The sequence below is a fragment of the Gymnogyps californianus genome, chromosome 18, assembly GCF_018139145.2.
Source record: "Gymnogyps californianus isolate 813 chromosome 18, ASM1813914v2, whole genome shotgun sequence".
Taxonomy (NCBI): domain Eukaryota; kingdom Metazoa; phylum Chordata; class Aves; order Accipitriformes; family Cathartidae; genus Gymnogyps; species Gymnogyps californianus.
Window position 1 is genome coordinate 267,800 of NC_059488.1, and position 132,654 is coordinate 400,453.

Here is a 132,654-nt window from a genome sequence, read left to right on the forward strand (position 1 = left end):
AGGTACGCCTGGCCCTTCGCTGCCTTGGCCCCGTAACGGAGGTGACAGCCCACGCTTACGGAGGTGACGCTGCATACACAGGCTGTAAACATGCAAAATTGGCATTACATCATGGGGAACTTACTGCTGTCTCACAGCAAACCCTGGCCCTGCATCTGATTTATTATATGGTTATTTCAGGTACCAGTAAGTGTCTGGTCATGCTGAGGGTCTCTGTCCCTCCTGCTATCAAAGCAGGCCCCCTAAAATTTCACCATGTGCCTCTGTCCCTGGGGATGCTCAAGGCAGGATGAATGGATGGAGAGCAGCCCTGCGGAGAAGGACTTGGGGATACTATTGGATGAAAAATTGGACGTGAGCCAGTGAAGAGAACATGGCACCGGGGGCATGAGGACAGCGGGATGCCAGAGGCGCTGGGCAGCCTTGCTGTTCGCTGGAGCGCAGGGCCCTGAGACCCGGTATTGCTCTTCCTCCACCCCTGCCTTGCTGTGCAACACGACGACAATGAGGAGCATGTCAGGGTGCAGGGAGGCGGTAGGGCAGCAGGGTGGCAGGGTGGCAGAGTGGCAGGCTGGCAGGCTGGCAGGACAACCAGGCTGGGCTGTGCTGGCTCCCCACGCAGCTGCTTCTGCACTGAACCTGCTTGTTCAGGCAGGTCCTTTGCTTCACAACCTGGAGTCCCGCAGAGGTGACATCTATGCCAGCCTTGTTTTGCTGGTGTCCAAAATCCACATGTCCCTGATTTCCTCAGACAAACAAGGCTGCGCTCACCTTCTCACGGCATTGGGAGATCCCCTGCTCCATCTTCCATCACGGAGAAAGCCCTCCCTGCCCCTTGCTTTCTTTTTCCCACTGAACTGTTCGTGCCTGGAGCTCATTTCATGCTCCTTGCCAGGCATTGCCCACCTGGGGTGGCCACTTCAGCACAGGCGCCTGCTCCTCCCCGGGGACGTGGCTGGGTTCTCCCTGTGAGTGGCCGGGGCTGCCTGCACAGCGTGGGCAGAGGCGCTGCCACCCTGCCCTGCCCTGCTCTCCTCACCAGTGGTGGCTCCTGTAAATGGGACACAATGAGAAATGAGAGCTCATGGGAGCCTCCCCTTGCCGGGGCCGAAGCAGCCAGCGCCTGACCCTGGCCAGGCTGAGCTCAGGACAGCGGTGTCGGTGTGCTCCCCGCCTGAACGCACCATCGTGGAGATATTTCTCTGGCTATACGTGGGTTTGCGTGGCAGTCATTCCCCTTGCGTGGCCGGGAGCATTTCCAGCCCAGCATGTCCCAGCTCTTGGTGCCTCCCTGTTTGTGCTGGAGGTTGAGTCTCCTGGGACACCAGCAATCGGCCAGGGCTGGGGACAGGCTCCCTCAGACCTCGGCTCAACCCCCCTGCCCCTTGGGGCCGGGCAGAGGGTGGCAAATGCGACCCCGTGCAGAGAAGGTGGAACAGCCCCCCTTGCACTGGGAAGGGATGCAAACCCCCCGCTCCATGCCATGTACAGGCAACCTGGGAACAGGATGGCCAAGTCTGCGTGAGACCAAGGTATGGAAGACACTCACATCTCCACTCAAATCCCAGGAGGGTCCCACCACACCGAGTAACTGCCTGCCAGAAAGGGACTTGCTCCGAAGTCCCTGAAAGCAAAAGAAGGATGAGGAGCAAGGGACCATCCCTACCCCCACAGGCCTCTCCCAGCTACATCTCTGCTCACTACCATTCAGAAGAGAGATTTTTCGTTCCTTTTCAGTCTCTGAAGACCTCTTCTCACTGCTTGTCCAGTCAAAAAGAGAAACAGGAGGCTTGGCAGCTCTTAGGAAAGGGATTAAGTGCAATCCAGAGAAGACTTTTCTGCTTCTGTGTTAATCCCTGGTGCGGCTGCACCTGTGAGGGTTCCAGCTGTGTGCCTCGGGAACACCGGACGGGTGAGGAAGGTAGCAAGAAGAGTCAGGAACAGGCAGGTATTTCCCCGTGGAAACTTGAGAAGAGCCTTAAAGTCAGCAGTGATGCAGGAAGGCAGCAGAAACGATGCTCTGCTAAGCCTCAGAGACAAGACTATGGTCTCCTGCGGTCTTAGCAGCAGCAGCAGCAAAGGGGAATAATTTTTTCAGATAAATCAGTATATTAATGTCTTGGAGTTGATCGACACAGGTTTTCCAGAGGTTAAATGCTTAATGAATTGAAGTGAGGAGGTAGGTACAGCTGCAAACAGACTCACAGGTTGAACACAGCAGTCCTGTGGAGAAGCCCTGCACTGCGGTAATGGGCACTGGCCGGGCGAGGGTCACTCTCTGTGCCCCTATTTAGCCATTTTCTTCCCCAGACTCTGCTGCCCGTCACTGCTTCAGGGGACAAAACTGGAGCGTGCCTCCCCCGGGATCTCCAGCGGCAGTGTGACGCAGCGGCACATCGGGGCCGAGGGCTCCGGACCACAAGCCCTCGGCACGGGCTGGGCCCCTCCAGCGCCTCTGCACCCAGATACCACAGCGATGGGCAGGAAGCTCTGCAGAAACCCCAGCGCTGGTGCAGTGCATGCTACATGCAGGGCAGCTGTGAGTGGCAGAAAAATTGGCTTGCTTCGATAAAAATTGAGTGAGGCAAGCTGCGAGGAGCTGAAGTGTGACCCTCCAGCCTGCAACCCAGCTGGGCTGGAAGCCACATCCTCCTTCAGCCTCCTCTCCTTGGTGATATCTCCTTGTTTATTATTTTGTTCACTGTTTTATCCCTCTGTGTAAGCAAGCTCAAAATGTCCTTCTCAGAGCCAGGGGCCCAACCTTCCTTGGCTCACTGCTCCATGTGGAAACGCATTACATTATTCACTTGTGACCATATTAAAAACAATCTCAATATACGTCTGGGCTCCTCAGGGCTGTCACAAACTCCTTGTAATGATTAAAGTGGTAATATATTCGTAGCTGTTAATCATGGTAGGTGAGACGCTTTCTCGGAGCTTTTCTGTTGCTCAGGGTGTTCTCGCCTCCTACCAAACCCATCTCTGGGCTGAGCCCTGGGGTGGGGGTGATGCTTGGGGGGGCAGGATGGGGCTGAGTCCTGGGTGAAGGACAATGCCTGGTGGGGGGAGAAGATGGGACTGATCCCGGGGACAGAGGAGATGCCCGGGGAGGAGGGACAGGGTGAGGCCGAGCCCCGAGGTAATGGTGATGCCCAAGGTGGGGGGCAGGACAAGGCTGATCCTGGGGCAAGGGTGATGCCCGGGGGGGCCAGGATGGAGCTGAGTCCTGGGTCAAGGACCATTGCCCGGGGCGGGGGGGTAGATGGGGCTGATCCCGGGGCAGGGGCGATGCCCGGGACAGGAGATGGGGCTGATCCCGGGGCAGGGGCGATGCCCGGGGCGGGGGGGCAGGACGGAGCCGAGCCCGGGGCAGGGGCAGCCGTGGGACCCGCAGCCCGGGGCCGGCCCCCCGCAGCCCGGCGGAGCCCGGTGTCCCGCCCGGGTGGGCCGGGGCGGCGGTGACTCAGCCGGGAGAGGCGGGCGAGGAGGAGGAGGAGGCGGGGGAGGAGGAGCAGCAGCAGCAGCAGGAGCCGCCGCAGCCGCCGCGGAGCCGCTCACCTGCCCCAGCTCCGGCCCCGCCATGGCCCGCCGGGTCGCCGCCGTCCTCCTGCTCCTCGCCCTCGGCTGCCTCCTGGGCATCCTCCTGCTCTGCCTCGGCTCCGGGGACGCCCGGGGCCCGCCGGGCTTCAAGGTGAGCCGGGCCGGCGCGGGGGGCACCGGGCTCGGAGGGGACGGGGCCGGCGGCACCGGGGGGGGGGGGACACCTGGGCTACCGGGGGCTGGGGGAGCCGCAGTGGGCACCCCGGTCTGCGAGATGCCCAGTGCGGGAGAGGCTCCGGCATCCAGGGGATCCCCAGCGTCAGGGGAGGCTACTGGGGCTGGGGGGTCCCCAGCTGCGGGGTGGGGATCGCAGGGAGTAGCCCCCGCCGGGCTGCGCGGGGACGGGGCTGCCCCCGCCGCCAGGCCAGCAGCGAGACCCCCGGCTGCGGGGACAGCCGGCCGCCCATCCCCGGCACCTCAGACCTGCGCTTTGAGAGAGGAATGTTTTGGACACACTAAAAAAATAGCGGTAGCGTGTCTGGATGCGGCCCCTTGGGCCAGAGCTGCCGTGTCAGCATCTGCTGCCGCGGGTCTGTCTGGGTCGGGGCACCCCTGCGCACCCCAGCATCGCCCGGCGTTCCTGGGCTCCAGCTGCATCGCCTGAGCCAGCGCTGCCGGATGAGAAATGCACTTCCCTATGAAAACGAGCTGCTTTTTTTTTCTTTTTCATTGTAAATTCAGATGCTGAAAGAAGTTCCCAAGCAATTTCTTGTTGGCCAAGTCCCCCAGTTGACTCTTTTGCAGCCCAAGTCTTTTGTCTTAAGAAAGTCGTATTTTGTCAGTGACAGACCGAGCTATTCTGTGGGGAGCAGGCTCTTGTCCTGGAAAACGGTTCATCCAAAACCCCCTTTTTCTCATCCCAAGCAATTTGCTTGGAAACTTTCTGAGCCAGCCTGAATGCCAGATGCGTTGCCTTCTCTCTGGGTTTGTCAGATGTAATGAAGATCAGGTTGAGAAAATGAGCTGGCTTAGCCAAGATGATACTCGCTGCTGTTAGTATAACTAGCAATGATTAACTCTTTCCCTGTGACACCTTTCTTTGCCACCCGTTGCCACGTGCTGGGGCATCTTGGGCAGTGCCCTTGGCTGGTTTCAAAATGGATTTTGTCTCTTTGGACACAGGGGAATTAGATGGATCGGTACTGGGAGCCCTGTGTGCAGCACTTGGGTCAGCCTGGGAAGCCTTTTCTCCTCCTGGTTCCAAGCTGGAGCTTTGGTTTTAAGCCAGATGCATTCCCAGAAATTTAATTTTTGTGCTTTTTTGTCCTTTTTCTCTCTCTGAGTGGTAGCACCTTCCACTCCGCAGGCAGCACTGTGGTTTGGGGCCGAGCATCCTCGAACACTCACATGGGTCCTGGCCCTGCTCTGCCCAAGGCTGCGCTGCCTGGCCCGGGGACTTGGGGTCTTGTGCCGTTCCCGGATGTGCCAAGCGCACGTGAGGTCCAGCACAGTGCATGCGGTGAGGCGCTGTCTGCCGGAGCTCGGCACCGGTGTCACGGCGGTGACTGTTCTCATGGGGCTGGCGCCAGGCAGGCACCGAGGGGTTTGCTTTTACGCAAAGCTCAGGGCTATTTTGGGGATGCAAAGCTTTGACTTAGTCTAACTCAGCCTAAAATACGCCAACATGATTTAGAGGAGGTTGGTCCTGCTGTGGGGGACCCCAGGCACGTCCTCCCTACTTGCCTGGGCAAGATGTGGTCCTTGCTGGCTCGGTCCACATCAGCAGCAGCTGCTGGGTGATAGCGCTGTTCACTGCTGAGCTACAGCTCCACATCTTCCCTTTCCAGCTCCTTTGCTTGGGAGCCCTAAAAATACCCTGGATTAGTTATCCTGCTGCTGGAGGGACTGATCCTGTGAGTGTGATGTTCCCCTTCCCTCATGGGTCTGCAGTGGGTCTTACGGCACTGCTGCCTGATGGCTTGGAGCTGTTGCCTTCTCTTGACAACCCTTTTTTTCCTTCTTTTGGCAAATCTCTTCACTGGCTGTTACAAAGCCTGCTGGGCTCTTCCCCTGCCAGCCGTCCTGGGGAAGCTGTGGCTCCCACAGCAGGAAGGAAACCTGTCGTAACCCACTGCAGATCTGGGGGCCCCATGGGTCTCGCCACCCTCAAGGGAGGTGGGATGTTGTGGGGCAGGGCTGAGCCTCTGCTGCACCATGGGGCAGCCTGGAGAGCCCATGGGGTGGGGGGCTGGAGACCCGGGCACGGCCACAGGGCATGGTGCCACGCCGCAGCGAGTTGGGCAGTTCTCACCATCCCCCTCCGCCTCCTCCCCCGGGGTGCGGGACATTTCTGGGCAGAGCCATGACCTCACCAGGAGCCCTGAGCCCTACTCGTGACCTTGCTGCCCTGTGGCCTTTGGGGACATCACCGCCCTCTGCGTCCCTCTGCAGGGGCTTCAGGACTGAGCAGCCCTGGCTTGGGCTGGGCTGAGCGATGCCGCTGTAGGGCAGAGCCCGTGGGGAAAGGGGTGACCCAGGAGGCAGCGGGGCCAGGGGTGGCACGGGGACACTGTCCCAGTGCAGGGCCATGCCGGGGACCCCCGTGTCCCCCAGCCCTGCAGCATCATCAGGGTCTGGTCAGGGGGTCCTGTTGTTAGAAAAATCCGTCATCCCTGTGCCACCAGGAGATGCTGGGGTTGGGAACTGTCCCGTGGGCTGGGGCCAGGGCCACGAACGTGTGTGTGAGGCCCCGCCAAGCCCCGGGGTGCTGGCAGCCGAGCGTGCCGAGGCAGATGAGAGGGATGATGGGAGCCAGGCGTCAGCACGGGAGCGTGCCAGGGCATCCTTGTGTCCCTCCAGCCCTCATTTCCAGCCTGCTCATTGGCAGGCGCAGGACACCTCGGCTGGAAGAGCTGAGGGCAGTGCTTACACCGCAAATCACTAACGAGATGGGCTTTCAGCCGGGTTTCTCCCTCCCGGGGCTTCCTGTCTGCAGGGCCCCTGCAGACAAGCTGCCTGTGCCCCCAGCGCGGCTGCGAGCCCACAGCTCGGCCACGGCTCGTGCCCACGCGGTGGCTCGCTCTGCGCTGGGTGAGGCAGTGGCTCCGATGCCTGGGCACAGGCGCTGGGACAGGGACAGGGGCTGGGACAGGGTCTGGGGCAGGGACAGGGGCTGGCACCATCGCAGCCCCACTGTGGGTGACCCAATCCCCGATTCCCATGTGGGTGCTAGAGGCGTGTGTGTACCCTCGGGTCTGGAGGAGGGGACGGGACCTCTCCTTCATCCCTGGGGACCCTCTTGGCCATCCGGGTCTGCCTCGGCCCCTTTGTGTGCACATGCCTGCGCACGTGGCTTCCACCCCTGCTCACCATCACCAGTGCTGCCGGGGAGGACGGCTCCTCCGTGGGGACAGGCTGGGGTGCAAAACCCTGCACCCCCCGGGAGCAGAGCAGAGGGGGCTGGCACAAGGCCACCGCGGCTCCTCTCATGCCAGGGCGGCCAGGGAGCGAGACATGGCATCGGCAGCTGGCTGGGTGCCGGGCACTCCCTGCAGCTGGCAGTGCCCACCGTGCTGCGGTGGTTCATGTTGCCACACGTCATTACCTTGGCCGGCCCGAGCGCTGCTGCCTCCGCCGCTGCCTCCGCCGCTGTGGCTGGGCCACCACCGGTCAGGGGGTCCCGCAGACCATCCCTCACCCACGAGTCCTGGGGCTGCTGCCCATCTTTGCTGCCCCGCACCTGGGAGCGATGGGCTCTGCCTGTGTGGAGGCCAGGGTCCGAGGGGAGAGACCTCCACCCCAACCCGCAGGCATTGGCAGCAAAGGGCACCGGGATGCGCCTGCGTGGGGTAGCTGGTTCTGCAACCTGCCCCAGCGGTGTCACTGTCACCCCCAACGTGACACCTCCCCATGGGGCTTGCCTTGGCTGCGGAGTCAGTGCTGCCTCTCGCTGCCGGCCGCCCTGCGCGGGCGGCAGAGCCACAGTTGCAGCCACGTGTGCGCCACTTCCCTGGGCCTGAACTGGCAGCACGGCTGCCCCAGGCGCGCACACACCCACACGCGTGCCCGCACGGGCGCACACTCGCATGCATGCCCACGCACACCCACGCACGCACACCCACTTAAATTCATGTACGCACAGACACACATGCACCCATGTGCACACAAACACATCGGCACACCTACGTGCATGTACACCTCACCCATGCACACCCATGTGCATGCACCCCCACATGCGTGCACCTCCACACCTAAATTTGCACACACGTGCATATGTCCATGCACACACCCCCCCATGTGCACACCTGCAGGCACGCACACCACATGCACACATACGTGCATACACATCCATGCACATGTGCACCTACATGTGTGTACCCCCCCACACGTGCAACCCCACGCGTGCACCCCCGTGCCAGCTCTCCGTGGGGCTGGAAGCAGGGCACAGCCGAGCCAGCCCTGGCGAAGGCAGGAGGAAATCCCCTGAACCAGGTTTCCCCCCGCCACAGGCACATGGGGCTTCCCCTGCCCCCCCTGGATCCAGCCGTGTGTCCAAGCTCGCGTGCCCATGTCCGTTCCTGCCACGGGGTCGATCTGGCAGCCCCAGCATGGCTTCTCCCAGGCTGTCCCCATTCCTGGTGTGTGGCACCAGGTGTCCCTGGTGCTGCGGGTCATCCTCGCTGCCTCCTGCTCCAGCATTTCTTAGCCCCTACCACCCCGTAGGTATCCCCGTCTCCAGCCCCGTCCCCCTCCGTGGGCTGCAGCCCCCCCATGTCATCCTGGGGCTGGAAACTACTTCCGGCGTCCCGGCTGTGCTCAGCCTCAGGTTTGGGGGTGACCTCTTGATGCTTTCCCTTTGGGGACAGCGTTGTCACCCTGCCAATGCTAGTGTCACTCCAGGTGATATCTGAGGTGGCGCGAAGGTGGTGCTGTGCCCTGTGAGGACACCGGGGACACCTGCATGGTGGCCGCAGGGCGCATGGGCACACGTGTGGCAGAGGTGGGCAGGGGGACCTGCTGGGGTTGGACCCTCCCTGGGGACCCCTTGTGGGGATGCCAGCGCCCACTCACAAGGGCTGGGACAGTGAAGGGGATGTGCGGAGGGGACTGTGGGGCTGGGAGCTGGTGGTGACATGCCAGCGGGTGTCCCCTGGGACAGGCAGCTTCGCTGGGGCAGACTCAGCATCCTTTATTGCTTGTGCTTATGCCTGGTGGGTGATTGCCCATCCGGGGGTGCAGGGGGTGCCCACAGGGCCCTGGGGCGGGCAGGTGAGGCAGAGGGTGCTATGGGGGGACACTCAGTACCAGGGGGTGTGTGGCCCACAGCACGCTGGGCAGAGGAGGGGGCTGAGAGCCCCCCCAAGGCTGCCTGGGGCACTGACCCCAGCACCCAGCCCAGAAATAGCCCAAACTGGGGGTCCTGCTCCCCAGCTTTGTGCTTTGGAGCAGCAGCGGGGGGGGGGGGGGGAGAGCTGCCTGAGCCCCCCTCCTCCTCTCTGCAGGGTTCAGCATCACCAGGAGCTGCTCCCCCACACCAGTGCCGTGGCACACCAGCCCCAGTCTGGCTGCAGAAGGGTATTCTCTGCTGGCTCGTAGCTTTTGGCCCCAGGGCATGTGGCCAGCCACTGACAGTTAATGGGAGCCAGGGGAGGCTGGGGGGGTGTCACCCATTGGAAATGGTTCCCTGGGGGAGCAGGGGGTACCGCTGGTGTGGGGCCATGGGTTCACATGGGAATGGGAGTTGCCTATAAGCAGGGACCCCCGGCATCCCTGCCTGTGCCCTGACACTTTATTTCTGCTGCCTGAGCTGGCCAAAACCCAACCCTGCAGCCACCCAAGCTAGAGCCCGCTCTGCAGCTGGCAGGGACAGGGACAGGGATGGGGACAGGGTTGGGAGCAGGGGCACTCACCAGGCAGGGCTGGGGTGGCTCCCGGGTGCTGGGCAGGGAGAGGAGCTGCCTGCCCCAGCCCTGGAGCTCCACCTGGGTCCAGGCAGGGCAGGCAGCAGACAGAGCCTTTGGACAAGCCAGGTTTAAGCCTTAAGCGGTTTCACCCCAGAGATGCTCAGCTGGGGCAGCGCGGGATCCTGCCTTGCTTTGCCCCCGCAAGACTCGCAGCCTCCTCTCCGGCAGCGGAGCAGCTCCGGCGGGGGCACGGAGGGGCCAGGGCAGGCAGCCCCGAGCCCGCGGGCAGTGCGGGGTGAGGCAGAGGGGTCCACCCGGGGGGGGCTGAAGGCAGCATGGGGCGGCCCCTCACTGGGAGCTGGGTAACCTTCTTTGGCAGGAGGGAGAGGGGTTATTTATAGCCGGAGAATGGCCAAGCCATACAAGGGCAGGAGGGACGAGGTGCCTGGCTGCCCTTCTTTGGCGAGCTGCATCCCCGAGGGGCCGCTCCCAGGTGTCCCTCCCCCCCTCAGTGGCCCCAGGGACCTGCCAGCATGGCTCAGCATGGATGCCCGCTGGCCAGGAGCGATGCTGCGGGGAGATGGGAGCAAGCAGCGGGGGAAGAGCCTCCCGGTCCATGCTCAAGGAGGCAAGGAGGTCCCCATGCCCAAAAAGTCAGAAGTCCCTGTGCTGTGCCGAGCGGTGTCCTGGGGTGGCCAGTATCCCTGGCTGGGGAGAGCGCCCACTCCCAGCCCCGTGCCGGGCCATGCCGGGCTGAGCAGTGCTCGCCTCTGCCAGACCATGCTCCTGAAGCTGCTGGGCAGGGCACTGCCAGGGCAGGACCGGCCGGCCACAACAGGTCATTGAGCCTCAGTGCCTTCCCTTGGGATGGCCTGGGGCAGCCAAGGGGGTCTCCTGCCTCCAGGCCTGACCCACTGCCTCCCCCCCCGCAGTATGGCATCGTGCTGGACGCCGGGTCCTCCCACACGGCCATGTTCGTCTACAAGTGGCCTGCAGACAAGGAGAACGACACCGGGGTGGTCAGCGAGCACAGCATGTGCGATGTGGAGGGTAAGGGCTGTCCCAATCCCCAGGGGCCAGTGGCTGGTGGCAGGGTCTGTCTCGTCCCCTGCGGGCAGGGCACCACGATGATGTGAATGTCCCTGCCGTGCCCAGCTGCCTCCCTGTGTACTCACCAGTGCAGTGAGGTGTTATAAGGGGTCCAGCTCTGTTCCCAAAACCTCCCCCATCTCCCCCTAAGGCACGCAGCTGTGCGTGCCTGTGGTTTGTCTTTTCCTGGCGTGCATTGAACCGGCAGGAAACAATTCAGCTCCCTGCCTAGCCCAGTGAGGAGCAAGGGATGGTTTTCCACTCTCCATTTAAGCAACCTTTCCCAGGCTGTCAGCCAGTGGGGGATGCGGTGTGGGTAGGGAGATGTGGCTGGACTCTGGATGGCTCCATGCCCACAGAAACCTGCAGCACCTGCCTTTTGAACAGCCTGGGAGGGGCAAAGCTGCCCACCGAGCATCTTGCCACCAAGCATCTTCCCACCGAGCATCATCCCACCACCCGCAGGAGCAATGCTCTTTCTTCTCCGCAGGTCCCGGCATCTCCAGCTACAGCTCCAACCCTCCGGCTGCCGGGACAAGCTTGGTGCACTGCCTGAACCAGGCTCTGAGAGACGTGCCCAAGGAGAAGCACGCGGGCACCCCGCTCTACCTGGGTGCCACAGCCGGCATGCGCCTGCTCAAGTGAGTGCTTGCTCTGGCCGTGCCAGCTGCCTGGCCTCAAACGCTGCCTGGGGGGCCCTGCCACACCACCCTGCCATCTCACCACCCATGGCAGGAGTGGAGATGGTGAAGGACAGCTGCGATGTTGCCCCTTTGCCAGGCGAAGCTCCTAACCCTCTCAGCTGCCCATCTCCACGTCCCTTGCAGAGGTGCTCCTGCCTTTCAGAGCAGGAGATGCTCTGCAGGGCACAGCCAGCACATCCCTGGCTGAAAAGTGGCTGGCGTGGGGCCAGCACCAGGATAACCCACCCAGTCTTTTCAGCTAGCCAGGAGGAAAGTTCCCCTGCACCCATTGCCAGCCTGATGGAATGCAGTGAGAATAGTTACCCCCCGAAAACCACACAGAGGGACTCATGCCCCCCTCACCCAGCCAGCCACGGGGTATGGCTCAGGAGGAGGGAGCACACCTCCATCCCTGCCACCTGCCTCCTCCGGCAGACACAAGGGGAATTAGCTGGGGTTTTTGGGGGACATCCCTACAGGTACCCGGGTGAGGACCCACCGGCCTCCCACCCCGCGTGCCGTGGCGGGGCTGGGCCCTGAGGGCTGTGCGGGCAGCGGGGGCTCTGCTCACAGCACCCTGGCGCAGCCCTGCCACTCTGCCTTCTTGCCTGGCCCGCAGCATCATGAACCTGCAGGCTTCGGACGCCGTCCTCAGTGCCGTGGCAGCCACGCTGAAGTCGTACCCCTTCAGTTTCCGGGGGGCAAAGATTCTGTCAGGGGAAGAGGAAGGGGTCTTCGGCTGGGTCACTGCAAACTACCTCCTGGAGAACTTCATCAAGGTGGGCAGGGGATCGTGGCGCCCAGCAGGGATGGCTGTGGTGGCCAGGCTGTCCTGCAGCTCATCACATCCCCGCTCTTGTCTTCCTTGCTCAGCGTGGGTGGCTCGGGGAATGGATCCAGCCCCAGAAGAAGACGCTGGGGGCCATGGACTTCGGGGGCGCTTCCACACAGATCACCTTTGAAACCAGGGACACCATCGAAGACCCCAGAAACGAGGTGATGCTGAAGCTGTACGGCCAGGCGTACAAAGTGTACACCCACAGCTTCCTCTGCTACGGAAGGGACCAGGTCCTCAAGAGGCTGCTCTCAAAGCTCCTCCAGGTACCGGCATGTGCTCGATGGAGATGCTGGCTGTCATCACCCTGCAGTTGCCCCCTCACTCTGGTGTTTATACAGGGGCGTCCCCCAGCCCCACGGGGCCGGCTGCACACCTTTCCCAGCCAACTCTTGGGTTTTGCCCCTGACCCTCTCCCGTGGTCCCAGGGCTTCCTCCCACCCTCTCCATAAGGTCTTGCACACATCAGCCAGAGCCAAGACGTCCTGAGTCATCTCGAGATGCTTGTGGCAACTGCCAGCTCTGCATCCCGCTGCCCAAGCTCCTCCGCATCTCCCTGGCAGGGAAACGGAGGCAGGCAGGCAGCAATGCCAGGGCTTCTCTACAGCACTGGGGGAGCCAGGGCTATGGCATGGCTCACATGTCCCGTGCGTCGCTTCTCCAGCAGGCTGAGAGCTACCAAGCAACCGTCCCCCATCCCTGCTGGCCCACGGGCTACCACAAGAGCCTGTCACTGAGCAGCATCTACGACAGCCCCTGCACAGAGAAGGAGAGGCCAAGCCTTGCCCTCAACACCACCGTCACCGTGGTCGGCACCGGGAACGGGAGCCTCTGCGCTCTGTATGTCAGCAAGCTCTTCAGCTTCACCACCTGCTCCTTCTCCCGCTGCTCCTTTGACGGGATTTTCCAGCCAGAGGTTTCAGGAAACTTCATTGTAAGTCCTGGCACGGAGCGGGGTGGTGGCCTGGCTGCTAGGTGGGCAGGTGTCCCCAGCCCCCCGGCATCACGTGGCGGCAAAGCCAGACCCCGAGCTCTGCAAGGGTGGTCGCTTGTGCCCACTACGCTGGTCAGAGCGGCTGTTTGTGGTGAGAAGGCTTGCTCCCAGCCTGTCCCACAGCTGCCTCCTTTCCTCCATCAGGCCTTCTCTGCCTTCTTCTACACAGTGGACTTCATCCGGACGGTGATGGGTAAACCCGTGCACTTGCCCAGCGACCTGAAGGATGCTGCTGAGACCATCTGTGCCACCAGCTGGAGTGAGGTGGGCTCCCCAGGCATGGTGGGGAGGAGAGGGCTGCTTCGCTTGGGGCATCACCCAGACTCTGAGAGCAGCCCTTGGAGGGGGCTGGGTGTCCTGGCACCCACGGAGTAGGGAGAGGGTGGGTGACGGCTCCCACATGGGACCAGGAGAGGCTCAGGTGGGTATGGGCAGCGCCTTGGCCAGCCAGATGCAACCACCTTCAGGCCACAGAAACAAAGCCTGGACCCTGCTGGCTTGACCCCTTTTCTCTCTCCCTCCATGCATCCCATCCAGCTGCTCCAGAAAGCCCCCAAGCTGGAGAAGAGGCTGTCGGATTACTGCGCTGTCAGCATGTTCGTTTATTTGCTCACCACCAAAGGCTACAACTTCAACAACCATTCCTTCCCCAACATCGCCTTCCAGAAGAAGGTGGGTAACACCAGAGCACATACCCATCCTGTGGTATCTGTTCGGAGCTAGGCCAAAAAGCCCTGTGGGAGAGATGATCCCACACCAAGAAAGAGCCAAACAATGTGAGGGAGGATCTCGGGGAATGGGCAGGATGGGACTCCCAGGTTTTGGGTGCATTTTCTGGGAGAGGGAAAAAAATGAGCTGAGCTGACTGTAGGGTGGTCACAAAGTCAGGAATTTCAAGGTCCTCCAGTCCTTCCTTGGCCCTCAAGACATGTCGTGGTTTAACCCCAGCCAGCAATTAAGCACCCCGCAGCCGCTCGCTCACTCCCCCGTGGTGGGATGGGGGAGAGAATCAGAAGAGTAGAAATGAGAAAACTGGTGGGTTGAGATAAAGACAGTTTAATAGGTAAAGCAAAAGCCGCATGCACAAGGAAAGCAAAACAAGGAATTCATTCCCCACTTCCCATGGGCAGGCAGGTGTTCAGCCATCTCCAGGACAGCAGGGCTCCCTCACGCGTAACGGTGACTTGGGAAGACAAACGCCATCGCTCCCAACGTCCCCCCCTTCCTTCTTCCCCCAGCTTTATATGCTGAGCATGACGTCCTATGGTATGGAACATCCCTTTGGGCAGTTGGGGTCAGCTGTCCCGGCTGTGTCCCCTCCCAGCTTCTTGTGCACCCCCAGCCTCCTCGCTGGTGGGGTGGGGTGAGAAGCAGAAAAGGCCTTGACTCTGTGTAAGCCCTGCTCAGCAATAACAAAAACATCCCTGTATCATCAACACTGTTCTCAGCACAAATCCAGAACATAGCCCCCTACCAGCTACTATGAAGAAAATTAACTCTACCCCAGCCAAAACCAGCACAAGACACGAGCCATCTCAAAAAACTCTTTGCTCTAGTTTGTTGGGAAGTTATCTCAGGGCAGGATCTCACCTTTGCCAAGTGCCCTCACCTGCACAAGCCATGGGATGGGCACTGAGATCAGGACTGGCCCGAGCAGATGAGATCCTGCTCCCATCGGATGAGCCCAGCTCAGCATGGGATGGTCACTGCTTTGTCCCTGGGCTGGCTGGACCCGTGGGCGAGCAAGGGCTCAGGGTGCTGCCCCAAACCCCTCTCCTCCATTGGGCTGTGAGTGAGGTGGTCCCTGGAAAGTCTCTTGAGGGCCACAGAGCTGGGTTGACCAGGGTGGTGACCATGCCATGCTGTTTCCACAGGCAGGAGAAACCTCCATTGGCTGGGCCCTGGGCTACATGCTGAACCTCACCAACATGATCCCAGCAGAGAAGCCCTCTTCCCACAAAAGCATGATGTACAACTACTGGGTCATCCTCATCCTGCTCTTTGTGGTCACCACCCTGACATCTCTGGTGACTGCTGTCTGCCTGCTCCGGCGCAGCAAGTCCCTCGCAATCTAACGGCAGGGACAGGGTGGGCCTTGTCTGCAGAACCCAGCACCATCCTTCCTGCTGGAGTCTCCGTGGCTTGAACACTTGGGATGCGGCAAGTGCTCGGAGATGTCCTTCTCCAATACCCAATGCTGCCTGTCCCAGAAGGAAAGCTGTCCCTTTTTGCCCTCCCCTTGCTTTCAAGCTGCAGAAAGGGGGGGGACAGAAGAGGACGGTTGGCCCTGCAGAAGAATGGCTTAAGGGTTTCCCAGTGCTACTCAGGGATGGACCCCGGAGCAGGCTCAGGATTTGGACGTTCAGACCTGGGGCATCTTTCTGCCACCAGACCTGGGCTGGACTGGGCCAGCGAGTCCAGACAACAGCAGGATTTATTCTCATGTGCATGGGGTGGGTGGGGAGTACTACTTACACTAGTCCTTATAGCTGACCTTGCTAGCATGTCCCTGGAGCACCAGCCCTGCCTCCCGGGGAGCTCTGGGCATCACCCAGAGTCCACGCTGTCTTTCTGGCCGAGGCACAAACCCACTGACCTTCCTGAGGGCCAGATCTTGGCCTGGGCTTCCACCGGCCTCAGCTCAGGGGCTTTGGGTAGGGGCTTAGCAACAGCCAGAAGCGGGCAGTAGGCAGCAGGTCCCCCTTCAGCAACCAGACACGGTGCCTTCCCCATTCCTGTTGTTCCTAAGCCAGTCTGGCCTTTGCCACAGCCAGAGCCTCCTCCGTCCCCCCAGCAATGGCACAAAAAGCCCCTGTGGCTCTCTGGTGCGTGGCCGTGCCAGCGCAGAGGTGATGGGCTCGCTGCGGGAGTGGGGCTTTCTGCTGCTTTGAGCCCTGCATCTCCCCACACCAGGCAGCTGGGAGGATGCGCCTTCATTTCCAAATGAGTAAAACCAGGGACATGCGAATGTGCAGAAGGTTTGATTTTGTTTGGTTGGTTTTTTTATAATCAGAAATAAATCTTTGTAACCACTCCTATGGCTCTGTGGCTCTTGATCAGCAACAGGCTGATCAAGCCTGGCTGTCCCGCAGGGGTAGAGCCACTTACGGGGTCTACTCGGACACAGCCACAGGTCAGGCTCTGCCTGAAGTCTCAATCCCTTGCGGCCTGCCAGTGCTGAGATGCCATCATGGCTTCGTATGCTCTACCAGCCGGGAGAATCCCCCAAGATGGACCAAGACGGGCTTGCAACCTCACTCCAGACTCAGGCCCACCTGGAGGTGGAAGAGTTTCAAGCAGCCACGGTTGCAAAGTTCAGGTCTCTCAGGCGCTAGAGGTCCAGTCATCCCAAAGGCGTGAGCAGGCAGCGCCCGAGCTGACTCTGTCCCGTGCATTCACCGCTGCGCTCACGGCCGCAGCCTGCACGCAAGGAAAACACATAGGGAGCCTCTGCTCCCAGGGGACCGGGTCTGGTACCCGAGCAGGGCAGGAGAGCAGCCCGCAGGGTTGGCAATTTGTTCGTGCAGTCGCTGGCAGCTCAGAGCCACCACGGCACGTATCCAGCCGCCGGGGCCAGGCCCGACTCATCAAGCCCATCTGGAAAGAGCCTCCCGCCCCGCCGCGTTCCTCCGCACACCCCGGGAGAGGAGCGGCTTTAACGAGAGCTGCGGTTTCTCGCTGCCCTCCTTGCTCTCGCAGGCGGCACGACCTCCGCTCCACAGGTTTGCTCGCTTACCAACACCCTTCCCTGCTCCGGCCGAGCTCCCGGTATGCCGTGCTTGGCTTAACCTGCCCGTTCCCCGCAGCCACTTTGCTTTTAGGTGTTTCGCTGGCTGCTCCCCATCTCTCTGCACAGGGCAAATGTGATTCCAGTTCAGATGGTGTTCTGAGCCCTCAAACCCAGCTTCCTCCCCGGACCCCTCGTCTCCCCAGCACAGGGACTCCCTCCCGTGGCGAGGCTCGGGGACTGTCTCCGGCTCTCACACGGAAGGAGGCATTCCTGGTCTCTGAAGCTGAAACGCTGCCACTCCGCTCTAAGAAACCAGCTGGCTTCCAGAACCCAGGCTTAGTTTCCCTTTCTAAGAAATTCAGCTGCAGCTGAATGGGAGCTGGACATCCACCAAGAGCAGCCAGTTTGCCCTAGCCATGACTTGGAGTTTGCTATTAGGAAAAAAAATGACGTAAAAGAGGCTTCTTAATGTTCCCACGTGCCCCTCTGGGTGTACAGGATTCGAGACAGTACCATTCCCTTGCTGGCTGGTTACGGATCTGGATGGAGAGTCTGGGACCGGCCAGGTGACATGCCCTGAGAGCAAGGCGGCACTGCACAGAGGGGCTCTGGGCACGCGTGCCCCCCTTTGCGGGGGCAGAGAGGACGCTCCCGGAGGCCATGCAGCTGCAGGGCTCAGCTCAGCCCCATTCAGGCAGGCGAGAAAAGCCTTGCTGCTATGGTGGCAGGGGCACTGTGACCGGCTAGGCTCAAGAAACACAGAGCACACAGCACCAGCTCTGCCCTCTCACAGCTTAGCCCAGACCCGTCCGTGCCTGCAGTCATTTCACAGCCCTGTGCTGTTGGATTGCAAGTGCCATGGCCTCAGAGGGACCAGAGCTCTCTGCTCCAACATTTACTGCAGAGGTTGCCTCAGGGTGACATTTACCACCTGCACCCCAGCTCTTCCTGTCCCACCGCCAGCCTTCTCTTCATCCACAACGTGTGCTTTCAGCTCTCAACTTTTATTGTGCCCACCACATGCAATGTTCAGAGGCCACCTGGGAGGCAGCAATCCCTACGGTGCCTCCACCACGCTCTCACTGCAGGATTGACTCATCCGAGCTGCCAGGCAGCACCACAGAGCCCACCAGTCTCGCAGGCAGCACAGGCAGGCTGAGCAGGCAGGAAGGAGTAAAGCAGGACCCGGGTGCGGTGTGCTGTGCTCTGCTAGCTACTCCACAACATCCCCGTACTTGTTCCTCCTCACCCGCGGTGCCATGCTCTCTCTGTCCTCTGGGCTGGGCAGATTTTCTGCAACAGAAAGAACAAGCTCCCTGGACCCCTGACTATCCTGGCGTGTTTGCCAGGGGCGGTGAGAGAACCACAGAGCCCTGGTGAAGTGTTTAAAGCCTCTTCAGCTAGGCCCAGCTCTCGGAGCTCAAGATACCAGTGGGAGAAAACAGCCAGCAGCTGTGGGAACCGCCCACTCCAGCTCTGCCCACTGCACGGAGCAACTGGGGTGTGGAAGGGTTTACTGCCTCCCTCCATCTCCTACCCTCTCCCTCCCCTTCCAGCAAACAAGCCCTTCACGCTGGCTCTTGTGAATTCACAAAGCAGGCAGGGCAGCAGGCAGAAGCGAGCGCTCCCACCCCACGCTGCCAGCCCTGCTCAGGTACCTGCAAGCGCAGGTGATGGGCCCAGAGCACGGAGGGACACGGGAGCCATGAGACCAGGCAGGGGGCTCCAGCCGCCCTAGCACTGCTGCCACCCCAGGTGCCTGCTCCCATCCCTCAGCTGCGGGCTGCCAGCGTGGGCTTACATGGGGATTTTGGCAACGACACAAACAGTCGCCAGCTTAATTATGAGGCAGGAACAGCAAATTGTTGCAGCAGGGAAGAACCAGGCATGACAAGCCCAGGGAAAGCAGCAGGGAGAGATGTGAACGTACCTGCGGGCTGAGGCACCCTACCAGCCACGGCAAGCTCCTGTGGGGACTTGCCTGTCTCCAGGTAAATCCAGAAGTCGGAGCATTTCTGTGTCTCAGCTCTGGTTACCACATAGCTGGCGAGGGACCCTGCAGCTGAAGAGACCAAGATGCTCCCGAAAGCGCTGGCAGCAAGGGCATTTGCTAAGGGCAGCGGTGGGGAAAGCACCTGCCAGCTTATGAGCTGCTGCAGCTGCCTGCGAGCCATCCCTGAGCCCCCTGGGGCCGTGGGGAGCAGGGATGTGACAGAAGCCAGGGGAGAAAATCCCCCACGCGAAGGACAAACAGCCCTTCTGCCTGCAACGCGGCCCTGCTCCTGCTGCTACCCCGCTCAAGGCGGGATCCCGCAGGCTTGCCTGGGCCTGGGCAGCGCCGGGCAGGACACTCACCCCCGGCCAGCAGCAGGCTCCACTGCAGGCTGTACGGCAGCTTCTTGTTCACCAGCTTCTGCACGGCGAAGGCGGCTCCGCTGGCTGCCGAAACCCGGGGCCGGGCGCCGTTACCGACCACGGCCCCGCCCGGGCCGCCCCCCCACCCTGCGCTGCCCGCAGCCCCTGGGGAGCGGCCGGGGGGAGCCGGGGGGAGCCGGGCCAGGCCGTACCTGCCAGGAAGGTGCCGATGCCCTTCATGAAGGCGTGGGACTGGCATGCCGCGTACTGCTGCAGTGCCTGCAGAGACACACTCAGCGCGGGGCGCCGGCTCCGGCCCCACCGGCCCCCCGCCGCCCGCCCGCACCCCCGGCTCCCTCAGCCCCGGCACCCCAGGGCCCCGGCGCCTCCGCCCCGGCCCCCTCAGCGCGCACCGGGTGCTTGGCGGCTACGCTGTCCTCCACCCGCCGCAACCCCAGGTTGACCATGGCCGGGCTGGCGGCCCCACTGCCGGGGAGGGCCCGCGCGCCTCGCCCGCCCCTTCCGGCGCTGCCGCCATGGCGGAGCCGGCCGGGGCCTTCCACCTGCTGCAGGCCGGGCCGGACCGGTACCTCTGCTACTGCCGCCCCGGCCCCGGCCCCGGCGGCACCGTCTAGTGAGTGTGGGGCCGGAGCCGGGGCCGGGGCCGGGGCCGGGGCCGGGCTGGGGCCGAGCGGCCCCGGCACAGCCTGAGCCGCTGCCTCCCGCAGCGTGACCGACGCGCTGGAGGTCTGGGCCGGGGAGCTCGGCGCCCGCCCGCCGCTCGGCTGCGTACGTACCGGGGCCGGGGCGGCGGGAAGGGCCCAGGCCCGGGCCGGGGTGGCGGTGGGGCCCCGGCCGGGCCCTGGGCCGGGGCTGGGGGCCGGGGAAGGCCGTTTCGGGACGTGTCCCCTCTCCTCCTCAGCGGTGCCAGCCGGAGGAGCACGGCACGAAGCTCAGGTGGGTGCTGCAGCCGCGGGGACCCGGCCCCTCCGCCGAGGGCCCCCCTCACCCGGCCTCGCCCGCGCAGGGAGGCCTTGGGGCGGGGGGCCGCCTCGCTGAGCCTGGGTGAGGGGAAGGCCACGCTGCAGCTGCGGGAGGAAGCCCGGTGCTCGGCCCTGGATCTCTTCAAACTGCCCATCGCCGAGGCGAGGAGCCAGCTCCAGGCGCTGGTGTTTGGCATGGCGGTGCGCGTCGAGAGCCTGGAGAGACGCCTGGAAGGTCTGTGGGGGGTGTTGGAAGGGGGTAAAGGCAGGAGGAGGGCGGGCAGGTCCCTGCCACCTTCGCGGTATCATCCCCCCCACTCAAAGGTGCCCCAAGTGATCCAGCTCTGCCAGCAACGGGAGAAGGCTTTGCCTCCCTGGCCTCGTCCAGGGTGGTTTCTCCTCACTGGTCCCGGGTGGACTGGCCAGGAGGGCTGGGCAGCAGAAGTGCTGCCTTCTTTTTCCTTTTTGGGCTGGCCAGTACCTAAAGCTGGCCAGGGTCTGCACCTGACCACCTCGGGCAGAAGAGATCCTGCGTGGGACCAGAGGACGCAGTGTTGCGTCTCTGTGCAGAAACACAACCTTGTCCTCATGGCCAGCACCACACCATCATCTCTGTGTGTGGGAGTCGCCTTACAGAGGTCTCTGTTTTAGGGATCTAGGAAGATCTTGGGGTAGCGGCAGCCTGGGTGGGAGTGCTGAGAGGAGAATGTGGCTCAGTTTGGCTGTGGAGGGGAGGGAGCTTGCTGGGGAGGCTTGGGGTGCTGCATGCTGCATTGAGGTCCTTTGTCGCGAGCTCTAGTTCCTGTCTCAGCAGCGGTGGAGACACTGGCATCTTCCTGCAGCCCTGAGAAGAACGCTGCCCGGAGCCAGCAGCTCTTTCTGCCAGGTAGGCAGTTGCCAGGGGCACCTCCCCTGGTCCCGCTGCTTGTTTGCCTTCTCTTCCCTAGGAGGCTGCTGGTCCCGTGTCCATGTGCTCTCCAGGACGCTCTGAGTCCCCTTGGCTGTGGCTGCTGTCAGCTGCCCCACTGTTCTGGTGCCCTTCCTGGCACAGAAGGGGCCAGGGCTCAGCGCGGTGGCTCTCGGGGTGTCTGGGATGCACTGTGCTCAGGTCAGATGCCGGGCACGGCCAGGCAGGTGGCTCGCTAGCCTCCATGAGGAGGTCAGGCTTCGCTGCTCTTCCAGACTGGGGGCCGTGGCAGGTCGATGGCTCCCTACTCCTTTGGGAGAGGAGACCAGGCTTGGCCCTACCTCACCCACCACAGATGCTGGGCCTCCCAGATGGGGCTGCTGGAGGCTCACCCTGGGCATGGAGGGGCTTGCAGGGCAGCCAAAGCAACTAGCTGACCTTTTGCAATCCCCATCCTGCCTGTGCCTGACCGAGGCAGACCCCAGCCCCAGGAAGAACAGGGGTGCTGGCTCAGCTTTGCCGGCCAAGAGGAAGATCCCGGGAGAGTCTCTCATTAACCCTGGCTTCAAAAGGTAGGTCCTGCTCCCAGGCCCGGTGCTGCTCCCAGGCCCAGTGCTGGGGCTGGGCTGCGCAGAGATCCGGTGGACTCTGCTCTGTAGCTGCATGGGAGCAGGGTGTGGGGCTTTGGGCTGTGATGTTCTCTCCATCTCCTTCTAGCAAGAAGGCACCGTCTGGAGTGGATTTCGAGGACTCCTGACCTGTGCTGTCCCGTCCCCCAATGACAGCCCTACCAGAGCCTTGTCAACCGCATGTGTGGCTGGTGGAGGAGGTTTCACTGCACCTTGGGCCTGCTGAGCCCCTTGTGCCCAGGGAGGTGAACGGGGCAAGCGGGACCCAGAGGGCTGGAGCCAGTGCCAGGCAGGCCTGAGCGGGCAGCCCATCCTCAGCTGGTGTGGTGGCAGGGCCTGTGGGGGGGACAGGCGGGACAGGGGTGACAGAAGCGGTGACTTTTTTTCCCTGCAGCTCTTCCCTGCTGGCAGGAGCCACCTCTCTGCCTCACTTGCCATGAATTGGTGAGGTTTTTAAAGAACTTTTATATTGCTATGTAATGAAAAGATTGCCTGTGCTTAACTTATTGCCAGTAAAGGTGGTTTTAGCCAGCCAGTCTCTGGGGACTGGGACAGCGCGGATGTGTCGGTCCATTCTGCCTTTCCCTTGCTCAGGAACCCTGTGGCCAATTTCAGGGGAACCTGGAGGGTCAGGGGCTCAGAGTTCACTTTCCTGCCAGCTTTGTGGCAGTGGGCTGGTGAGTGAGTGGTTAGAGCCTCCCCAGCTCCCTGGAGAGCTGGGAGGATGGGCCCAGCCTTTGCTAGGCACTGGGAGAGGACTGGGAGGCCGGTGCGAAGTCCTGCGAGGGAGGAGAGCTGCTGGGGCTGGTCACTCCAGACAGACGCTTGTCTTGCTTGCAAAGCCTTTATTGATTTCTGGAAGCTCTGATACATGGCTTGGACTTGCCCCGCTTCACCCCCATCCCTCTCCCAAATCTGCTCCGGAGAGCTCCCTGACCGCGGGTTCTGGAGGGACAGTGCCCTCCGCTGCCCTCACCCTGGGCGATGGGGCCGGGCCGTGTCCGCCACCCGCGCCATCCCGCCGGCTCCATTCCCAGGGCTCTGCCATGGCTGTGCCGGTTCCCCTCACCCGATGCAGCTCCTCGGGGGCATCCTGCGGTGCCTGCTGCCCTGGCACAGCCCTGCCTCGTGTTGCTCACCTGGTGGGTGGCACGGCGTGCCTCCGAGGGAGGCTGCAGGGATGCCTGCTGCAGTGTGCTGCCCTCTCTGTGTCCCGCAGCCCTCTGCTCTGCGCAGCTTTTCCTCCCCAGCTCCTGCCCTTGCCCTCAGTGTTGCCCAGCTTTGGTACAGCTGGTGCCTGTGGCTGTGGCCCCCTTGCACCCATCCTGACACGGGAGGGACCTCAGGGCAGGTCGAGGGGGGTCCTGGCTGGGCAGGGAGGGTGGCACAAGACGTGAGAATGCATTTGCAGGCTCAGTGTGACGCAGATTGCTGCCGGCACCTCGGGCAGGGGAGCCAGCTGAAGGAATTTGAGTGCCCGGGGCACAGCTCGTGCTCTCTGCCCTCCCGAGTGCATGCAGGCAGGACTGCGGTCGTTGCGGTAGGAGCGGGGCGGGCGCTGGCCTGCTGCCCAACCCTGGCCCTGCACCCACCTGGGCGCGTGCCCGGCTCACTGCGGTGACCGGACCACGGAGCGATAGGCTTGTACGATCTCCTCGCTGTTGGGGCAGGTGTATGTGAACTCCTTGGTTTCGCTGGCGCTGTTGAGGTAGCGCCACACGCCCCGCAGGTCCTTGGGGATCCCGAAGCGGCGGTAATGCTGGCACACAACCTGCGGGCAGAAACGGGGTGAGCCCTTGCCCAGCCCTGTGTGCCTGTGGTGTGCCAAGGAGGGCCCCGCGGCTAGGGGCTGGTATTCACGGGCAGGAGCCAGCCAGGAAGGGTGGCAGGGGGCCGGGGGACATTCCTGGCGCTGCAGGACGAGGACGAGACGGGGGGTGGCACCCGGCAGGGGATGCGGAGGGGAGTGAGATCTGTGGGAAGGCACCATGCTGGGCAGGGGTCATGGGGAGGGAGGTGCTGGGGGGCACTGGGATGATACAGGGGTTGGCAAAGGAGCAGGGGGTTGCTGCAGGCACCAAAGGGGAGGTGAGAGCATGGGGCCGGCGGCATCGAGAAGCCAGGGAAAGGAGAAGGGCACGGCACCGGGATGCCTGTGCTCACCTGAACGATGTTGAGCTTGGGCAGCAGGTTGCAGTCGGCTAACGTGAGCTGGTCCCCATCAAGGAAGCGGCGCTGGGAGGCCCGGAGGTGGGGGTCGTGGGCCAGCTCATGCTCCAGGGGAGCACTCAGGTACTCATCCAGATTCAGCAGGGCCCGCAGCAGGCTCCGCTGCAGCGCTGCGGGGAGGGCGGCAGCGCCGCTGGGTCAGGGCATGGCCCTGCTGTGGGCACGGGACCCCGCAGCTCTGCTGCGGCCTCCTGCCAGCCCATCCCTGTGCTCAGGCAGTGCCTGCCAGCACTCTTCCCACCTTGCCTGGGCTGGCACCGGCCCCTGCCCTCCCAAGAGAGCCCTGGCATGGCCACGCTGAACCGCCTGGGGAGGGGCAGTGCCTGGAGAGACCCAGCTGTGGCCTGGGGCAGGGGAGGGCTGGAGAGGCTCAGGGTGACCTGACTGGGCTTCGGGCTGGTAGCACCCGAGAGGTTGCATGGGTTGTCCCCCCACCCAGCTCCTCACCGTCATCCTGGGCAGGCACCGGGTTCTTGATGAAGGTGGAGAACTTGTGGAAGATGTCGTTCCCAGCCAGGCTCGACTCCCTGTACCGCGGGATCAGGCTGGGGAACCTGCAGGGACATGGGCACAGCTGAGGAAGGAGGCAGGGGCCCCTGCCCCTCCTCTCTTAGCCTGTCCTGCCCCTCTTTGGCCCCTTGCCCCCTCTCGGGGCAGCGCTGGCCACTGACATGGGGGGGCCCAGCTTGTCCTCCAGGAAGTCCTCGATGGTGACGGTGTCAGTCTTGGGCTCGCTGTTGTAGAGCAAAACGGGCAGCTGGGCACCCGGCGCAAAGTCCTTCAGCACGTCCAGCGCCCTGCGGGAGATGGGGACAGATGCTGATGCCTAGCAGAGCCCAGGGCTCTGCAGGGCACCGCACGTCTGTGTGTGTGTCTGTGTGTGTGTCTGTGTGTGTGTGTCTGTATGCACACGTGTCCTGGGCCTTGCCTCAGTGTGTGCCCATGGCAGCTCTGCCCTGGGAAAGGCCCACCAACCTCCCTCAGGCAGCAGCGGGCAGCTGGGGGGGTACAACAGGCTCCATGCATCCCACAGTGCCCACCCTTCACGCCCCTTCCCAGGGTGTTGGGGACCTACTACCTCCCCCATCAGTGTGCCAGGGCAAGCCTGTCCCACCCTGCCCATGGCCCTGACCCCATGGCTGGCAACCCCCATGGCCCCATGGTGAGTGGCGCGGCAGGACTCACCTCTTCACATCCACGGTGGTGAGGGTGAAGGGCACCCCTTTGAGCAGCAGCACCATGAAGAGCCGCTGGCAGAAGGGGCAGTGGCCCACGCTCTCCCCATCCTCGCTTGCCTGCAGGCAGAGAGGGAGAGCTCAGCTGCCCCTTCGCCCTGGCACAGCCACCGCGGGGGCAGCGCTGGCTGGGCAGCCCCGGTGGGTGCAGGGTGAAGGTGGCAGGGCACATGCCACCCCATCCCCCAGCCAAGCCTGGGCTGGCTGCAGGCCGGCGAGCAGTGCTGGCAGCCCATGGCACCCGCTATGCCGGGCAGGGCGCCTGCCCCGGCTCCCACCTCCTCCTGGGGCCTCTGTGCCCCACCCCAGAGCAGCCCGGATGGCACAGTGGGTGCTGGCCCTGGCATCCCTGGGGGACCAGAGGGCCCTAGGCTGCCCCAGCCCCACAGTGCCAAGGGGGCCGGGGCTTGGGGGCAGCGACCACGGTGGCACTGGGGGTGGCTGGGGCAGGGGACAGCCCAGAGTGGCAGGGGCTGTGCCGGAGGAAGGCGATGGTGATGCTGGTGGCCCCGTCCCCCCCAGGCGCGATCCCAGGTGGGCCCTGTCCTGTCCTATGCAGCCGGACAAACTGCCCCGCTGGGGCGGTGGCTGGGAAGGGCCCAGCAGGCGCAGGCAGGCAGATGCTGTGGTGGCCAGGCTGCTGGGCAGGGGGACCTGGTTTGAGGGGGCACCCCAGTTCAACACCCCATGCTGAGTACCCGCAGCCTCCCCATGCCCACAGGGCAGGCAGCAGCATGCTGTGCCCTGGAGAAGAGCCCCAAGCAGCCCTCACCTTGACGAAGAGCTGGATTTGGGGTTTCTCGGCCATGCTGGGTGGTGGCTGCCGGCTGAGTGGTGGCTGTGCCGTGAGTGAGTGCCGGTGCTGGAGCCACGGCCCCTCCCAGCCCACATTCCTCCCTGGGGTGCACCCGCTCCCACCCACGCCTGGCCCCACAGCACAGCCGGGGACGCCCTACTGTGGGGCCCCAGCTACTGCTGCTGCTGCTGCCAGCCCAAGTCCAAGCACAGGCAGCTCGCAGCATTGCCAGCTGCAGCAGCTCCCGCCTGGGTGCCCTGCTTGCGCCTTGCAGGGCTTTGCGCCCCCAGCCAGCCCCACCACCCACCCTGAAAGATGCCAAGCGCTGGGTATGGCTCTGTGTTGTGCCCAGCTCCCTTTGCCCATAGCAGGCTCCTGCACCCCCATCCTGGGGCACTGTGAACCCCGACCCCGGGGCACTGTGAACCCCCTCCCTCAGCCCCTGCCCAGCCCGGTTCTGCCCTGGGCACCCAGCCCTGGCACTCCTGCCCACCAGCAACCACGCAGCCTCACTAGCTCCAGTTATTATTTTTTATTTAAAATGATCATTATTTTCACATTTCATCTTTTTTTGTTTCTTTTGCTTGCAATGTACAGGCTCCTCCAAGGCATCCCCACCCCTCGGGGTGCCCCGTGCCCAGGGCCGTGTGTGGCACCAGCACTGTGCCCGCGGCTGGTGGCCAAGGACGTGCAGAGGGAGGCGAGGCGGGAAGTGGGGCGAAACTCAACAAAGCGAATAGTGTTAAGGCAGCGGCCACCCCTGCCCTGGGGCAATGCCCTCCTGCTCCCACCCCGCTGCCACCCTCGGGGTGCCCCCAGCAGGGTTTGTGCCTGGGCAGCCCTGAGCCCAGGGCAGGGAGGCCACCGTGGCCACCCAGGCTGTGCTGGCAAGCGTGCCCTGGGCACGCCATGCTGGGGGCACAAAAGCATCTCCATTGACCATTGAAAGCCACAGGGCATGGGGATGGTGGCATGGCAGCGGGTTGGGGGCAGCCCTGCAGATGGGAAGGCTGGGGGTGGGTGGGCACTGTGCCCAGGTGCCGGTGCTGTCCCGGAGCCCTAAGCGGCAGGGCAGCGGGGCAGGTACCAGGCACCGGGCAAGGACAAAGCCCGGGCCAGAGCACAGAGCAGGGCACAATGCCCATCCTGGGGTGCCCTGAGGGTGCCACCACCAAGGTCACAGCTGGGGACCCAAAGATGACACCGTCCCCTCTCTCCCTGGTGGCAAAGGGCTAACCCCGAGCTGGCTCATCCCCCAGCGCCCACCCGGGAAGGCAGAGCGTGCCCAGCAAGGGAGCAGGGGGCACCCCGGGTGGGGGCTGCCCACCCATGCCATCCACCCCAGGACCAGCCAGTTTCCAGTATGCCATTAAAAAAAATATGGTCTGAAAAATCTGAAAATAGAGCTTATCTCCCCCCAATTTTTCCCCTATTGAAAATACTGTATATTGTATCACAATCTATAGCAGGTGGCATACAGGACTGGTGAGACCGGGGGGCACGGGGACAGCGGAGGGTCAGCTGCCACCTGGGTCTGCCCCTGCTCCTCTGCTCTCCAGTGGGGCCAGAGCTGGCTCCAATCCACCTCCCCAAACAGTGTGCTGCCCCATGGCAGCGAGCTGGGGTGCCCGGTGCTGCCCATTGTCGGCAGGCAGGAGCCAGCCCGGGGCCTCCAGCCGAGCCCATGCCAGGGAGGCAGAAAGGACAGTGGGGACACATACGGGCAGCCCAGCCCTGGGTGCTCCCCAGGAAGGAGGGGGGACTGTGCACACCCACCCCGAGGTGCTGTGAAAGCCTGGGGCACCCACGGGATGGGTGGTCAGGGTCAGTGTCACAGGCCCTGTCGTCACCCTGCCTCTGGGCACGGCTGTGGGTCGCTGGAGAGCTGCAGGCTGGGGGGGTGCTGCCGGGCTGTGGGTGCCGGGTACAGCCCCCATGGGTGACAAGGCGGCAGGACCCTCTGCAGAAAGGAGGGGCACTGCTGGCCGAGGGGGTGCTGCCAGCCCCAGGTGACACTGCTGGCCCTGGTGACATTGCCAGCCCTGGTGATGCTGCTGGCCCGACTGCCGCGGTCCATCCTCCCCTCCCCACCACCCCAGGCACCACTGCCAGGTCACGCCAGTGCCCAGCCGGGCTGTCTTGTCCTCCTACCTCAAGGCCACCCCACTCCCAGCTTCAAAAGCCATCCTGGGGTGCAGCAACGCCTCTCCCAGTACCACCACTGACCCAACAATAAGAAACCAGTGCTGGTGGCTCCTGTACAGGGCCGGACGCTGAACAACGAGTGCCAGGGCAAGGGGGAAAAGGAGGGGGTCACAGCGGAAAGGCAGCACAGCCACAGCGATGCCCTGTGGTGGGGGAAGTGGGCGGTGAGGGCAGGCAGGAGGCAGGGTGAGGGGCTCTGGGTGGAGGGACGTGGTTGGGGGCAGAGGGGAGAAACAGCTGGTGCCAGCATGTGAAATACCCTGTGAAATACCCCTCTGCCCCACCGCGTGCCCCTCTGCAGGGGCACCGCTGCCTGCCCCCAGGGACGGTGCCCAGTGCCCAGTGCACGTGTGGCGTGGCAAGGCCAGGCCAGGCTGGGGCGGCTGGAGCCCTCGGCTGGCAGCAGCACGGGTGGGCAGGACGCACCAGCGGGGCTGAGGCCCCCGTCTCGGGCAGGCTGGAGGTCGCCGGTGACATCCCATTGGTGACAGAAATCAATCGTGGGTGAAGCACCAGAGCTCCTGCCCCCGCGGCGCCGGACCCCGAGCTCCCCACAGTGCCAAGGGCAAGCACCAAGCCAGGGGTGATGGAAACAAGGCGAAAGCGGCCGTCCTTCCTCCTGCCCTGCCAGGGCCAGGCCTGGGGTGGTGCCGGTGCTGGGGGGGTGTGGTGTCCCCACAGCCGAGGGTCCCAGGGGTGGGTGCAACATGGGTGTCCAACCAAAGGCACCGCTCACAGGCCTTGTCTCTGCCACAAGGCGCGTGGGGCCGGCGGCACTGGCACCAAGCCACGTCCTTCTCTTCACAGTCTCTGTCCGTTGGCACGTGCTGGCTGAGCAAGCCAGCGGAGGACGGTGGCCCCCGGCACCACGCAGTGACACTGCCCCGGAGCTGAAGGGGACAAAGGCCACATGGCGGGTGGTGGTTCGTGAGGTCCATCCAGGCCAGCGCCGTACCTGCCGTGTCCTCCCTGGCATGTGCCTCCGGCCGCAGCAGCTCCACTCGACGGGGCAAAGGGAGGGGAGAGGCCAAAAGGGTTCGGTGGCTCCACAGCCGGGGGACGTGGCTGCCCCCGGGTCTCAGCACAGCGTGTCCGTGTTGAACGAGAGCTGAGCCTGCGGGCACAGAGACAGGCAGGGCTCAGGGGCTGGGCTGGGCAGGGGCTGACTGCTCTGCCCAGCACACCCAGTGCTGCTGGGGCCAGGATCCGGCCCGGTGGGGGGGGCAGCCACCCCTCCCAAAGAGCCGTCTCTGGTCCATCCCTGGCCCCACCGTGTCCCCTTCCCTGGATGAGACTCGGTGCCACGGCACCCAGCCCCGGTGCCCCGTGGCAGGGACACAGCTGGGACCAGGGACACCCAGATCTGGGGACAACCTCTCACCCTCTCCTCCTCGAAGCTGATGAGGCCTTCGTCATCAGTCTCCAGGTCCTCCTGCTCCTCCACCACCAGGGCCCGCAGCTCCGTGGGAGCGGCCCGGGGGCGCAGCAGGCTCAGCACGCGCTCCAGGGGCGACTGCAGGGCGCAGCTGGGGCTCGTCTCCTGCTGCTCCAGGTTGTCGCTTTGCTTCTTGGCAAAATTCACAAACACCTGGGGGGGAAGGGGCAGGAGGCTGTGAGGGACCCCCACAAGCACCTCCACCCCCTGGCCGCCCCTCGCCTGCCATCTGTGCCGCTGGAGACGGGCCCCAGCGCATCCCACTGGGCTGTGGCCGCCACCGTGCCCCCCCAGAGCTCCACCTCCTGTCCCAAAGGTGGTTTCTGCCAGGCACTTTGGCACAGCCACCCTCCCCGGGCATCGCCACCCTCCCTGGGGACAAGCATTCAGCTGCCCGTGCTGTCCCCGGTCTCACGTTGTCCAGCGTGGTCTGGCTGACAGAGTAGTCTTCGATGCCCAGCACATCCACCACCTGCTCCATCTTGCTGAAGACCTGCGCCAGCGAGATCTGGTCCGACTTCAGCTGGTACTGGGCCTTGGTGTGGTGCCGCTCCTGCAGGGGACACGGAGGTGACACCCAAGCCCTCACTCCCAGACCACCTCCCGTCACCCTGCGGGGGGTCCCACAGAGGTGTCCCTTGGGGGATGAAGGCTGCTTGCGCCCTGAGGCGGGGGCTGGCAGGGGACGGCACTGCCACTGCAGGGAGCTCACCTTGAGGATGGCCTCGGGGAAGTTGCGGTTGAAGAACCTCACCACCTCCTTGACGTTGAGGCTGGACTTGGTGCGCACCGTGATCATGTAGCCATCTCCGAACCTGCGTGAGGACAAGGGACCCCGTGAGGACCTGCCCCCCACCTGCACCTCTGTGGGGAAGGACTGACCCCACGGAAGGGGACGATGCTCTCCAGCAGCCACTGCACCCACCAGGACGGTGCCAGGACGGTCGAGCGAGCCCATCCCCTGCCCACCCTCCAAAGCAGCACCCACACGAAGGGCTAACATCTCACCATGGGTGCCATGCCGTCACCCTGCTGTGGGGGCCCGGCCCCCTCCCGCCTCGCAGCACACATGGGGTGCTGGACCCCCACCGGGCTCTTACCGGTTCTTCAGGTGCTGGATGCTGCCAAGACACTTGAGCCGCCCGTTCACCATGATGGCCAGGCGGGTGCAGAGCGCCTCGCACTCCTCCATGCTGGGGAGACAGGGCAGGCTTCAGCAGCGCGCCATGGGAGGGCAGTGCCAGGGGCCGCGGCTGGGGCAGGCGGGGAGCCAAGCTCCCCAGGCCATCACCCGGGTGCCATGGCCCCACCACCAGGGATGGGAGAAGGCAACAGAGGGTGTCCCGGGTCCCCTCTGCTCCCTGTGCCCCTGCCGAATGCCATCCTCCAGGGACCAAAGAGCCCCCTCCCACCCATGCAGCACCCCAGGTGCCCAGAGGCATCACGGGCGCAGCCAGAAGCCCCCCCAGACCTATGGGACGTGAGCACCACGGAGCGACCCGTTTTGATGACGTCCAGGATGAGGTTCCAGAGGAAGCGCCGTGCCTTGGGGTCCATCCCTGTGGTGGGCTCATCCTGGGGATGGACAGCACCCTCAGACACGCCAGCCCCCGGGTGGACCCTGCCACCCCCCTCCTGTCCTGAGCCTGGCTCAGGACACCATCCCACACCCCAGGACACGTGTGGCGGAGCCAGGAGCAGGCAGCTCCCACTCAGGGTCATTTCTCCACCCTAGCCCGGTGCCCCAGGAACACGGGGGGTGGGAGAAGGACCCCATGGGCAGGGTGCTGGAGCCCAAGACACACCAGGAAGATGAAGGCCGGGTATCCGATCAGCGCGATGGCTGTGGACAGCTTCCTCTTGTTGCCTCCGCTATAGGTACTGGCGGGCTTGTCGGCATACTTGGTCAGCTCCAGCTTCTTCAGCGCCCACTTGACCACCTGCAAGGCATGGGGGGCTGCCATCACCCTGCCAAGGCCACGGGGCTGGCAGAGCCGGCAGTGGGCAGTGGCCAAGCAGTTGGGCTCCGCAGCACAGGCCAGCTGCCAAGGGGACCACAAGCAATGTGCCAGTCAGGGGAGACCCACGGCAGCCCCTGGCACAGCCATGAGCATCGGTGGGGGCCTACAAGCACGTGTGCCTGGCCCTGGCACCCCATGTGGGCACACCACTGGGGCAGCACTGCCATGAGGGTAGCAGCACTGGCTCAGGTCCCCACTGGTGCCCAGTGAGATGCCATCCCCATGGCACAGCACCAGCCCATGGGCACTGGCAATCGCCCGCCCAGAGCCGTACCCGCTCCTCGTCCTTCCAGGGGATGCCGCGCAGGCGGGTGTAGAGCTCCAGGTGCTCCTGGGCCGTCAGCTCGTCGAAGAGCGCGTCGAACTGGGGGCAGTAGCCCAAGCTCTGCTGGACCTGCAGGAGCTCCTTCAGGATGCTGCGGGAGAGGATGGAGGGGCCATGGGGAGAAAGAATTGCTTTTCGGGAGCACCCCGTTGCTCACCCCCCTTTCACGTGCCTTGATACTGGAGCATCTTCTACCAGGTAACCCACAACGGCTAGCCTTGGCCAAGAGCCGGTGTCACTTGCCACCCCCCAGATGATGGTCAGCCCAGCAGGACACAGGGCTGCAGAGTCCCATGGAACCACATGGGCACTCACGCTGCTTCGGCCTGGGAGACCCCCAAGCAGACCCCGTCCCTTCCCCAGGACGGTGGGTAGTCCCCACCTCCCACCCAGCCCGTGCTCCCCAACCTGTGCCCATTAACGAAGGCCTCTCCGCCCGTGGTGCTCTCGTCCCCCGTCAGCATCTTGAAGGTGGTCGTCTTGCCCGCGCCGTTGACGCCCAGCAGCCCGAAGCACTCCCCGGGCCGCACGCCCACGCACAGCCGGTCCACGGCCAGGATGCGCCCGATCTTGCGGGACTTGTACACCTGGTGGGGCAGGGGACGGGGGGGCTCAGCCTGCCGGGAGGCACCTGGACCCCCAGCCCCAACCCACGTCCCTCAGATGGGACGGCTCTGAGGTGTCTCCTTGCAGACCCGGCGCATCCCCCACCGCCGCCGCCCTGCTGCTGCACCTTGGTGAGGTTTTCAATTTTCAGCATGTCGTTGTCGGCATCGCCACGCAGGACGCGGTGCCGCTCGTTGGCCACATCGATGTCATCCTCGATGGGTTTGGTGGAGACGGGCAGCCGCCTGCAGGAGGGCGCACGGGACAGGGTGGGGATGTAGGCAGGGGAGCCGCCTGCCCGCATCCCTGCCAGGGATGGGCAGCTCCCCAGCTCGCACCCACCGGAGGGGCAGCCTTGAGCTAAGGGGTTCTGACGGCAAAGCTTTTCCCTGCAGCCAGCCCCCTGCTCCCTGGCCGCACTCACTGGGGCTTCCGGAAGAAGTTGTACTGGCACATGATGGTGATGAAGAATCCGACAAAGCCTTCGATTGTCATGGCAACGAGCCCCCGCGTCACGATGTCCCATTCGAAGGGCGATTTCATTTTATCGAACTGCCCTGAGTGGGAGGAAGAGAAGAGACCGGCTGGGGACACCTTCCCATGGGGACAACCTGGTCATATGTCTTGAGCCAGCCTGTGACAATGACACTGTCCTGCTCCCGTGTCCCCTCCCCTGCCACAGCTGCCTGGGCTGGTCGGTGCTGCTGGCACAACAAGGCTTTCCATTCACAGCGCGTGTGCCGTTGAAATCACCTTGCAACTTTTCAACCTCAGTAGGATGAATCAGCCCAACTGAGAGTGGGTATTGGATGGATTTGCCAGATCCTGCCCCAAAATTGCCCCTCATGATGCCAGCAGCATCTGGGTTACATATAGAAGCTGCTTGAGAAGCAGAGAGCAGCAAGAGCTTTTTGAGGCCAAGCTGAAGCTGCGAGTAGCAAAAGGCTCATTTTGGCAGGGGAGCGCAGCCCTGCAAGCAAGAGACCACGTCTGGAAGGAAAGAGCCCTTGCAGTCCCCATCCCTCATATCACAGCATGGTCCCACCACAGCTCCACCACAGCCCCACCACAGCCCCACCACAGGCACTGTGCAACAGCAGCAGAAACGCACAACTCTGCCAGGGCTCACAACCTCCTCTCCCTGTGGGGCTGCTATTCGGGAAGGCCCAAGGAACCATTTTCAGCATCACCACGCCACGGCTGACCATCAACCGTGTCTCTTCCTGCGCTCCAGTCTAGTTCACGTCCCCTGGCTTTTTGCTCCAGGTTGCTCTGGGCCTCGGGAAGCCCCACAGGGCAGGCGGAGGGGATGTGCCAGCACCGTGGTCCCCCCAAGCCCCACATGCCCCGGAGCAAGGGAGGGAGGGAACGAGAGGCCATACCGATCTTGGCATAGTATTCGTTGATGTACTCGTTGTAGGCCATCTCCATCAAGCCATGGCCCAGGTTGTAATTAGGGAATACAAGGAAGCAGCTCTTCAGGTAGCTGTTCACCACCTTCAGATCCTGTGGGGACGGGCAGAGAGGACACAGCCATCAGAAACACCTCTGAGGACCGTGAGCGCATGGTAGGATCAGGATCCCCACCAAGATACAGCCTGGTCAGGTCTCATAGCTGACCCTGCTGGGAGCAGGAGTTTGGAGCAGAGACCTCCTGAGGTCCCTCCCAGCCTGAGCTGTCCCACGACCCGATGGCAGCTTCTCCCTTCCTGGTGGCCCCAGGCAGAGCTGTGAATCCCATACCTTGTCGTGCTCAAAGAGCTGCAGCAGGAACGTGGCGACGGTGGCCGTGATGCCGATGAAGAGGTTGATGACGATGAGGAAGACATAGGCAGAGCTGGGCACCTCAAACCAGAAGGAGGCAGGGTACATGATGGGGGTGATGGACCAGCTGGAAGGCGAGCGGCAGGAGCTCACGTCAGCGTGGCAGGAGAGGGACCGGGCAGCGCCAACCGTCGAGCCTTGGAATCACCCATCTCCCAGCCCCGTCCTCCCTGGGCTCTCCCAGTCCCGTCCTCCATGGGCTCTCCCACCCAGCCCTCACAGCCCACCAGCTACGGGAGCTGCAGAACATCAGCCAGATGGGCAGCCCTGAGGCCAGATCCTGCCCGTGTAGCCACAGTGCAGACGGGGCATTGGAGGGACCCACCAGTGCATCCTGACCAACCCTCTGAGCACCGTACCCGTAGAGCAGGAAGAGGGAGAGGACGGCGGGGAAGTTGGTGGGAGAAGTGTACGCCGGGAGGTCGAACACGAACAGGATGATGATGCAGCACGTGGCCGGCACCAGGTAGTTCAGCTGGAGAAGACAGAAACTTCTGTGACTGTCCACCCACCCGCCTGGCCCTGGGGGCTCGGCCAGTGGGGCCATGCGCCCTGCTCACCATGTCCCACACGTAGTTGGCCAACCAGTAGATGACGGGGTCACAGCCGCTCACGAACTGCAGGTGTTTGGCCTTGGTGGCCTTTTCGGCCACCAGGAACACCACGAAGCTGGCTGGCACAAAGGACATGGCCACGATAATGAAGATGGCAATCACCACGTCTGTGCCTTGCAGGCTGCATGGGGAGCAAGGAGGAAAGCAGGGACCCCGTCACCCTCAGCCACCCAGGGAAGGGCCACCCATCCTGGCATAGGACAGTCGTTGCGCACAGGGCAGGGCGCGGCACAGGGACCCCCATGTCACCACCCCCCGGTCCCCCCCTCACACAGCCTGCAGGGCAGAAGCCTCAGCATTCCCCTGCAAACTGCGGTGGGGAGCTCCCTCCCCTCCACGGGACAGCCACCCTCCCTCAAACCCACTCCCCAGACCTACAGGTAATCCAGGGACAGGCTGGCGCTTGTCTTGTTCATGGGGTGGTTGGTGACCGTGATGCCTGCAGGAAGGCCCAAGAAGAAACACGTGAGTGTGAAAGCTGGCTCAGGACAGAAAATCTTGCCCCCAGCCTGCCTGGTCCAGGCTCTGAGCGGGAGGACGGGTTTCCTCCCTGCAGCTCGGCAGGAGCTGAGCTGCCTGAAGCAACCGAGCACCTCGAGGCCAAGCCCTCCCTCGCAGCCGGCAGAGAGCATCCTCGGACACACCGCAAATTCCAGTGCCAGTAGGCAGCACCTCGGGAGGTTCTGCCCCAGCCCAGACCCTGCCTAGCCCAGATCTCACAGCCAAGGTGTGACCTTCCTGGCTCAACTGGGCACTAGCCTGCTTGGTCCAAGGGGGTACATTGCACTTTAGAGCCTGGTTGGACCATGCCCTAAAGCTGTTCCTGATGGGCTTCTGCCCTTAAACCCCTCCAGGGCCTCACCATAGGCAGCAGGGTTGCCTTTGCTCTTGGGCAAGTTGGCTCGTAGGATGGCGTTGTTGAGAGCGTTGAGGTAGGTGGGCATGCTGTGGTAGCCCTTGTTGTTGTAGAAGACCTGGAGTAGCAGAGAAGAGTGGTGGGAGGTGGCAAGAGAGCTGGGCCCATGGCAGATGTACTGGAAGGGAGGGATGGGACGGGATGGGACAGCCACAGGGCAGGCTTCCTGTGCTCATGGCTGTGGGGAGAGCAGGCCACTGCCGACCATGCTGGGCCAGACCCGCTGGGGTGGGAGCTGCAAAGCAACCCATGGGGCAAGAGCCCCACCAGGTTCCTCGGTGGAGAGCACTGCTGCAGAGCAGTGGGCGAGGGGTCCCTGCCATGCAGGCAGCGCTGCCTGCCCCCTTCTCCTCCCCACCCGTGCCACGGCTGCTGCTGCCCACCCATCTCCCAGCTGCCGTGGGGCGCAGCGCGGTCCCACCTGGGCAGTTCTCCGGACAGCGATCTTGCGCACCGTGGCAGGGGCCCTGGCCCCGAAGGAGGCCGGGATGGATTTCTGGACGTTGCCGAAGGTGAGTGCCCCGTACCTGTGGGACAAGGCACCGCCGAGAAGCTGTGACCACTGTCCCCCGCCTCCGGGAGCGGGGCCATGCTTGAGCATGCTCCTGGCTCCCGTCAGCGCCCCGGGCAGGTGTCCCCAAGTCCCCGGTCCCCCACCCCTGCTCCACGGCACAGGGCAGACCCTCCCAGCCTTCCCTCTTGCCTATGCAGCCTGAAGCGGTCCGAGGTGTAGAGCAGATACTCGGAGACGTTGCGCCCTGTGATGTCTGCCAGGATGTCCCCCGTCACCACCTTCATCTGCGGGGGGTGGCCCCCCACGCCGCTGGGGCAGGAGAAGCCGGTCCCCTGCATGGAGCATGTGCACTTGATGGGCTCGTGGACGATGCGGGGCAGGGCGGGGGCCGAGGTCACGGTCTCTGAGGAGCAGAGAGGGCAGCTCACAGCCCGGCTCCTGCCTGCCCCGGCTGCCTGGGACAACGTGAGGGCGCGGGGGGCTCAGCTGAGGGGTCCCGGCTGGGCAGGGAGGGAGGACTCTGCCCCACTGGGGACAGAGCCTGGTCTGTGAGAGGGCTTTTGTGTCCTGGTGACCGAGAGGGACCAAGAGACACATGTGGAGAAAAACCATGGGGGTCAGAAATGGTTCAGAGAGGGGGCATGAAGTGTGGCTGGAGAAGGCAATGGCTGGGGACCGAGCAGCCAGCCCAGTGAGGGTGACACAAGGCTGGCCACAGGGCTTTCGATGGTGTCACCATCCCAGGGAGCACCACGGGCACCGCCAGGGCTGAACAGGGAGAGGTGCTCCAGGGTCAGCACCAGCCCTGAGCCAGAAGTTCAGCCCAGCAATGCTCTGCTGTGGCCTGGCCAAACTGATAGGTGCTTCCAGGGGTCCCTGGAGCTGCTCCTGCGGGGGAGATATACCATCTCCCTGCTGGAGATGAATCCCAGGCCCAGACAGACACAGGCACCAAGCACAGGCAATACCTTTGACGGTGGAGGAGAAGGTCGTGGAGTTCCAGGCACGGAGCAGGTCCTCATCCACCGAGACGGGGTAGTCAGAGGGGGCCGGGGATGGAGGCGGCGGCACAAAGTTGGAGAGCGGCAGGCCCTGGGTGAAGGAGTCAATGCACATGGCGTCGAAGTACTTGGCCGCCAGCATCTTGGACTCATTGCTGTTGAGGTTGAGGGTCTGCATGGGCTGGTCCAGCGTGTTGTTGAAGGCTGTCTTGAGCACACAGGTGGCCCCCACGCCGGAGGGCAGGTGGAAGGTGTTCACCAGCTGCTGGGGGCTGGCGTCAGGAGACAGCCTGATGCTGCAGGGAGAGGAGCGGGTGAGGAGGAGCAAGGAGAGGAGACATGGGTCTCACCACCTCGGCCATCTTCTGCTGTGACCTCCCCGAGGTCTTAGCAGGTATCATGACTAAATGGGCATGGGCGCCATGGTGGCACACGCAGCCCAGGCCTGGCGTGAGCCGAGCTGCCGATCGCAGCCAGCGTCAGGGCTGGCACCTCTCCCAGAGACACCCTGGGGAGGATGGAGGCTGCCTTCTGCAAGGGGAAATGGCACTGGCCAGGCTCTGCTCCAAGCCTGAGCCAGCCCTGGCACCAGCCCTGCTCCGGGCTGCCCTCCATCGCAGTCCCAGGGATGGAGACAGGGATGGGGATGGGGCACGGGATGCTGGTCACCAGCGAGCAGCGGCTCTCACCGGTACTCACGCCGCTCCTCGTTGGCGTAAGGAATGAAGTTGCCCTTGGGCTGGGTGTAGTTGTGGTACTGCGATGGTGAGAGGATGAGGGGCGGCAGGTCACCTGCGGGGACAAGGACAGGAACCTGCTCGCACCCACAGCACCACCGCGCACAGGCAGACTGGCCGAGCGCCCGCAAGCCTTGTCCTCACCGCCCCCCAGCCAGTGTCCCCACCGGCCACACTGGGGCAGGCAGAAGGGGCCACCAGCAGCCCCCAGCGTGCAGGCGGGTGGCTTGCAGGCACCTATTTCGGGCACGGAGAGCGCCACCGTCATGGCCACGCAGACAAAGAAGGCGGGCAGGAGGATCTGCGAGAAGAGGGCCTTGGTGTTGCGCTTGGCACAGTGGAAGCGTTTGACGATCAGCCCGTGGAACTGGCGCAGCTTCAGCCACGAGCCCTCCAGCTTGAAGCTCCCCTGCCCGGCCAGGTCGTGGTCCTCTGCTTCCACCTCTGCCTCTTGCTCTGGGAGGGGAGAAGGATGTCAGCCCCCCGGCACAGCCGCTTCTGCGCCTGCCCTGGCCTCCAGGGAGCTGAGCCAGGCACCAAGCCGGGCGCAGCCACCCCAAGGGACAGGGCAGCACCCAACCCTGACGGCCACTGAGCCACAGCAGCACCGCGGCGTGAAGCGAGGCAGCTGGCTGGTGGGTTCCTCTTGGCCCAAAATGGGAAATTTAGACAATAGTTTTAAAAACAACCTAAATTGGTGCTTTTTGGCAGAACCCCTCCATTTTCCCATCAGCTCTCCCAGCTGGCAAGAGGTCAGTGCAGTCAGGAATGGGGGACGGGACATGGGTTGGGGGACCCAGAGAGGCAGCGGGCGCAGGTCGGGGGCTCGGGGAGCTCTGCCACGGCACTGTCTCGGCTCTGCCTCCCGCAACCGAAATCACAATGCCCAGAGCAGTCCCAGCCAGGGAGCCAGGGTGGCACATCCCTGAATTAATCACGACAAGAGCTGCTGGGATAACCCAGAAAAGGATTTGTGAATAAAACAGCAGCCTCAGGGCGCCTGTCTGCATCCTCCATCCTCTGGCAATCCCAGCATCCGGGTAGGGAGAGCCTCGAGCCCAGGTCAGGGTACGGAGGGTGAAGCCACCAGCTGGAAGATGACTCCATGCCCAAGGGCCAAGAGGAGAACCTGACCGGGCGCCAGCGCAGGGAGCAAGCACGTTAGTGGGGTGAGTCTGCAAGGTGGCACTCGCGGGATCCGAGGGCGGCAAAGGGCAGAGCTAACGCCAGCTGCGCCCGCGCCCGCTGGCTCCATGTCTCAGCACGGGACCCTCCCACGCACACCTTACCAGTTTGGGAGTGCAAACTGGTGGAAGCACCCATTCCCAGCCCTCCCACCCAAGCTGCGGTTCTCTGGGTGCAGCGTCGGTGGATGCATCCTCAGACTCGCCGCGGGGTCTCGCCCCAGCAGGCACGGCACCCCATCCCCGGCACACCCGCGTGCCCCGGCCAGGGCCAGCTCTGGCCTGCCCAGGTGCAGGGGTGGGCGCTGCCACTGCCCCGGCTGCCCTCCCTGTCCCAGCCGACTGCCTCCCCCAGCCCCTGCCACTGGCCAGGCACCGGCGGCACGAACCTTGCAGACTGATGTTATCGGGGTCCTGCCGGTTATCGAACAGGGGCGCATAATCCCCAAAGAATTCGGAATAAGCCCCACCTTCGTCGCCCCGCACAGAGCCCACCGAGGATGCCGAGTGCAGGGATGCCTGCGACTGCGCCAGCTTGGAGCAGGTCACCAGGTTGCTGAGCTCCACTTCAGGCTTCTCCGGCACGGCCGCTTCGGCAAGGAGCTCCCCGTTGGCCTCAGGCTTCGGGCCCAGCTCGGGGGCAGGTGGCCGCAGGGCGTCCTTCTTGGACTCCTTCATGTCTGGAAGGAGAAGGGGGGTTGCCACTGGCCATGCTACCCTTCACCATGGTGTGGCACGGAGCAGGGACAGATCTGCTCTGCAAACTTGGAGTGGAGCAGAGGCCAGCTACCCTTGGCCGGGATGGGCTTCGCTGGAGACCACTCCTCCCCTTGGGAAAGGAGACTCCTGCAGCCACGTGCAAGGGGAGAGGAGCCATCGAGCCCACACAAAGGCACACAGCCCCTCGCCAGCCCCTCGCCAGCGTGTGCCCCCCCACCGCCCATACCCACGTCGCTGTTCTCCAGAGACTGGTCCTCCTCAGACACCTTCAGGAAGACCTCCTCCAGCGTGGTGTCCATCAGCCCAAAACTAGTGAGGTCCAGCTCCTCCAGGCTCTGCTCCAAGTGCTGCGGAGGCAAAGTGCTGCGTGAGGATGGCAGGAGGTGCCCGCAGTGCCACGGCCCCCCGTGACCGCCTGCCTGCCCACCCCGCCAGCCCCCGCGGGTACCTGGAAGAGCCTCTCGAAGCAGCCCTTCTTGACGGCCTCGCTGGGCAGGATGTAGGAGAGCTCAGTGTTGGTGTCCGAGATGAGGAGGCAGGAGGCCACGTATTTCTTGATGAACTGGGAGACGCGAGGCTCAGAGCAGGGGCTGACCGAGGAGTGGGCTGGGGGGCTGTGCAGCTGGCCTGGCTCTGTGGCAGAGGGGCAGCACCAGTCGGTCACTTCGCACCCGGCCTCCCACCAGGACTCACCACATCCACCCTACACCCCAGCGCCGTGGGGGCTCCTCCAGCCTCCATCGCAGGGTGCTGGTGGCTTCCCGGCCGCCCTGCCTGGCCTGGGGACAGTGCTCTGCACCACGGCCCATCCTGGACATCTTGGTGGGCAGCCCACGGGCCAGACTGAAGCAGCGCCTGGAGGCAAATGCCACCACGCAGGGTCTAACCTGGGACCCAGATGGGAGAAATCAAGGCTGAGCGATGCCACCTCCTACACCCCTGCCCTGTCCCCCTCCACCCTCCACGTAGCCTAAGGAGACTCAGGGTGGGGAGCGCTTGGGTGTTGACCTCTCGTTCCTTTCCTGGGCTGAAGAAGGGCTGGTCCCATCTACTCCTCTAAACACAGGGTCCCGCTGCCCCCCAGACCTGTGCCGTTCCTGGTGTCCGACTGCTTCTTCACCACTGTCAGCTTGTAGCCATCACCGTAGGTGCTCTTGAGGAAGAGCGGGGAGCCGCAGCACTTGAGCTTGCCGTGGGAGATGATGGCGATGCGGTCACCCAGCAGGTCGGCCTCATCCATGTGGTGCGTGGAGAGCAGGATGGTCCTCCCTGACGGTGGCACAGAGCCTCAGTGGAAGGGCCAGGGCCACCGCGGGCAGAGGAGCAATGCTGGGCTCTGCCCACCTCCGCTCACCTGGCTTGTACTTGAGAATGAGGTCCCAGATAGCCCTCCGTGCATACGGGTCCACGCCGGCTGTGGGCTCATCCAAGATCACGGCCCGCGACCCACCCACGAAGGCAATGGCCACCGACAGCTTCCTCTTCATGCCCCCCGAGAGGGTCTGCACCAGGGAGTGGCGTTTGTTGGAGAGCTCCAGGTCCTCAATCATCCTGGGGGAGAAGCACCAGGGATGCCAGGGCGGCTGTACTGGCGCCCGGTGCCTGCGGGGAGCACGTGATGCCTCTTCCCCGCGTGGTACCTGTGGCCCTTGGCCGCTGGGACAGCCCAGCTGCAGCCAGGCTACAGAAGCATCTTCTGCTGGCTTCCACAGCCTGATACCCCAAGTTTTGGGAAACACTTGGTGGAGCTGCGCCAGGGGACATCTCTGCTACCAGATCACCCACCACAGCTCAGCCAGCAGGAAGGGGACCCACTCATGCAAAAGGCACAAATGGGGCAAAAGGAGCTGGAGGGTGCCTACTTGTCCATCTCCTTGCGGATCTCCTCCTCCGCCATGCTCTTGAGCTGTGAGTAGAACCAGAGGTGCTCCTCCACCGTCAGCCTGTCGAAGAGCACGTTGTGCTGGGGACACATGCCCAGGTTCTTCCGGATCTCATCCATCTCCGTCCGGATATCGTGGCCATAGATGGTAGCAGAGCCCGAGGTCGGAGGGAACAAGCCAGTGAGGATGGACCTGGACGGATGGAGAAAGGCAACAAGGTGAGGGACCTTGTATGCCTCTGTCTGGTCCCAATTCCAACCACCTCCAGACGCTCCACCTCCAGGAGCATCTGCTGGGCCCTGGGCAGAGCAATGTCAGTGCAGGGCCATGCGCCCGCTGCCTGCCCCCCTTTTGTGCCACCCCCACATCCACACTGCTGCCCTCTGGGCACGGCACCAGCTGCCACAGGGACCTGCAGGACACCAGGCAGCACCTTCCCCATCCGCTGCAGCTGGCTAGAAGGACATGGCCCACGTTCGCCCTGACGGGCACTCACATGGTGGTGGTTTTGCCCGCGCCGTTGTGCCCCAGGAAGGACACCACCTGGTTCTCATAGAGGTTGAGGCTCAGCTTGTTCAGCGCCAGCTTCTTGTCCGTCTTGTAGACCTTGGTGAGCTTGTCAATGCAGACAACCAAGGGGAGGTGGGTCGGCTCCTCCTCGATGCCCCGTGTCTCCTCTGCCGTGAGAGCGGGATGATGAGGAGCCGGGGTGGTGGCAGGGAGGCCAGGCTTGGAGCAGGGCTCCCCAGGGCATGAACCTCCCTGCCTCCACCCCGTAGTGGCTGTGCTGGCTCGTGGCCCCTTTACCTCTGCTTCTCGCCAGCTTCCCCCCTCCCGCACCACGGGCAGCAGCTCCCAGACAGGCAGCAGCGCCTGGCCCAGGATCCTGCCCCGATAAGGGTACAGGGGACACACGGGGGTCCATGAAGGACCCTGTAGCAGAGCCAGGGCCATCCCCGGGCCACCTCCCACCACCCCTGTTTGCCCTTACCCAGCCTCCGGCTCTCCATGGCACAGGCCTGATCCTCCTCCATGATGCTGAGGCGGGTGGTACGGGACCAGGGCCAGGTCCACTCCCAGGTCTCCACTCGCCCGTTGCCCAGCCAGTAGGACTTCTGGAAGGGGAAGTACCAGGGCCGCGGCAAGCCGAACATGCCTGGAAGCACAACCCCTATGGAGTCAGGGCCAACCCTGCACCCATGTCTGTGCAGAACCTGGCTGAGGGCCGGGGCAGAGCTCAGCATGGGTATGGGCACGGACATGGGCTTGGAGGTTTCCCCAGCTCAAGGACATCACTGCGGGGTGGCCCCGGCCAACTGGGCTCAGGGCAACGCTGCTGGGTTGCGCAAGGAAGCAAAGTCCTTTGGGCTTTGGGTTGGGCCTGGCTCACGCTTCGGTTTTACTAGGAAAGCAAAGGAAGCAGGTGAGACCCCTCCCCAAGCAGGCGTTAAGGGGAACAGTGCTCCAGCCATGGACACCTTGCTTTGCTACAGTTGGCCAGGGAACTGAGACACGTGACTGAAGATCTCCAAGGAACCTGCTGGTGTCACCAGTGGGCAGGTGTCCCCAACAGGACGCATGCAGGGGACCCTGAAGGCATGCTGTGCCAAATCCCACCATGTCAGGGCTGAGCGCTGCCAGGAAGCAGCAGGTCCCCAGCACGGAGGCTTCTGTAAGATCAGAGGTGCCCTCATGCCCCACTGCCCACACATACCCGGGTGCACAGCCTCAATGTACCACGTGAGCACCCCGTACACCACAGCATCCACAATCAGCATCATCATGGACAGCAGGAGGTTGAAGTCGTCTCCTTCCACAGGCGACTGGCTGAAGGTGTGCCACTGGATGCCCACACCGGCCACCTCATACAGTGCAAAGTACTTGGAGCCCAGCCCGAAGGCTGTGGTGGACATGAGAGACTGCAGAGGGGTGGAGGGAAGGGAAGGGGACGTCAGCAGGAACCACAGGCCAGCTCTGGAGGAACAGGTTGGGGCGAATTCCTATCCAGTGCTGCCCCACCCAGCCCCGTAGAGATGCTCCCTGCCCTGGGCGGCACCAAACCTTCTGGAGATGCCTCCAAAGCCCCATGGGGAGTTGATTCATACAGGCAGAGGTTTGCCCAGGGCTTGGTGACAGCTTGGTGGCCTGTGTACTGGACATGGGGTGCCCCGGGCAAACCTGGGGCCAAGCACCTCCCTAGCAGCCGCAGCCAACTCACCGCGATGCACTTTTCAAAGGCCGTGATCTTGTCATGTGCCACCTCCTCCCGGATGGCCACGTACATGTAGGGCACGTAGCTGAGGAAATAGATGATGCCGCCACAGGCGGAGGCCAGCTTGGCCTTGGAGTAGAGCACCGACACCAGGAAGCTGCAGGGAGGACAGTGTCACCTCAGATCCTACCCCACCAGGGCTTTCCCCACACCGTCTGATATTCGTGATGTTGAGGTGATAAATTGGCCCCTCAAATCAGCTGGCTTGGGGGGACCTGTGCTCCTCCACCAGCCCTTGCCCACACAGCTCCCAGCACCCTCGCCCCATGGCACAAGGACCCCAGCACTGCCCTGCCCCCTCACCCCACGGAGTGGACCAGGCAGCTCACCAGAACATGATGGTGGCCACTGCATAGATGGCAAGAAAGAGCCAGATGATGAGGACATCGCTGTGCATCAGGACCTTGCCATACTTCAGGATGGCAGTGAGTGCCGTGACCGAGATGGAGAGCTGGACAAAGCCGGTGATGAACCAAGCCACCCAATGCACCGCGTTGTTCAAGCCCATCATCTTCATCACCTGCGAGGACAACACTGCTCAGCGGGGCTATCCCCTACCCTGTGCATCCCTGCTGCCTCACTCGCTGGGGCTGGGAGAGCAACGGGCAGCACCGAGGGGTCCCTGGGGGCTGCTGGGAGCGGGCAGGTCACAGCACCCTGTGCCAGGGTGCCAACGGGCTCAGCTGCCTCCAGCACTGGGCAGGGCTTGTGCTGGGGACACTCGGAAGGACCAGCTCAGCCCAGGGATGTGGGATCTGCACCCGCCCCACCTCACGCGCCCCAGAGACATGGGGAAGGTGCCCATGGATGCAGTGCAGGACTCAGAGATCAGAGATGCCAGCTCCTCCCCAGGGATCTCTCCCACCATCCCCACCTCTTTCAGGCGATGCTCCTTCTCAGTCACAATGTGCTGGATCATCATGGCCACTGAGTAGACCCAGGAGATCACCATGCACAGGGGCATCATGTGCTCGATGACGAAGAGGAAGCTGGTGGGGTAGAGGAAGAGAGGGGAGAGCTGGATGGTGGCACCACTGCAGAGACCCGAGGAGACCCTGGTGCACAGGGCAGCAGAGGGGTTCTCCCACCACCCAGAGACAACCAGCCCTCCAGTCCAGCAGCTCCTTAGTGCCCTGAAAGAGCTTCTCCAATGAGCCCATAGGACAATCTGGTGTCCTGGCTGTCAGGTCCTGACAGGCAGGTGGGCAGCAGCCATGGGCTCAGCCCCGTGCCATGCCTACCCTGGTGTGGATGGGGTCCTGTGCATTGTCCTGCCCTGGAGGGCTGGTGGCTCTGGGACTTCTCCAAGTGCTTCCTCCAGACCACTGTGTTCAATAACCACCGACAGACCCACGTGCCATCCATTTACCACGCTCCCCTTGTTCTCCCTAAGTCTTTCAGCCTCCAAGGCACCCTGCAGCCATGAGTTCCTCACTTCAGCTGCAAACTAGGCACAAAATCTTTTCCGTGCTTGCCTAGCCTGGTGGTCCAAGGAACAGAGCTTAACTGATTGCTCATCACTGCCCATGTCACCAGCCTCTCTCAGGCTGCCAGACTTGTCCCCTTTTCCCAGGTGAAGTGTCCTGGCCTGCAAAGAGGAAGAGGGAAGGTCCTGCCCCTGCCCACCCCACCCACGCGAGTGTTACTCACTCATCCCGGGTATAACACGGGTACGGGAACATCTGCACATAGTTGCCAGGCTCCACCACATCGTGGCCAACAAACGTGTTGATGATGGCGCGTTCCATCATGTCTGGGGAGGAGAGGCCAGGCTGAGTGGGCAGTGTGGGCAGGGGCTGGGGATGTGGGCAGCTGTGGCAGGGAGCTGGCACTCACCCTGGATCCAGACGAAGCCGTAGAGGAAGTAGAAGCGGCCGCCGGTGTTGGGGCCAGGCCGCCAGTACGCCCGCCGGATCTCATTGGTCTTCTCCGTGAAGCTGGAGTTCTGCCGGATCTTGTACATGACGTGTGGGGGAAGCGAGCCGTCCCTGTTGGTCTGGAAGATGACGCCTGCGGGCAGTGGGAGAGGCAGGGAGCCTGCTGGCACCACGGGAGACGGCCACACTGGCCGGCCCGCAGCAATGGGCAGGGATGTAGAGGGGTTCAGCGTGTCCCAGCCAAGGGCACCACAAGGACTGCCACGGATGAGGAGGGTGGGCACGGCTCTGGCATGGGATGTGAGGGCATGTGGACTGCAGGCAGCGGCAGTGGGAGAGCCAGGAGAGAGGCAGGGCACTGCGCCCGGCAGGGCTCGGCCAGGGGCAGAGGACGGGTACCACGAGATGCTTCATCTGCTCATCCACCCAACGCATGCACCAAGGGAGCCACGTCCCAAAGCCAGTGGTCCCAGCCCGGGGCACAGCTGGAGAAGGGCATGGCTTCAGGGACCCCTGCGAAGGGGCTGGTTCCCAGGGACATACTGGCAAAGACCGTGACGTTGTCCTGGTAGGCCTGGTTCAGCGTGTAGTTGACGATGCTTTCCTCATCTGGGAAGCCTTTGAAGACGTCCACACTGACCTGGTGGGAGGGGAAGGCCGGTGAGACCCCACTGGCCCTGACGGGTCTGGCAAGCAGACCCTGCACACAGTGCAGCATGTGCCACCCACAGCCACCCCGCGAGCCCCCGAACCCAACAGTGGATGGGCACCTCCACCATTGACATCTACCCCAAAGCTCCTGACACTGCAGAAGCCGCTATCTCCTCCAAGGCTACCATCCCACGGCCTTAAGGAGGTCTGAGCAGACCTGACCCCTCCTCAGCCCTGCAGAGCCTGGCTGTGGGCAGTGGGTGCCACTCCAGCACCCATGTTCCCACGGGCAGGCACAACCTCACCTTGGCCATGAAGTGGACCCAGCCGCAGGCAGCATTGTCGATGGTGTCCAGCTGCTGGAGCAGGACGCTGGCGTTGGGCAGGGAGAAGTTGCCGTTGAGGAAGTTGTGGAGAACATCACTGTCAGAGACATTCAGGATCTCTGGGTGCTTGTGGAGGTCAGCAGTGAACTGGGACAGGAAGGGAGACACGGGAGGGAGAAGTTGTGGTACCCCGTGCTTCTCAGCCCCCTGTCCTCCCCACAGACACAGATGGGACCCAACGCTCCTCCTGGGGATGGGGGGACAGCGTCCCCCATGGGCAGGGAACCAGCCTGGTCCTTGCAAGAGCAGGGTGGGCACCCAGGACCACCTGAGAGCTTCACGTGAAGAAGCTACGAGGTGCCTGGGGGCAGGACACCCCCTTCCCACCCCCGGGGCAGTGAAGCCCAGGCAAGCTCGGTCCCCACCGCACTATCCTACCTGCTGGAGCCAGCGGATGCGCCTCTGCAGCCTGCCCTCCTCCAGGTAGGCACGGATCTCGGGGGAGATGTTCAGCCACGCCTTGGCGTAGTGGGTGACGTTGCCCACAAAGGCGAAGGTCTCGTTGGCCTAGGGGGAAGGAATGTCACGCAGCGGGAAGAGGCAGGGGCACCCCCCTACTCTCTGGGATGGCTGGCAGCCATGGAGGTCTCTGCCCACCTCGCAGCAGGCATCGCTACCCCAACAAGGGTCAGGGCAGCTGCCTGCTTCCGGCAGCGCTGGCTGGCAGCTGGCCCCTTCCTCCCCACTCAGCCCTGGCCCTGCTGAGCCCATCTGGGCAAGGAGGTCCCAGCGGAGTGGGGCTGGTGGGAGAGGAAGGACGGGGGTCCCGGCCTCTGCACCCTCACCTTCAGGATGACCTTGTCCACTTCGGTGCCCACGGGCGCGTACAGGATTTTGGGATTGCTGGTCATCAGATGCACGAGGAGGCCCAGGTTTCGCTGCTCCTTGCTGGTGAAGCCCAGCGAGCTCATGTTGCCCTGCTTCAGCGCCTCAGGCTCGATCGTCCTGCAAAGGGGGCTCAGGCTGCCAACTCCGCTCCAGCCCCAGCGTCTCTCGCTGCACGCAGCCCCCGCCCCTGCCCGGGAGGGGATTTCACACCGACTCCCATGCCAGCATGGTGCTGCCCAGCATGGGGAGCTTCCCCCAGCTGCGGCACAAGGATGTGGTGCAGCATCCGTCTCCCGTGTGCTCATCAAGGGATGGCCGGGGCCCTTGACCGCTGGCAGAGGCAGGGTGGGCTCTCCCACACCCCTGCACCGACCAGGGAGCACCTGGATGCAGCCCTCTCTGTCCCCCGGGGCTCCTACCGGTTGTTGCCGCAGAGGATGGGCTGCAGCCCGGCCCAGAGCTGCACGAACGCCGAGAACTGCCCCTGGGGGTTGTCGCCGCCAGCCGGGCCCCCCCGGCGCCCTCCTCCTCTGCCGTGGCGTTACCGGCTGTGGCGTTGGCGCTGGCCCAGCTGGTGCTGTTGGCAGTGGGCGGCGGGGCCTTGCTGGCACAGGCTCCCTTGGGCAGCAGCTTGGCCAGTGCCGACAGGATGTCCACATCACGGAGAACCTTCTCCATCTCCACCAGGTCCTCCAGGAGGGCGCGGAGGCGGTGCTGGGCGGCCGTGCTGTTCACCTCGTCCAGCTTCAGCTGTGAGGATGAGCAGGCAAGGGGTTACCCGTGGCTGGGGCGACAGGGCCCTGCTTGCCAGCGGGAAGGGACCAAGGAGGACCCCAAGCAGTGGCATGTCCGCTTTCTTGGTTAAAAGGTTGGAGCTGGGCCCAGCTGGGGCCCCGGACTCATTGCCGTTCATCTGTGGCTATCAGGCAGCGGCAGCACACGCAAACGCTGGCAGGGTCTTGTTGGGGGACACGAGATGTCCCTCAGGCAGGAAGGGTGGTCCTCTGTGACCGCAAGGGACATGTCAGACTCGAGTGGGACAAGGAGGGGGACCTCAGAGCCAGCCTTGAGGAGCTGGGCCACTAGGGACATTGCCAGCCCCAGGGAGAGGAGCCTGCGGGGACACGCTTGAAGGATGCTGGATGCCCCATCCAACGGGCAGCATCCAGGCGGGTGCCAGGAGCGGGAATCATCCGGGGTCCCACCATGTGCCTGGGCAGGGGGTGCCCATGTGGGGTAAAGGGGTGACCAGGAGGGGCCAGGCCCCCCATCCCCACGCATCCCCCGGTGAGTAGGGAAACCCTGCCCAGGACTTGTCCCTACCCCACAGCCCACACCACAGCTGGTGGGAGCCACATCCCGCAGCCCCGCTCTCACCCTGCTGACGATCTTGGGGGTATCCAGCTGGTCCCGGAGCTCGGCAGCCAGCTGGGCGAAGCGCTCCCGGCGGGCGGCCCGGCTGCCGTTGCAGGCCAGCGCCCGGTAAGCCTGCAGCAGCGGCTGCTGCCCGGGGCCCACGCGCAGGAGGCGGCGCAGCCCCCCCGGGCTCTGCTCGCACGTCAGCTGCTCCAGCACTGGCCCGGTGAAGAGGACACCCTACGGGGCAGGGAGCCGTGGGGACGCAGCCCCGGTCGCAGGGGCACTGCGACGGTGCCCGCCCTGGCAGAGCAGCTGCCCACGCGCCCCAGTTCACCCCGCCAGGCGCTCACCTCCATCTCGCTGACGAAGGCTTGGGGGCTGTCGGAGGTGGTGAGTGCTGGGGCAGCACTGGCGAGGCCCAGGGCCTGGGAGAGCAGGCGGAGCAGTGCCGGCCGGCGTGGGGCTGCCGTGGGGTCCTGCAGAGCCCTGTGGACCAGCCCTTCCCGCAGGCTCCTCCAGCCGCTGGGGAGGCTCTTCTGCAAGAGGACCAACGGGGGTGGCTAGTGGTGCCGGGGCTCCCTGGGGTCCCCCTCCATGTGTCCCTCCAAGCACATGTGAACGGCCCCACAGCACCCACATCCACAGTCTCCATGAGGAGGGGAAGAAAAGGGGACATGCAGATGGGGGGAGCATGGGTCCCCCGCACTCCAGCCACAGGAGGGAACAATCTCCCCTGCTCTCTCCACAGCTACCGTCCAGGCGGTGCCATCACCCATTGCAATGGGAAACCAAGGCACAGGCATTGGTGTGCCTCAAAGCACTGGGGGAACCGGTGGCAGCACCGGAACGGGACCCAGCCATCCCTGCTGCTGCTCTGGCCACCTGACAGCGTCCTGTCACATCCCCTCTGCTGGGATGGACACCCCCAGATCACCCTGTGGTGGGACATGGAGGTGACATGGAGGACGAGCTCTGCCCCACTATGTCCCCCACATGCGGCACTGCTCCTCACCTCCAGCTGCATCATCTTCTCACCAGGGCCAAACCCATCCCACAGGTCTCGCTCATGGGTCTCATCGGGTACCAAAGGAAAGGAACCAAAGAACAGGCGGTACACCTGCACCGGGGACAGGAGCGGGGCTGCTGAGCGCGCCGGGAGTGGAGGCACCCGTTTTCCCAGCAATGCCCCAGCATGAGGTGGCAGGGCAGGACGAGTCCTGGCCGGGTGCCCACTGACTCCCACCCTGTGGGTCTGGTGGTCAGGGCTCAGTCTGGGTCAGGATGTGCCCATTCGCTGGGGCAGTGCGGACCTCTGCAAAGCCCGGCCCTGCAGCGCTGTGTGGTCACCCACCTCCTGCAGGTCAACGCTGGAGCCCAGGAGCAGTTCGGCCGTGCTGTTGGGGAGGGACAGGTTCTGCGTCAGGAAGCGGTGCAGCTCGCCCCGGTCCTTGGCCGCCCACGCCAGCGTGAAGCCGGATCCTGGCAAGGAGCAAGGCAGGGGGGTCAGAGCAGCCCGCCAGCATCGGGGACATGGCACGGTCCCACGCGAGGACATATCACAGCTCGCCCTGCCCAGCACGCAGCGATGCAGGACAGTGGCAGGGTACTGCCACATGCCATCACATCGCTGGGTGCCTGGTGGGTGGGGATCTCCATCCCTGCCTGCACAGGCAGCGGGGGGACAGGCAGGGCACAGCCTACCTGCTCGGTTGCTGAAGTGAGTCTCCATGGAGCTGGGCTCACTGCTGCTGAGTGCCTCCAGGCGCCGGCGCAGCGACTCCAACTCTTCCTCCAGCCCCGGGTGCTGCGGGTCGAAGAGGCTGCTCTGCTCCACCACTTCGCTGAGGTGATCCAGGAGCTGCGTCACCCTGTGAGAGCCCAGCACCGCCATGGCTTCAGGGACAGGGACAGAGGGATGGGGACACCTTCCACAGGTGTCTGGGGGGATAAGCCCCTCGGGTGCACGGGGCAGCAGTGCTGCGTGCCACGGGGCACCGCTGCCCCAGGAGCTGCCCTCGCCTGTGCACCGAATCCACTGTGCCAGGGGCGCAGAGGAGAGCCCCAGAGCCTTGAGCTGTCCCAGGGGGCCACCTCCGTCCTCCTCCCAGCACCAGAGACATGGGAGCCCATGGGGGAACGGGCTGAGATGTCCCCTGCACCCCGGGGACACGGCGCTCTGCACCCAAGCACTCTGGGGGACACAGGCTTGTGCCTTGTCCCCAGCGGGGCAGTGCCAGCGTAGGAAGGGGCAGGCTGTGCACGGGAGCACGCGGGAGCATGCGGGGCAGGAGGAGGAAGCGCGCGGCAAGGACACAACTCACGTGGAGTTGGAGTACTGCAGGAAGCCGAACTCGTCACGCTGGCCGTCAGGGCACAGGGACTGCATGACGGGCAGGATCCCAGCCGAGGTGAGCGGGGCCGCCGTGTAGAAAGCTGGAGCCAGCGAGAGAGCGCAGAAGAGGCCAGGGAAGGTGCGGGCAGGGAGGGAGGAGAGGCAGGGAGAGGCAAGGGGGAGGCAGGGGGCCACCGGAGAGACAGACACTCAGTTCAGAGAAGCGCGCGCTGGGCCCTGTGAGCCCCGCAGGAGGTTGGCGGCCGAGGTCAGAAGTCTGCAGCTTTCCCACCAAGGCTGTCCCCGGCTGGTGGCCCCCTGGGGCTGTGGGCAGCTCCTGCCACCCTGGCTCCTTCCCTCTTGCCCCTGCCCGCTCCCCCCTGGGTGACGGGTCCCTCCCACCCCAGGACAACGCCGACTTCTGCTGCTTGCCCCCACGGCAGCCGCCAACCTCCCCTGGCCTCTCAGCCCCTCTTGTTAGTAACCTCAGAGGCACTGCCGGATCTCCAGAGGAAGAGGAGGAGGAGGAAGAATACGACAGGGAAAATAGAGTTGTAACCTGCAGCTCCCCGAGCCCCCGGCCTCCCCCCTGCCTGGCTGCCCCGACGTGCGGCTGCTGGAGGTGGGTGGAAATGGAGACACGGTGGGGAGGAGATGTAAGAAATGAGGAGCAGCAAGGGGACGGCAAACCTTCCCCCCCTCCGCCGGCACTGAGCCATCGTCCCTGCCAGGGTCTTTCCACGTCCTTCCCCGGGGCAGGGCAAGCCCAGAAGGGCCCTGCCTGAAGGGGACCAGAGGTTGTCACTGGGCAATGCCGGGCAGGGACCCTGCTCTCACCATCCCGGCCGGCAGCCCCGTGGTTAGAGGTGGGTCAGTGCTGTTAGCACGGCCGCGACGGCCAGGGGCTGGTGAAGATGGGCTTCTGGCAGGGACAAGGGACAGGCCAGGGCAGGCAGGGATGGGTGTAGCATGGGACAGGCCAGCAGCCTGCTGGGGTGGTGGGACAGATGGTGGTGGCCATGCCACGCTTTGGTGACAAAGCCAGTGCATGGGTGGCATCCTGCAGGCCTCCAGGCTCCTAGTAGTGCCACGTCCCGGCTCGTCCCAGCTGCAAGGGGCCAGGACAGGGACCCGGTGGCAGTGCAGGGGTGGGAGCCGTCTCCAACCCCTTGGGGACCAGCCCGGGGGGCAGCACGGGCAAGATTGGGTGACCACAGGCCACCACATGGGTGCCAGCACCCAGCAGGATCTGCCCCAGGAGGGAGGTGAGAAGAAGGGGTAGGACAAGCCTCCACCTGGCCTGGAGAGCCCTCTGCAGCCTGGGGGGCCGGGGACATTGCCGCCAGCAGCCCCAGCACCTGGGGAACCCAGCACTGCCAACCCGGTGGGGACACCACCACGGGCCAGTCCTGGCTGGGCAGCCCCTGGGGAGGAGCAGGCAGGGGCCACGCTGAGCTGCCCAAGCTCATCTTCACCAGCCATGGAGGAAGGCAACAGGGTTACAGAGGTGTGGATTAGGCCAGAGTGAGTTGATCCAAACTGGGCTCTTTCTCCCCAAAATACGTGGCCGGCACAGGCAGGGGAAAGGGGGGAGGCGCCCACCCGCCCCACCAACTTACAGACTGGCGCATGCAGTAGAGGCATGGAGGGCAGGCGGGCAGGGGAAATGGTGGGAAAGAAAAAGAAAACATGAGCAAAAAGAAAGAAAAACCAAACCGAAAAACCACACAACACAGAGCGCACGTCAGCGCCGGGGCAGGAACCAGGGCAGCGCCCGCCACCGCCCGCAGCCGGACCCGCGCTCACAGCTGGGCTCTCCCTCGCCGGCACGCGCTGAAACACAGGCTTGGACCATCGTTACACAGGGTTGCCACCACCGCTGCCGGCTCCCGGCATTTCCCCCCAGCCCCACTGCGCCACTTGTGCAAGGGCACCCGCCAGGGTGGGCATCCCACGGGGCGTCTCAAAGCCCCGTGGAGCCCTGGCAAGCCGGCAGCTCTGCTCCACTGCCTCCTCCCGGTGGCATAGCCTGCAGGCACTGGCACCTGCAGGCCCAACCAGAGCTCCAGCTGCACATCTCCAGGAGCCCCCAGCTCCGGTCCCATCAATTTGTCACCTTGCCAGGGCCCCAGAGCCCCACCATAGCCAGGCACGGGGCTCCACATGGTGCATTTTCCGCCCCAGCACCACGAGGAGCTGGGGAGCCCTTCCCAGCACCGCCCCGGCTGCTCCTCGAGCACTCAGGGGGACCGTGGCTGTCCCAGCACCATCCAGCTCCAGCTCCTCTATCCCCCCACAAAACGTCCCTGCCGATGGCAGCCACAGGCTAGTTGCTACTGCCACCCCCAGGGGAGCCCCCCGGCTGGGGCTGACTCTGGCTCTCTGACCCCCCTGTGTCTGCCCTGCCAGCCCTCAGCTGCAGCCCCTGCCCAGCACTATGTCCCCCAAAAGGCCCCTCTGGGTCCTCACCAGCTATTGCGGCCCCCACCCCGATGCTGTCCCCGGGGGGCTGGAGCAGCTCCCCAGAGCCTCGGGGTGGCCCCAAGTGTGGGTGCCCTGGACACCACCCTACTGGCACTCACCTTCCTTCACAGGGATGGTCGGCTTCTTCTGCCGCAGCCCCAGGAGGATGAAGAAGAGCACCAGGGGGATGAAGATCTCAAAAGCCAGCACCCACTGAGGATGACACAAAGCAGAGGGATCGTGATGCTTGGGGACAGGACCCGGCTACCAAGGAGGAGTGTGGGCAGGACGGGGGTCCCTGAGGCACCGGTGCAGCGCGGCACTGTGCCCACGTCTTGCCGGTGGCTGGTGGCACTGTCACAGCTCAACCAGAGGCAAACGGGTCCCTGGGCACCCGAGGATCTCCTGCTTGCCCCTGCCCGCTCCATCCTGCCCAGGGGCACCTCAGGACAGGAGACGGTACCACAGAGGGGATGGACCCCTACTCCAGCAACGCAAACAGGGTGCTGAGGCTCGAGCCCAGCCCCGATGGGCCACTGCAGCTGGGGCTGCCCAGGGGAGACAACCCCAAGTCCTTATGGCCAGCAAAGAGCCGCAGGCCCCCATTCTGGCACTGCCCTCACAGCCGGTAGCCGCCCGGCACCATGTCCCCCTGCCGCCTGTGCCACCGCTGGGTCCCACCCACGGGGCTATGCAGGGGGCAGACCCTGACACCGTCGGGTTGAGGTTTGGTTCGGCCCGGCCCTGGCACCGGCTCCAGGTGCAACTGGGGGGCAGTGGGGGGGGTCCTGGCACCCCCTCCGTGCCCTCCTAGAAGGCTACAGCTGCACGGGATTTCCACCAGCAGCATATGGTAAATCACAGCAAATCCCCAGGAACCCCCAACCCCAACAGCGCAGGCAGCCCAGGCTGGGCTCCGTGCCCAGAGGCCCTAGGGATGGACATCAGCGCCTTCAGCCACTGGCAGGAGTGGGCACCCAGCACGCCCAGCACGCTGCCAGCGCAGCCACTGCCTGTTTGCACCAGGCGTGCCCAGGCCACATCACTGCCCCATTGCCGTGCTGCTGAGAGGAGGGGAACTACTGTAAGTGGGGAAACTGAGGCACAGGGCGAGGTGAGCCAACCTCAGCTCTCTTCAGGGCCAGATCAGACCCCGGGACCTGCTGCCACCACGAGCAGAGCAAGCCCCAGCTCCACTGCTGGGAAGGTGCCTGCTATGGCACCAGCACCTCCCACCGGGCTCCCACATCAGCCCAGTCATCCACAGTGACCAGGTGCCGGAGGGATTCGCCGGCGGCCGGGGAAGAGAGGGCTTTAACACAACAGGGGCTGCCTGGAAGGACGCAGCCGGCAGCAGGTGACAGGGTCAGGCCCTCCTGTCTCCCACAGCGTCACCTCCATGCTGGCCTCACCCAGGGGCAGCAAACACTCTGCCAAGAAGTCACAGCAGCCCAGTGAACGGTGGCAAGCAGAGGGACCCCCACACCCAGACCCCCGCCGGCACGTGGCCATGGCACTCTTGCAGGCACCATGGTTGGCAGGGCTGTGCGACAGGCAGGGCTGTGGGACAGGCATGGCTGCACCCATGGGTGCCCCCCAGCGCTACCCTCCCCACCCCAGAGCTGCTGATTTTGTGGAAGGCAGAGATTGGAGGAAGAAGGGCTGGAGGGGACAGGGCCAGCAGACACCCCAGGACCAGCGCCAGGGAATCCCCATCTTTCCGGTACCACCTGTCCCAGGCACAATCCCTGGTGTCACTCACTGTCCCTGTACCAGGGGTGGCAAGGGACACCCCGACTCACTCTGCCCGCCCCCTGGCTCCTGCCCTGCCGCTCACTGCCTGCACGCGTCCCCTGCCTGTTTACCAGGCACACAATCGGCCTCTGTGCCCAGGCGCCTGTGGGACTGTCCCCCCACACCCACGCCAGGCTGTACCAGGCTCCCTTGGGGACTGTCGGGTCCTTGGTGGCAACAGGAGGGACCTGCTTGTTGTTATTTATTTTTTTTAAAGTGGGTCATTGACCTTTTGCTCATCTTCCCCAGAGACGTCCCCTGTCCCCAACCCCTCCTGCACCACCACATATCCCAGTGCCAGGGCAAGCTGTCCCCCACCACCAGCACCCAGGGTGACATGGCGATGGCAGACATGGCAGCAGAGCGGGGCTCACCAGCCCGTGCCTCTGGGACTGATCCTGCCCCGTTGGTCCTCAGGTCTGTCCCCATGGGGGCTTCCCAGGCCCGGGGGGCCAGGGCTGCCCCACACCCACAGTGGGACAGAGGCACTTGTGTGCAGCGGAGGGGGGAAGGGGAAAGGATGCTGTCCCAAGAGAGCCTCAGCCCCCCCTGGGGGGACACCCAGCAGGGGCACCCAACGCTGGCACAGCCTGGGGACAGTAGGGTCCCTGCCTGTGGGTGCAGGACACTGGGGAACACTTTGGGATTGTGTGAGGAAGCAAGGAGGGGGAAAGGCCAGGATCCGGGCAGCTGGGAAGGAAACGCTGGGAGATGGAGAGGGACAAGAAGGGAAGGGCCGGTACCTGCCAGCAGCTGGCCATGCCCTGCACCCACCAGTGTGGTCTGTCCTGTCCTCTCACCCATTCCCTTCCTCACTCCTCCCTTGGTGAGGGCTCTTGCACATATGCCTGGGGGGGGGGGGGTGCAGGTGCAGCACCCGGGGTGGGACAAGGGTCCGAGGGGCCCTTGTGCCCAGGTGACAGTGGCTGGGGGGTCGGGCAGCTCCTGGGCAGTGGCAGGGCTTGGCTGCCAGAGGGATCCACCCCATACACATGTGCATACATCCCCCATGTTCACCTCGACCTGCCGGAGGGGTGAGCAGGATGAGGCCATGGGTGCTGTTTGGGTTTGCACGAGTGCTGCATGTGTCTGCCTGCCACCACCACGGATGGTGGGGTACATATGCGCCTGCTGGGATCCCACGTTCAGCCTTGCCATGGGCTGGACACAGGGGCAGCGGGATCCTGCCCGACTCCCCCAGCAAGGGAGGCAGAGGTTGTCGGGTGCTGCCGGCAGGGTGCTGGCCCCAGGCAGGCAGGTCCCTCGCAGGGGGACACTCAGCTTCCCAGAACACCGGGCCAGCAACCCGACACCTGCGGCTGCCCTCTGCCACGCCAGCAGATGGGAACAGGGGGCTGCGAAGACGATGAGCCGGGTCGGGTGCTGCACGGCCCGAGCACAAGGCAGCAGTGCCAGCCGGGGACGTGTGGCTCCCACACTGCCGGGCCAAAAGCACCAACAAGCCCCATGGGATGCAGCGAGAGCAAAAAGCCCAGCCTGGTACAGCGGTCCCGCTGTGCCGAGCCTCTGGCCAGCACCAGGGGCAGCCGGGAGATGTGCTGAAGCCAGGGTTAGCATGGCCGCAGGCGCTGGGCCATGGACTTTGGCAGGACAACTCTGCCAGCGTCCACAGGACACAGCAACATGCATGCCCCAATGGCCGAGCCGGGCACTGCCCGCAGGGGCAGTCAGGCCAGGCAGAGGCAGCTCTCTACGTCCATCACCACCACCCAAAAGTCCGCTCCACCCCTCCTGCCCGCTCCCAGAAATGCCCTGAAGCCCGCAGCCATCGCCTTTGGCCAGCACAGCGCGGCAGAGGGGCAGCCAGCGGCTGGGAGCCCCCGCCCAGAGATCCCCAAGCTGGCAACCCCAGTGATGCCCCCGCAGCCCAAACCTGCCACGTCAGCCCCCGTCTCCCCGTGGTCTGGCACCTGTGAGGGCATTTCCCAGCCCTGACGCAGGTGAAGCAGCACCATGCACAGCCCAGGGCAAGCCCGCCATCCAAAACCACCATCCTGCACCCATCGGGGACAGGGCAGGATCTGCCTGAGCTCCTCCCTGGAGAGGAAGGAGAGCTGCTGCCCGCTCCCTGCCAGCCTCTCCTGCAGGTCCCAGCACTGCCTGCAGAGCCGGCAACAGCAGGCAGCAGGTGCCAGCCCGCAGGAGCCCCAAGGGATGAGGCTCAGCTCCTGGAGAATCAACAATCCAACTTTTCCAACAGCATTTTAAGGCTGGCGGAAATATCTTAAACTTTTTGATGTCTCCAGACTTTAATCTTCATTAAATACCCACTTATTTGCCCACAGCTGGGAAGCACAGGCAGGTGAAGGTCTGCACGTGGCCAGGCAGACCCACGAGGCCAAGCTGAGCCCCCACCCCAGACCAGTCCTGCCCCCCTCCGTGGACACCCACGGATGGTCACCACCTGGCTGGGCACCTGCCAGGTCACCTGCCTGTGCCCTCACCCACGGGGACGGCCAAGGCTGGGCCCAGTGGCTGCCGACTCCCCTGCTGAGGCCTGGCTGCTGTCACCCCCGCCTCTGGTCACACTTTTGCTCAGTTGTGCCCATCACCTCTTTTCCCACTGCCACCCGCCCCCAACAAGGGCACGTCCCCACCCCTTACACCCTGCCTTGCAGCCCTGGCATGGCAGCCTGGGGACATGCCTCGGGGAAGCCGGAGGAGGAGGAAACCCCCACTGGGGTTTGCCAACACCTCTCCTGAGCCCGGTCCCGCCGTGCCAGAACCGGGAGCCCAGGGAGAGCAGAGCACAGTTCTCCCCCGTGCCAGCCCCCGCGGTGCTGTCAGCTGGGCATCAGCATGCCGGGCCGAGGGGGACATGCCATCAGCAGCACCCTGTCCCAGGGCCAAGCAGCAGCGTTCCTGCACTGGCACTGGGACACAGCCACCCTCCCGCTGGCACAAGGTGCCCGGCCTGAGAGCAGGCAGGATTGTGCCAGTGGCCGCAGTGTGGAAGAAGGCGCTGGCTGCCCCGCAGCCTCTCCCCGCAGGCAGGGAGCAAGGCAGAGCCCCGCAGGCTCAGTGGCTCATGGCCACCTGCCCTCTGGGCCACCACGGCCACCAATCGCTCTGCAACAGGTGCCCCCACGGCCACCCTGCAAGCAGGGATTCACAGGGACGCTGCCTGGCACCGCCGCACCGGCACCACCCTGCCAAGCCTGCATGTCCCTCCCCGCCTCCCCCGCACCAGCTGCAAACAGTGCGAGGGCAAAGAGCACCCTGAGCCGGGGCAGCGCCGGCCCGATTGATTCCTGCTGCGGGATCCAGCACCAGCCCCCACCCAGCCCTGGCAGCAGGACCTGGCAGTGCCTCCGCAGGCGCGGGGTGCCCTGTCCCCCATGGATGCTGTGCCCCAGCAGCCAGGTGAGGCCCCCAATACCCCAAATTTCAGCCTTTCTTATTTTGGCGGCATCAAGATCCCCCCAGCTCCGCTCCCACCAGCCAGGACAACTGCTTTATGTGGTGGGAGCTTCCCAGCTCTTGGCCAAGGAGCAGAAGGCACAAGAAGGCTTCTGCACAGGGCGAAGCAGCCACACTGCTGCCCGGCTCTCCCCTGCCCTACGTGCATCCTCCCCCTGCCCCAGGGCCCATGCCACAGGAGCTCCACCGACATGCTGCGACACCGACGCAGCACCCGGAGCCTCAACTCCTGCTTGCTGTTCCTCCAAAAGAGCCCTGAACCGCCAACACTTCCCCAGGGCCAAACAAAACCTGGCAGTGCACTTCCATCACCAGCACTTCAGAGCCGGGAGCTCCAGCTGCGGTCACCTTCCTTTCCCAAACACGTGGGCACAGAGAGCCACGGGGAAGGCAGCCGAACACCCTGAACTGTGCCTGCGGTAACTTTTGAGAGATCACCTGTTAATTTTACATCCAATGTAGGTTTAAACCAGCTACCGAAAGTCATCAGGGAGCCCATCCCCTAAGATACACACAGCTGAGCTCACCCCCCATCCCAGCAGAACCAAGGCAACATAGACGATGGCACAGCCTGCACCGCCCAGGGCTGCCATCGGCACCCCAGGGGACTGCCCGTCCTCGGGCACCCACAGCCCTGGCTTCCCTCCACCGACAGCCACTGATGCTGCTCTACTCAGACCCCCATCACCCCAGGGCTCCTGCCTGGATTTCTGCCCCGAGAAGAATAAAATCACAGCCAGACCGCAGAGCAGCCCCCAGAACAGCTCAGCCATGCCAGGCAAAGTCTGACACTCCCATGGCCTGGGCATGAGACCTTACAGAGGCACCACGGGACAGTGCCCGGCCATCACCCTCGCCAGGCTGCAGGCGAGCTCATCTGGTGACAAAGGGGGTTATGGAAGCAGGTGATGTGTGGTGCTGTGGGTCCAGAGCACACCTCTCACACCTCTCTCGAAGGCCACCCTGTCACGCAGCCTCCCTGTACCCGGCACCGTTGCATCCTCAAGTGGACCAGCCAAGCCCCCACCAAGTGCCTGCGGATGAAGTCTGCCCTGAAACCACCACTGCGCCTCGCTGCAATGCTGCTCCCCGAACAGCCCCTGGTGCCAGGGATGATGGGGAGCCCCCCCCCCCCCCCCGGCCACCAGCATTCAGTGGCAGCGCAAAGGACTGGCCCCAGCTCTCTTGAGTCCCAGCCCAGTGCCCTCAGCCAAACATGAGGTGTCTGCTCCCCATCCCATCCCGCAGCACCGGGGCTACTGCTCTGCATGTTGCCAGGAGGGAAGTGCACCATGGTGAGGCACCTACCCCAGGGCAGCACACCGTGGCACAGGGCTGTGCCAACAGGCAGCTGCTGGCAGGGCAAAGGCAGGGCACACACCACACTCCTTCTGTGAGACTGGGAGAAGCCCAGCAAGCCTCAACTCCGACCCCTCGGGGTGAACCCCCAGGAGGGGAGGGGTCTCATGCCTACCCCCCTCCCTGCTCCAATGCCCCCAGCCTCTGCCTGACGCAGCAGGATCAGCCCTTGCCGCAGCAGGATCAGCCCAGTGGGATACGGAACTGGTTTCGCTCGGTGAAACATCCAGCTCTGGATGGGACCAGGGCAGACCTGCGCTGAGGGACCCACCCACAGAGAGCAAGGCACGGGCTGACAAGGCTGGGCTCTGGCACGTGGCCCGACTCTGTCCTAGCCGGCCAGCGCCGGCAGCTCTGCTCTCGGGCTGCTGGGAGAGGGCAGCGCTCTCCCAGGAGTGGGCAGGATGATGTCCCCCGCGCAGACGGGGAGTGCGAGGTGACCGTGGGACTTGCACGCAGCAGGAGCACAAGGAAGTAGGTGACGCACACAGGGCACGCACATCCTCAGGGCATGACTGCCCCAGGAGCTGCACCAAATCCATCCATGAGCACCCGCGGCACCGGGGCAGCTCTCGCCCTGGCACACGGCTGGTCCTCCACACGGCCCATCCACATGCAGCATCACTGGGTGGGTGAGGAGGTGCTGGTCCTTCCTCTGCCACCCTGCCTGCAGCAAGCAGGGCACTCCAGTGACAGTCCCTGCATGTGGGAGTGACTGGGCCTGGGCTCCTCATCCTCCTCCTACAGCTGCAGCTTCCTGCGCTGCACCGCCACGCTGCCCACGGGGCTGGGGAGGGTCAGGGAGAAACAGGTCCCCAAAATATGTGTGCACCCCCAGTCTGTAACCCCACCAGCCACGGCAGCCAGGTCCAGGTCAGTTGCCAAGGGCGGGGGGATGCCAGGGCGTAGCTGTGCCAGCCGGCTCACCCTTGCGGGCAGGGGTCCATGGCACACCGGCACCGGGCAGCCCCTTGCCGTGGCCGCACATCTCTGCTTGGGGTAAGGAGCAGGGATGACTCAGCCAAAGAGCATCATCCCCCTCACCCATTTTGGGGGCACCGGGGCCGCCCATGCAGCGGGCACCTGCCTGCAACGCGGGCCTTAGCCCAGCCCTGCCCTGCCCACACCTTCCCCTGCCTGCCCCTGTCCCAGGCGCTCTGGCCACGAGGACAGAGGAGGGCCTGATGCTTGCAGGCTCCTGGCGAGGGAAAGCAGGCAGGATCAGGCCTGCAGGATATTTGGGAGGGGGAAGAGGAGAGAGCTCTGCCAGCTCGGGAGCAGCAGTTCGCTACCCTCCCCCACTCTCTAAAAATAACCGGCTCCCTCGGCGCCCAGCGCACCCATCCCCCTGCCTGCACCGCTGCCCAGGGTCCCTCCGGGCTGGGGGTCCCTCCTGCCCGTCCGGCAGGATTTGGCAGGGAAGCCCTGCACAGGAGCAGCCAGGCAGGAGAGGCCGGGGCAGGGTTACACCGGATTCACAACCCCAGCCGGGAAGGTGCCATTCTGCCTCCTCTGCCACCCCCGGGAGGGGACCAGACCCCCGGGAGCCCCACGTTCCTCAGCCTCACGTCCAGAAAGTAGGAGCAGCTCCTCTCCAGCCCACATAGGAGAGGCAGCTCTGGCCCACATTGGAAACCTATTTATAGCCTGCGGATACCGAGGGCTTGGGGAAAGCTCTCCCAGCCCGGAGGGGTGGCCCCGGGGACCAGGGACAGAGCTGGCAAGTGCCCAGGGCATTTGGGACAGAGAGCAGACCGTGGCAGGAAGGGAGATGCTGCACAGGGAGGAGGGTTGGGTGGGAGACGGCATCCAGCCCACGGCCCTGGGCTCCTCCAGCAGCCACAGGGCCCGGACGGCTGCCACAGACATGGAGTGGGAGCGGGGCAGGAGAGACCCAACTGTTGCTGCCCCACGACGGGAGCCGCCGGGGCTGGGGGGCCGACATGCCGGCGGCCGGGCACGACGGGGCGTTCCTCGGCCGCTCCGTGGGTTCATACACAGACGGCACCCACGCTTCTTGCTCCCTGCAGCCCCACGCGAGCAGACATCGCCAGGCCCGCACCCGCCACCCCACGCACCCCACCCCAGGGCCCGGCCGGCGGGGGGGGGGGAGAGGGCAGCGGTGGGGAGGGTGGGGACCCAGGGCAGACCCCGACCCCGGGCGGGGCTGGCTCCGCAACCCTCCCGCACCCCCGCCCTGCGGCTCCGCGGGCTCCCCTCCGGCCCACGCAGCCGCCCCGCGGAGCCTCCCCCGCTCCGGGGCCTCGCCTCGTCCCCCCCCCCCCGGCAGCTGCAGCCGCCCAGGGCTGCAGGGGGCTCCAGCCCCCCGGGACCTCCGCCGGGCCCTCCGCCCCCGCGCTCACCGGGCTGCGCCGCTTCAGCGTCACGTTCTTCCAGAGCAGGAGATGGAGCTGGTGCAGGAACCCCATGGCCGGGCCGGGCCCAGCCCCGCCGCACGGGCTCCCCGCGCTCGGCTCCGCGGATCACCCGCCGCCCACCGCCATACCCCACCGGGCCGCCGCCGCCGCCTTTGTCCGCAGCAGGCTGCGAGGGAGGGAGGGAGGGAAGGAGCAGGCCGACCTCCGGCTCCGGCTCCAGCCCGGCCCTGCCGCGCCCGGCCCGGCCCGGCCCGGCCTTGCTCAGCACCGCCCCCGGCCCGGGGCCGCCCGCCTGCCGCCGCCCCTTAAAGGCACCGCCGGGCCGCGGCCGCACCGCCCGGCTGGGCCCGGCCCGGCCCAGCCCAGCCCAGCCCGGGGCAGGGCCTCGGGGCACCCCCGCAGCCCAGCCCGCCCCGCGGCGCCGGGCCCAGGGCAGGCCGGAGCCCCGCGGCCCGGCCCCGGGGCGGCTTTGCCGGGCTCAGAGGGCACCGTCGTGCCGCGAGGGCCCCCGGGGATTTGCCGCCAGGGGGGCGCCTGCTGGTGGATCCTGCTCCTCCCGGGGAAACCGAGGCACGGAGCCCCCGGGGCTCGGCGGGGGGGCGGCCGCTGCGGCACCCGTGTCTCCCCGGGTATGGCCTGTCCGGGAGCGGGGCTCCTGCCCCAGGGAGGTGCCGGGTTGGGGAAACCCTCGGTCCCCAGGAGCTGCCCCTGGAGCTGTCCCTGCCCCCTCCAAGCCAGACATGCAGGGAGGTCACCCCCTGCTGAGCCTCTCCTCCGTCGTTGCCCCTCCAGGACGGACTTGCTTCAGGGGAGCCCGTCGCTGCGGAGGTCTGCATGTGAGGGTGGCATTGCTGTCCCCACATGCTGGCTGCTGCCTGCCCTGCTCAGGCCCAGCTGCCCGCAGCTTCTGCCTAACCGATCCCATGGCTGCATGGTGGGGTGTCCACGTGTGTTCTTGGAGGGGACCAACCTGCCTACAACGAGCTGTAGCCCCAGCCCAGCTGTGACTCCAAGGCTGGGAAGGATGCCCTCAATAGCAGTGAGCATTGAACCAGGCCAGCTCTCCGTCCGTCCTTACTGCCAGCCAGCCAGCCAGCCCTCCTTCCATTCACCCTTCCATCCTTCCTTCTTCTTTCCATCCAGCCATCCTACCTTCCTTCCGTCCATCCATCCATCCATCCATCCATCCTTCTCTCCCTCCCTTCCTCCCTCTTTCCATTCCTCTGGTCCTCTTCATTTCACGACCTGTCCCTCCCTCCCCCCAGCTGTCCGTAGCCACCTCTCTCCTTCGCCCCCTCTCCTGCAGCTATCTTTACCCATCTCTGTCTCCATGCTGCTTTCAGGGCCAAGTGCAGCCGGGAGCTGTGAATAACTCGTTTGGCTGCCCCAGCCCCAAGTGGTGTTGCTAAGGGTGACTGCGTTTCGGGCAGGCTCTGCGACAGCTGCCCGGGCACTAACAAAAGCTCCCCTTGTCCTGCCACAAAGTGCCATTATTCAAAAAACTTCTGGGTGAAACATTGTGCTGAGGTGAGGGAGGACGAGGGATGCCCCGGGGGGACGCGGTGGTGGAGAGGCACTGCGTTGCCCCGGCTCCATGCCCTGAGGAGGGCGGCTGTTTTGGAAGGGCTGCAGGGTATGTGGGCAGGCGTGCGGGCAGCAGAGCTGCCTGGCGTCGAGAGGAGCTGGGCAGGGGGTGGCCAGGGCTGGCTCAGCGCCTTTCCACCTGCACCCTGGGGGCTGCTGCACCGGGATGACCCTGAGATTTGCTGGAGTTTCTCCGGCTTTGAAATACCGGGGAGATCTGGTGTGAAGGTAAGCTGGGCTGTGGGGTTGAGCCATGGGCTGTCCAGCCCCAGACCTCGCTCCAGCAGTGGCTTTTACTTGGTCCCTGGGGAAGGAGGGATGCATGCACACTTGGCTCCTCCCAAGGGATTGCACGTGGGTTGTCCCCAGCCTGCACTAGAAACACCTCAAAAACCCCTGCCCTGCAGCAGAGTGGGCCCCCAGCTCGGAGGAGCGCAGCGGAGAGGGTCACGGGTGGGGCCATGGGTGACATGGGCTCAAAGCCCTGACCTGGGTCTCCTGGCTCCCTCCCTCCTGCTGCCCCTGGGTGGGTCTTGGTGAGCTTCGTAGCTCCTCTTCTGCTTGGCATGACCACGAAACCCTGTGAGGGGCCAGCAAGAGACAGACCCAGCAGCGTGCCATGGGGCAGCACAGCCCCAAGGACCCGGTGGCCCATCTCCGTGGACCTGGGGCCCTGAGCACCTCCCAGGGGACTTCCTTGCGGGGTGGCCAAGCTCCATCTGTGTGGGGTCATCTGCAGATGGCAGCACCCACCCACACAAAGCTTCCTGCTCTGTGCTGCTGCCGTCTGGCGTTACCCGATGGTCCCATGGCCTGGCCCCGGCTGCTGGGGGCTTCTGCCCAGCCCACCCAGGCAGAGCTGGCCCTGGCTCCCAGCCTGGCTTGGAGCAATCAGGCAGCCCCAGCCTCCAGCACCGTGCTGCAATGTCCCTGGGCCGCACGATCAGGGTGTCTGGACCCACTGGCTGCAAGTACCCCCCAGGGCATAGTCCCTGCTGCCGGGGTGTCCTGGGGCAGCACCCGGGGGTGACAGCTACAAGTGCCGGGAAAAGTTCCCTCCTGCTCCACCACCCATCCTCGATCTCCCGTGGAAACCTTGTGGCCGATGCTGTCCCCGCTGCTGTCCTCCACAGAGGGGAATGGCCCCGTCCCGTGTGGCCCTGGTCCCTAGGGCTGTGCGGGGGGGGACAGGGACAGCAGCAGGGACGATGCTGGCAGCTCTGGCCAGGCAGGGAGCGCTGCCTGCAGCCGGTGGGGTTGGGGCAGACCAGGCTGGGAACGGTGCCCCGCAGGCTGTGCAGCGCCTGGTATCTGGGCTCTCAATCACACAAGGGGAGAAATGCAGAAGGGGGGTGAGAAAAGATAACAGGAAGCAGGGGACATGGCTGGGGAGGAGAAAAACACCCAGCCTCAGAGCTGCAGTTGGCCTCCGAGGGCTCCCAGGGCGGCACTGAAACCACAGAGCCCTGCTACACCCTGGCGCGGTGGCACGGTGCTGTGCCCAGCCGCTGCCCGGCCCCTCGCCTCGCCACCAGCGCTGCGGCCATCCTTGCTCCCAGGATCGGAGCAGCCAGCGGGAGCAAGGGTGCAGCAGGGGGTACAGACCCCAGGGGTGCTCAAGCAGCCCGAGGACCCCCGGGAAGCAGTTTGGGGCCCCGCACCCAGCTCTGTGTGTGCCAGGGCATGCCCCTGCCAGCTCCAGGGACAGCGCTGCACGTTGGCTCCCCTCCCCGCCGCTGCCTGTTTCCCCATCTCTTTTCCCTTGCCAGGGCTTTCAGGGACACTTAGTGCCCAGGCAGCAATGCCAGCACAGAAAACAACCGAGCACGTGGCCAGAGCAGGACAGGGGCAGGTCTGGAGCCCGGGCACGGGAGGCAGCTCTCCGTGCAGACGCCGCTGAGGCAGACACGTGCCCGCTTCCCCTTTTGGCAGAAAACAGCCCAGCCAGGGCAGGTGCCCGGGGCTCGGCAGCACTGAGGAGCTGCTGGTGCCGCTTTAGCTGCTGGTTTCAAGATGAGTCAGTGGGAGTCAAAGTCAGGCTGGCATCCTGTTTTCAACCAGGCTGCGGGTGGCAGACGGGAGGCACCTTGGCGAGGCTGAGGGCAGGGCCCTGCCTGCACCCGTCCCAGCACAGGCAGGGCATTTGAACCCCCAGTACAAGCATCCAGGCAGGCCGCCGGCTCCTTCCCAGCACCTGCCAGGAGGGAATTGCCCATGGCTCTGCCGTGGGCACAGGCGATGCCAGTGGCAGTGACACGCTGATGCCCCCCTCCATCCCCACCAGCTCTGCCATGGGTGGCAGCAAACGCCGAGGAAGCGCCTGGTCCCAGTCTGAGCCGAATGAGCGTCTCGCTGTTTGGCTGCTCCTGGGTGATTTTGGAGGGCATGTGCCAGGGGCGCGCAGCCAGACCCAACAATCCTGCTTTCAATAATAATAATAATAATAATAACAATAATAATGATGTATTAGTGGTCTCAGCAAAAGAGTGTTTGTGAGGTGTGCTTTGGCACAAAGCTACCAGCTGGCAGAGCTGCCCCATGGGCTCAGCACAGCCCCACTGGGCAGCTTTACCCCCTGCACGGCCATGGCTCCGGCAGGCAGCTGTGCAGGCAGGAGTGCCGTGGGCAGAGCAGCCCGCAGGGGCTCAGGATCCGGCCTCTGTCCTGCCCCGCAGGGCTGGGTGCCCAAGGACAGGGTGGGGTGGCAGGGCTCAGCGTGGGTCAGGGATCTCTACCCGCTGTCCCCTCTGCCGTGCCACCCCATGCCTCCTCCCTGTCCCCTGGCACCCCTCTGCCGTGGGGGCAGGAACCCAGGAACCCGGCCAGGGAAGGTGGCTGGTGTGGGCATGGACCCTCCCCGCTGGCTTGGGAGGGAACCCTTCCACACCATGGGGAGTGCTGGAGAGCCCTGGTGCAGTGCAGGGACACTGGAGAGCCCCGGGGAAAGACAAACCTCAAACCAGGGATGGGTACCTTTGGAAAACCGCAGCCTGGCCAGGGCATCGGGGCTCTGGCTGGCGGCTGGGGCGGGAGAGGCTTTTGGCAGAAAGGAGCCACAATTTGGCCTCAGTTTCAAACCTGGCACCTGGGAAACCCCTTTGCGGAACTGAAATCCCGTGTGGGGCCACACGCACCTTCTCCAAGGAGCCGCAGCCTGGCTGGAGGGTGGTGGGGGAAGCACAGGGGGATGGAGCAGGATGCGCAGGCACAGAGCTGTGAGCAGCACCTGCACCGGGAGCCTTTCCCCAGGGTGCCAGGGCACTGCACCCACTGCATGGGGCATGCACTGGGCAGCAGTGTCCCACCCGGGCATGGGGCATGCACCCGTCTGGAGGGCACGCATCCAGCCATGTGCAGCACCCAGCGACGGGGCAGTCACAGGGCATGCACCAGCCACGGGCACCTACCCAGCCACATGGGACACTCACACAGCCATGGGGCATGCACTCAGCCACAGGGCACCCACCTTGCTATGGGGCATGCACCCAGCCATGGGGCACCCTCTCAGATATGGGATATGCACAAGCCACGAAGCACCTGCTCGGCCACGGGGCACCCACCCAGCCATGGGGTGCCCACTCAGGCAGAGGGCACCCACCCAGCTGTGGGGCACACATCCAGGCCACAGGGCACTCACCCAGCCGTGGGGCACCCACCCAGCCATAGGGTACCCCCCCAGCCATGGGCATGCACCCACCCCCGGGGCACGCACCCAGCCGTGGGTCACACTGCTGCCCACGCAGCCCAGGGGAAGTACTGGGAGCGGGCTGTGCCAGCTGCCACGTGCAGCAGGAAGGACGTGCTGTGGGGCCGGGACGAGGCAAAACCGCAGAAAAGAGGAAGCCCTCGAGTGCCCCAGCCCAGCACCGGCAGCTGCCCGGGCAGACGCACACAGGCACCTCAGATGCCGCCGCACCGGCCCTTCCCTGGTAAGTCTGAGCCCAGCACCACCTGCCATGGAGAGAGGTGCTGAGAAACGGGTCGGCTCCTGGCACTGCTGGAGCAGGGTGTCCCCTCCCCGAGCATCCTGAAAACGGGGGCAGCATCCCCGCTGCCAGGGAGCAGCGGGCAGAGGGACTCGAAGCACTGTTGTGCGGCGCAGGGAGCCGGCAGAGCTTTCCCAACCCTCCTCGCTTCGGATGCCAGGTTTTTCTGGAGCCTAAACTTAGCTCGTGTATTTTAGCAGGACAGACGGAGCGGGTCAAGGCAGGGAAGGGATTTTTCGCAGCAAAGCTGCAGCGGCTGGGGTGGGAAAGCGGGGCACCGCTTTCCAGGAGGCTCCAGAATCGTGGCAGAACCGGCACAGCCCTGGCCAGCAGCAGGGCTCGGGCAGCCAACATGTTTTCAGAGGTTACCTCAAAAGGGAAACCACCTTTGGTGCTGAACGCCGTGGGCGGCCCGCGGGTGCTGAGCCCTGTGCCTGGGACCGGCACTCCCTGGTGGGCTCACACTGGCGGCCGGTTCCCAGCCCGGCCAAGCGTCCCCCTCGCCGCCCCCGCCACTGCTCTCTGTTAAAGCGCAGCACCACCAGCGGAGGCCTGAGGCAGGCAGATAGGCACCGTGGCGGGGCGAGCACGTCGTGGCCGGGGTTCCCATGCACCTGCAGGCTGAGCCCCACCAGCGGCAGCCCCAAATGGCTCCCGGCCCGCACTGCTCTCCCTGCCCTGCCTGTGGGGCCCTGGCCATCTGTGACACCCTGAAAATAAAATAGGAGTGTTTGGGGCACCGAGGCTGCAAGCTCCCAGCCTGCTGGGGCTCCCCATGCCCTTGGTGGCTGGGGAGAGTCCCCGAGCCTGGGGAGAGCCCTGCCATCACCGCAGGAGGGTGCTGGGGTGAGGGGGCACTTCTCGGGCAGGACACTCCAGTCCGGCCCTGAGCGGGGGTTTCAGACTTCCCAGTCACTCCCAGGGATGCCCCGGTTCGCAGCTGGGGCCTCGCCGTGGGGTTATTCAGGCAGGACCCGGGGTGTTCCCCTTTGCCCTTCAGTGCGTGGCCCCATCCTGCAAACCCCCAGGCACCTTTCTTCCGAGCCTGGCTGCAGCCAGGCTGCCTGCATTTCAGGCTTGACCTGCCCCGGGCAAAGCAAGAAGGGTGGAGTGGGACTGTGGCTGTTTGTCAGGTGGGGAAACTGAGGCACAGAGCAAGTACCAAGGACTGCATCCCTCATGCATGTAATGGGGAGCGATGCCAGGCCGTTGGGGCAGGGGGGACAGGCGGCTGCTGCCCATCGGCTCTGTACCTCCCTTTGGCAGCACCCCTGCTCGCCCTGGAGATGGGGACACCGGGGACCGTGGGAGGGTGACACAAAAGCCACCATGGGGTGACACCAGGTGCACAGGGGACCCGGGGGGGAGGGGGGGCGGGGGCCACCAGAGGGGCTGGGGTGATGCTGGGGCCCAGGTTTCATGGAGAAGCCCTTCCTCCATCCCCTCCGGCCCCCGTGCCTCCCCCCCACCCCTGCCCCCGGCAAGCTGAGCTGACGGCCCTTGGTGGCCTCTCCTCTCTCCCAGGTGTCAGCTCTGTCACCCGAGAAGGTGACAGCCAGCCCAGCAGCATGCCCCGGCCATCGCCGCTGCCACGGCCGCCATGGGGCCGGCCCGGCATGAAGGTGGTGGTCACCGCTGGGGTGTTTGTAACCACCCTCTGGAACCTGAGGTGCTTCCTCAACCCCTCTGAGGTCTCCAGAGAAGCCCCCAAGCACACTGAGCCACTGCTGGTCCTGGTGTGGGAATGGCCCTCGAAGCAGGTCCCCAACGTCAGCGGGGATGTTTGCCGTGAGCTGTACGGCATCACGGGCTGCTGGCTCACCATGGAGCGGCAGCTCCTGGGCCGGGCGGACGTGGTGGTGTTCCCCCACGCCAGGCTCCAGCCTGGCAGGGACAAGCTGCCCAAGGAGAGGCCGCCAGGGCAGAACTGGGTGTGGGTCTCCCTGGAGTCCCCCTCCAACACTAAAGCTCTAGCAGGATGGAACCAGACCTTCAACTGGGTGATGACCTACAGACGGGACTCGGACATCTTCATCCCCTACGGCAAGCTTGTGCCCAACCGGTCGGCCACCGTGAACATCCCTGCGAAGACCAACTTGGTGTCCTGGGTTATCAGCAACTACCACAGGACTCAGAAAAGAGCTGAAGTCTACAAAAACCTCTCCAGGTACCTCCACGTGAATATATATGGGAAAGCAAACAAAAAGCCACTTTGCAAGGACTGCCTCTTGCCGACGACATCCAAGTCCAAGTTCTACCTGGCCTTCGAGAACTCCATCCACCAGGACTATATCACCGAGAAGCTCTGGAGGAACTCGCTGATGGCCGGCACTGTGCCCGTGGTGCTGGGGCCTCCCCGGGCCAACTACGAGCAGTTCGTTCCTGCAGACTCCTTCATTCACGTCGATGACTTCGGTTCCCTGGCGGAGCTGGCCACCTTCCTGAAGACCATGAACTCCAGCCGCTACCGGCAGTTCTTCGCCTGGCAGAAGAAGTACAGCGTGAAGCTCTACGCTGACTGGAGGGAGCGCATCTGCACCATCTGCACCGCCTACCCCAGCCTGCCCCGTGGCCGTGTCTATCCCGACCTGGAGAGCTGGTTCAACACCTAGCACAGGGCTGGTATGTGCTGGGACCATCGGAAACACATCTGGGCAGAGGATACTGGGGTGGGGGGAGCCCTGACCTCTCCTCCCAGCCCGGCTCTTGCCACACGGGGACCTTGAGCAACTCCACGTGACTTAATTTCTTGCAAAACGGGACTAACCCCCCCCTCAACTCAACACTGACCTACCTCGCCAGGGTGCTGGCAAGACGAGAGGGTGCTTTGGAAATAAATGACAGTGCTGCAGAGGCTCTGCCTGTGGTGCGGGGGCTGGGCAGGGTGGGGGGCTGGCAGGGGGCTCAGGGCTCCCCAACCTTCCCCTGCGATCGCTCCGTGTCCCCTCCCAGCACCGTCTGCTGGGTGGCAAAGCCCCGGTGGCAGAGGCCCCATGGTGACATTTCTGGCTGGGGTGGAGGAGCTGACCTCGGGCCAGCCCGGGCGGGCCCAGCACCCCACGGCAGGGACGGAGAGCACAGCCTCTGCTCCTCCCCTTCCCGGCACAGCCCGGCAGCACCCATTTCCCCCACCCACCCCCACTCTCGAGCCATGGGTGTCACCATGCCGGTGAGGACCGGCAGGACACCGGATGCTCTCGAGAGCAATCTCAGCCTCCTCAGTGCCAGGTCGAGTCAGAGAGGGATGCTGTGGTTTCTTGCTCCGCTGCTGGCACGCCTGCCCTGGTGCGGCAGGAAGCCAGCGAGGTGATGGCATCCGGAGCCTCGCAGCGAGCCCAGAGCAAAGCCGGTCCTGTGGGCACCCTGTGGCACCGGCAGCCTGCTCTGTGTGCCCTTGGCATTGCCAAGCCCCTGTGGACCCTGCACCGTGCACGCATCACACACCCCAGGCACCCGCACTGCCAGCACCCTGCAGTGCTGGACCCTGTGCCACGCACACGTTGCTCTGTGGGCACCCTGCACGATGCACACACCCTGCACCCTGGGCATGGGCAATGCCCAGGCACCCCGGAGGGGAAGCACCCATCTGGGATCAGTGGCAATGTTGGGGCTGGGTGACAGGACCAGGGGGTGGAACACGACTGCTCCATCCATGCCTTGCTCCGTGCCTTCCTCCGTGCCCCTCGGCTCAGTGACATCAACCCCTGATATAAATAACTGATGTTGTCACAGGTTTCCTCCGGTTTCCCTCACTGCAGCCCCAAAGTTGCCCAACCCCACCCTTGCCAGCCCACGAGCTGCCTGCTGCCCTCTGGGACCTGCTCCCTGTGCCCGGGGTGCAGCGGGGCTCAGGCATGCGGTGACACCCCCTCAGCAGAGGGGACATTCCTGCCCCAGGCTGGCGCTTCGCTGCGTCCCCGGCAGCCGCTCACCCAGCCCAGCCCAGCTCTCGCTGGGTTGCAGTTTGACAGGCACACCATGCTCTTCTGATTTCTGTGGCTTCCGATTTCCGTTTTGTTTTGTCTTCTGGGTGAACTGAAAACGGAGCAGGAGGGGCTCTGAGTGCCTGCGGGCAGGGCGCTGGGGCAGCGGGATTTGGGGGTCCCACGGGGGGCCAGGGCTTCTGCCTGGCTGGCCTTTTGCTGGAGCGGAAAATCAGATGGTGGAAACGTGGAGAGAAGCAAACCTCAGGGCGGTGACACCCTTGCCAGGCTCTCTGCTACCGACCCCGCCGATCGCCAGCCTCCAGCACCCCCAGCCCTCCCACCCCCAAAGCGCCAGGCAGCAAAGGGCAGCAGCAGCGGTGGGGCGGGCACTTTCCAGCAGGTGCTGTGCCTGGCTGTGCCCCCACCCTGCAGGCAGCCAGGGACGTGGCCTGACGTCCCTACGTGGCTGGGTGCACCCAGCCCAGTGTGCACCCCTGTCCTTTACAGGGTCCCCGAGGTGCCCCACGAGCAGCTGCCTGCAGTGACCTCGCTCCTGCCCGGCCCACGGCAGCAGGGCTGCAGGCCAGCCCGAGAGAGCAAACCCATCGTTCACTGGCAGACGAGCTGAAAAAGCGGCTTTTCAGAAGCTTCCCTACAGGCTTGGTCATTTCATTGCTTCTGCTCAGGGGAAAAATCCCTCGGGGGCGCAGGCTGGTGTCAAACCAGGCTGCAGAGGCGATGGCGGTGGAAAACGAGGTGTCATTCCCCCAGACACTTGCTTCTCCTGGCTGGGCTGGCACCCCCGATCCCCACCAGCTCAGCGCCTGGTGCCCACCCGGACCTGCCTGCCTGGGCTGGCACCACCCGGCATGGCCACCACGAGGCTGCGTCGGCTGGACCACGCACATGGGAGCATCCCTCGCCCACCGGTGCCACGCTGGCAGCCCCGCTGCGAGGACAGCCCAGGCTTCCCGTACCTCTCCCCTGCCCACCCCGGGGCTGGGAGCTCTGCGGCTCCCACTACATCCCCACCCGGTCCTTCCCTGTCCGCAGCGTCTGCTGGAGCAGCCTGCAAGTGAGATCCCGCTGGGCTTCCACCCTTCCCAAAAGAAGCTATGGAAAAACAACAGCTCAAACTGGGTGGAAGGTGACTCCCCCCACACTCCTGACCACCTCTGCTTTGCGGGGGCACAGCCCCGACAAGCTGGTGTCCCTCCAGGGCGAAGCTGCCACCACTGCTGGTGGTGGGCCAGGCTGCAGGCAGCCAAGAGCCGGGTGTTGCTGGCATGACGGGGACACGTCCACCCTATTTGGGTACACCGGTCCAGCCTGACCATGCCCCCGCACGCAGCCAAACCTGCACCGCTGGGCTGCCTGGCACGGTGCAGGAGCAGGGATGCAAGGGAAGCAAGGAAAGGGTTAACTCGCTCTCATGCCCCAAAGAACTGAGATTTATTTAATTGCCAGAGGGAATATGATTAAGAAAAAAAAAAATATAAAAATCATCATCAACTACAGCAGGCTCAAAGGCAGGCACGGGGGTGCTAGCAGCATGGACAGGACGGTGTTGGCCCCCCGGGCTGGGACCCCCCGGGGAAAGATGGTCCCTGGGCAGCCGGGCTGGGGCAGAGGGACAACGGCTGGAGAGTGGAGAGGGCGTGGGGGACCCGGGGTGATGCTGGGCACAAGGGCCGGGGAGGACCCCCACACCCCCCCCAAAACAAGCCCCGCCAGCCTGCCCACAGACGGGCGAAGGTCTCCTGCGCCACGGGGCGAGGGGCGGCTGGGGCTGCGAGGGCTCACCTCCACTCCAGCCCCACGCTCCAGCCCTCGGCTCGCCCCGGCTGCCTGGGAGGGTGGGCAGAGCCGCCGGGGACCCTGGCCCTGGGCACAGCGCCCCAGCCCCGCTCTACGTGACAGGGAGGAGGCACCTGGGAAACTAGTAATCACTACAAAGATTTTTGCTTTTCAAAAACTACAACCAAAAACCGTTTAAAAAAAAATTATAAAACCACCCCTCTCCCCCCCACCCCCCCCCCCCCCAAAAATCTAAAAAATACTTTTTTCTGGGTCTTGCAGGAGAGCGGCTCAGGTGGGCTGGGGCTGGGCGCAGGCGGCTCCGCTCAGCACCCCGGGGCACGTGTGGCTTCAGTGGGGTGCAGTGGGGCAGGAGCAGCTGCCCCCCAGGAGAGGTTGGAGGGGGGCTGACGCTGCTGGGACCAGTAAACTCACATAACTGGGAAGGGCTGGGAGCAACCGCAGAGAGTGGGCACCATCCCCGTGCCAGGCTCCCAGCCCTTCCCCTGCCCCTCGCGCCCCAAAAGCCCTAAGGCAGCCCAGCGAGCGCCCAGACAGGCCCTGGGAGCGGGAGCGGGGCCGTGCCCGTGCCTTCTCAGGGCGAAGTGGGGGGGGAAGCTGCCCCCAGAGAGCCAGCCCAGCCGCGGTGTCGGGGCGGCACCGTCATCGGCCCCCGCAGCCCCCGGTTCAGTGGCTGCTGTTGCTCATGGAGAGCCCAGGCTGCAGCGCTTGAGGGAACATCTCAGCTTTGTGGAAGGGCGGCATGTAGACAGGAGGGGAGGGCGCCAGGCTGTAGCCCTGGGACGTCACCGGGATGGGCAGGCCGGTGGGCACCAGGGACTGGTTCATGTCGTACATCACCCCCTCCGCCTCGTTGCCAAAGGGCAGCAGCAGCCGTTTGCCTTTCTGACGCCGGTTGCAGAACCAGACCCGGACCACCTGTGAGGGAGGGGAGACGGGGAAGGGTGAGGGGGGCGAGCCCAGGCACTGTGTGGGTGACAAGGAGACCCTTCTGCCGGTGGCATCTCCACAGCACCCCGACCCACCAGCACAGCCCCCTCCCTGCCACAGCTCCTCCTGGGGCTGGGCTCGGGCAGGCAGATGGTGTCTACCAGCCACGGTCACTCTCCCACAGCTTCCAGTATTGAACTGGCCTGATGCGGGTGCTCAGGAACCGTAGCCGTTTGGGCACCAACCCTCCGAACCCTCCCAACCTACATCTTTGTCCAGGTTGAGGTCCTCGGCGATCTGGGAGATCTCCTGGGGACTGGGCTTCACGCACTTGCGGAAGAAGCTCTCCAGCGTCCCCTTCACGTTGGTCTCAATGCTGGTCCTGCGTTTTCTCTTCCGGGCTTGGGCCAAAACTTGTTCCGCATTGCACATCTGGAAACAAGAGAGAGGCCACACTCTTGGTCACAGGGCTGGTAATGTCCCCACCAGGCTCTGGACACACGTGCAGCTGACTGCAGAGGTCTGGGAGGGATGGGGACAGGCTTTGTCCCCATGACTGTCCACTCAGTATCACCCCACTGTGACTGGTGCCATTCCCAGTGTCCCAGCACTCCCTGGTGCAGGGGGGTTGGACACATCTTCCCGCATCGCTCCAGGCTCCCCAGGGAGCAGCAAGCTGCATCTGCAGCTTATCCCAGATTCCAGCAGGACCTGGCTGCGCCGAGACGGGAGCTGCCACAGTTGTCACAAGGTGTCTGTGGGGGGATTTGGGCACCCCCCAGCCTGGCAGAAGGCGATGCCCAGCGGTTCCCCCCACAGCCGGACTGAAGCCATGGCCGTGAGATGCTGCCATGGCACGAGACGCCTGCTGCTCCCCCCTTCTCTCCCAAAAAGCACGTGTGAGGGAGGAGAAGCTGCAGCTCGACGGCTCGTCCATGTGCGGTACCTGCGACTCCCGGCCCTCCCCAGCCCCGCACCTCTTGCATGTTGTCCGTGTTCTCCGCCTCGTTGAGCCAACGCTGCAGCAGCGGCTTCAGCTTGCACATGTTCTTGAAGCTGAGCTGGAGCGCTTCGAAGCGGCAGATGGTCGTCTGGCTGAACATCTTCCCTGCACGGGCAGGCAGGGCGTCACGCACCGCTCCTGCCCCCGCACCGGGGGATCTCCCACCTCCAGCAGCCCCCCCCCTCCACCATCCCCTGTCCCTGGGGATAGGGGACCAGGAAAGGCATTCTCCCTGCTGCTTCAGCAGGGATTTAAAGCAGGGAAACACTCTTCAATAAGCAGCTGTAGGTATTTTAAACCGGTTTCTTGTTATCAAACCCTTCCAGCTTGAGCGAGTACTTAACAGGGCTGGGGAGCCCCAGGAGCCCCGGGGCTGGTGCTCGCCGCCTCCTTTGCAGGTCGTTAAGGAGCAGAAATCTCCATTGCCCGGGTGCTCCATCCCCCTCCCGGGCCTCTCCCTTCCCCCCGGGTGTGGGGGGGAGACGAGGACCCTTACCGGACCCTTACCGTAGAGGGTGCCCAGAGCCAGCCCCACGTCAGCCTGGGTGAAGCCCAGCATGATGCGCTTGTGCTTGAGGTCCTTGGCGAACTGCTCCAGCTCTTCCGAGGTTGGCGCATCCTGGCAGGGGCAGAGAGAAACTGAGAGGGGACAACTGGCGCCCGGGGCTGCCAAGTGTCGGGGTCAGCGTGGGACGGGGCTGGGGACAGGAGAAGGCTCAGCTGAGCCTTTGGCAGCACCGGCACCCACCACCCTCTGGGCGATGGGGTGGGTGGCAGAAGGGTCTTCCCCAACCCCTGAACAAGGGGCTCTACTCAGGGACCCCAAAGTGCCTCCACCGCACCCTGCCCCACGCAGGACCTCCTGGACACCCCGCCGACCACGGCACAGCGCCCAGCTCACACCACGCTGGTGTGGCAGAGGCCCAGGGTGGCACAAGGACCCGGGGACAGAAAGCGGGTCCCGGGAGCACCCAGAGCTCCCGCTCTGCCCCAACACGCCCTGGGAATGTCCCCTCTGGCCCCAGGCTCAGACTCTCGTGGCCTGACCAGAGGCAGCACTGATGGGCACATTTCCTGATGGCCCCAGCATTGCCCCACTCCCACGCATCCCACAACACGTCCCCACGGGCTCCACTATCCCGGGGCGTGGGCACCCACCTCCCCACGGCTCTCGGGCACGGGGCAGCCCCTCGCCAGCCCCTTTCCCGCCTGCACCCAGGGCAGGTGAAATGCCTCAGATGAAGCGAACGATGAAAGCGCCCGTGACTCCAGCGGGATTCAAACACCTCTCTGCCACAACAACCGGGCTTTTCCCTTCTGGAAGGCTGCTTACCCAGGTGCTTCCTTCCCTTCCTCCCTGCAGCGCAGCCTTCAACTGCTGCGGGGGCATTTTGCAGTCTTTTACGCGATTTTCACATTCGCAGCGCAATTTCGGATTTCACAGACGTCCCTCCTTCCCACCAAGTCTCGGCTTTTAATTCCTGGCGTACATCGGCAGCAAGAAGCCCGGAACATCCCTGCCACGGGGCAATCCTCACCCTCCCTCAGCCGGGAAAAACCATTCCTCGGAACCCCCACCCAGCGCGGCAGGCTGCGACCCGGGGGACGCGCACCCCTCCACGCTCCCATCGTGGCGTGCGTGGGAGCTCCTGAATCCCCGCGGCACGCACCCGGCAGCAGCTCCGCACAAACCCCACCAATACACACGCAACAGCTCGCAGGAACCTCGCAACCAACCCCGGCATCATCTGCCGCTGCTACCCCCGAGGCGTGCTTGCCTCGGAGGGACGGGTTTATATTATGCCAAGATTTTAAAATGTTAAAAGCAAACTCAAAACACAACTGCCAGTCATGCTCATAACGAGCGCTGCCACCCCCGAGCCCACACACCCCCCCCCCGCCTCCGCGCTGGCTCTGCCCGCCGTCCCGGCAGCCGTCGATGCCCGCGGAGCCCCGGGAGGAGCGGCCGGGGAAGCAGCCGCCGTCCCCGCACGGCCGAGGGTCGGCGGGGGCTGCCCGGAGCCGGGCTGCGGCGGGGCAGAGCCCGGGGACACCGCGCCGCGTTGCCCCGAGCATCCCGCCTGAGCCGGGCGTCAGTATCGTGTACGCGGGGCGGCCAGACGGCATGGTGGATACGGGACGTCCACGCAGCATCCCGGGTAAGGGACGGGCAGCACAGGCGAAAGCTGCCCCCCAAGTCCCCAAAAGCACCTTTCTCACCCCAAAGCAGCCTCCCCGAGGCGCTCCCCCCCCCCCGCGCAGCGGCTGACCCAGCCGGGACGAGCCCCAGCGCTGGGACACGTCGGGCGGATTTAGGGCTTCTCCCGGGGGCACCCGGCGGAGGGGGCAGGCAGGACGACACCGGCGGGGTCCCCGCTTGCCCCGGGCCGGGTCGGGCCGGGCCGGCGACGCCCGGGGGAGGCCAAGCAGGTCCCTGCCCCGACGGGGCGGCACAGCAGCGAGCCCAGGCTCCGCTCCCTGCCTCCGCAGCGGCACCGGGGCGCGGAGCGGAGCGCGGCGGCTCCGTTTGCCGGGCGGCGGGCAGCGGGGCGGGGCAGGGCAGCCCGTCCCCGTCCCCGTCCCGTCGGGTCTCACCTCGTCGCCGCTGTCGCTGGAGTGTCCGCCCTCGCTGGCGGCGCCGCTGGAGCTGCCGCTGCTGCCCAGCCCCGAGAGGCCGCCGGAGCCCGGCTGCAGGGCGGCGGGGCAGAGCTGGCCGCCGGGGAAGGCGGCGGCGGCGGGGCCGGGGAAGGGCGGGCCGGGCAGGGCGGCGTTGGCGGCGGCGGCGGCGGCGGGGGGCGCGGGCCCGGCCCAGGGCGGGGCGGGCCAGGCCGGGCCGCAGCAGGCCGCGGCGCGGGGCTCGGGCGAGGGCTGGCGGCAGGGCCGGCCCGGGCGCGCCTCCGCCTTGGCGGGCGGCCCGGCGGGCGGGGGCAGCCAGGCGCGGGCCGGCGGCGGGTCGCGGGCGGCCTCGGGCTCGGCGGCGAAGGGGAAGAAGAGCGGCTGGGCGGCCGCCCCGTCGAAGCCGCCGCGGGGGAAAGGCGGGCCGGCGTCGGGCAGGAGGCCGAAGGGGGCGGCCGGCAGCCCCCCGTCCGGGCTGAACATGCTGCCCGCGGCCCTAGGGCTCCATGCGGGGGCTGCGGGGCTCGGCCCGGCCGCCCGCCGGCCGCTGCCTCCCTGCTGCGGCGCCGCCGGGGCCTCTGAGGGCGGCGGGGCCGGGCCGGGCCGGGCCGGGCCGTATGGAAATGGGCCCCGGCCCCATTGGCCCCGCACCGGTGGGTCGGGCGTGAACTTGATCCCGAGGGGGTGGGCGGGGGGGGGCACCCGGGGGGAAGGTGCGATGGAAGGTGGGCTCTGGCCCGCCCGCTGCCTTCCCCTCGGGCCGGGGCCGGCCCCGGCGGGCGAGAGACCCCCGCTGTGAGGGTCTCGCACCCCTCCGGCCCCGCTCGCCCCCTCTGCGGGGAAGGGCAGAGCGCCCCGCACAGCTCGGGGGGGTGCTCGGTGGGGCCCACGTCCCCAAATGTTGGGGCAGCGTCAGCCCCAGGGTCTCCCCGCCTGGGAACTCCCCAGTGCCGCAGGGTCTGGGCACGGGCAGGGAACCGGGATTGCTTCGGGGAACGGGGGCAGCGGGCGCGGCGTGAGCCGAGGCCGGGGGTGCAGGCGGGGATGGCGGCGGGCCCGGGGCCGCGGCAGCCCCTTGCCCGCAGGACGGAGGACAAGCCCCGCGGACGCTGCTGCCGTCGTGCAGCGGGAGGGCTGGCCGGGGCCTCGGCCGTCCCCTCTCGCCCCTCTGCGACGCGTGGTCCCAGCGGCAGAGCCTGACGGCTCCCTGGGGTGCCCTGCAGCGTGCTTCATGGACAAAGCTGGGGCTCCCCGGCTCCCTCACACTCCCACTGTCCCTCTCCTCGTCCTCGCCCTGCAGAGGAAGGCCGTGCCTCGAAGGGAGCGTGTCCTTCCCGGAGGCCTGTGCAGGCAGAGAGGCCCCGGAGCTCTGGGTGTGCCGCCGGGGAGCTGATTGCGGCCCCGGCTATCAGGCCCATCTGCTCCACAATGGAGCGCGCTTGATATTTTCTCTATCTTAAGGGCTTTCCTCTCACACCGCCCTTCACAATGGCGGTATCGGGGCCGCCTCCAGGCACTCTCCCCTTCCCTCCCTCCTGCCTCAGCACCGGGAGCTTCCCCGATCCTGACGCTGCCTTCAAGTCAGCCTCTGCTGGGATCTGCCTGCCCGATGCAGGCACCGGCAGCGCAGGCACCCCCTGACCCCGGCCAGAGCAGGGCGAGGGGCGATCCCGCTGCCAGCACCAGCACCGCTCCCTGTTTATTAACCCGGATTACCGGGAGCCTGCTGCCGTCTCGCACTGGAGATATGCCGAAGAGATAGGCTGGAGGAGCCTCCCCCGCGGCGGTGGGATGGGGATGGGGCTGCTGGTGGGACTGGGGGAAGGCGCTTGATGCTGGTTATGAAGCACTTGCTTTGGCTCCCGAGAGGGCCGGCACCCAAGGGCTGGCACCCAGGGACTCATACCCAGCGGCTGGCACCCAGGAGCCGGTACCCAGGGACTGGTACCTGCGGTGCCAACAGCAGCCCAGCACATGGCACTGCCGCACGTCGGGGGGAGTGGAACAGCCTCCCTCCCCCCCCGTAATGATATTCCTATAAGGAAAAAAAAAAAAAAAAAGACCAAGAGGATGAGCTGGAATTAAAGCTGCTTCCTGACTCCTGGCTGGGCGGGTGCCAGGCTGCCCGTCCCGGCGGTGCCGGGCTGCTCTGCGGCGGGAGGGCAGCCCCAGGAAAATGACCTGAGGATGCAAAAAGCCCGTCAGCGGGGACGTGGGCAGCCCAGGAGGAGCCCCGCGGCTGCGGGACCTGCCTGGGGGGGCACCCCTGCCCGGAGCCAGCGAGGCGCCTGCCCCTGCAGGTACCGGGTTCGGCCACGCCGGGGGCAGAGCCGGGCCCCGGGCCGCGCTGCCGGGGGGGGGGGCCGGCACCCCGGCGCCGTGCAGGCAGGCCTGCCCCGCTGCCTGCCCTCTGCCAGCGGGCAGAGGAAGTCTCGCTGCGGGACTCCAATCGCGGCCATCAGCCCTGCTCCTCCCGGGCTCCCGCTGCGGCCCAGGGTTTCAGAAGATCCTTGGCCGGGCAGTAACTCCCCTTTCCCTTTGATTTATTGTTCCCGGGCCGGACCCCCTCCTCCTGCCAACCTGCTCTTTCTCTCCATCCCCCAGGAAGCCCCCCGGCCCCCCCAGCCCGCCAAGGCCTCAAACGCATTCCTGCTCCCTTTCATATACAGGCGGAGGGGAAGGGAGACGTTGACTTTGAACCGGCCCCTTTGTAGGAGCGGGGCCCATTGTGGCAGTGATGGCTTTAGCTGGGGGATGTGGAGGGAGTCAGTGGGGTGTCTCGGTGTGTGCCCCCCCCCATACATTTCAATGGGGCGATTTTGGGGGGGCTGTGTGAGGTGCCCGGTTATTGTGCGCGGTCATTGTGCGCCGATGGCCGGGGCTTGGCCATCTGTCCCATTTGGGGCAGAGCCTCCTGCCTGCTCCGGGAGGAGGAAGGATGCACCCCTCCATCACCCCCATGGCTGGAGCCTGCTCATGCTCCAGGCTCGGGCCCGGCTCTGTGGTCTGTAATGCAGCCAGGGACGGGTGGGATCCTGCTAGGAAAAGGAGAGCAGAAAGAAATGCGTCTGTCCTCCCCGGCTTGCTGAGATGGCAGCAGGCTGGGGGGGACAGAGATGCACATCTGCTTGTCCTCCCTTTGCTGAGTGTGCTGGTTTGGCAGTGGTTTGGCCCGGAGACAAGATTTTAAGAGAGCTTATGACCCCAGATGATGTTTTACTCACTGTCAGCCCACCCTCTCTCCTGGGGCAGGTGATGGAGAAGCCATCGGGGCTGTGCTGGATCCCCCTGAGTTTCACGCCTAAGGCAATCACACCTTGGTGGGCTGCAGCCCTGCACGCAGTGGGTCGGGGCCCCGTGGTCAGGAGCCGGCCACAGTCCTCACCACAGGTCCATCTGAGGAGGGCTGGGCGGTGGGTTCAGCTTCAGAAGCCCCGTCCCTGGGAGGAACGCCACAGCTCCTCCATGGCACCGCAGTTTGCTTGGCTGCAGCCGGCCTGGGTGGACAGGATGGAGGGTTGGTGCTTGCAAACCTGGCTGAGATGAAAGTCCTGGAAGATGTTTTGGTCCAGTTCTGTCCCCTCATTAAAAAGGCCTCTGCATTACAGAGCCTGGGGTGTAATTTGGGTATCGCCCACATCACTGCAGTGCCTGGACAAACCAGCTGGTCCTCCCTGCTGTTTTACAGCTGGGGAAACTGAGGCACAGACAGGCTGGGGCTGAGCACAGACCCTGCACCCAGCCCCGGGATGTCTGTGGCACAGACGTGGTGTCCCAGGACAAATGACTCTTCCATGCCCAGACATGCGGTGGGGACACGGCTTCCCAGGGGACGCAGGGCTCCTGCTACCGCGGTGCCCTGAGCGAGGGGGTCTTCCCGCGAGGAGCAGTCCGGTTTTCCTGAAAGCTAGAGCTTCCCAAAAAGCCTGGGCGTGCTCTGAGAGGCTGCTGGGCTCTGAGAGCAAAGGAAGGACGAATTTGGGGACCTTGGAGAGGGGGGTGCAAGGCTGGATTTCCCCAGGGGTGAGCCTTGGGGTGGTCCCGGGTGATTTGGGGTGCGATGCTGCCCGCCCCGGGGCTGCAGCTGGAGACCCCAGGGCCGCCCATGAGCAGGGCTGAGTGAAGCATCCCCGGTGGTGCCCGGGCGCTTTGGCGGTGAGTCAGCACCCACCCTCCGGGCTGCCGAAACCAGGAGGAGACGAGATTGTATCAGCCTGATGGGGGGCTGGCGTGATCAAAGGGCCGGGAGAGGAGCTCAGGCGGCCACACAATGGGGGGACACGATAGCCCTTATCTGCCCCACCGAGGTGCGAAGGGCCCGGCCCTGGGGGCGAGGGGCGATGGGGGGCGGGTGGGCGATGGGCTGGGTGCTGGCAGGCTGCGGGTGGGCGCTGGGTGCTGCAGGGCTGGGTGCGGGCAGGCACAGCCGGGGGCTCTCACCCAGCCCTTCGCTGGGGAAACCTCTCCTGGCAAACACTGAGAAGCAAGAAAATAAACTCTGGTTCTTGCCGGGTCGGGGAAAACCCTTGGGAAGGGCTTGGGGGCTACTCCAGCTGCAGAAGCAGGACGGCTGCTCTCACTGTTCCCCGGGGAAGGTTTTGGGATGGGGGCCCACAGCATCCTCCCTCCCTGTCCCCACCATCCCACCCTGCTCCCAAGAAGAGCACCTCGAGCTGAGGGCCCTGCAACGGGAGGCTGGCCCCACACCACACACTCGCATGGGTCTCAAACATGGTTGTTTAATAAAATCTCCTGTTAAAAGAACTACAATCCATAGAACAACGAGGGGCGCGGGGAGAAGGGCAGCAGCCCATGGGTAGGGGAGCAGGGTGCGGGGAAAGGATCTGTGCAGTGACGGCCTCTGCCAGCGACCCCACCGGGGACGGTCCCACACAACCACCACTCACTGGCACGGCCCCGCCACTGCTGCCTGCCCTGCCTGTGCCTGCCTGCACGTGCAATGGCTTCCAAGCATGCAATGGCTCCCATGAGTGCAAGAGCTCCCATGCGTGCAAGAGGCCACCCCCGTGCAAGAGGCCACCCCCGTGCAAGAGGCCACCCGTGGCCATGACAGTCCACACCAGGATCTGGACATGAAGCCGCATCTGTGAAAAGCAACCCAAAACCCGTCCTGGGCCTTACACTGGAGGGGTCACAGCCAATGCACCAGGGAGGCTTTGGGGAACAGTGCTGGGCTCTGGGCAAGGACGTGTCAGTGAGGGCCGGTGAACCCGGATGCAGACACGGCAGTGGAGGGGTGCACAGGGTCTCTGGAGCCCAGGAGGTGCCCGGGATGGAGCAGCAGAGACTGTCTCCTGCCACGGAGGGATGCCTGGAGAGAGCGCCGGGCTGGGCTCCGCAGGGATGCTGCAAAGGGCATGGGCTCCGTGGGGCAGAAAAGCAGCACAGCAAAGCCACCGTGCCTTGCCTACCCCTCCCAGCCCCTGCCAGTCTCGCTCCTTCCTCCCCCACGGCCACACAGGCTTAAAACCAAAACCCTGAACCCTTTTTCTGAGCTTTCACCCCATGGAGGCCCAGGGTGAGAGCCCAGCTGGCACCCAGGGCTGCCGCGAGGAAATCCTCTGCCTCTGCCGGCACAGCCCGGCACAGGGTCCCAGGCCACAGCGGCACTGGGACTGTCTGCACCCCGGGGCCTCCGAGGACCAGCACCCCTAGAAGGGGATGGAGCCAGTGCAGGGGGCCAGGGCAGAGCCTCTGCTCCCGGCTGGGCACGGCACAGGGCAGCATCTGAAGGTGCATCCCAGGGAGCGATGCCAGCGCCTGCTGGAGCCTGCTCCTGCTCCTGCCCTTGGCTCCTGGAGTGGGACCCTGCTGACAGGGGCTGCCTGGGCTGGGGAGGAGGGGACAGGCCAGGCACCGGAGCCTTTAGCGATGCCACCCGCTCCGGGGAAAGTCTCCATCCCTGGCAGAGGGGCTCTGGGCAGGCTGGCAGCCCTGACGCCTTCCCCTGCAGACACAAGCGTGCCTGGACCCCCCCGGCCCCTCTCCCGCTCTCCGACCCCCTCTCCAGCCCTTTCCCAGCTGCTGTCACATCAGCCCAGCTGCAGCCAGGGCAGCAGCCCCCTCCTCAAAGCCAAACGCAGAGACAGCGCTGCAGCCCCCCCAGTTTCTGTGCCAAGGCAGCGGCCGCCCCCGCTGTGGGGCTGGCGTGTCCCCGAGAGCAGCGAGCGAAGGGCAAGGCAGGGACACGATCACAGCGGCAAAGAGGACAAGGACGCTGGAAACGGGGGCGATCCCCCCCTCCCATAGCTGTTAGTGGGTGTTTATTGGGCAGGCGTCGAACAGTCTGGCAGAGGGGGGTCCGCGCCCCTTCGCCCGGCTGCGGGTGCCCCTCCGGCGCGGCCGCCCCACCGGGCTTCGGCGTTGGGCATACAGTCCGTAGCGAGCTCGGGCGGAGGAGAGGAGGGGTGTTACTGGTGCGACTTGGGGTTGGAGGGGTGTAAGGAGGAGTCGTCAAACAGCGGGTTCCTCACTTCCATTTCTCCGGTCTGCAGCGGTGGAGGGAGCGCGATGGGGGGAAGGAAAAGGCAGGAGGTCAGAAACCAGCTGGGGGTTGAGCCGCCCCATCCCACGGGGTTTGAGTCTGAACCCCAGCCCAGCAGGGAGGAGGGAGGATGAGGGGGACCTCGTGGGCTGGGATGGGGTGACACACACCAGGACCCCACTGTCACCCTGGGAAAGGCGCTGCCTCCCCACCAAGAGCGGCCGGGGATGCTGGTACAGGGTGATGATGTGTAAAACCCATGGTTCCGGATGGGATGGGACCCCACAGCCTGGCTGGCAGGAATGGGGTTCCTTGCTCAGACTGGGGATCCCAGGACAGGACCCCCAGCCTGGCTGGCAGGAATGGGGGTCCTTGCCCAGACTGCCTGCCTGCCTGCCAACAAGTGCCCTTTAATGGGCCTGTAAAGACCTAATGATGACCCTTAATCTGGGCCCTGATGGCCGGGCTCCGCAGCCATTACCATGTGAAAGGCTCCTTTCGGGTCTCTTTGTGCTCTTTGTACCCAGGGCTGTTAGGAGCTGCCCTTCCCCGGGGTCCCCTGCCAGCCAGGAAAGTCCCCCCTGGCTTTGAGGGGTCACAGGTCCCCGGTCCAGGTGCTGGGGAGGCACCAGGACGAGCCCCCCAGTCCCGGTGCCCAGGAGCCCGAGGTGACCACGTCCCTGGCATCACAGGGACAGCGGGCTGGGTCTGCCAAGGGCTGCTCTGGCTCTCGGCTCCTGGGGCCACGGGGCAGCGCTCCCCAGGGAAAAGCCCCGTGCTGGGGCACCCATGCCAGGCTACCCGCTCCTGCTCACTGGAGAGCTCCAGTGGGACCTGGCCAGGGCACATGGGGGAAGCAGAGGGGTTGGACCACTCAGGGTTTGATGAAGGACGTGTTGAAAAGGCTCCTCGCGAAGAACTGCACATCCCAGTTCGCACCTCAGATCCCACCCTGCACACACAGGTTCCCCCCCGGCTGCCCTGCGCCCGCCGTACCGGAGCCAGCCCGGGGCACTCATACACGGTGAAGTCTCCATCCTCATTCTCCTCGTCAGATGATGCCGAGTCTGGCAGCTTGGGCTCCTCTTTATGCCTGCGGGGAGAGGATGCAGAGAGGGGGTGAAGCCCAGGGGGATGATTAACGGCACCCCAGTTAATGGCAGGGCATGGACCAGCGACCGGGTCTGCTGTCTGCTACCAGGGCTGCTTACTTCTCCATGGAGAGCATCTGCTGCTTTTGGTGCTGGTAGTGGTACATCTGGGCACTCTGAGCCAGTGTCTTGTCCCCGGGCTGCGGAGAGAGCAAGGACAGGCATGGAAGCCAGGCTCTGGAGAGCCCCCAGCCCGGCTGGCAGGTGTCCCCCGCCGTGTCAGAAGCCCCTCAAGCAGAGCACACGCCTGGCCCGAGCGCCCAACACCCCACAAGGAGGGACGTGGGTGCCTTACCGAGATCTTGTCGTAGGGTAGGGGGCTGGCCGCTCGCTGAGCCGAGTAGTCTGCTTTCTGCGCCATCCTGACCTCCTTCTGCAGCCTGCCAGGGGAGAGGAGAGCGGTCGGCAGGAGCCACTGGAGCAGATGACTCCATACGGGAGCCAGCGACACCCAGGGGGGCTCAGTCCTCCCACCCACATCCCTGTTCCCTGCGATGGCACCCATGATGGGTGGCACCCCCAGGCACAGCCACCTCCATCCCGCGGGGCCTGGGCACGAGGCACTGACGTGCCGGGGGTGTTAGCACCCAGCGCCACAGCGATGCCCAAACCAGGTGCCACCCGCTCCCAGGAGCCTGTGCCTGGCACGGGGGTGTCCCACCGCTGTCCTCCAGCCCCGACCAGCAGACGCCATACCTGCAGGGGGACTGGCAAGGGCAGCTATTGCCTCTCCTCCAAACCCCCCCCCATGCCTGGGAAGCACAGGAACAAGCTCCCCCCACACAAGGACACTGAGGGACTGGCTGGCACCGGCAGCCCCCGGCTCACCTGCACCAGCAGACCGCAGCCACGATCAGCGCCGAGATCCCGGCCACTGTGCACACCACGATCAGCCCTGCAGAGGTGGAGGGGGACACAGAGGGGCAGTGGGTGAGCCCGGCGGCACGGTGCCACCAGCCCACGCTTCCCCAGCCAGGACGTGAAACCCCCTCCCACGAGCCGCCTGTCCCCGGGGTCTCACCGAGCACCATGTCGTCATTTGAAGGGATGGGGGATGCCTCCACCGGGTACTTCTGGACCGCAGTGGTGGTGGAGGTGGGGAGGGTGGCGGCTGCCTCCCGCTGCAGAAGCCCCTCTCTCAGCCCGCTGGCCACGCGCTGTCTGCCACCGGTGGGGACCGGGGTGGCTGTGGGAGAAGGCAGAGCCATGAGCAGAGCAGCGCCCGGGCAGCTCTGCAGGGCAAACCAGCCTGGGGTGCAGGGTCTGGGTGCCACAGGGTCCCCGGCACCACTGCAGAGAGCGGTGGGAGCGGGGGAGCAGGCACTTACTCCTGGGCTTGCCATCCCGCAGCGGGTGGGGGCGAGGAGCCTCTTGCCTGGCCAGCACGTCTGCCAGAAAATCGATTTCTTCCTCCAAGCTGGGAACGGACGTCCGCCCTGCGCCAGGAGAGAGTGGGCATAAGACGGGCACCCCGGGATGCGACTGCGCGCCCAGCCCCAGGGCCAGCCCCAGCATCCCCCCGAGAACGGGCTCATGTCCCAGCACGAGCAAATGCGGGTGGTTTGGAGTCCAAGCCCACTCGGATGCAGCCCTCCAGCACACCGGCGGTCCCAAAGCCGAGACCCGGGATCTGCATGTGTCCTCACCGCTTTTGGGATGCTTTTCACCCCACAAACGTTGGAGGCTGCAGGAGCAACAGTGGCTGCAGCCACCCCTGTGCCAGAGCCAGTGGGTCCTGCAGAGCCCCGCAGGAGCAGGCAGGCTGCCAGCACCCGCTGCTCAGGAGCTGCCCCGCGTCCCCACGCCTGGGGCCACACAACGGCCCTGAGCGAGGAGGGACACGAGCTGGACCAGGAGAGACACCCCACAGCCGCCCCGCTGCGGCGGGGTGCCAGCTCTGGCAGGGCGAATCGCAGACCCGCTGTGGGCAGCAGGGCCGTTTCAAGAGCAGGCAGGGGACACCTCAACACTGGTTTTTCACCCCAAATTGTCTTGTACAGCCCAGGGAGCTGGAGCCACCCCAGAGCAGGGCTCATCTGGGGCTGTCCAGGAGCTGGTGGGAACCCTTGCTCCGGCTGAGGGGCTGGTTTCTGCCCAGCGCCCCGCAGGATGCGGCCCCTTTGGGGAGGGGGTCGGGGTGCCCCATGCAGCAAGGACCATCAGGTATCCCCGGGGGCTGGCTGGGCATTTCATGGGTGGCTGCCCCAGCCCATGCCCTAGCACGGTGCACACCGGGGACCTGCAAAGGGCCACGTGCCCCTGAGGCATGGGGCACAGGCAGCACCCCCACCCCAGCCTGGGGGTGCCCACCCACGGGGTGACAGCACAGAGCAGGAGTGGAGCTGCTGTCCTCAGGCTCACCGAGCAGAGTCAGGCTCTGACCACTCTGCTTTTAACAGGATTAAACTCAACTTCAAAGTCCCGTTCCCATCCCCATCCCTGCTCGCTCTGCCCCAGCGCTGCCGTATTCAGGCTGTCCCCAGCGGGAAGCCCTGGAGGGTAAATCAAGACATACAAAGGCGAGGTGGTACCGACAGCTCAGTTCCTGGATAATTCAATGTTATAACAATTACAGCTCCTCTGGAACCTGTCCTTGCTCCCCGTGTTTGGAAATAAACCCCAATTCCCTCCGGAGCTGGGCACAAAGGCCACTCAGCCGCCCCGTGACTCAGAGCCACACAAGCCAAAAACCAGTTAAAAGGGGGATGCTCTTGCTTTAAAAAAGTGCACGAAGAGCCACTGTCCCCGAGTCCCCTGGGTCCCCTGGCTCCCCAAACCGCTCCCCAGCCTCCCATCCTTGGCAGGAGCCGGAGCACCCATGAGCCCCGGGTTTCCCTGGCTCTTTGTGCCCTGTTATTTCCACCCCCAAAGCGATTTGCAAAGCAGCGCCATGGCCACGCGGTGCCGGGTTTGGGGCTGTGCCACCAGTGCCATGCCCGATGGGTGAGTGCCGTGGTGCCAAGGTGCCAGCACGGGGCCAGGCTCTCCCAATGGGCAGGGGAGCTGGCATGGGACGGAGCGTGACAGCCCTGTGCCCAGGATGGGGACACCCTGGTGCCTGGGATGGGGACAGCCTGGCTCGAGCTCCCCACCGCGCTCAGGGAAATGCCTGTCCCCATTCCCACGGGACCTAGGGGACAGCCCTGCCCATGCCCACGTGTGTCACCGTCAGGCCTGGGGGAACCGGGCTGCATTGGTGCTGCCACTAACGGGGTGCACGGCCCAGCCCTGCCCCGACACCCCTTGGCCTTGGGCAGACACAGCTGCAACAGCCAACACTTCAGGAGGATGAATGTGACGTGCCTGGAAAAGGAAAAAAAATGCTGGAAAAACCAGCAAAAGCAGCTCCCAGGTCACTCTGAGCCTCCTGCCGTGCAAAGAGGCACAAGAAAAACCAAGGCAGCTGCGCCGTTTGTGGTTTCCGGCATTGCCGGCATTGCCTGGGCCGTGCCGCTCACCTGCATTAACCAGCTTTATCGGCAAGTTCCCTTTCAGCGGCCAAAAATCCCCGCACCTCTGTTTTGTTCAGCAGCTGAGATTTCCCCCGGCGATGCCACATCTGCCACCCTGTGACATATACAGGGCAGAAGCAGCCCGGCACCGATGGCCGGTTCCTGCCGGGTGCCGTGGGTGGGTGAAACGCCACGGTGAAACGCCGGCCCAGGGCTGCTCCCGAGGGAACAGGGGGCCGGGGCTGAGCCCCGATTCCTGCCCGGCTGCCCCAGGCCCTGGCTCTTGCTGCAAGAGAAGCAGAGATGGGGTGGCTCCCAGAGGCCCCCCCAGCCCTGCTGCAGCGAGTTGGGCATGCGGGGCAGGCACAGGGTGCACGCAAGGTATGCACAAGGCACGGAGGGTGCACGCAAGGTATGCACAGGGCATGCATAGGAGGCACGCAGGGCTTGCACAGGGCACGCAGGGCTTGCACAGGGCATGCACAGGAGGCATGCAGGGCTTGCACAGGGCACGCAGGGTGCACGCAGGGCTTGCACAGGGCACGGGTGCCCTCTCATGGTAGGTCCCACCGCCTGCCTGCAGCAGGGAGGGCACGGCCAGGCTGGCACACAGCATCCCAGCCCAGCTGCTCTCCCCCCCCCACCCCCGGCCCCTCCTTGGGGCTTTCCCCTCCCCAGGGTCTCCAGGGCTCAACCCTGGGACGCACACAGGGGTCTTGCCAGTTACCGTGACGGGTTTGGGGACAGCAGGGAGCAAGAAGGGACACGTGTGGCTTCTGCCCCGGCTGGAGGAAACCTGATGTTGACAGTCTCCATAGGAGGGCACAAAATTCCTACAAATCTATTTCTATAGTCCCCAGGATGGCTGATGCTCTCCTGGCTGCTGGCAGCACAGCAAGCCGGGACCCTCTTTCCCCACCTTCCCAAAGCGCTTCCCGCAGCTCGGTGGGGCTCAGCCCTGGCTCCGCGCTGGTGGGGTCAAGCGGGAGCAGGGACAGGACCCACCAGCCCAAACCACATCATGCAAAGCCATCGCGGCACGTTCAAACAGCACACAGCACCGTGGTGCCGGCAGCGTTTCGGGGGCTCAGACTTGTGCGCAGGCAGTGCCAGCGAGGTGCAGGCAGCCAGCTGCCCGCCCAGCCGAAGCGGCTGCGGAATGCACCGCGTCATGAGGTCCCGCGCATCCCATCTCACCTCCATGCTGGTGTTGCGCTGGGTACGCCGAGACACCCACGCACGCTGTCACCAATGGCAGGAACACGCCACTCACATGCATCACCCTCCTGAGACCCCAAAACGCTGCTTTTCACCCCAAAAAACTGCTGTCGGCGCCTGCCTGCACGGGTACACCGAGGGAGAGGAGCCCCGGCTCCTGCCCACGCTCCTGCCAGGAGCCGCAACCAATCGCAGGGACGGCGTGGCAGCGGCAGCTGGGATCCCGGGATCGGCGTCACCAGCAGTCGCAAGCAGCTCAAGGATGCCTAACCCTTTAAAGGCTACGTGGGCAGCACCTTTAAAGGTTAGGCATCCTTGAGCTGCAGCAGCCCCCCGTTTGCATTGCATCCCCTCCCAAATGCAGCTATCGCAGCCCCTCTGCATCCTTGCAGGCTCCCCCGGTTGCACCGAGCAGCTGGGTGCTGCTGCCAGACCGAGGTACGGGCAGGATGCAAAAGCACCCGTGGAAAAAAATTGGTGCCTCCCTGCCAAAAGGAGCTGGGCATCCTCAGGATGGATGCACGCTCCCCTGCATGCTAAAATAGAGGATTTGGGAGGGGATCCCCCTTTTTTTTCCCCTGTATCCACATTTCTGCTGCCAGAAGGTGGTGGCATTGCTTGAGACAACAGGACATGGCTGGGAGAGACCCTGGGATAATCTCCATCCTCCCAGCATCCTCAGAGGATGCCATCACGGTCCTGCATCTCCCTGACAAAGCCGGGAGAGGATGCTACCATGGTCCCAGAGAAACTAGGAGAGGATGCTACTGCGGTCCCACATCTCCCCGCCGAAGCTGGGAGAGGACACTACCACGGTCTCAGAGAAGCCGGGCGAGGATGCTGCCGTGGTCCCACATCTCTCTGCTGAAGCCGGGCGAGGATGCTACCGCGGCCGCATCTCCCTGCCGAAGCTGGCACGGAGCGGGGTTGCTATGGAGATGCCGGCGCATGTGCAGCCCTTCTGAGAGGGGAATTTACTCCCAAGACTTCACATTAAAAAATAAACCACAAACAACCGTTAAAGCTGTTCGGTACCTGTGGATGTGGAGCCTGTGGCAGGGGGCATCTGCCCATCAGACCCCTGCTTGCTGCCGAACGCCAAGCCTGGACCCCATCCCTGTGCCATCCCCTCTCTCGTAACCCCCCAGCCACCGCTCCCCTTTCAGCACAGCCCGGTCCCTCTGCCCGAGAGTCAAAGGGCTGTGCAGAGCCAGGGCCCCGCTTTGGGGATGTCCCCTCTGATTTAAGGGGTGATCCTCCTGCCAGGAGGCTGATGGCACGAAGGGCGCGATGGGCTCTGCCATTCCCCTTTGTGCCCACCCGCTGCAAAGCACGGGCTGAGCCGTGGGCAAAGGGCAGCTCCAGCTGCACCCCGGCGGGACCCCGAATGTGCCCAAGACACGGGAACCAGACAGAACACAAAGCAACCCCCCCAAAAACCCAGAGGACCCCTCCATGCAGGCAGCAGCTCGGGTGCGGCGGGAGCTGCCTCTCTGGGTCCTGCCATGGCCCAGTGAGCCAGTGCCTGTCCTCCCCGCCTGCACCACCCGGCGTGGGACGAGCCACCCTGCGCGTTTTTGGGAGCTCCCCAGGCCTTGGGGTGGGGGCGAGGGGCTGCAGTGGGGGCTGCTGCTGCTGCTGGGCCGGCGGGGATGCCGCCTGGCAAGCACCAGTTCAGCCCCACGCCGGGGCCGGGCAACACTGCGGGGTGCCCACCGCGGGCAGGAGCCAGGCTCCAGGAGGGACCATGAGCTCTGCCCGACATGAAAAAACCAACCCCCCCTTAGCAAGAGGGTTTTGGGGGCAGCGGGAGTGAAAAGCAGGCAGAGAACGGCGGGCTGGAGGAAGATGCTGATGCACTTCGCAGCAGGCACGGAGGCGGTTCAGAGGCGCCCGAGAGCCCCAACCCTGCACCTAGGTGGTCCCCGGCGAAACCCACTGGGAGCGGCGTGCGAGGGCACGGCCGGGTCCCGGCTCCTTCCCCACGCACAGAGGCCGCTCCTCTTCAGTTAAAGCAAAAATAATTGGGTGGAGCCGTAATTACAGTCTTAATTCGCCTGCTCGTTGAATCTGCAAGAAAAACCACGAGGAGGGGTGCACAGAAACAGCTCGGCCTACAGCTTTCCAAGCTGCACGAAGAGTGGAGGGTTACCCTAAAAACCCCTGTGTCCGGCCCCCGGCACCGGCTGTGCGGCAGAGCCGGAGTGCAGGTGGCACGGCTGCACCGGGAGTACCCTCCACGCACCGCAGCAGCGGGTGGGAGAGCCCCATGCAGGGTGGCACGGGTGACCACGGGCTGCTGCTCCCTGGGGATGCTCTGCCTGTCTCTCTGCGCACTGGCACAGTGCGGCCGCCCAGGTTGCCACAGCCCTACAGCTCCCTTGGGAAAGGAGCAGGGGAATAACACCCGGTGCAGCCCTCGGTGCCCTCGTGCGCAGCTGGGCAGGGCTCCTACCCAGCGCTGCCGACTCCAACCCTCCCGGCGTGGATGCTGGGCATCACCAGAGGAGGAGATGGCAGCCCCAGACCACAGCCCAACGTCCCAAACTGATGGGAACCAGGTATTGAAATCCCAAACACCGGCGTGGCTCAGCTCCGGGACGGGTGAGGCCGCGGGCACCTATTTGCCTCGGCCATGGGGTCTGCACGAGTCACAGCTCTGTGCAGCGAAAGCCGCTGCCCTGCTCCTGCAAAGCCTGGGGCTCCACACGGCCACGTCCCCTCCTCTGAAAAGCCCCCACCCCAGAGCAGCCAGGCAGACCCCGGAGCACCCCAGCAGCCACCCAGGCCCCCTCCCGTCCCTGGGCTCCTGGGCAACCCTGGGTGCTGGCAGGGCCCAGCGGCACACACGGTCACCAGTGTGGCTGCAGGAGGATGCACAAGGAATGCGTTCGGGTCCGTGTGCTCCCCGCCAGCCCCAAAACCACCCCACAACTGCAGCGAGCCGGGGCTTGGGGTGAGAGGGGGCAGAGCTGCCGTCCCCATGGGGATACGGCTGCCATGGAGAGGAGAAGCCAGAGGATGGGGAGCAGGGGTGCTGCTGGGGTGGGGGGGCTGCCCCGAGGCATGGGAACCTCCTGGAGCTGCAGAGGTGCGGGGCAGGTTTGCGGGCAGGTTTGCAGGCAGGGCAGGGCAGGGGGTTGCAGAAGGAGCCGCTGCAGGGTGGGTGCACCTACCGCTGGGTGAGAACTGCTTCTGGACGCATCGCCCATGGTTGTCCTCCTGGAAGGGGGGCAGGCAGGGGCCGCAGGCGCCCGACCCCGGCGGGCAGAACTCCCGGCGCTGCAGGGCACAGTCCAGGCTCCGGGGACACGACGCTGCTGTGGGGACAGGAGAAAACAGGTCAGGAGGAGGAGGAGAGGGGTCAAACGCTCCGCCGGGTCTGTCCCGTGGCCTCTTGGCGTGGGACCCCGCCGCCCCGGCCCCAGCTGCAGAGGGCAGGTCCCACTGCAGTTAACGGGTGTGGGTGTGCTTCACCGGAGCTGCCCCTTGGCCCCCCTTTGCCTTTGCGAAGCCATTACTGACTGCAGTTAAGCACGGGCTCTAATGACCAAGAGTTGGCCTCAATGATCCTTATGGGTCCCTTCCAACTCAAGATATTCTATGATTTTATGACCTGTGCAAGGCTGTTTGCTGCCTGCAGGGAACAGAAGGCAGTGCCCATCCTCCTGCACGGGACCCCGAGTCCCAGGGTGCTGCTGTCCCATGGGATGCCCCAAGTCCCAGGGTGCTGCCATCCCACAGGACACCAGGAGCCCCAGAGTGCCACCATCCCGTGGCATGCCCCAAGCCCCAGGGTGCTGCAGGACACCCTGAGTCCCACGGAGCTGGCAGCGATGAGGGTCTCCAGCCCCTGCCTCTACCATGCAAGCAGTGGCCAAGCAGGCTGGCAGCTGAAATCAAGCCAACACAAACTGATGCTTGTGTGGTGGCTGTCAAACAAAAAATCCCGCAAACCAACCCCCGCCAAAGCCTCAGCACGGCTGTGACAGGTCATCACAGGTGGCAGCAGCTTCGATTTCCATCCCTTTGACATCGCAACAGCCCTCCCCCGGCAACACACCACAGCCCAGACCTCCATCATCGCTTTACGGGGCATCTTGTTTCCATGTCAGACTCAGGGACCTCTCCGGTACCTGGGCACAGGCGTGAGCCCGCCACGCTCTGACCTCATCCAGACCCAACACGCTTGTGACGCCGTGGCAGCCTGCTGTGGCCAAGAGCAGCCCCGGTCCTCCCCCAGCCTGGCTCACGCCAGTGGGACCTCCTGGGGGGACACAAATTCCCTGGGTCCTATGCAAAGCCGAGTCCTAAGACCGCGTGATGGTGGCAAACTGCATGCGGAGATGGAGAGAGGAACTGTGACCAGCCAGGACAGTGACACGCAGGGGCAGCGCACAGGCCTCACCAGCGGTGTGGGACTGCAGGGACACTCTGGGGTCCCGGCTTTCAGCGACAGCAGCAGGAGCCGCTGCCGGGGACGGTGATGCTGCTGGCACTGCCGCAGCACGACCACAGACGTCCTTCCCTCGCGAGCCGGTGGCAGTGCGGAGCTGGGTACTGCTCAGTGCGCCCGTGTCCTGGACTGGGCACAGCTGGATGGGGGAGTGCACAGCTGGATGGGGGGGCAGAACACAGCTGCCCTAGCCCTGCTCTTCACCTTGCCACGCGTGGCCGTGCCCACAGCTTTCCCACAGGCAGCAGCAGGCAGGAGAGCACCGCCACGGAGGCCCTCACCGGGAGCAGGGCCGGGCCTGGCCGCCCCCGGCCTGGCGATGAGTCAGGGCAGGAGCTGGCTCCCAGCGCCATCCCACGCTCCCTGAGCCATCCCTGTCAGCCCTCGCCCGCCCACACCAACACCGCGGGCAAAGCGCCCACCGTCTGCCCGTCCCCGTGCCCTGGGGGACGGCAGCACCGGGGACAGCCCTGGCACAGCATGGCACCGAGCACCCCACGAGAAGGGGCACCCCGACTTTGGGGGCTTTCCCGAGCATCCCCGTCCCTGCAGCACACCGGGGGTGAGGGGGGCAGGCGCTGCCGTGCCTAGGCATGGCACAGTGGAGAGTCCCGGCACAGGATGGAGCTGCCAGGACACGAAGCTCCAGGGCCACCCCAGCAGCTCTGCTCCCCCAGCAAGGGCAGAGGTGCCGAGCAGGATGCCACCCCAAAGCACCAGGTGTGGGATGCCAAGCAGGATGCCACCCCAAAGCAACACTTGCAGGATGCCGAGTGGCATGCCACCCACAACAAATCCCCCTTTGCACGGCCCTATTTCACCATTAAACTGCTCACCGGAGGGTGCAACCACTACCAACCGCCCCCAGACTGCGCCCGGACCCCTCCCCACTCCACCCCATGGGGCATCGCATTCATCACTGTGGCTGATGGCACCAAAGAAGGGCAGAGCTGCCTTTGCTGCAGGGGTTTCTCTCGCAGGCAGGGTTTTCTCGGCAGCTGCAATTAGGGCGGCAGTTAGGGTTGGCTAAACTCCGTGCCGGGCACAGCAGCCTGGGGGGGATTCGCTCCGGGCAGAGGGCAGAGACCACCGTGCCTGCAGGAGCCGGGTTTGCTCCCTGGGGACGGCGCGGGGCTCGGCCAGGTGGCTGGGGGAGAACTAATGCCCAATGGGAAAATAATTGGGCATTTAAGCACAGAAATCGGACTTGTCCGCCTGCTTCGCCTGCCCCGGGCTCGCTCTCAAGGCCATTTTGTTTAAAGATCACAAAACAGCCAAAACACGCGGCCGCTCAGGGGCAGGAGGAGGTTTTGGCACAGCGCAGCCCCAGGAGTGGGGACATGCCACATCCCTGCTGGGCACTGGGGGACACACTGAAGACCCCCGCCTGTGCCATGGACCTGTGGAAACACCATCCCCCCAAAACAGGCGCTGGCGAAAGCTGTTCGCTGGCAGGAGGAAGCCACCCTGGCGTGGGTCACCCGGCACTTGTGGCCACCCAGCACCATGAGACCCCGGCAGGACCCTCGGAGCCACCTTGGGGCAGCGGGAGGGGCGAGGGGGGGCAGCCCCGAGCCAGTGCCCAGCAACCAGTTAAATAAACCCCAGCCGGGAATACATAAAAGGTCGTTATCTCTGTTTGAGGAACGAGCTGTGCTCGCCCAGCTGTCACGGGCTGGGATTAGGAGCAAGACAGGCGGGCACTGATCTAATTAAGCTCCCCACGGGTAATCAATCGGTGGTTAGCGAGCAGACATGGCCACGTGGGCACCCTGCAGGGTGAGGGGTCCCGTGGGGGCTTTGCCACTCTCTGAGCCCACCCCAAAGCCCAGCGGCTGCTTCCCGGCTGGGCTGGTGAGAGGGGGCACCTCCATGCCAGGCCGGGTGCCAGAGACTGAGCACCGCCCGTGCCGGCACTCAGGAGCCAAGGGGGCATCTCCGACTGCCGTCACCCTGGGGGGCTGCCACCCCCCCCCATTGGCCCTCCCTGCCCCAGCCCTGCACACCCACACATGCCCAGGGTGGCTGGTGCCACCCTGCCCAGTGCTCCAGCAGGCAGGCAGTGGGGTCCAGCTCCTGTTTCGGGGTGTACCTGACGCTCCCCACCATCCCTCGGCTTCCCCGGCCCCAGCACAGCACCCTGGCCAGGGGTCCCCCCCTCCTGCACACCCACCCCAAGGTGGGTGCCGGGGCTGGCACAGCACGTGGGTCCCATTTCCACCCCGGCAGTGGCCGTGCCATGGCCATGCCGCCCACCTGCACCAGTGCCAGCTTGCAGGCAGCAGCCCCCCAGTCTTGCCTCTGCTCCCATGGGGCTGCTGTCAAGTCTGAGAGAATTTGGGATCCCCCCCACCCCCCACCGCTTGGTATCAGTGCAGCCCAGCATGGCCAGCCCTGCTGGCTGCTGGGGCAGGAGGGATGGCCTGGCCATGGGTGGGACAGGGAGGAGGGAGCCAGGCTGGTCCTGGGGGACGGGGACACGGCAGGGCAGCACACACCTGCCTGCAGGACGGTGCAAACCAGCTGTAAGGCGAAGCGAGAGGAACGTGCAATAACACAGAGTCTGAAGCCAGTGCTGGCCATGGCACAGCCGGGATGCCGCTGCCCAGATGTGCCGGGGGGTCTGGAGGAGGGGGATGCTCCATCCAGCCGCTGTCACCGCAGCTGCCATGGTGCAAACCTCCCATGCAGGTGGGCAGCGAGCCCAGCCCAGCACAACCAGAGGTAACCCGTTAAACCGGCCTTTGGGCTGGGACAAGCTGCCAGTGCTGGAGGAGGCAGGGTGGCTCCCTGCAGGCAGAAACGCAGGCAGGAGCTAAGCCCAAGGCCAGTGGGTGAGCGGGACACCGTGCAGCCAACACGGAAAGACAAACAGCGGGTAAGCATGAGCTGGGGATGCGTGTGAGCGGGAACAGCCCCATGCACAGGAGGAAACACTGGCACGCGAGCTCCGAGGTGTGTGCACACACGTACACCCCCCCGGACGGGTTATTCGGATGGGAAAGCTCAGCACAACACCTCCAGCCCCGAGAACCCACCCTGGGGAGAGCCGTGCCAGGCACCCGGGGCAGGCCCCGAGGCAAGCAGAGCACCTGCAACGGGTGGTGCCCGCTGCACCCTTCCGAATGCCGTAGGGTCCGGCAGGTCCTCGCCGTGGCTGGGCAGGGCACGGAGCTGCTGGCAGTCACGGCCCCGGGTGAAGTGGTTTTTTGACACTCGTGCCAAAACATACAGGTGAAAAAAAAACCCAATAACACCAGGGAGGATGTCCGGGTGGCCGGGAAGGCAGGAACTGCCCCTGCTGTGTCACTGCCGCAGACAGAGAGATAAAAGTTAACGTAAGAGGATAATTAATTAGCGCTGAGCACTGGTCCAAGCGCTTACGTGCCGGGCACCGGCAACGTCAACACCCAGCCTCCCAGCTGACGGGGCCCCAGTGCCAGCAGCGTGAGGGCGTCAGCCATGGCGGACAAGCAGGCACGGAGCTCACGCCTGCCCGCCAGGAGCAGCCTGCCCAGGGCTGTGGGGGTCCGGCCCCGCACGGCAGCAAGACACGGCCGCTGGTGGGGGACGGTCACTGAGCCAGGGCACAGGGCCACACCAGGCACGGGGGGATATTGGGGTGCCCGGGGAACAGGGGTGCAGGTCTCTGCTTCCATGTTGAGCCTCCGCACGCTGGCGCACGGCTGCAGCCGAGGGATGACTACGGCCAAGGGCATGGCAGATCGCCGGCAGCGGCAGCAGCCCGGGCCCCGCAGCAGTGCGGTGTCTGCCAGCTCCACTCCAAGGTCACTCCTCCTCCTCCAGCCAGGTGATGTGGGACCTGCCTGCAGCCTGCCTGCAGCCTGCCTGCCCTCCCAGCGCTTCTGCTGTGAGCTGGCACCGTCTGGGGCTCTCCTCCCGGCTCTGCAAATTGCTCCTGGCTCTGAAGGGCTGGAGCCAGCCCCAGGCAGGCAGGCAGGCAGGCAGGCAGGCAGGCAGGCATGCTGCCCCACACCACACCCCGGCCCCCGAGGTCTCGCTTCCCTCTGCCCCGCAGCCTCTCCGGGGCAGGGACAGTGCTCCTGTCCAGCAGCAGGCAGGAGCAGGGGGGGCTGAGACACCCGAATGCCCCAGCTCCACTCCCCCGTGCCCAGGGACACGGCCCCTGGGGTGAGCTGGGCGGTCACCGCCTCGACCACCAGCGGCCACAATAACACAGCAAAAGCCGGGCTGGATGCTTGGGGTTGCCCAGGCGGGTGCCCCAGCCCTGGAACCGCTCCCACTGCACACACCGACCACGGGTGACACACACCAACCGCGGGTGACACACACCGACTGCGGGTGACACACACCGACTGCGGGATGGACACCATGCTGGCGGCCCTGAGCCCTGCCAGGCTCCCCAACCTGGCTGCATCCCCCTGCCCTGCTGCTTCTTGCACCTGAAAGCAGGCAGGGCGAGCCAGGCTTCAGGCACGGCCATACCCCCGGGAGCAATCCCCCCCTCCCCGGGCACAGCTGCTGGCACCGTGGCTCCGGCCGGTGTGGCTCTGCCATCACTCCAGCAGCCCCCGTGGGAGCCCTGCCGCTGCCTGCAGCCGCTCACGTCACCGCCGTGCTCCTGCCCCTGAAAATGCAGCAGACGGAGACCCCTCCCGTGCGCGGAGGCAGCAGAGCGGGGCTCTCTGCAAATGCTGACCCCGGCACACCAGGAGCAGGGGGACGCTGGCCACATCACGCCGCTCCTGGGGATGGAGGATGCGGCACAGCCACGGCCACGCAGTCCGGCCCCCCCTGCCACCCCTTCCTGCAGCAGCACCAGTGCGTGCCGGCCCACTGGAGAGCACCGCCGCTGCTGAAAGTGTTTGTTTGCTTTTTGCTTCGGCAGGTTTGCTCAGGCAAAGGCCACGTGCCACTGGGCTTCCCGTCCCCGAGGCCACCAGGGCTCGTGTCCCAGCTTCCAGCTTTTCTGGTTCAGCCAGGCAGGCGCCAAGGTCTGGCCCAGCTGATAAAGCACACCAGCAGAGACAGTCCCCGGTGCGGCTTACGTCACAGCCAAGGGACAGTGCCAGCAGCCCTGCACCGCAGGCTGGGGGACAGGAGTATCCTGGCAGGGACCCCCCTGCAGCATCCCCCCCCTGCCCTGCCTGCGCAGCAAACACCTCGGCTGCACCGTGCTCTCACTGAGGGGACGGTCCTGCCGGCAGCGTCCCCACCCAGGAACGACGGAAAACGCCACCATGGGCTGTCACCTGGGCAAAATGCCACTGCTGGCTGCTTTCGAGCCACCAGCCCTGGCAGGCACTGCAGGGAGGGCTGCCCACGCTGGAGCCCCAGTGTACAGGCAGTACAGGCAGTACAGGCAGCGTGGTGTGCACCTGGCGCTGGGAAGAGACGGAGCAAGCGCGGGGCAGGCAGGGGCCTGCGGAGGCAGCGGGGCTGTGTGGCAGAGGAGACGGGAGCCATGCCGAGGGCAGCTGCCTGCTGCAGCCCTGAGGCCATCACAATGGGCTCCCAGAGCCTTGACCCCCTCCAGGTTCAGTGCCAAGGGGGAAACGGAGGGCCAGGAGCAGCTGAGCCAGGCTTCCCCAGAGGTGGGGGGGGATGCCAAACCCTCGGCAACCCCAAACACTTCACCTCCCCAACCGCTGGCCTTACCCCAGGGCCTGTTCCTACTGTAGAGCAGATCCCGTCTACAAGCACCCCAAAATCTCAAGCTGCTCCTGCGGTCTGGGGCTGGGGGAAGGGGGAGCACCAGGCAGCCTCCCCCTGCCAGGCCGAGGGAGTGGGATTTTGGGTCATTGCTACTCAAACCCCTTAACGGGCCAGAAAAATCCCTGTTCCGTGCCCGGGCAACCTGCCTGGCACACTGAGGGAAGAGAAGCTGGATCGATGGGGACTGTGGGAAGGGGAGACGGGACCCAGATGGATGGAAACGGCTCTGGCAAACCACAGCTCCAGACGCGGGCAGGGACCATGCAGAGCCAGGAGGCGGCAGAGGATGCGGCCCCTGCGCCTGCAGCAGGCGGGATGGTGGCCACCACGTGCCCCAGGGGACAGGGGACCACCGTCACCCTGCAGAGCCCCACATGCATCTCTCATGGGAGCCAGTCACCAAGCCATCACACCTCGCCCTGTCCCACAGCCCCACGGGTGGCGTGGTGACTGGGGGGGCACCGAGCCGAGCGAGACCCCCCCCCCCCCGGTCCTCCAGCCCAGCCATTCCTGGGCGCTGCCAGCCCCGGCCCCGGCTCGCTGTCCCCTTCCAGCTGCTCATGGGCAGCTCCAGCCCCACAGAGGCTGTGCCACCTCGGGAGGGTGACACGCTGCATCCCCCGCTGTGCTGGGGTGACCCCGCAGTGCCAGGGCTGTCTCCAGCCACAAGAGCTTTGCCTCAGGTATTCAGGAAGACAAGAAACAATTAAAAAAAAAAAAACAAAAGAAAAAAAGAAAAACAGATGCCATATGCCATTTCCCCCGTGCTGCCCGCCCAAACCTGCCGCTGGCTCTGCATTGCTGGCCCCGGCTCGGCTAGGTGTGTGCCCACCCGTACCGGGGACCCCAGGCTGTCCCCGATGCCACCCCATGCCAAAAAGCACCTTGCTGTTCTTCACAGCTCAAACCACCCACTTTCAGTCTTGTTTATCAGGTTTTGCTCAAGCAAATACCAATGGGCTTCGTACCTGCCCAGAGCCTGCCGGGGCAGGGGCAGGGGCAGGGGTTGGGTTTTTTTAAATTCCTTTTTTACTGGCTAGGCTCCGAGGTTTGGCACCGCACGACAGGCAAAACAGCCGGTGGTCAGGGCCCCGGTGCAGAGCGCTGCCGCAAGCGGGTTAGCAGGGCCGGCCCCGCGCGGGCACGGTGTGCTAATGCCGGGTGTGCAGCACGGCAGCTCCACCGGTGAGGGGGATCCCTCCTCGCATCCCCATGGTGCTCTCGGACACCCCGATGGGCAGCACGGCACGGTGCCGGACCCTCGCTGTGCCGACACCGCAGGGGATGGGCAGCCGTGGCACCACCACCGTGCCTGCACCGGGGTGGGCTGTGCCCTGCGGTGCAGGGGGTTTTACAGCTCTGCTCTGAGCACGGACCCACCTGAAGCCCTGAGCAGCCTCAAGGGAAGGGCTCGGGTCCAGCTCTCTGCTCCTAACGCTGACCAGGCCTCGACGGATCAGCAGGGCCCTGTCTGCCAGGGCGCCCGCCTGCCTGGGGAGCCGTGGCAGAGCAGAGCCACAGCCACTGGCGAGCTCTCCCTGCAGACCCACTGCTGCTGGCGAGGAGGTGGGAGACGGGAGCCCACCTCCCCCTGCCAAGCACCCAAGGAGCTGCCAGGCCACGGGCCGGCACAGCCGCACCGGCACAGCTCGGCCATCTGCGAGCAGCCGCGTGCTCCTGCGTGCTCCCACTGCCGAGCTGGAAATAAAACCCCAGAGCGGCAGCTCCCCGGTGAAGCACCGCTGCGCCCACCGGGGCCAGATGCTCTTTGGTAAAGCCAAAGCCCTCCCACACCTCGCTGCGTCCCACGCTGCCAGAGACATTTTGCAGCCTTTGGTAAAGATTCACCAGCATGATTTTGCTGATTAAACACCCTCGGGCAGCTCGGAGGAGGCGGCGGCAGCAGCACAGGCGGCTTTGCTCGGGGTGGGGAGTCTGTCTGTCCTGCCCCCACCATCCTCCCTGTGCCTGGCACCAGCCTCGGCGCTCCCACCAGCCCGTCACCCTGAGATGGGGGTCTGGGGACACAGCCACTTATCAGCAGGTGCCGGGGGCTACAGGGGCCGACCTCTATGGCCTTCCAACGGCTCGCGGGCAGGGACCCCTGGGCGGGCAGCCCACGTCCCCGCAGACACACAAGGTGAGAGGTAGGATGGAAAAGCAGGGGCTGCCTCATCCCGCCCTGCTCGGGCTGTGCCCACGGCTGCACCCACGCTGACTCAGCCACCACCAGTGATAAAGACCTGTGGGACATCGTGTCCCGCTGGGGCAGAGAGCCCAGAAACTGGGGGGGGGCACATGAGCCCAGAAAATGGGGGGCCGGTGGGATGTACAGCCACATCCTGGGGGTGGTCTTGAATGCAGCATCGCGGGGCTCCTGGAAAAGGGCTGCAGACGGTGCCGAAACAGCTGGACCCGGAGGTTTCTTCTGGGTTTTATCCCCCGCAGGAGGCGGCTGGCTCAAGGAAACCCTCTCCTTTCCAGCCAGGAAGCCAAGAATTATGGCCGCAGGATGGGTCACATTACTGGCAGCTTACCGGGGCCGCCCTCTCTCCCGGCTTAGTGGGCGGCTGGGAAATAATCCCCGACAGATGCGAGACGATGAGCTCCCCGAGGCAGAGCTGCTCCTCCCGCACGCGAGAGCCACGGGCTCCCCAGGAGTGCTCCTCTGCAGACCCCCAGCTGAGCCCAGGCAGCACCCACGGGTGCTATGGCTGCACGGCAAGAGCGGCACCTTCCCCACCTTTTGCCCTCCACCTCTGTTGCTGTCTCTTTTCTATAGGAAGGGAACAGGGGCCAGGAGCCTGGGGGACCCCCGTGCCACGATAAGCCAGGGTCCCCGACAGCATGCCAGCTGACATGTCACCTCTTGTGTCACCTGCCGGAAGCAATGGGTTCCCCCCACCAAAGAGCAAACCTCCCTCCCGCAAAGGCTTTGCCCCCCTCCATCCATGCAGGAGAGACCCCAGCAACACACCACAGGGTGCACTGGTTAGTGCGGGCAGCTGCCAGACTGCAGTGCTCCGGGACGGGAAGAGGCAGGGACCGGGACCTGCTCTGGCTGCACTTCCTTCCTCCAATTCAGAGCTCACTCCAGGCACTTAACGGCCAGTTTCTTCCCATTGCAATTATCGTTAACTCATGAAGTGGCTAATTACAGGCCTGCTGCCGCCATTCGGTGCTCTGGTCACCCCCGCGGCAGCGGCGGTCGGTAAAGCCCAGGCGAGGCCACAGAGATGGGGGACACGGGAGGGGAGATGCCCCAGCACTGGCAGCAGCGCTGGGGCCATGCCCTGGGGTTTTGGGGGGCAGCCAGCCTGGGGGAGCCAACCACCGCACCCACTGGGGACCAGACCCAGAGCTCCCCGTGGGGACGAAGCACCAGGGCACCGTGTTTATGGGATTAATGCAGGGATGGGACCGATGGCAGCTCCGGTCCCCAGTGCCCAGGGACCCAGCGCCCTGCGCCCGGGGAGAGGCCACCCTGCCGCCCCCTCCTGTCCCTGGCACCCTCATCACCCCATAACCCCTCCTATCCACAACATGCCCATCACCCCTCTTGTCCCCAGCAGCCCCCCACCAACCTTCCTGTTCACAGTGCCCTCACCATGCTATCACCCCTCCTGTCCCCAGTGTCCCCATATCCCTCCTGTTCCCATCACACCGGCCACCCTGTGACTCCTTCTGTCCCCATCGCCCCTGTCACACTGTCCTATCCCTGGCACACCCCCTGTCCCTGGCACCCCTCCTGTCTCCAGCGACCCCATCACCCCTCTAGTCCCCAGCACCGTCAACCTCCCTGTCCCCAGTGCCCCTACCACGCTGTCACCCCTCCTGTCCCCTGCATCCGCATAACCCCTCCTGTCCCCAGCGCCCCCCTGCAAGCGCACGGCAGAGCTAAGCCGATTACCTCCCTTAATACCCCCATGGCCCAGAAGAGCTGTTCCAGGCAAACGTCCCAGACTCATCTTCCCCTTTGCACTGCGGGAAGGACCCAGGCGCCCCTGGGGATCGAGGGGTCCCTGGGGAGGGGGGCAGCTCTGCGGGGCCATGGCAGCCCCAGGGAGCCCCCTCCAGGCAGCGCAGTCCCGGGCTTAGGCCAGGGTCCCGCTCCAGACCCTCAAGACCACCTGCGGATCCCAAACCCACAGCCAGAGCCGCCAGGGAAATTGCGGATCCGGAAGGCCTGACCCTGCACAGCGTAACCGCAGCATCTCCCAGGCTCCGGGATCACGGTCTCCCCACCCCGAGCTCCAGCTCTCCCCGCACCGGCACCCACAGGGCACGGCTGGGGCGCACACGGGTTTGTGGGTCCCCAGCAAGCTGCAGTGAAAGGAGAGGAGGGACTTTCACTGCGTCTCTTCCATAAACTCTTCCTTGATGCTGTCCATGTCGGGAATTGGGATCATGAAGATGAGGGGCCTCTTCCCAGCCGTTCCCCCTCCCCACGCCTGCGGACGGAGCTCTGCCCAGGTCCCTGGTGCAGGTCCTGACCTGCGGAGCACCGTGGGATGCTCATGCACCACGTCCCCAGCTCCCCCCCCACCTCGCCTACCCACGAGGGCTCATTTCTCATGGTGGGAGCCAGCTCAGCAAATGTAACCTCAGAGAACGTGGGGGAAACATTATCTCCAAGAATAAAATCCCACAGAAAATGAAACTCGGGAGCAACGCGCAGCTCCCAGGGGAGTGGCACCCCAGCTGCTGTGCGGGCAGCACTTGGTCTGCCTCAGCGTGGCAGTGGACACCCCGACGTGCAGCCGTGGGGGGGCTTGAAGGGACGGTGTGGCTGCATGCCGCTGAGCGGGACCATTGCCCACCGTTGCCCACCGCTACCAGGGGGACTCAGGTGACCTTCTCTGCGTCTCAAGAAAAAGCTGGGGCTGGAAGTATCTGCTTTCCGCAGACCGACCCACGCGATGTCGGGGGGCTCGGAGACCACCCTCTGCTCACCCGCTGGGCAGAGCCCCGGGAAGCTCGGCAGGGCAGCCAGTCCCTTGCAAGTGCCAGGGGCGCAGCGCCGGGCACCGTGGCGATGCTCCCAAGAGGGACTTGGAGCTGCCCCAGCTTCAGCATTCAGGATGACGGTCCCCGGGGACAGCCTGCAGCGCCCCGACCCCACCACAGCTCCCTCCCCGGCGCGGTGATTGCAAAGCAAGCAAATTAAAAGCCAAGAGATGGACAATCCCACCGCTGGCTGAGCCGTGAGGACTTCACAGGGCATGGCTCCTGCCTTGCCGTGCCCAGCTCTGGTCCTTGAGAAGTCCCTGTGCCACCGCAGAGCTGGGGCAGCCAGCATCAGCACCAGCGTCCGTCCTCCCACCCGCATCCCTGAGGAGTGGCATGAGGAGGAAAGGCAGCGAGGAGCCGGCAGTTCACGTGTGGCCAAATGGGTCACTTGGACTAGAAAGGACCACTCGTTTTTTGCTGAACAGCTTCTCCGGGCGTTTCTGATGCAAAGCGCTGGCTGCGGCAGCGGGGCTGGGGTTTTCAGGGTTATTAAAAAAAGTGGTTCTCGCCCATCATCCCATTTGGAAAATCTTTTTTTGTTTATAATAACAATAATAGATGAAATTTGGCAACCAAATTACTCGAGAAGGGGTGAGAAGTCCGACTCTCACTAATGCTCCAGGAAACGCAGCCAGAAAACAGGCGAGGCAGCGTTTCTGCCCGAAGCCGGGTGCGCTGGATAGAGACACGTGGGGAAAAAACACAGCTAAGGAGCACAAACCAAAACTAAACCACCGCTGCACCACCTCCAAAGCCAGCTGCTGCCCTTCCTCCAGCTCGGATCAGGCCCTCGGCAAGACGAGGGTGTCACCATGCCATGTGCCGCTGCGTCCCAGGAGAAGGCATCTATTGCAGGGGCCTCTGGGTTGCAGCACGGGCAGATGAAGGTGGGGAGGAGGAGATGCCAGCCCCCATTTGAAGAAGCTTTATTGAAGCCGCAGAGGCAGGAGGACGTGGGTACGGTGGTCCAGGAGCTTCTCCCCCAGCTCTCTCCTCACCAGGAGCCAGCTTCACCAGCACGCCCCGGAGCGGGAGCTGCCCCTGGCCCTGCCACCTCCACCTTGCAGCCGTCCCCAGAGAAAGCCGAGCTCTGTCCCTTCTGCCCAGGAGGGAAATTATAAACCGGGAAGAAATTGCCAATGTTTCCCCTGCCCTGCCGCGCTCGGGGAGGAAGGCTGCGGGGACAGGACAGTGACTCCTTTCCCTGCCCAGCATCCCAGGGATGCTCCTTCAGGCGCCCCAGCCATCCCCAGGAGAAACCAGCCCAGAGCTCACCACCGCCACGTGCCGCACAAACCCGACCTCCCGGCAGTGGGATGCTGCTGTCGGCATTTCCAGGCAGTATGACGACGACATGATTGGAAACAGCGCAAAGAAACCATCCCCAGCCTTTGCCTGGGGGAAGGAGGCTGAGCTGAAAATCCCAATCCCGCCTGTGCCGAGAGCGTGCGATAACCCCGCCGCTGGAGCGGGCTGCTGCTGGCGGAGCGAGGCCCCTCACACTTGCCTTGTCTCCAGCAGCCCCCCGGGGCTGGCAAGGGGAGGGGAAGGGGAAACTCTGCCACCAGCCCCCCGCGACAGCCCGCAGGCACAGCCGCCCTGAGCAGCTCCTCGAGGGGTCCCCTCCCCAGCAGTGCTGCCGGGCCAGCTTATCCCCCTCCAACCCCTTAAATTTGGAGGCAGCGGAGGTTATGCCGGATCACCGGTGGCTGCATCAGAGCCGCCCGGATCTCCTTCCTCCCATCGCAGCCTGCGTCACCGGCACCCCCGGCCGGGCCACCCTGGCCTCGACACGCGGGAAGAGGGAGAGCACAGGAGCATCCCCACCTCCGCCTCCAGCCCCCCAGCACGGAAAGACCCGGATGTTCTGAACCTCTGGGAGATTTAAAAAAAAATATTGCACCTTCTCGCCCTCCCATAGAGCAGGCAGGAGCACAGCGAGGCTGCACCGTCCCCGGCTGACGGCAGGCTGCCTGCCTGGTGTCCGCCCCACCGGCGAGCCGGAGCAGGGAGAACAATATCGGATCCGCAAACAATGCTGGGAGCGAGGAGGCGCTCCCCGGCCCCTGCGGCCAGCGAGGCGGAAAGCACCTGCCTGGAGCCACGCCATCCCACAGGCAGGGACACCGCACCTCCCTGCCGGTGTGACCAGCCGGCACGGGCAGATGCGGGCAGCCCCCAGGTTTCCCCGCAGGCAGCAATGCTCGGGGCCGGTTGGGGTGGTGTTTATGCCGATCGTGGCCTCGCGCACCCTGGCAGCAGGCACCGAGCGAGGGGACACGGCGCACGTCCAGTGCCAGACCCACCGGGAGGGGAAATGCACTAACCTACACCCCAAAACTAAAAAAAAAAAAAGAAACAAAACCAACCCCTAAACCCCGCAAAACCACCCTTAAGAAAACAGAAAGAAGGCCGAAGGCAGTGCTGCCGGGACGGAAAAGAAAGCCACGCATTTTTTCTGCCCGGGAGAGAGGAGAAACGCCTCCGTCACCGACTCAGCCCCGCGGCGCGATGCTGCTGCTGCTGCTGCTCCCCTCGAGGGAGCAGCTCCGGGCAGGTGAGCAAACAGGGTGCTCCCGGCCTGGCGCAGCCTCCCGGCGGCTCCCTCAGATGGCTCGGTCACCGCAGCAGCTTTATTTGACGTTTTTCTGTTTGCTTTGGTGTTTTTCGTTTTTGTTTTTAATTCTTTTCCCCAATAAAGGTGCTTCATGAAGGCCACAGCGTTAAGGCCACCCCCACAAGCCCATGCTCTCTCCCTGCTCCAGGATCAGGCCCCATATCTGTGGGTACCTCCTGCCACCCCAAACCGCTGCTGGGGACCAGCCCTGCGCCGATGTCACCCGCTGCCTGGGCCCCTGCCTGCAGCAGCGGGCAGGAGGGCGATGGCGTGGCGCTGCCCGTCCCCAGGGAGCGCTGCGGGGCCTGGCTCGGAGCCGGGTGGGGTGGGAGAAACCCTGTGGGGCTGCGTGGGTGGGGGGGGAGCCCACGGGCTGCTTCCCACCTTGCTTTCAGGCCGTGGGGATGCGTGGACCACGCTGCCCGGGGGGGGAAGGATGCTGAGCGGCCCCTAACCCACGGCAGCTTCCCAGACCTCCCCGGACGCTGGGTGGGGTGGGCACGGGAGCCGCGTTGCGGGGAGGGACCCGCTGCCCCCTCCCAGGGGGCTGGGAGCCTGAGCACCCACGGATGCTGAGCCCTCGTGGGGGTGGGGATGGGGGGGGGAGCAACCGCACCGGGTTCGCCGTGGGAGGGGCCACGCGGGTCCGTGGGAAGGGGACACGAGCATCCGCGGTCCTCCGCGGGGGATGGAGGAGGCAGAGACACGGAGGGGGGGACACGGCCACGGTGGGGGGGACGGCCACGGGTGGAAACGGAGACGCACTCACCGGCACGGGCGAGGCGCAGGCGGCAGGCCCCGAGGGCGGCGAGCAGTAGCAGCAACGCTCCGCGGCGGGCGGCAGCGCTCCGGGCCGCCACCATCCTCCACGGACACGGGCGGGCGTGGGGGCCGCGGCGGCTGCGGGCGGTGGCGGGAGCGCCGGGCGGGGCCCGGCGGCGGGGGGAGGCGTGGCCCACCCGCGGGGCTCCGCCCCGCGGGTGGGCCACGCCTCCCCCGCCGCCGGGCCCCGCCCCCTCCTGCAGCATCCCGGCTGGACCACTGGAGCCTTCATCCCTTCCAGCATCCCCGCAGCGGTCCCCCATCCTCCCCCACGCACACCCCCGTGGGCTTGGCGTGTGGGGGAGAAATCCCTCAGAGGGGGCCCGTGGGTGGTGGCCACGTCCCCGCTGATGGCGAAATTACAGAGATGCTGTTTCCGCCCCAGCTCCAGGAGCTGAGGTCAGGGAAGCCAGTGGATGTTGGGAGCCGGTTAGTGCTCCAGTCCCGTGGGAATGGCATAAACTGGGGACGTGGGGCTGGGAAATCCCACGTGTGGGTCGTGTGGCTGCTGGAGCAATGACCGGGCTGATGGCAGGAAGGCGTCATGTCCCTGCCTGCCAGGCAGCTGCGGCACCTGGCTGCGAGCGCTGAGTTTGTCAGACCTCAGCTGCAGCCACCGGCCTCGGATAGAGCCATGCACAGCCGAAACAGCCCCTCCCTTCCCGGTCACAGCCACGTCCCTGGGTCCCTACAGGGTAAGCTCCCTTCCGAACCCTCTTCACAAACACTGGATGAGTCTCACATCTATAGGGTTTGTTTTCCATCCCTTGGGTCCTTCTCGGAGCACGAACGTCCCAGCTGGCTGCAGGACAGCGAGTGCTCGGTGGAGACATGCCTCCACAGCCGCCAGCTCCAGGGATGCCCCACGGACACCCCAGTCATGCTGACCGCCATGTCTGGCAGGGATCCCAGGTTATCCCTGTGCGCTGCAGAGCCGCTCAGGGCTGCACGAGGGTTTCCCCCATGGAGTCAGGGGATGCCAAGGCAGACAGCTTTGCATAATCCAGGCATCCGATCTCCGGCCCCATGCTCTGGGCACAGTCCTGAGACCTTGGCACGAGAAAGACGACGTGATGCTCGATGAGACCCGCTGGTTGGGATCCCGCTGGCCGACATGTGCTGTCTTTTCAGTCCCTAATTCTCGGTGGAGGGATTCCCACGGCCGGTGCCCCACCACGTGGCTGGGCTCGGCCCCAGCCGGCGGCGCTCGCGGCGGGAGCCCTGTTAAAGCGTCAGCGGTGCCCTGGCAGGCTGTCAGCCTGCTCTGTGGCTTTCCAAGGTTTGCCGAGAGCAAGTGGCCGGGGGTGCGGCATGCCGGGGATGCCAGGCTGGGCTTTGGCAGGGGCTGCCGCCTGCTCGTGGCTCTCGCTGCCACCAAGGCTGCGAGGAAGGTGCAGGCAGAGATGGGTGACAGCATGGCGTGGGGCCAGCCGTGGGAACAACACTCTCTGCATCCTTGTCATCTGCCTCCAGCAGAATAGATATCTCTTAAAATTTTCTTTCTTCCTTAATTTCCTTGGCCTTTCGCTCCTGCCAGCTGTCTGGGATTTTACTTCCAAAGGAAAGACCCTGCATTTTCTTTGCTCTCTAATTTGCTGGATCTCTGTACTCATTAATTGCTTCTCAGTTTTAACATGCACCTCTGGGACGAGCAAGTGCACCAGGCGATGGTGTTGGGAGAACTGGGGCAAGTGCCTGCGCCGGGGCCAGTAACCACATCTTTAACCTGCTGCTTTTTGCCCTGTAGGAAGGTGGGGTTGGAGGGTTACTGGGAAGGATACTGGGCCAAAGCGAAGGGTTATTGGGACAAACTGGTCCCGTTTATGCTGACACAAATCCCTAATAAACTCGGTGATTTTCATACACTCTGAAAGAGCTGAGCTCCTCTTCTGCCTTGCGATGTCCCTGTCATCAAGTGACAGAGAGGTCAACCTCAGCTGGTGGGCAAAGTCCCTGCTAGGTCCTGTCCCCATGTGTCGCCAGGCCCAGCACCTCTGGCTGCGCCCAGGGGACTGGTGCTCCCAGCCATGGGTGCCCTCGTGCAGCCTGAGGGTGCCATCGCATGCCGAGGGCTTGGCACCTCCGGGGCAGGGTCCGGCCGGGACCCCTCGCCCACAGGGCTGGGGCAGGTCCTGCCGGGGCTGTGCACCCTCGATGGGGTGGTTTGGTGCCCCTGCCCCACCATGGGCTCTCCAGAGCCCCACAGCTGCTGGGGGTTCCCTCTCCCAGTGTCAGGGCCGGGGGCTGGCTCCTGGTGGGGGCAAGGACCACGGGGACCAGATCTGCAGCGGTGAGGAGTTACAAAGCTGACCTGGACCACAGGTCCACAGCGTGGCTGTGGCCAGGAGCAACCATAAGCCACCCGTGGCAAATGGCTGGGAACCAGCACTGGGTCTGTGCAGAGGCAAACCCAGCAAGCGGCGGGCCAGCCCAGGAGTGCTGGGGCCAGGGCAGCCCCGAGCAGGGGCACTTGGGCGAGGGGGTCTGCGGGGGAGGCAGGTGGGGATGGTGGTGCAACCGCTTCCCCGTGTGCATGTCGAGCCTGCGGCCACCTGGCTGGGCAGGAGCAGTGGGAGCAAATGGGAGGTAACTGGGGGGGCACTGGCACGTGTCCAGGGGAGTCTGTGAGTCCTGGCAAGGCGGGGGGGACACCCCTGCCCCATGTTACCTACCTGGACAGGGGATGTCTGAGAGCCCGAAGCACCTCTGCGAGGATCCCAGTGCTCCTCAGTGTCACACCCAGCCATGGGGCAGGGTCACCATCTCTTCATTTGGGAGGAAGGGGTGGGTGGGGAGGCAGAGGAGGGGGCCATGGGAGCCAGCCCCGAGCGCGGCGGGACCTGGGGCTGCGGAGCGGGGAGCTGAACTGGATCCTCCAGCACTGACCCATCGAGGGCGAGCAGGGCCAGCGGCGAGGTGGGACCTGCTCTCCTGGGCAAGGCAGAGAGGGACCTGCTGAAGCCACACCATCCCCACCCTCAGGGCTTGCAAGACCCCACTGGATGAAAGCCTGAGTAACCTGGGCCTTGCTGTGGCAAGGGGTTGGAGTACAGACCTCCAAAGGTCCCTTCCAGCCTGAGTTATCCCGGGATGCCCTGATCCCATTCCCCCTCTCCAGAGCAGTGCTTGCTGCTTGCTGCAAGCCCAGCCCCAGTTCCAAGGGTCTGGCCCGTTGCAGATGGTTGCTGGTTCCCGACCTCGCAAAATGCAGGCTGAGGCCATGTCTTTTGCTAGTGCTGAGTTTCAGATCTTAAAATTTACTTGGCGAAAGGAAAAAAAAGAAAAAAGTGGCTTTTCTGGCCTTGATCTGGTGCTCGGCCTCTCCCCAGAATGGTGCTTGGGGTTGGAGGTTACTTTTGGGCTGCTTTTGGGCAGTTGTGCTGGGAGTCCCTGTGCCCGAGGCTCCGGCTGGGAGGGCAGGAGGACACTGGGGGCTTGTCCCAGCCCCAGGATGGGAGAGCCGGAGCTCTTGGCTCACCTACTCTGATGGTGGGGTGCACTCCTCTGCAAAGACAATGAGGGATTAGGCCCATCTCCTGCTCCAGAGAGGAGCCTGAGGAGTAATGCGGCCCTGGGGAAAGCTGCTCAGCACCCACCCAGAGGGATGCACAGGCTAAAATCCCCCGTGGACCCCAGCTGGTAGCAATGTTTCTGCCTCACATGCCATGCACTGCCTGCAAGGGCTGAGCCTGCCCCAGCTCAGTGCATCCCAGGGCACCACCACCCTGGCTGTTGAGCCATGCTCCCCATGGTCCTCAGCGCAGCAGCCACGAGAAGGTGCCAAAATCACCCTCTGCCTCTCGCCACCTCTGTGCTCCATGTGAGAGCCGAGTGCAGGGACCCCCGGGCAAGGAAGACCCGGGACAGGGGCTACCGGTTGCTCTTAATGGCTTTGAGCAGCATGATCATCTGCTCCTTGGAAAGTCCCATCTGGCTCATGGTGTCTCTGAATTTCTCCATCACGTGGGGTTTCACTTCAGTGTCTCTGCCTGCAGGGCACAATCCCAAACCTCCTCCTCCTCCTCCCATGGGGGTGGCACCAGGAGCACTTTGGGGGTCCCATGCAGCTCTGCCAGAGCACTCAGACCCCTGACACCCCCAGAGCAGCGGGACAAACTGTCCAGCAGCTCCCGTCCCGCTGGCAGGGGCTTGCTGCAGGGTCAGCCCCCCGCGCCCCTTGCCTCCCTGGGCATCACTGCGCCTTTTTGTGCTTCCTCTGACACTTACTGTAGAGAAACAGCACCAAGATGGTCAGCCCCTGGTATTGCCGGTCACTGAGGAGGGTGGTGTGGCTGGCGTAGTCCGTATTGACCAGGCCACAGCTGGTGAGATCTTTCCCTGCAGGAGAAAGTGGTGGGATGTTTTACGTGTGGTTTGGGGAGTGGATGAGCTCAGGGCATCACCTCCCACCGGGATGCAGGCTGAGCCTCCCCATGCTCCGGGCTCCTGGTGCTCCAGCAGCTCCTGGAGCAGCTGTGCACATCTTCTCACACACGTCCTGCCTGCCCAAGCCTTACCCTGTACCTCCTCTGCACCCCTTACATCCAAGCCCCTCCACCCTACACACTTTGCACCCCTCCTTCATATCCCCCCTCTGCCCAGCATCCTTCCCCTGCACACAGCATCCCCGACACCGCTCCTCTACCCCCCACATACCCAGCACCCCTCCACTGCACCCCTTGCACATCTCTTACCCCACTTCCTCACCCCCTGTACACCCTGCACCTCCTGTGCACCCCTCTGCACCCTGACCGAGCCCCTGAAGTCCCTCTCTCTGCCTACCCACCGGCCTCCAGACCCTGGCTCCCCACCCGTCCCCACTGCCTCTGCTTTGGCATGGCGTGGGACCGCCTCGCACGCCACCCTTGTCCCCAGGACTGCCCGTGCCTCTCCCCTGACTGTGGGACACGGTCACTTCCAGCCCCCTTGGCTGGGATGGCTCCCTCTCAGGGTGATCCCATGGACCTGGGACCACCTGGGGCTGCAGCCCCCGAAAAGCCATCGGTTCTTACCGTGCTTGTGAGAAGTGTCACTTCTTTCCTCCAGACCATCACCAGGGCTCCTAAGCCCTGAAGAGCCTAAATAAAGTCGTTTATTTAGTTTTGGGAACAAAGCATGCTTTTAACAGCCCAAATCTGCAAGCTTTACGATCTTACCCCTCCATTACCCTCTCAATTGCACCAAGAGAGAGTCTGGGTTCCCCCAGCACTGTGTCTCACACACTGGAGGTTGGGGCTCTCTCTGAGGATGCTCCTGGACAACCTCTCCCTGAATTAACCCAGCACCAGCCCTCACCGATGACTGGGCACGCAGGTAGACCAGTGCATGCTCGCAGCCATGGCGCTGTCTCTCCTGGGACACCCTGCGACGTGGCCCCGTTGTGCCTCACAGTGAAGGGACCTTTCTGCCCCAGATAGCATCACCCCCAAATCCCAACTCCAGCACGCTCCACAGTGAGAGCCGGAGAGCCGGGAGGGTGCGTGGGGCTGGGCTGGGCTCTGGGACAGGCGTCCCTGTGCCTGGGTGGAGATGTTCACAGGGCAGCACTGTTACGTGAAGGGCCTGGTATGGGGAGCCCAGGGAGCGTGGCATGGAAATCCCTAGCTCCCCATGGTACACTTTGTGGTAGTACAAGAAACTGCCACCTACACGGTGGGGAATAGCCCACATCCATGTTCATGCTATGGAGGGGTCCTGTTCTGGGGGTGGCTTAAGCCCTGCTGCTGGGTCAGGTCCATCTCCTCCCTCGTGCTCCCCTGGTACTTACGGGAGTTTGTGTATTGACTGGGTTGATCAGGTTTTTTTGGGACCGTCATCCTCTGCTTGCATCCTGCAGGGCTGGAGAGCAAAGACAGACCATTGGACTCCAGTTGATGGCATACAAAGCCCTCAGCTTTCCCAGTGGGCCTCCTCAAAAAGCAGCTTGAGAAGTCATTTGGTTGCTCCAGCCCAAGCAGCTTCTGGGAGAGGCGTGAAGCTGCACCTGGGGCTTGAGGTCAGGCAGTTCCAATTAGAGACAAGGCATAATTAGCAGTGTCAGGGGTGGCTGGGAGGAAGCTGTCAAGGGAATGCTAAGATTTCCATCTCATCATCTTCCAACCAAGACTGGACACCTCTCTAGGAGGAACAGGGTCATCACCCAATTAGTTGGGCTGAATGCATAGGTAATGGGGGGAATCCTCTAGCCAGTGCTAGACAAAAGAAGAAACTGATTTTCTCATCAGGTCTTTAAAGCATGTGGAGCCACACCAGTCATCTCCACTGAGAAGAAGCTCGGTTGATTTTGGCCTCTCTTCTCAGACATGCTCCCAGAATGGGGATTGAAGACAGTCCTGCACTGGTAAACGTAGATTAAATACAAAGGTGTTCCTGTCTAATTTCTGTGATTTAGTGATGCTTCTCCAGTCCCAGAGGCCGCCCACTCAAAGGTGCTTTACAAACACCCGGGGATGAATTAATTCTCTGACTCAATCTGAAACCCAAAGGAGCAAACCTCCCCCACGGCCGGGGGCGTTCCTGGCGCAGTCCCTTGCTCCATTTTTGCCAAACTAGGCTGTACCTGAAGTCCGAATCGGCAGCAGGAGCAGCTGTTGGACTTCTCCTCCCGGGGCGCAGAGCTCTGGCACAGCAGCCCCTCTGGTCTCACCTCCTGAAGTCTCCAGCCACATGGCAGGTTCTCCCATGTCCACCGCATTTTTCTACAGCTGGTTGTTCACCATTCCAGGTTGGAGGCGAGAGATCAGCTGCTGGCAGCTCTGCTCCATGCGCACAATCAGCACGTGTGTTACCAGGACGGGAAGCAACCACCCCCTGGGGACCTGTGTAGTTCTTTCTATGTTTTACGAAGAACTCAAGAGCTAATCGAGGTGAAGAGCAAGAAGGAGAGGAGCCCTGGGTGAAAGCCATAGCGAATGAGAAGATTTGAACTGACACTTACCCAGGAATTAAAGTTTTGAGGATTATTTCACCATCACGGTGAAATATGGTGCTCACGGACATCTTCCCATATTTCTTGAGGTCTTTGATCCAGCTGGAGTGGAAGCTATGGCGATGGTACCCCACTTCCCAGGGAGCTTGAGAGGATGGCTCTGCACTGATTAATACAGAGAGCGACAAGAGATTCAGGGATAGAGCAGGAACGCCCCACTCCCTCTTCTGCCCAGGCTGCTGACGGGGTGGACAAGCATCTCTTTTGCCGGGCACAAAAGCGGTCTGCCATAAAGAGCTAACCCAATGCAAGATCCACTTGGCCAAACCCAGGTACTCTGTGTCCCTTCACTAGCCTGCTGACTGCCCCACTAAGGCGTTCAAGCACCCAAACGTTGTGCTGTTGAGTGCCAGAAAGCCTGAGGGACTGTGACTTCCAGCAGGAACTGGTGTCCTTGCAAAAACAGGCAGGTGGGTTTTGTCTGACCTCTGCTCCCTCGGGGAGACTGTGTCCAAGCAAGGCATCTTCCCCGTCCTCCACCATGGAAAAACTCCCTCCAGTGGCATTACCTTCTCTCCATCAAAGTATTCTTTCAGAGGGATTTTTGCCCGGGCCTGAAGCATCAACAGAAGTATCAACTCCAGGAGCAAGAACATGACCTTCATCTTCAGCACACCTGCGAGAAAGACAAGCTCTGCAGGCAGCTCAGAGCTTTCATCTCTGCGCACGGTCCTCAGGGGCAGCGGAGCAAACCCTCCCTCGTCCCCTGTCTGTGCCATGGCCAGTGCCGAGATAACATCGTTGGCTGGGTTTCTCCCCGCCTGCAGCCGAACGGTGTGTTCCTGCCGAGATTGGAGACAGAGCGATCCTCTCAGGTCCTCTGCGAGAGGGCAGGGAGAAGGGGGCGAGAAATTCTCTGCCAGCTTCAGCCCCACTGACAGTTTCCATGGGGTCAAAGCAAGAGGCTCCAGAGCGATGGAGAGCCCCAAACGAGCTCCTTGGCACCCTGGGGTGCGTCCCACCTGGTCCCAGGGGCTGGATATGTCCCGTCTGCATAAGTGATCCTCATTTCATCCCTAAATCTTCCTTTGCTGTGGGTAAAGCTTCACTCCCCCAGAGTTTTTTGCTCAGATGTGGTGGTGTAGAGCAGTGCTCTCCAAACTTTTTTGATTGCACACTCTTATCAGTGAAAAACTCTTGAGCATGAACACCCAATATATGTATATTTATTCATAAATTATATACATGTACATTATAAAACATACACAGTAATAGACATTTTAAAAGGACAAGATAAAGATTAAATAAACACTCGTTTTAAAATACTATTTTATTTTACTTTATTTATTAATGGTACCAAAAATACTTTCTTCCTGCACCCCAATGGATTGTCTTATGTACCCCCTGGGGCTCATGCACCCTGCTTTGGAGACCGCTGCTCTAGAGGAAGCAGGGATCTCCCCTGACAGATAAATCTAATAAAAGGGATATATGTTTCTTTTATCCCTAGTGACACTGCTGGTCTTTACGGCAAGCTCCGTTGGTCCATATCGCGGTGTGGTCTCGCCCATTGGTGTCACGAGTTGATGAAGGCTGAGCACGGAGCACACCCAGGACTTGTGGTGCCTGACCTTTCCCTGCCACAGGCGTTCTCCATCCTTTTTCCCTGCCTGTCACCTCCAGAGGTGCATACCTGGCCAAACACTAACGTAGCTGCAACTGGCAGGAGCAGCCATGAGATCACAGGTTTCCCTGTCAGGCGGGAGAGCAGAGGGGTGGCAGATAGCTCTGGCTCACCCTGCCCTCGGGACTGTGGGTGGGAAGGGGTGTGAAATTCCTGGTTTATTTCCAAAAGAGCTGCTGGTTTTGTAGATGTCCTAAAAACTGGGTTCCCCAGCTGGCCCTGCCTTGGCCGTGTGCTCTGGGAGGACGTGTTGCATCCTCACCTGAGTGGGATAAGGCACTTTGGGTTCCTACTGGGAAATCGTTGGCTCCATCAGGGAGGGGGGTGTTTCCAATCACAGGAAACCAGTTCCCATAATTTCTGCTAAGTAGGAGTCTCACAGAGACTTACTTGTAAAGAAATCCCAACCCAGCATTCAGCCGAGGTCCGAGGAGGACGTGTTTCGCTGTGCCTGTAGGCGTATCTTCTTGCACACACTGAGCAGTGGTCACAGCATCCTTTCACACCCCTTTATTTACGACCACCAGGTAACACCCTCCTGGCTCCGTGTGCTGCTGAGAGCCCCTGAACCCTTCCTGAAGGCACATCATGAGCGAGATTAATCTGCTCTCCCACCCACATTCCTGCCTTATCGCCACCATTTTGCATGTGGAAGCAACTCTCCGTTCCCAGGATTAACTTTGACTCCTGAAACTACAAAGATCAATCCTCTGACAATGGTTTTCCTACTTATACATATTTTATTGCATTAAGGGAAAGACATCCGGCTCTGCAGTGTCTGCAAGTCCAACCCAGACAAGATTATCCACCACTTAACAGGAGATGCAAACAGCCGAGCATTACTGCTGTGCTTTGCACAGTGTTTCACCTCAGAAAGGGCTCTGCTTAGGAATAAAAGCTCTTTCCAGAAAGCCTGATAAAGCCCTGGTGTAGATAAAAGATTAAAAAAAATAAGGCTTACCACAGGCACCGTCATATCAAAGGCAGTGTGTAGACAGCCAGTACAGCTTCTCTACCTGGGCAATACCTATTTCTTAGGAAAAAAATTCCCAGAATTATTTATTGGGAGAACTCCCGTAGCCAAGCAATTAGCAATTTTACAAAATCCCCTCCTAGTTTATTCAGGTCTCCAGAGGACGTTGTGTGGCATCCTTCTGCCACCGGTCCGAGAGGGTGAAGACCTCTGCAGTGCTCCACACTGGAAGGACGGTACCCGGCTCCTGGGATGGGATGAGGCAGCTCACCTGCCTGGGGCCGTACCTGCGTGAGTTGGGCTTTCTGAAGCCGGCACTGCGAGTTCAAGCCAGCTGTGCTAGGGGCTTTCAGACACACAGGGAGACGATGCTGTGAATTAGGTACCCAGCCCCTGGGTCCCCACCGGGCAATAACGGGTCTGAGCATTGGATGCGCTGGTGAGGGAGAGCGAGGAGCTGCTGGCTGTGCCCCCACCAGCACCGCGCGGCGCTGCCCAGCCGGGAGCCCCAGATGCCTTCACGTGTGTTGGGTCACCAAGAGCCGCATCCCTGCCGTGGGGAGGGTGGGGGTCGCTCAGCAGTGATGCCTGCACCCTTGGTGGACATCTGTAACATCCCCCTGTGCAGGGCTTTCCTGACGGCCCCTTTGACCTCGCTGTTTCTCAAGCTGTAGATGATGGGGTTGAGCATGGGGGTCACAACGGAGTACAGCAGGGCGAGGACCTCGTCCATCTCCTTGGAGCCGCTGGAGTGAGGCACCAGGTACGCAACGGCCCCGGTGCCGAAGAACAGGGACACCACGGTCAGGTGGGAGGTGCAGGTGGCAAAGGCCCTCTGCATCCCTGCTCCCTTCTGGAGGACAGCCCCGATGATGTGAAAGTACGACACGAGAGTAAGGAGGAAAGAACCCATCGCAATAGTCCCAGCCAAAGCATACAAGGTGGCCTTGTTGAGGGGAGCGTTAGGGCTGCAGGATGCCTTCAGCAAGAAGGGCATCTCGCAGAACAAGTGGTCTATCTTGTTGGACCCGCAGAAGGGCAAGCGGGCTGTGAGGAAGGCCTGGATCAGAGACGAGAAGGAGCCACTCAGCCACGAAATGGCCACTAAGCAGTGGCACATCTTCTTGCTCATGAGTGCTGGGTAGTGGAGGGGGTGGCAGATGGCCAGGTACCGGTCGTAGGCCATGGCAGCCAGGAGCATGCACTCAGAGCCCCCAAAGCAAAGGAAGAAGTAGATCTGCATGATGCAGCCCACAAAGGAGATGGTCTTCTGCGGTGAGAAGGAGTCTCCAAGGATCTTAGGGAGGGTGACGGAGGAGTAGCAGATGTCCAGGAAGGAGAGGTGGCCCAGGAAGAAATACATGGGGGAGTGCAGGTGGGCGTCCAGCCAGACGAGGGTCACGATGAGCAGGTTCCCCAGCACTGTCACCAGGTAAATGAGCAAGAAGCAGAGGCAGAGAGTCACCTGGGCTCTGTAAGCACTGGAAAATCCCAAGAGAAGGAACATGGCGGGGCTGCTGAGATTTCCCCGCTGCAGCGATTTGGGGTTCATCTACAGGGAGAGAAGGAAGAGATAAGGACAGGTAGAAGGATGGTGAGCGCTCAGCCCTGCCGTGGGGCATCACCAGCCCTCCGCTCTGCTGCACGCTGGGCTGAGCGTGCCGCTGCCCCAGCACTCCTCATACCTCGCTCCAGGGGCTCGGGGGGGGACCCGTCTGTGGGGGCAGGTGGTGGGTCTCAGCCCATGGGGTTTCGATCTTCAAGGCAACCCCCAACTCTGTGTCACCTGACGGACACCAGAGAGAGCTGGGACCTCACCACTGTGGTCAGTAAGGATCCCAGGGACTGTTAAACGAGAGCAGATGAGAGCAGCTCCTCTCCCCGCTCCGGGTTTCCTGGGCTGCAACTGGAGATTGGTCTAAAGATCCCACAAAACGTGACAGGTTGGACCCTGCCTGAACAGTTGCTGCCCTTCATGGGAGCAAATTGTGTTTACACCGTTAGTGAAGACACAGAAAGATCTCCTGCTTTGCCTCTCCATCGCAGATTGTGGGAGCAGATCTCAAAAAAAAAAAAAAGAAATCTTTAAATGTTACAGACAAAGAAGGCGTCTGCTTGCAAATACTGCACTGCAGATGTTAGCCTTATGTTCACACCTAGAAAACAATGCAAGGGAGGGACCTCTGAGAGTCTGAGAGATCAGAGGAGGACCAGAAAGGCATGTGAAGGTGACTATGTAGTTCAAACAGGCTTGAGGGTGGCAAGGAAAAGCAGAGACACTAGCCTGCAGGAAAAGGGAAAGACTCTGAATCTAACGAGAAACTGGAGCTCAGGGATAAACGAAGATGAGATACAGAAGATTTTGGGTGTGAACCTAAAACTACTGAATCCACAGGAAGAGCAGTAAGGAGATGACCAGAGATTCGTGCAAGCCTGCAAGAAGCTGTTGGTACTCACAGAGCTGTCACCAGGTCCTTCCAGAGAGAAGTGTGGGAGCATCTGCCAGGAGTGAAGAGGAGGTGGGTGCCAGGCTGAGAAGACTTGAGCACCCTCAAATGACATTGCAAGCTGCCTCCAAGAGTGAAGCAGGACAACCGCACCGTGCTGGGGATGTGCTCCACAACGCGGAGATTCAGGGATCGGCTGTGGATGTGTCCTGGTGCCCAGCAGTCGGGGTGGGTGTGTGAGCAGGGAGGGAGGGAGGAGCAGCCAGCCCAAGGCTGGGGTGCTTGAGCAGCTGGGAGCCTCCACGGACACACTCCTCTTAATGCAAGGAGGCACGCCAGCAGGATGGGAGAAACCTTCAGGGATCTGATCCCAGGCCTTGAACCACGAAGGGAACGGAGGTTGAAGGAGAGGCATGTACTCTCCATGCTGGTTTGGGTTGTGCTGGAAGAGTAGGAGCTGGTAAACAAGGGCATAACCACAGAGGGAAGGGAAGCACCCATAGGGGTAAGAGCAGCTGGGAGAGCGGTGCGGGTAGCAAAAGGCTGGTGTCTCCTCTGGCTCAGGAAGAGCAGATGGTCCATAGGAAATAACACAAACGATTGTGGCCTCATGCAAAGCTGGTATGGAGGAACTCAAATTACTACATGGAGCCACCCATGGCAGCAGATGTTCCCAGAGGTCAGAGAAATAGCTGGTGTGACCAGAGCAGAGGCAATGGAGGACATGGGAGGAGAGGGTAAGAAGGGGAGGTGAGGAGGAAGGGCAGCACAGCACAAGACATTGAAAGGCACCATCAAAAGATCTTCCTGGATCTAAATTGCCTTGGGAAGGAGGGAAAGGAAGGTCTGCCCGGATGGTGCTGGGAGCCTGTCACAGATCCCCCAGCCAAACTGGGGCGAGGACAAAGCTCCAGGGGAGAAATTCTTCCAGGAGAAGTAAGTCTTTGGAGGGGTGGTGGAGTTATAAATCACAGCCCTGTCTGCAATGGTCATTCCAGATATCCTTGGATATGACATCTCACATGTCTCTTCACCAGGTCACAGCATGAAGCGAGCTGATGGGGTTTTTTTGTACCTGTTCCTCAAAAATAGGCTGTTTTTAGAAGAGCTATCTGAGAAAATAACTTCAGCTAGAGTAGGCATGAGTCAATGCCATTTTGCGTAAATAGGAAGATCAATAGGAGCAGATTGGTGGCTGTGAACAAGCACAAATCAGGACAAGTGAGGAGAGCTGGTTACTGCAGCTGGGCAGATTTGGGAAGTCGAGCATGCAAACGTAGAAAAGAGCTGGGATTTCATAAAAGAAAAGGTGCAAAACCCAGCTAAAAACTCCCTTTCGAGCACAAGGGAGAGGCTGGGGGAGCAGGGCTTCTCCCCTAGCAAATGAGCAACATATATACACCAAGGAGGATATTTGGAAAGAGTGGAAAGTCTGCAAGGAAATAAAAGAGCCTGAAAAGCAGTAAGTAAAGTCTGCACTGAAAGATGAAGGAGTGCAGGGAGACTGTGAAAATCGCTTGTAGTGTTATGAGATTTATATATGCCCTTCAGCCATGTAGTTGAAGGACAGGCAGCCCTGCAGTGCTGCTCAGTTCAGTGCCCTGGAAGTCAGACATCGCCCACTCCCAGTTTTCCAGGAGGACAATGACAATTTATGGCAAAGGTAGGGTGGTCGGTCGCAACATGAGGGCACGGGGACAGCAGCATCAAGGAGGGAGGAGAGCCTTCAGAGGTTTGCTGCATGTCAGCAGGGCTGTGGGAGGGGAGCGTGGCTGCACCTGAATTCAGGAAGAATGAATGCTGCTTCTCCCACAGCGAGAGTGCAAAGTGTCTTTGTGATGGGGGCTACGTCTGTTGGGAGAAGAGGAATCCAGCACCAGGCATTTGCAAGGCTTTAGGGGAAAGAAAAAGAAAGAAAACTAGGTGGGCCCAGGAGCTCTGGGACTACAGAGCAGTCTGCCTGCCTATAGGGTCCTCGGCTGGAGACCCAGTGGTCAGGTCAGCCCAGGGTAGTCATGAGTGATGAGTGTGGCACAGGATGCCAAACTGGCCATGGGGACAGCGGAAAGGTTTCCAGTCCATGTGGGAAAATACTGATGCTGTGGTACATTAGTGAGACCTTGCTGGGTGGTGCACAGGGAGCGGGGACCCCACTCGAGGAGGAGGAGGAAGCTGAGCCGGGCTGCCAGGATGCCTGGAGAGGGGAGAGTCCGTTGGAGAGGACACCGTGCGACGTGGTCAGCCCAGAGAAGCAAAGCCAAGCAGGGAGATGGTTGCGGCATCAGGAAGCAGAGCCCTTCGCTTGAGCATGCTGCTGTGGGTAACCCCGGTACAGGCAAGCCTGCAAGAGCTAGCAGCTTAAACCCAATTTCAAAAATGACTTTGACCCAGGAATCATCTCCTTAGATCTAACGCACCAGGGTTTGGACAAGGAGCCGAGGTCTCACGTGGTGCCTTCTCAGGAGGTTTGGGGCCCAAAGTGCTCACATCATGGGGCAAAGGCAGGAGGGGTTTTGGTTCCTAAATCTCTTTGTCACCACTGAAAACTTTTTCCTTTACCTAAAATGAACCTGTTCTAAGTAGGTGTCCACAGAGCCTTTGCATTGGTCTAATGAAGCAGGGGTGGAAAACTACATGCCTGCTTCACCTGGAAGATGGCACACAGACAAACCTGGCGCAAGACCCCTGGGGAGGGCACCCACCCCCAGCTCCCTCCCTGTGCCCCGTGGCCTCCCCAGAACCGGGGGCATACCAAGGATCTGGTGTCCCCAGTGCACCGCCACAGTCTGGGCTACCAGAAAACCAGCTTGGCTTCGCCGGCACCAGTTGCCTCACTGGGAGGTGGAGGGCGCAGGAGGGATGAGGCGCGGCAGACCGTGTGTGTCCCCCAGCAGTGCCCTCCAGCCCGTGAGCCAGGGAAGGAGGAGATGTCAAAGGCGTTGTGCAACCAGGATGCAAGTGGTATCTTCATTTCATTTTCTGATAACTGTAGGGGTTTGCAATTACATCTGCTGATCTGAGAGTCATTAGCAGGATGATCAGCCAGTCATTAGAAGTGTCTGTTTGCCTTTCTGCTAATTAAATTGCATTTGATTTGCAATCAAATCTAATATGAGACAAGTGAGCTCGAGGTAGACTCAGGAGCAGCTGATGGGTGCTGCTCTGCGTGAAGCGCAGGCCAACACCACGGTCTCGCTGGGTTTGTAAAGCCGCATTCCGGGCAGACTGGGAACACCGACGGGAAACGGGCTGTGGCACAGGTGAACGAGGGACACATCCACAGCCGGGCAGCGCTGTGTTTGCAGTAGGGGCAGGGCTCCTGCTGTGCTGCGAGCAGGCGAGCTGCGGTGCTGTGAACTTTGAGACCTGTACCAGGCACCCAGGTACTCATCTGGCTGCCGGGCCATGAGAGGGACAGCAAGGACACCCACATCTGCTGGTTGTGGGAGAGGGGCACAGAGCAGAGCAGGGCAGAGCTGGCCTCGCAGGACCCTGACATGGGGCTGACTCCTTCCCTCCTCGATCTGACAGCTATCCTGCCCTCAAGAACTCATGCGACACAGATGTTGGGGACACCGGTGACCCAGCGCCTACACAGCTTACCTTGAGAAGATGCTTTCTTGCTTCACATCAGGTGTGTCTGGCAGCACCAGCAGTTTGGACACCAGGGTGATTTTAATATACTCCTGGGAGGCACCTGGGAAAAGATCCTCTGTTACAGCACAGTCCATAATTGCTCCATACAGCCCCTTGGGCACGTTGCTTTGGGATGCTGTGGGAGCAGGGAAGCACACTGCGAGGGAATATGGTGTGCTGAGTCCTGTGCTCAGTGCCCGACCATGGACTTCCCCCTGAGGGGTGCTCCAGCAGCCTCCCCACGAAGAGGGCTCCAAACCTCCAGAGGCCAGGACTGGGGGCAGGTCTGAAGTTGTCTTTGAACTTCTTAGCAGCTAGAGACACCCAGAGGGGTGGTCCTGCAGTGGAGCTGGAGCAGCATGGCAGGCTCTGCAGCCAAAGTGGCTCAGAGACACCCTTAAGCAAGAGCCCGAGTCCAGGAATATGTCAGAGTTTGGCTCTTCAGCCTGTGCTTTCCTTTTCTAGCTTGTTTTCCCCACTTTTGCAACTGAGAATGTACCTCCTGGCTTTGCTGGATAACCTTGGTTTCTTCTAGACAAGCTCATCTAGATTTAAGAGTGACTTAAGGGGCTCTAGCAAGCGTAAGGTGTGTTGCTTCTCTGAACCGCTGCTCAGAGACCTTCCACCTCTGAGAAATTTGGGAATCTGGAAGGGAAGTTTCCCCCCAGATGCACCAGTCTGCAAAGGTCAGGGTGGGGCCTGAGAGCATCCACATCTTTGGGGAGGGGAGAGTGATGGAGACGCTGGCCAGAAACAGGAGCACCTTTCCCTCAATCAACAAGTCTCCGTCAGTCCCGTTTGCATATCTCCATGGCCCAGGGAGCCACAGGAGGGTTTCGGTTGGAAGGCACCTCAGGGGTCTCTGGTCCTACCCCTGCTCAGAGCAGGGCCAGCTTTAAAGTTAGACCAGGTTGCTTGGGGACTTGTCCACCTCAGTTTGGATACCTCCAAGGATGGGGAGATACTCAACCACGTTTCTGGACATGCTTAAGTGCAGGACCACCTTCATGAGGAAGAACTTTCTCCTTTTGTCCTACTGGAATTTGCCGTGTTGCAGCACGTGCCCGTTGCCCTTCGTCCTACCACTGAGCACTCCGGGAAGAGTCTGGCTGCGTCTTCTCCAGGTCCTCCCCTGAGGCAGCTGGAGACAGCAGCCAGATGTCTCCTTCGCCTTCTCTTCTGGAGGCTGGACCAGCCCGCCTCTCTCAGTCTCTCCTCGTACGTGCTGTGCTCCAGGCCCTGGCCAGCTTCGTGTCCTCCACTGGGCTCTCTGCGGTTTGTCAGGACCTTTCTTGTACTGGGGAGCCCTAAACTGGGCCCAGCTCTCCCAACACGGTCTCACAAGTGCTCCCTCGAGCTGATGGCTGCCCTTCGCTAACCCAGACCAGGAGGTATCTGCCTGCCTTTGCTGCAAAGGCACTCTGCTGACTGATGTTCAGCTTGTTGCCCGCTGGACACGCAGGGCTCTTCCCGCAATGCTGCCATCTCCCTGCAGGCCCAGTCTGCCCAGTTGTACGGGGTTAGCCCAGCCCAGCAGCATTTGCCTTGGCTGAACGTCAGGAGGTTTGTGCTACCCCGTTCTGGGGGCTGCTGCGGCCTCTCTGAATGGCAGCTCCAGCAAAACAACCTGGCCCCAAAGCTTTGCTGTCCCCAAAGCTTGCACATTGTCACTGATATTGGGCATTGCTGGGACTGATGCATCTTCACACATTTCAGGCGATGCTGACCCTGGCAGCTTGGGAAGTCCCCAGCCACATTGCTTCCCACCTTCAGGCCACCAGACACTTCCCCTCAGCCGTGTTGGGTCAGACAGTCATGGAGCCAGGCTATAAAACAACGTCCTGAGATGATCCAGGTTGAGAATAGCCACACACTTTCAACAGCTTTCAACACCTGGAGGAAGTGGGAATGTCCGAAGCCGGTCGCGTTTTGGGTGCTGGTGCCTCGTGAAGCCGTGGCCCAAAAGGGCACCTTGCTGCCCCAGCAGCACTGAGTTTTTTTCCTCACTTTTAATGGGTCTCAGTTGTGTCGTTAAAAGTTTCTGAACTTCTGCAGTCTTGACTTCTGAAAAGGCGCCAGGGGGCTTGTTGTGCCACTGCAACGCCTGGGGACAGGAGCTATATTTGCCTCTTCCCAAACCAGGGAGCAAAACCAGTGTTTGTTCCTCTGTGGGGCTCAGACCAGCACAGAGTTGTCTACAAGCGGTAATTGGCAATTTAGAGGTGACTCACTCCTGACCCGTGGGAGTTCACATCGTTTATGCCTGTGCTGTTGAGAGCCGATGCCCATCGCCCAGATCCCAGCGAGGGGCTGTCCCTGAGGCTGGAGGGTGGGGAAAGGCTCAGCTGGGCTGGCACCCACCAGGTCCCATGTCCAGTGGCACTTGGGGAACCCCATGGTCTTGCTCTACCCCATCCAAGACAGATGGAGAAGCCCCGATGACTGCACGTCGTTGGAGTGACTCCTGCTGTGGTGACCGTACTGCCAGCTGGTGATGGTGGTGCTGGCACCCATCACGTGCAAAGGGACATCCAGGAGGCTCTAACACATGGTTGCTCCAGGCAGGTTGGATGGGCACCTGTGGGCTCAGGTTTTTGGGAAGGCCAAGAGCCCACAGGTCCTGAGCAGCAAGCAGGACCTGGCTCATGGGCTGAAATAAAAACGTCATTCTCATGACAGCCGGTGCTACGCTTAGAACCAGAGACGATCCAATACAGCCACATTTTATTTTTAAAAAGGGGAAAAAATGGAAAGTCAAGAGGATTAAATATCACATATGGCACAGAGATTGTCTACAAAGACCAGCTTAGCTTCACTCTGAGCGCTTAAGCTGACATTAGCAAATACAAACCCTAAACAACTGTTAGAAAGGGAAAGCCTAAATGGAGGCCAGCATGAATAAATCAATTAAAGAAGCTGATCAGAAATAAGATAAATGTTCTTAAACTTGCTGACGTTGCATCCACATGAAGACAGTAAGATGACCCCTGGTAAATTAACTGGCAACAACATAAGACAAGCAATGAAGACACCAGAATTTGGCCTGTTGCTCCTCTACTCTGAGGAATGACATCTACGCTTACGTATATTCCTTTCTTCAAAAGCACCAGGAGCAGGAATTTAGCACTAGAAAATGTTTGACCAGTAGCCAGTCAAATTCAGAGTGAGTATTCAAAGAAAATAAGCTGATAGAAAAGTGAAGAAACTCTGCATCCGCCTTGGCTGAGGAGGAGCTTTGGTGGATCCCCAGGCTAGACGATCTCTTTGGCAAACACTTGGAAAGGTCTGTCCTACCAATGCAGAAGGGCAAGTGAGTGTTAAGACAGAGGAGATGACATTTCCAGTCAAAGTAAATCAGGTACGAAACTCAAACTTTTCACTGCAGCATGTCATCTGCTGCTTAGACTCACCTTTGCTACCTCTGGTTTTCACCAGAAGACTAGAAGAAGAAAATATGCTGGCTTTTAAAGAGGTTGTTGGAGGTAAAGAGACTATAGACAAATAGATCTACTATGCAGTGTGGGCGGATACTCACAAAAGCTGTAATAAATGGCAGACCTGGTTGATGTATGGACAAATTATGTCACAGGGGAGACTGAATCCAACTTTTGCGCAGGAAAATCACACCTCAGAAACATAGTTTCTGGAGGAGTCAACAAGATATGGGTGTTGGACATCCCCTGGTCAGCTGAGAAGGGTCTTCATCAAAGCTTGCAGAGGACAAGCTGCCATAGGCTAGGGAGGAAGATCCTCACTTGGATACATGAGTGGCTGAGTGAGAGAAAAAGGGAGGAAGATCACCCAGAGAGCTCATTGTGCCAACAGATGTCTTGTAAAACATCTCATCCACATGCAGCAGGTGCCAAAGGTGGCAGATGCAGCGTAAGGAGAAGTTAGGAGAAGACTGGGGAACAGGACAAGGCACCATGTAAATCTAAGCTGTACCCACACCTTCTCGGATGGATGGAGGTCCAGGTCTGGTCACCCAGCCCCAGCAGGGACATGGCCTAAGCAGGGGAGGGAGAGAGAAGGTTGAGAGGCACAGATGGGAGAGCAAGGAGACTTGCTAAAGATTTAAGATCTGGAACAGCATGAAGAGGATGAATAGAGAAGATAGTCTCACATCACCAGCAAGCACCGCAGCCATCGGCTGTGAGTCTCCAAATTGCTCCTCACACATCAAAGGCTGGTCCAGCACCTCCCTTGCCCCAACATCCCTCTGCTCTCTCCAACAGCCAGTTGGGATCCAGGTGCCTGGGCTGATCTCCGCTGCACCAACCCAGTCCTTACCAGCCCGTCTCACCAGCGTGCTCCCACAGCGCCTGGCCAAGGAGCTGCAGGTGAAACCACTGCGACAAGCGAAAAGCAGTGCGGAGACAGGCAGTGAAGCTCCTCGCTGCAGTGTGCCACCAGCGCTGAGAAGGTGCCTCACCACAGGAAGCCCTTAGAAACACTCAGGGAAGAAAAGTCCCGTGTCATTAAATATACAATGACATCTGGCCAGGTTTGCTGGGGCGATAAAGGGGGGCAGGTACAACCCCCTTTTCACCCTGTCCCTGCGTGCTTCTCCTTGCCCCTGTACATGCCTGTTGGTGAAGGCAGGGTGCTGGGAGAGGGGCTGCATGGTCTGATGAGCGTTGGATGAGCAGCAGGGACAGGGACAGGCTTGATGGGAGGGCTGAGGGATCGTGGGGGGCTGTGGTGGGGACCCCCCTCCTGCTCTGCACAGAGAGGACTCACACCCAGAAAAGAGCTGAAATTGCAGCCTGTGCGCATCCTGCTCCGGGGCACAGGGAGAAAACAGACGGACAAAAGGAGGAGTGGAAAATGCTGGTGGCAGAGAAATGATCTCACCGCTGTCTGGCAGGGTGATGCCTGCACACAGCAGGAAGGAAATATTTGGCCGGAACACGATGTGGAGACACCAGGACTCCCTGTCACACAAAGCCCTTGGCGAAGGGCGTTGCTGGCAGCGGGATGTTTTCGTCTGCATCAATACATGTACCAAAAACAAGCCTCGACGCAAAGCTGCATGTAAGCCCGGCACTCTTGGGAGTGCGGCAAATGCTGAACTGTTCCAGTCCAAACTGCTGGGGTGAATTCCTGCTGGAAACGCTGGGGTCCTTCCAAAGAGGGTGGAGATGACGCTGGATTGGGAAGTGCCAGTGAGGTCCCCTGCCCTGCTGCTGCTGGGACGTGTCCAGCTCTCATGATCCTCAAGATCAGGAGCAGTTTCCCAGATGTATTTTCCTGGTCCATGGGAGGAGGAAGGAGCACCTGGGAACATCCCAAGGTGCTCAGCTGCTGGGACGACACCTTCCAGGGGTACCTGCTACCTTCATGCAGCAGCAAGGCAGATCCTGGGTGAACGAACACCCAGGTTACTAGCCAGGCTGGCTAGGGACGGGCACGGTGGAAAGGCCAGCAGAGAGGACTTTGGAGGAACTTCCTTTTCCAGGAGAGGCACAAGCTGCTTCGTACCCTGCCAGACCTCAGTGCCTGTGAGCACTACCCGAGCCCTGGAGATGAGCATGCGTGAGGTGGCAGGGCTTTGCTGGGGACACGGGTTACCCTGGGTGGGTTGTGGTTTCTCCCGGGTGGACTTGAGGAGCTGAAGAGAGCAGGAAGGGAAGGATGGGGTGGGATTTCAGAAATCTAAATTCAAAGGAAGACAGTTTCTGGAGGCAGATGTCCACCACCACCAGATAATCTGAATCCAGTGGGGGCTTTCTCTGCACAGTGCCCGGGGGCAGAGACCACGCGCAGCTCCGCACCAGCTCTCCAGGTTTGGGTCCAGAGGATTCAGACACCCACCTCCCACCGACCACCAGCCCTGCCGCACCGTGGGGCTGAGAGGTCCCAAAGCTGAGTCTTGCCCCTGCCTTGGCCCAGCCTGAGCTGGTGGACGAGTTGGGCTCCAGCAGAGCAGAGGGCTGCAATCGCAGCAGGGAGAGCGGACAGAAGGTGAGTTGGATGGTGGCGGTGCTCGCAGCCCTCCGAACTCCAACCTCAATCTCTGTGGCCAAGTCCCATGGCCTTTCTCCACCCAGCCCCTCGTGCCCACGGGCTTTCCAGCCTCACTGCACCCCTTGCCTCACCTCTGCCTGGCCGAAGTCCTGCACCCAGGAAGGAAAATCCTGGTGGACTCCAAAACTGCCCTCGCTTGGGTGAGCTCAGCCCAGGATCGCCCCTGGCTGCTCACCATCCACAGACCCCGGGAGGACAACAGAAGGGACCATACACCTGAGCACCTCAGGTTCTCCCCAGACAGCTACACCAAGCTCCGGGGTGAGTTTCTGTTTATTTGGCAAAAAGGAGGGACTGTGCACTAGAGGAGCAGGAGACGTGTCAGAGCCTTGACCACCGAGCTTGGAAGCGGGATGGCGGAGCAGCAGCCTGGAGCTTCAGAGCATGGGTCTTGCATCGCTCAGCAGGAGCATCCACCAGCCAGCCCACACCTCCTAGAAAACAGCCAGGAGATGTGAGCTGAATATTTGAGGTGAGGAGGCCAATGGAGAGGGCCAAGCAGGGCTCTCCATCAGGATCAGTGCGTTCTCTTCCAGTTCTCCCCAGCTCTGTAGGGTGAGCCATCTCCAGCACTGGATTTCTAGCTAACCCCTACAACTGAATGTGTATCGGTGTGGTGGGAAATCACACGCCAGGGTGGGCCAACAACAAACACGTTTTGCGTGGTGAGACACCAACCCAACCTCTGGCCGGTTTTGCTGGTCCACAACCCCAAGGTCCCTTTGGCAAGAGCCGGTGTCCCGGCCCTCACTGCTGGATGAGCTCTGCAGCTGTTTCTCCACTGAACCGGTGGTTTCGGTTCAAGTGCCCTTGCTCACCGCTGGGCAGCTGCACCGGGGGTCCCCGCTGCAGAGCAGCTCCAAAGGGAACGGTCCTACCTGGGTGCGAGCTCCAGCACAGGTTCAAACAACTCGGCCCCCAGAAGAGTTCACGGTGGCCCTTGCTGGGGCACCAAGGGGGGCAGTTTCCAGCTGAGGACATTGCAAACACCGTGTTGCGCAGCAGCAACTCACCTACGCTTCATCGAGGCTGCATTCCTCTGTGAAAATAAAGAGAAAGGCTGAGTCTGGGCTGTGGTCTGGCTAGTCCCATTTAGCACCCAAAATAGACAGCCCAGGAATGAACTTGAGCAAGG

General features: G+C 63.3%; 10 protein-coding genes across 14 annotated transcripts in view; 3 read left to right on the top strand and 7 right to left on the bottom strand.

Annotated features, from left to right (window-relative positions):
* The first annotated feature begins 3,580 nt into the window (after positions 1-3,580).
* Positions 3,581-16,078, top strand: ENTPD2 (ectonucleoside triphosphate diphosphohydrolase 2). Of its 2 annotated transcripts, none has more exons than XM_050908025.1 (9): positions 3,581-3,691; positions 10,376-10,493; positions 11,023-11,173; positions 11,835-11,994; positions 12,089-12,316; positions 12,715-12,984; positions 13,189-13,308; positions 13,582-13,716; positions 14,919-16,078. In XM_050908025.1, the coding sequence occupies exons 1-9, from the start codon at positions 3,581-3,583 to the stop codon at positions 15,117-15,119; spliced, it is 1,494 nt and encodes a 497-aa protein (XP_050763982.1). In that variant the 3' UTR covers positions 15,120-16,078. The 2 variants fall into 2 exon arrangements, with proteins under 2 accessions (XP_050763982.1, XP_050763983.1); XM_050908026.1 differs by having other exon boundaries at positions 12,718-12,984.
* Positions 16,079-17,568: 1,490 nt separating this feature from the next.
* On the bottom strand, positions 17,569-19,596 carry TMEM141 (transmembrane protein 141). Its single transcript, XM_050908027.1, has 5 exons — positions 19,543-19,596; positions 19,342-19,408; positions 19,130-19,213; positions 18,705-18,836; positions 17,569-18,067 (listed from the first exon to the last, which is right to left on the bottom strand). Exons 1-5 carry the CDS (start codon positions 19,594-19,596, stop codon positions 17,988-17,990), a joined length of 417 nt encoding a protein of 138 aa, XP_050763984.1. The 3' UTR covers positions 17,569-17,987.
* Positions 19,597-19,665: 69 nt separating this feature from the next.
* On the top strand, positions 19,666-22,205 carry PAXX (PAXX non-homologous end joining factor). Of its 4 annotated transcripts, XM_050907934.1 has the most exons (7): positions 19,666-19,763; positions 19,858-19,918; positions 20,052-20,086; positions 20,157-20,347; positions 20,924-20,998; positions 21,498-21,591; positions 21,737-22,205. In XM_050907934.1, exons 1-7 carry the CDS (start codon positions 19,666-19,668, stop codon positions 21,774-21,776), a joined length of 594 nt encoding a protein of 197 aa, XP_050763891.1. In that variant the 3' UTR covers positions 21,777-22,205. The 4 variants fall into 4 exon arrangements, with proteins under 4 accessions (XP_050763891.1, XP_050763892.1, XP_050763889.1 ...); XM_050907935.1 differs by lacking the exon at positions 21,737-22,205 and having other exon boundaries at positions 20,927-20,998; positions 21,498-21,595; XM_050907932.1 differs by lacking the exon at positions 21,737-22,205 and having other exon boundaries at positions 20,924-21,565.
* Positions 22,206-23,257: 1,052 nt separating this feature from the next.
* Positions 23,258-25,938, bottom strand: CLIC3 (chloride intracellular channel 3). The gene is made up of 6 exons (XM_050908017.1): positions 25,885-25,938; positions 25,063-25,172; positions 24,549-24,674; positions 24,325-24,431; positions 23,812-23,987; positions 23,258-23,419 (listed from the first exon to the last, which is right to left on the bottom strand). The coding sequence occupies exons 1-6, from the start codon at positions 25,918-25,920 to the stop codon at positions 23,258-23,260; spliced, it is 717 nt and encodes a 238-aa protein (XP_050763974.1). The 5' UTR covers positions 25,921-25,938.
* Positions 25,939-29,182: 3,244 nt separating this feature from the next.
* On the bottom strand, positions 29,183-63,084 carry ABCA2 (ATP binding cassette subfamily A member 2). The gene is given in 52 exon segments (XM_050907692.1): positions 29,183-29,227; positions 29,495-29,701; positions 29,964-30,101; positions 30,261-30,363; positions 30,649-30,741; positions 31,020-31,123; positions 31,354-31,488; positions 31,844-31,985; positions 32,303-32,481; positions 32,628-32,745; positions 32,925-33,057; positions 33,883-34,006; positions 34,244-34,391; positions 34,684-34,799; positions 34,885-35,059; positions 35,317-35,377; positions 35,801-35,912; positions 36,276-36,381; positions 36,558-36,771; positions 37,337-37,665; positions 38,059-38,161; positions 38,344-38,550; positions 39,680-39,893; positions 39,948-39,970; positions 40,237-40,357; positions 40,459-40,643; positions 41,097-41,279; positions 41,365-41,561; positions 41,873-42,085; positions 42,390-42,570; positions 42,885-43,049; positions 43,608-43,812; positions 44,112-44,262; positions 44,495-44,685; positions 45,040-45,154; positions 45,816-45,918; positions 46,002-46,175; positions 46,586-46,682; positions 46,999-47,166; positions 47,458-47,586; positions 47,865-48,024; positions 48,327-48,405; positions 48,408-48,657; positions 49,285-49,503; positions 49,617-49,802; positions 50,279-50,383; positions 50,618-50,745; positions 50,968-51,134; positions 51,588-51,699; positions 53,218-53,220; positions 54,181-54,274; positions 63,019-63,084. Coding segments are annotated over 52 exon segments (7,467 nt in total). The 3' UTR covers positions 29,183-29,191.
* A 7,072-nt stretch (positions 63,085-70,156) lies between these two features.
* On the top strand, positions 70,157-71,396 carry FUT7 (fucosyltransferase 7). Its single transcript, XM_050908073.1, has one exon. It carries the CDS (start codon positions 70,172-70,174, stop codon positions 71,213-71,215), a length of 1,044 nt encoding a protein of 347 aa, XP_050764030.1. The 5' UTR covers positions 70,157-70,171; the 3' UTR covers positions 71,216-71,396.
* A 3,359-nt stretch (positions 71,397-74,755) lies between these two features.
* Positions 74,756-79,379, bottom strand: LOC127023743 (POU domain, class 5, transcription factor 3). Its single transcript, XM_050908028.1, has 5 exons — positions 78,876-79,379; positions 76,788-76,899; positions 76,255-76,385; positions 75,545-75,709; positions 74,756-75,265 (listed from the first exon to the last, which is right to left on the bottom strand). Exons 1-5 carry the CDS (start codon positions 79,377-79,379, stop codon positions 75,014-75,016), a joined length of 1,164 nt encoding a protein of 387 aa, XP_050763985.1. The 3' UTR covers positions 74,756-75,013.
* A 5,560-nt stretch (positions 79,380-84,939) lies between these two features.
* NPDC1 (neural proliferation, differentiation and control 1) lies at positions 84,940-109,865 on the bottom strand. Its single transcript, XM_050908138.1, has 9 exons — positions 109,772-109,865; positions 94,399-94,542; positions 87,881-87,988; positions 87,574-87,738; positions 87,381-87,447; positions 86,848-86,932; positions 86,613-86,692; positions 86,398-86,494; positions 84,940-85,405 (listed from the first exon to the last, which is right to left on the bottom strand). The coding sequence occupies exons 1-9, from the start codon at positions 109,863-109,865 to the stop codon at positions 85,328-85,330; spliced, it is 918 nt and encodes a 305-aa protein (XP_050764095.1). The 3' UTR covers positions 84,940-85,327.
* A 10,076-nt stretch (positions 109,866-119,941) lies between these two features.
* Positions 119,942-120,979, bottom strand: LOC127023824 (olfactory receptor 1-like). The gene has a single exon (XM_050908140.1). The coding sequence runs from the start codon at positions 120,959-120,961 to the stop codon at positions 119,942-119,944; it is 1,020 nt and encodes a 339-aa protein (XP_050764097.1). The 5' UTR covers positions 120,962-120,979.
* Positions 120,980-131,744: 10,765 nt separating this feature from the next.
* LCNL1 (lipocalin like 1) overlaps positions 131,745-132,654 on the bottom strand; it is a 3,720-nt gene continuing 2,810 nt past the window's right edge. Inside the window, exons 6-7 of the mRNA XM_050907993.1 lie at positions 132,533-132,558; positions 131,745-131,953 (exon numbers count right to left, since the gene is read on the bottom strand). Coding sequence (XP_050763950.1) covers positions 132,533-132,558 — 26 coding nt within the window. The 3' untranslated portion in view covers positions 131,745-131,953. The remainder of the gene's footprint in view (positions 131,954-132,532; positions 132,559-132,654) is intronic.

Coding starts and splice junctions, on each gene's coding strand:
- ENTPD2 (XM_050908025.1), top strand. CDS start 3,581: ATGGCCCGCCGGGTCGCCGCCGTCCTCCTGCTCCTCGCCCTCGGCTGC. Junction 10,494..11,022: donor CAGCATGTGCGATGTGGAGG/GTAAGGGCTGTC, acceptor TCTTCTCCGCAG/GTCCCGGCATCTCCAGCTAC. Junction 13,717..14,918: donor ACATCGCCTTCCAGAAGAAG/GTGGGTAACACC, acceptor CTGTTTCCACAG/GCAGGAGAAACCTCCATTGG.
- TMEM141 (XM_050908027.1), bottom strand. CDS start 19,596: ATGGTCAACCTGGGGTTGCGGCGGGTGGAGGACAGCGTAGCCGCCAAG. Junction 18,837..19,129: donor GAGCCTGCTGCTGGCCGGGG/GTGAGTGTCCTG, acceptor TGGTCTCTTCAG/CTGCAGGGTCCCTCGCCAGC. Junction 18,068..18,704: donor TAGGGTGCCTCAGCCCGCAG/GTACGTTCACAT, acceptor TTTCTGTTGCAG/AAAATCTGCCCAGCCCAGAG.
- PAXX (XM_050907932.1), top strand. CDS start 19,666: ATGGCGGAGCCGGCCGGGGCCTTCCACCTGCTGCAGGCCGGGCCGGAC. Junction 19,919..20,051: donor CCCGCCCGCCGCTCGGCTGC/GTACGTACCGGG, acceptor TCTCCTCCTCAG/CGGTGCCAGCCGGAGGAGCA. Junction 20,087..20,156: donor GAGCACGGCACGAAGCTCAG/GTGGGTGCTGCA, acceptor TCGCCCGCGCAG/GGAGGCCTTGGGGCGGGGGG.
- CLIC3 (XM_050908017.1), bottom strand. CDS start 25,920: ATGGCCGAGAAACCCCAAATCCAGCTCTTCGTCAAG. Junction 25,173..25,884: donor AAATCCAGCTCTTCGTCAAG/GTGAGGGCTGCT, acceptor CTCTGCCTGCAG/GCAAGCGAGGATGGGGAGAG. Junction 23,420..23,811: donor CCAAGCTCAACATCGTTCAG/GTGAGCACAGGC, acceptor TTCTGCCCGCAG/GTTGTGTGCCAGCATTACCG.
- FUT7 (XM_050908073.1), top strand. CDS start 70,172: ATGCCCCGGCCATCGCCGCTGCCACGGCCGCCATGGGGCCGGCCCGGC.
- LOC127023743 (XM_050908028.1), bottom strand. CDS start 79,379: ATGTTCAGCCCGGACGGGGGGCTGCCGGCCGCCCCCTTCGGCCTCCTG. Junction 76,386..76,787: donor GGCTCTGGGCACCCTCTACG/GTAAGGGTCCGG, acceptor CTGCCCGTGCAG/GGAAGATGTTCAGCCAGACG. Junction 75,266..75,544: donor ACCTCAACCTGGACAAAGAT/GTAGGTTGGGAG, acceptor CCTCCCTCACAG/GTGGTCCGGGTCTGGTTCTG.
- NPDC1 (XM_050908138.1), bottom strand. CDS start 109,865: ATGGTGGCGGCCCGGAGCGCTGCCGCCCGCCGCGGAGCGTTGCTGCTA. Junction 94,543..109,771: donor CCTGCGCCTCGCCCGTGCCG/GTGAGTGCGTCT, acceptor CTGTCCCCACAG/CAGCGTCGTGTCCCCGGAGC. Junction 86,495..86,612: donor CAGATGCTCTCCATGGAGAA/GTAAGCAGCCCT, acceptor CTCTCCCCGCAG/GCATAAAGAGGAGCCCAAGC.
- LOC127023824 (XM_050908140.1), bottom strand. CDS start 120,961: ATGAACCCCAAATCGCTGCAGCGGGGAAATCTCAGCAGCCCCGCCATG.